The 144,179-nt window shown below is 41.3% G+C and overlaps 6 protein-coding genes across 10 annotated transcripts; 4 read left to right on the plus strand and 2 right to left on the minus strand.

Moving 5' to 3' along the window:
- Window positions 1-20,387: 20,387 nt before the first annotated feature.
- On the plus strand, window positions 20,388-29,861 carry agtr1b (angiotensin II receptor, type 1b). Its single transcript, XM_049564926.1, has 2 exons — window positions 20,388-20,536; window positions 27,622-29,861. Exon 2 carries the CDS (start codon window positions 27,728-27,730, stop codon window positions 28,805-28,807), a length of 1,080 nt encoding a protein of 359 aa, XP_049420883.1. The 5' UTR covers window positions 20,388-20,536; window positions 27,622-27,727; the 3' UTR covers window positions 28,808-29,861.
- A 127-nt stretch (window positions 29,862-29,988) lies between these two features.
- On the plus strand, window positions 29,989-37,404 carry cpb1 (carboxypeptidase B1 (tissue)). Its single transcript, XM_049564917.1, has 11 exons — window positions 29,989-30,092; window positions 31,913-31,988; window positions 32,326-32,450; window positions 32,532-32,631; window positions 32,718-32,819; window positions 32,911-33,015; window positions 33,105-33,215; window positions 33,339-33,429; window positions 34,151-34,353; window positions 36,645-36,729; window positions 37,036-37,404. Exons 1-11 carry the CDS (start codon window positions 30,028-30,030, stop codon window positions 37,221-37,223), a joined length of 1,251 nt encoding a protein of 416 aa, XP_049420874.1. The 5' UTR covers window positions 29,989-30,027; the 3' UTR covers window positions 37,224-37,404.
- Window positions 37,405-41,334: 3,930 nt separating this feature from the next.
- Window positions 41,335-56,052, plus strand: LOC125881673 (glycogenin-1-like). Of its 2 annotated transcripts, XM_049564927.1 has the most exons (8): window positions 41,335-41,482; window positions 43,379-43,514; window positions 43,645-43,819; window positions 43,906-44,068; window positions 51,764-51,890; window positions 54,187-54,403; window positions 54,765-54,803; window positions 55,064-56,052. In XM_049564927.1, exons 1-8 carry the CDS (start codon window positions 41,476-41,478, stop codon window positions 55,211-55,213), a joined length of 1,014 nt encoding a protein of 337 aa, XP_049420884.1. In that variant the 5' UTR covers window positions 41,335-41,475; the 3' UTR covers window positions 55,214-56,052. The 2 variants fall into 2 exon arrangements, with proteins under 2 accessions (XP_049420884.1, XP_049420885.1); XM_049564928.1 differs by lacking the exon at window positions 54,765-54,803.
- A 2,305-nt stretch (window positions 56,053-58,357) lies between these two features.
- Window positions 58,358-67,313, plus strand: bdh1 (3-hydroxybutyrate dehydrogenase, type 1). Its single transcript, XM_049564924.1, has 5 exons — window positions 58,358-58,679; window positions 63,220-63,330; window positions 63,473-63,614; window positions 63,727-63,879; window positions 64,520-67,313. The coding sequence occupies exons 1-5, from the start codon at window positions 58,467-58,469 to the stop codon at window positions 64,984-64,986; spliced, it is 1,086 nt and encodes a 361-aa protein (XP_049420881.1). The 5' UTR covers window positions 58,358-58,466; the 3' UTR covers window positions 64,987-67,313.
- A 582-nt stretch (window positions 67,314-67,895) lies between these two features.
- Window positions 67,896-105,297, minus strand: nck1b (NCK adaptor protein 1b). Of its 3 annotated transcripts, XM_049564921.1 has the most exons (5): window positions 105,101-105,297; window positions 89,892-89,944; window positions 87,288-87,528; window positions 73,260-74,014; window positions 67,896-71,830 (listed from the first exon to the last, which is right to left on the minus strand). In XM_049564921.1, the coding sequence occupies exons 3-5, from the start codon at window positions 87,511-87,513 to the stop codon at window positions 71,630-71,632; spliced, it is 1,182 nt and encodes a 393-aa protein (XP_049420878.1). In that variant the 5' UTR covers window positions 87,514-87,528; window positions 89,892-89,944; window positions 105,101-105,297; the 3' UTR covers window positions 67,896-71,629. The 3 variants fall into 3 exon arrangements, with proteins under 3 accessions (XP_049420878.1, XP_049420879.1, XP_049420880.1); XM_049564922.1 differs by lacking the exon at window positions 89,892-89,944; XM_049564923.1 differs by lacking the exons at window positions 87,288-87,528; window positions 89,892-89,944; window positions 105,101-105,297 and adding an exon at window positions 82,485-82,635.
- A 2,641-nt stretch (window positions 105,298-107,938) lies between these two features.
- Window positions 107,939-111,160, minus strand: slc35g2b (solute carrier family 35 member G2b). 2 transcript variants are annotated; one of them, XM_049564918.1, is made up of 2 exons: window positions 110,730-111,160; window positions 107,939-109,476 (listed from the first exon to the last, which is right to left on the minus strand). In XM_049564918.1, the coding sequence occupies exon 2, from the start codon at window positions 109,447-109,449 to the stop codon at window positions 108,199-108,201; it is 1,251 nt and encodes a 416-aa protein (XP_049420875.1). In that variant the 5' UTR covers window positions 109,450-109,476; window positions 110,730-111,160; the 3' UTR covers window positions 107,939-108,198. The 2 variants fall into 2 exon arrangements, with proteins under 2 accessions (XP_049420875.1, XP_049420876.1); XM_049564919.1 differs by lacking the exon at window positions 110,730-111,160 and adding an exon at window positions 109,741-110,086.
- Window positions 111,161-144,179: the final 33,019 nt, after the last annotated feature.

A 144,179-nucleotide genomic window follows, 5' to 3' on the forward strand; every position in this document is an offset into this window, starting at 1 on the left:
GGACAATTATTCAATCTACTGTAACGTCAGTCTTAGATTATGGTGATATTTTAAATATACATGCAGCTCAATCCACAGTAAAATCACTTGATACAGTCGACCACAGTTCTCTCTGTTTATTACTGGGGATGGTTTTAGGAACTCACCACTGAACTGTATCAGAATGTGGGATGGTGTTCTCTTACTGTTAGAAGGGAAAAACATTGTCTCCTTTTTGTTTTTAAGGCATTGCGGGGAAAGCAACCCTTCTACCTCACTACTCTTTCAAAACTCAAATCCATCTCTTATGACACACACTCACAGGAATTTTTATCCCTTGAAACTCCTCAGATCAGTTCAGAGCTCAGTAAATTAGCTCAGTTGTTTTCGCACAAAATAAATCAAACAAGGTACAAGAGGTATTTAAATTGACCTTTCGCTAAGCCCCGCCCCTTTGTGATGGTCCAACAAGCTGTCAGAGTAAGCATGGAGCCCACACTGTAACTATCTACACTCTCTGAAGAAATGTTATCATAATTTTGGAAAAATGAAAGAGTGATTCCAGAGAGAAGCAGACAGAGGGGTCTACAGTCTGTGTTTGAAGGATATATCCAGGATGTCAAACTGACTCAGCAGCAACAACAGGTTAAAAAGACAAAGATAGTTAGAAGCTACAGATCACAGTGTAAAAGTGAACCACCACATCACTGCTGATCGCCACAGAAGACAATGAATATAAAGGGAAACTTTGCTGATATTGAACCAGCTGTGTGGCATCACAGTGTGTGCAGATGAACTGTTTGGCTTCGCCCCTGTGCTGTTTGCATGCTTCTCTTCACTGGTTCCTGTACAGCAGGGTCGGCCTTTTTTCCACTGTTATCATTAAAAAGCAAAAGCAGCATGTGTATACATTCAGTAGGCTATATCTTCAGTAGCTAGCTAGCTAACCCTACACTTTTCAGGGTTTGGTTTTGGTTTTGGAACAGGGAGGAAACGTATATCTTTTTCCAACCTCTCCAGCTAATGAGTATCATTAATACACGACGTGCCCCGGGCACAACATTTAGCTCCAAATCCACAAAATCAGCCTGAAAATGAAGGAAGTTGCATTAGAGTCAATGGAGCACAGCTGTGTTGTTGTCAGACCCTGACCAATGCTCAGTCCTTAAGTGTTTTCACTGGTTTAAATTACTGGGTCTGTTTTGAAGAAGAGACCTATGCGGATAATTCAGCTCCCGGTAAAAAACTGAACGTCTGGACTTTTAGATGGTCTATCTGTTTAGGAGAGGAAGAGACCTCTGTGGATAATTCAGCTCCTGGTAAAAACTGTCCGAACAATGAACACTGAAGGAATTCTAACCAGGAGAAATTTCGGCTGGTTGCAACCTGCAATCTCACCACTATATACCACTAAATCTTCAAAGACTTCACCTTTAAGAAAGCTTGGTTAGGAGGCTCCTGCTACACCAACTAGCATGTTAAGCGTGTTATCAGCTATAATCAGTAAATGGAGGGAATGGTTTGCTTGCCACGCTGTTTGAAACCAACAAACAATAACACCAGTTATTCATTAGTTAGACTAATTAGTGAGCATTTCGAGCTGCGTTTCTGCCCCCAAAAGTTGTCATTTTTGGCCAAAACATGATCTTTGCCTCACCATAACTGAGTGGTTTTTGTGCCTAAACATAACTACAAGTTAACCACAGCATTGAAATGTCAAGTTTTGCCAGCGGTTGATTAGCAGGAGCCCTTTAACTTTTATCTATAACACTGACAAGCACTACTGTCTCCCATTTAATAGAGTGATAACATTTTAAATGGGTGGATATACTGTTACATGACGTCAAGAAAAGCAGCAAATCCTCACTATCAGGAGGCTGGAATGAGATCATGTCTGCTTGAAAAATGACTTCAAGTGCATGAATTAATCATAATCACTGCCAGTTAATTTTATGTTGATCAATGAATTAATGGACAAATGATTTCAGCTCTATATGGAATTTCTACATTATATTTAAAGATTAAAACATGCCACCAGCATTGCTGAATACATGTGGTAGGCTATTTTTACCGATGTGTGTGTGGACGTGTGTGTGAAATGAGGACAGTATAGGGTTGCATACAGGCTGTTGATGTGGACAGTTTCCGACAACAGTGACGGCTAATCCAGTTCCTCCCGTCTCAGCCTCTCTCCACTCCTCAGTGATTAATTAGGAAAGTGAGTGGAATTAGTCTATCAGCAGGCCGAGGGAGAGGATGAAAATATTTACAAAGCTCCCAGGAAGGGATTTCATTAGGAGTTGCCTCGTGGTGAGTCGCCTCCTCTCTCTTCGTGCCGACACAGAGTGGGAGTACTCTGAAACTTGACCCGCATGTCAAGCCATGTGGAGTCAAATGTGATAATAACTGCAACAATACAGGCATCTGGCAGATAATGCGATCATTTACTCATAGAATTAAAGGGACAGTTCACCCTAAAATCAAAAATACATATTTTTCCTCTGAGTTGCAGAGTGTTGAGATATCAGTCGTAGAGATGTCTGCCTTCTCTCCAGTATAATGGGACTAGATGGCACTCTGCTTGTGATGCTCAAAGCACCAAAAATTACAATTACCAGAAATCATGACCCGGTTACTCAAGATAATCCACAGACCTTGTTGTGAGCAGTTTCATGTAGAAACTATTTTCTCTCTACCGAACCACACCTGCCAACTGTATCACCACGCAGAGCTGCGGCTTGCATCTACTGCTGGCTCACTTAGCACCACTGAGCTGGTTAACGTTACAGCTCAGTCCAGGAGGACGCCATTGATATTTACATTTTGCAGGAGTCTCTCGTCCATGAGTAGATGCACACTTCCCTCTGCGCAGTGATACGGTTGGCAGGTGTAGCTCAGTCGAAACTTAGAATATAAAAGTAATGCGCACCAAGAATTATTGCGAGGTGCTTGTCACTGGCAGTGGACTTCAATATAGAAAACAAGTGTTTCATTTTGATGATGACGTTTTGGCCTTTCGACCTTCTTCAAGATCAACAATCAAACTGAGACACAGCTACACCGATCTGTTATATAGGCCATATCTTAGGCACATAGCTGATAGTGGTTAGATAGTCATGCTACACCATTAGGTTGAGCAAATGAAGTTAATTTGTTGCCTTAGGTTTGGGAGCAGGGCCACGCCTCAACCACACCTCTAATTACCTGCCAAGCCTACTTTGTTTGGTCAACCCATCCTGCTCTGTTTGTCTCAGAATTCTCGATTCACCCTACCTTTCCGTTCATCCATCGTCCTCCCTACCTCATACATTTCAACATTCCTTCATCTTCTCTTTCTGTCTTCCCTAATCTCCTCTTATTCAATCTGGTGTATACCTATCCCATGTCTTATTCTAGCTACCATCTGGGGGGCCTCCAGGGAAACGTCTGAGACGGAACCCCCACACTTACTTTCCCCCTGCCTGATATCCAGTACATCCTCTCAGATCAACCTAAAAGAAGACATCCCTCTTCCACCTTCACCCCCCACTTACATCCATTCACCAGTCCTCAACAACTAACACCGTCTGAATTACAATTAAACATTTAAACGACATATTGTTGTGGCGTGGTCCTTGCTGGTAATCAAGACCTTTAAACCAAACAGTGCCAGGAGCTACAACCGATCACATCGTCAAAACGAATGACAGCAGCCACATATTCCACCACATTTCATTTAAACAGACATTTTTAGATTACCATACTCAAAAATGTTAAATCCAGAAGTATTAAGTGGATTATTAATAGATAACTAGCAAAAGTTGAGACATTAGCTCTAAATGAAATGAAAAATGTATGTTTAACTGAATTGTGATAGAATATGTAGCGGCTGTTGTCATTTGTTTTGATGACATGTGACACTGTTTGGTTTAAAGGTCTTGATTTGTTGAAGGCCCCTTAATTGCTTTTTGGCTCAACCTAATGGTGTAGCATGACTATCTAACCACTATCAGCTGTGTGATGAAAGTGTGGCCTATATAACAGATCAGTGTACCTGTGTCTCAGTATGATTGCTGATCTTGAAGAAGGCCCAGAGGCCTAAACATCATCATCAAAATAAAAGTGTGCAACACTTGTTTTAGAAAGAAAATACTACCGAAATGAAACTGCTCACAACAAGGTTTGTAGATTATCTTGGGTAACCAGGTCATGATTTCTGGAAAGAGACATTACTGATGAATAGCACTACAGGTAAGAGGAAAAACATGTATTTTTGATTTTGGGGTGAACTGTCCCTTTAATCCTGATAAATACAAGAGGAATCAAAGAAAACACACACAGTAATGGGAATTAAACTATCTCAGAACAAGAGAGGCTAAACTTATGGCATAAAGTATCCAAGGAGCCAAAGCATAACCCCACTGAGACAACATGATTCAAGCTATAGTAGGCACATTAACCACTCTGTCCTCTCAAGGGTAAAAACATCAACCCACACAGTCTTGGGAAATCGGTAAGCATCAGTCTTTTAGCTAATGTTTCTCACTTTGCTGTATGTTGATTGGCATGAGATACCCCGCTGCTGTGTTATTTCCTTTAGCTCTCCTCCTCCTCCCATCCACTCCAGCTCTCTCAGCAGGGGTTGACTGACCTCAGAAACACACAGTACGAGCACCCATGGGGCAGCTGAATGCCTCTGTGATTATCAGTGGAAAATAACAAAGTACATGCATCTTAGAACCAATTTAGGAGCCTCAGACGACAATCCATAATAATGGTATGAAAATATGAAAGCAGGAATTTTTTTTTCTTTATGAACTATTGTGCTCGTATATACAAATATTAGCTATGTCTGAGTCGTATGATTTACACAGATAACATAACAGTATGATGAGCTGATGTCTTCTGAAGCCGGCCAACAAACCGTTCAATAACAATCTGAAACAGTCAAATGCAAGGTCGTACAAAGAGGATACTTGTGATTCATCAATGTGCTACTAAATCTCTACAAAACAGTTTTCGTCATATATTCAACAATTACAAATATTTTCCATGTTTCTGTATTTAATATTAGTTCTGTGAAGTCTGGTGCTGTGATGCATTCATCATTGGGGGGATAACAGTAGTTGCCAGTGAAAACATGCCGGGCCACTTTGGCTCCAGTTGGGGAATTCCTTGGCTTAGTTTCCAAAATTTTGGCCAAATTGTTCATTGAAAGGAGAGGATGTGATGCAGTGTGCTCTGCAACTAAGTGGCTTAACTTGTCCGCACATACATACACATTAGAGATTAACTGATTTTAAAGATATAATAATGATAGTTTGGAACAGGAAAAAGCCAGTAGCCACAGATCAAGCTCCTTTTTTGCTCCATTTAACCTAATCCACCCCTCTTCAGCTGCGGTTGGGGATTCACATCCCTATGTGACTGGAGGAGGCTGCGCAGCCATCAGCCACTATCAAAGCCAAGTCCCACCATATTAACAGTTTGTGAAATGTCCTATCAACCAAACTGATTAATAGGTCGACCTTTTGGTACACATACTGTTTGAAGTACATCAATTGGTATCCATTATTGTATTCTTTCATTTCGGGGTTGGATGAATGGTGAGTGTGCATGGGCCAATATTACATTAAAGACAGTGGTTCCTCCTGTTCCATGTCCCTGCTTTAATTTTTCTGCTTTATCTTGGTATGTCAAAAAACATTTGAACACTGACATACAGTTGGCAATGTGAGGAGAAATGCCATTCCCCATGTTGGCAAGATGACCAAAATGTGTGCCCCTTGTTAATCTGCCATCACTCTCCATCCTCTGGGTCCAGATCAGTGCTGTAATGTAGTTACGATGAGCCATAGTGCACACTATTATGACGGGCCCCAGTGCACGCTATCATTTGTATATTATGTCATCACATGATAAAACAGAGTCATGACACTGGACAAGATCAACACACATTTTAGAGCAGTCATCATTTCATATCTGTATGTGACAAAAAATACTAAAGAAAATAAGAAATCACTAATTTGATTTAATAATTGTCATAGTTTATTTATAGTTTATGTAGAATAAGCATATCATTTTTTTATGGATGCCAGACAACACATTCTCACTCGTCACATATCGCCACCTGATCATAGACTTTCCATGTCTACATATAACGTGCAAGGTAGCCTGGGTGCGTCTGTTGTTGATGTTCTGGGACGCCTTGTCAACTTCAGCCTGTTACATGCATTGTGTCTTTTCAAAATACGCTTCTAATTTCACAGGCAATGTACAGTTTGCATTAAGTCTCTTTCAAAATAAAAGTACTATGACGGTGCAACACTGCGAACTGATGTCTGTTTTCCTTCAACAGGAAACGCATGTGGCTATGTCTTGCCAACACACACACGTGGTTGGGTTTAGGCAACAAAAGCACTTGGTAAGGTTTAGAAAAAACAACAGGGTTTGGCTTCACGTTCATATGGGGGGCAAACACCGACCTCTGAGATGAAAGTCGGTGATCCGACTTGGACTTCTGCCACTTTAACTTGCGTTGTTGTCCAGCCATGTCAGGCGCCATTACACACTGACAGTGCCCGGCCACATATCATGCTAACGTAAAAGAACAGCTTTCTTAATTGGTGTCGAACGTGGAAGTCACTGCCGAAGTGGCGGTGGTCGATGACTTCAGAATGAAAACAGGTTGGTCAAGACCCCAATGCCATCCAAGCCAGACCCAGACCTATGATGGATACATTTGTCCTTCCCTTCTGTTGAAAATTAACAATCCAACTACTGTTTATACCTAATATTCACATTGTTCGTCATTCTGTGAAAACGTTAATAACTTTTGAAGATGCATCCCACAGTACATATTCAATAAAATGCAATTACAGCAACCAGCTGACTCCTTTCATGATAGAAAACACATGACTTTGATATCAGTCGTTATATCTAGCCAAGCAATGATGGACTAGAGGTGTGTGTTAAAGATGGTGAGAAAGAAAGTTTGTTCAAAGTATCCAACCAGGTCAGAAGGCAAAAATTTTTATTGCTACATCGAGGGATAAGACATAAGGAATCGTACAAGTGGGAATAAGGGCGCTCATTTTCGGGCAGTTTCTCCTTTCTGAGGGAAAATGGATATTAAAGATGAATCCCGATGGTTCTCCAGAGACTTATGTTCTCTGTTGTACGTCAACGCTCCAGCAACCGGTTAAAATCCCTTAACGATCCCCTTATATCAGTCCTTAAATATTCCCATGCCCTCATTTTATACTTCACTTGGAAATCCGTCCCATTACAGAAGCCGTGGATGCTGGGACTGTCATTTCTCTGTGTCTCCAAGTATCCAAATACAAACAACAGGACAGAAAACAACATATGAAGCCAGTACAAGCTCCTCCTTCCCAGGGACTATGTGCTGATTACCAGACCTTGCTGCCATCCTCTGACTGGCACTCCTTTAAAAACAGGGCCAAGATAAACTCCCTAATCAAGGCCGCCTCAGCAGAAAATGCTGGGAATGGGCAGGGAAGGTTTTACAGAATGTTTCAAGCTCCTGGTACTCTATAGAAACTGTAGACAGACACAACAGCGAATCCTGCTGATGCCTCTCTATCAAATGGCTCAAAGTTTATTTTCACAGGAAATGGAGACATGACCAAACGCATGTACTGTGTTTTCTAACGTGCCTGTTATCTCCAGACCAGTGCACAAAGTAGGACTGGAGGGATGGGCAGAAGACGAGTCCAGCTGGCTGGAACAAATGTCTTGACCTGTTGCTTGCTTTAGGTCAAGAGAACTCAGCGTCCCAGAATATGCAGCAAACATGCAGAGACCTGATGACGAAGAGAGAGATGACTGAAATATGCAAGTTACGGCCATTTAGAGGCTGCTTCTCAGATTATAAATTGGTGTTTGCACTTAATGTCTGCAGTAGAGCTCAGCTAAGAATAATGTTACAGCAATACAGCGTGTTCTTGTGAAAAGGTTATTGCATCCATTTACTGAGTCATGGCCTTTTACTACACACACAGATCTAAAGAGGGATTACTGGAAAATAAAGCAGCAGCAGTCCTATTACAGAGTTTATTACAGAACAGGGTATTAAAGCAACGAAAGAACACAGGGGATTCATAATCGTTAGGTTTCCTTTTAAGGCGATAACCATATGGCCTGTTCTCTTTTAGTTTACTATTGGCAAAAACAAAGTGCAACACTGGTGAGTTTGAATTCTCGTTAAATTCTTTCATAACGTTTTATTAATTTTTTTCTGACCATCCAGCTTTACACACTGACTTGTAAATCACATCACCACTGACTTGTTGTATCATAATGACATAACTTGCATCATCACAGAAACAGTTTGCTGCTCTGAGAGATTATCCATGTCATCATCAGTGTTTAACGGACTGTCGACCAAACGTTAGTCGACCGGAGAGTTCATTACACAAGTCATCAAAATGTCATTGGCTGTGTAGTCACACACACAACAAAAACCTTGAAATATTAGGAGCTGCGCCTTGTCAAAGTAAATCAAAACCTTAATTTGAAAGGACAGACACAGGGAGAGGCCACACTCAGAACTCAGACAGGAGTCACGTTACAAACCAATCACAGCTGACAGATAACTTTTCCTTCTTCCGTAAATATTCAGTCTGATAAATACGGAAAAGTTGATGATGTTAGTGCAGGGCTACCCAGAGCTTTATATCTGTCCCACGGATGATAGGTTTACACACTTATAAACAGCACCTGGAAAACAATCAGCTTTGCTCTCAGGATTGCAGGTAAATAGGCTTTATGGTGCTTGTAAAGGTTACTTAGCAACCTCAGATGCAACGTGGTGGTGCAGTGGTTAGCATTGTTGCCTCACAGCAAGAGGGTTGCTAGTTCAAACCCAGGATAGGGGGTTCGAACCCCTTCTGTGTGGAGTTTTCATGTTCTCCTCGTGTCAGAGTGGGTTTTCTCCAGGTACTCCGGCTTCCTCCCACAGTCCAAAGACATGCAGGTTAATTGGTGACTCTAAATTGTCCGTAGGTGTGAATGTGAGTGTGAATGGTTGTCTGTCTCTATGTGTCAGCCCTGTGATACTCTGGCGACCTGTCCAGGGTGTACCCTGCCTCTCACCCAGTGACAGCTGGGATAGGCTCCAGCCCTAGTGGTGAGGATTGCATATTGCAACCAGCTGCAATTCCTCCCAGTTAGAATTCCTTTAATGCCTATTGCTCAGGAGGTTTTTACCAGGAGCCAAATTATCCACGGAGGTCTCTTCCTCTCCAAAACAAACAGACCAGGTGATTTAATATGGTAAAAAAAAAAAAAAACTGCAAAAAGCAGTTTCACGTTACAAATCAGTGTTTCTCCAATGCTGTTCAGCTTGTCAGAGACAGGCCACTAGCCCAGCGCCTGCTAATGTTTGCTCAGCTTTTTGCTCTAATAGCTGTAGATCCAGATGTTTGGGAGATTTTTACCGGGAGACGAATTATCCACAGAGGTCTCTTCCGCTCAAAAAAAAAGAGACTAGGTGATTTAAACCGGTAAAAACACTGCATAAAGCAGTTTCACGTTACAAATCAGTGTTTCTCCAATGCTGTTCAGCTTACAGATCAGTGTTTTTTCTAACACTTTCATCGCAGAGGGGCATCTACAGTGGCAGACGCAAAAACATGAATGGCCCTATCTAGAGCCAGAATTTGGTCTGTCCATTCTGGGATACTGTAGAAACATGGCAGTGCAACATGGTGAGATCCATGGACAAAGACACACTCCTTATGTAGATATAAACAGCTCATTCTGAGCTAACAAAATCACAATAATTCTTATTTTTAGGTGATTATACACTAAAGAAAACATACTTACTATGTTATATTCCACTCCTGCCAATATACCCCCCCAAATCCTACACACTGGACCTTTAAATGCACTATTTTCTGCTCTAATTAAAAGTCATGCTGTCACAAAAGAAAGCCTGTTTATTTGTGATACGACACTGTCTTTAAAGACTGAACCTTTCTCTCCAAACACATCTGTCAAAGACCAATCTGTTTGTTACTGCAGAGATGAGGACATGACAAAACATCGCCAGCATGGCGCGAGTCACCCTCTTCCCGAAGGACGAGGGTGTTTATATGGTCCTCAGGGCCCCAGTGTTATTGACTCAGCTGAGCCCAAACTCTCCCGCAGCCCCAGAGAGTAATATGGCCTGAAGGGGATTTTAAAGGGGAAGTGGGTACAAGCTGAGATACTGTACATGCCCTTTGGGACATATTTGCACACAGATGCATTGTGAAAGCTCAGTTTGGTGTCCAGATGTGATTTAATTGATGTTTATTGTTGATATCTATTTTATTTCTGCATCCAATTAGGGTTGACTTCATTTCAAAGTTTCTTGTTATTGTTTTTCTGCCTGGTTCTGGCTTTTTTTTTTATTTTAGGAGAAAGGGTTATGGGTGAGAAAGAAAACTCAATGCTGTTCACATGCTGTTTATGTAAGGAAAGCCTGGCAAGGGATAAGAACAGGTTCCAGACCCTCAGTACACCAGTGTGTGCGTGAAACGCTTCTGTCTTACGCACACTGCAGACACACATACACACACTCTGAGTTTTCCTGCAGGAACAATACAGTAACCCCCAGAGAACATACAACCATACCCCCAAATGGACACAGTAACAAACACAAAAAAATCTATATTTACTTTAAAGTTAAATCCCATACTGACAGGCCACTGCTTCCAAATAAAACTCCATTAGAATAAAAGCACATAAACGATTTTATTTGTTTACGCTCTTGTAATCTGTGTCTGTGATGTCTGATTGCACTGACAAATCTTCTTAATAAACAGAACAAAGCCTTCACAGCAACATACTCACTTCCTTGCTTGAAGGCAACATTACCTCTTCCTCCATTATCTCGGTCTATAATGCTCCTTTGGCTGAACAGATAGTGCTGCAAGAAAGCAAAATACGTCTATGTGACAGCTCTCTGTTTTATTAAATTTAAATGTCATCCAACTGCAAACCTCACAGGACTGGAAGGAAGTACAAATGCCTTTTTTTTATCCCCCATAGATCTAATAAAGTATTCATGGGAGAGGTTACACTTGAGGAGAAGTAGCAAGCCTCCCTCAGCATCCCCCCTCAGTATTTTCCCATCCCTCCCTGTGTGTAGATGTAAAAAGGCAACCTTGGGGAGCCCCGACCTAAACAATGTGGCTCTTAGAGGCCCGTTACAGGCCTTCCCACCACTTTCCTCCCAAATCTCTCGGACGCTTCCTGTTTGTGCAAAAGATTTGTTGTCTTTGCCATATCTGCTCTTTCAGCTCCGACCAAGAGGAGTGTGGCGGCCACATAATTTTACATCTCCACAGTCAGCCTCCGGGTCAGTGATTTCCGTGACGATGAAGCAGGGATTGAAGCTCAGGGGGCAAAGGTCAATCCAAAACCAGTGTGCTTACAGGTTGTACTGTATACATATTTGGGACTCCTTACAGCACCAGCTTGAGAGAGAGAGAAAAAAAAACAGTTTACGTGACAAGACACACTCTCTGTTCTGCTCTTCTTCATCCATGTCGTTCTCGTCCTCCCACGCAAGCACAGTTTTTCAGTCATGCGGGAAACTACCCTAACAAGGCAGGTCAATTCAGTGTGAGAGATGCAGTAAATATTTTCTGAGCCTTGACTGCACCAGAGGGATGGTGCGAGGGCTGTCCTTGACACCTACGCAGCACACTGTGAAAATAAAAGGCTTGTTAAAGTCACATAGGACGGGTCCCTCGTGGGCCATCCGAGGGTGATGTATGGAGCCCTGGATGTTTAGGACTGTCAGAAGCCCAGAAATTAGTTCTGTACAGATGGATGCTTGTTATGTCTATATAAAGAGTCCATACATGTTGTATGGTGTTCTGGTGGCTCAGCAGAGTCCAGCCCTCCTGTCACATTATCTACACTACAGGCAACAACACCACAAAACATCATTTTTAGGCAACATATTTTATAGCATTTAACATCCCACACCAGATGTAAATCAGTTACAGTATTTGTCAACTCAACCAATAGCTCCCCTCTTGAACATCAGTCTTTAACATGAGGCTCATAAGCTCTACTAACACTGTAATGCAACAGCAATATTTTAAACATAACCCACCAATTTATGCCTGATGAAATTATGTTTTTGTAGAAATCTGACGGGCTTTACAAAAAAGCTGGGACACATCTTTAAAGGCCAATATTTTCCTAAAAAAAACAAAAAAACAAACATGATTATAGCAGTAAATTTTGACACCAATGCTATCAGTATGCACTGTTACTTATGAAGGCTTTTAACACATTTTTTAATTTATGTTGTTTATTCTTTTTTGGGACAAAGGTATTTTCTGGCACAGGGCAAGTTTACAAGTAAAATAAAAATGAAAACAGATCAAAATAATTATAAATCATATTTTTTCATATAAATAAATCCTTTGAAATTAATATTCCACCCCAAAAAACAGAATTAGTGTAATGATAAGTTATAATTTTAAGGCTTTGTTTGGTAGGACATGATTAGTCCCCCTTCTCAAGAATGGGTGAACTATTTATGTTAATTAAGTGGCATTTCAAGTTGATAAATGTCTTAATCAAAATCTCTATGTCAGCACTGAATCACATAATAAGGGCATATTGATATACATTATGCTTTTAAAATTACAGTATCAATGTTGAAAAAGGCGCTTCACGCACTGTTGCCTCACAGCAAGAGGGTTCCTGGTTCAAACCTCGGGGTGTGGGAGCCCAGTTTCCATGTTCCTTACTGTCTCAGCATGGGTTTTCTCCAGGTACTCCAGCTTCCTCCCTCAATCCAAAGACATTGCAGGTCAACTGGTGACTCAAAGGGCCTGTTTATACGGTTCTGTATATTTCTGAAAACGGGGATTTATCTTTGCGTTTGCACCTATCATTTACATGTTTTCTCGACGAAAACCGAGATTTTCAAAAATGGCTTCCAAAGTGAAAGTTTTTAAAAATATCCATTTCTATGGAGACGTGTAAACAGGATAGACGGAGATTTTTGAAAACGATGACGTTGCAACCCAGTTCGCGCATGCCCATCAGGCACCCGGGAGTCACAACAACAATGGCGGATATATGCCGGGTTGTTTATGTTTTGTTAGCACTTTTGGGACTACTTACAAGCTTACAAATGAACTTAGCACTGCTGCATCAACATCACCGCTACATCGGTGCACAAAGACGTCTGCTGTGCCCAATATTAGTAAGTGTATAGCAGCTAACTATGCTACACAAGGTTAAAATGTAGATTATCATTGTTTTGATCACTAGCCACCTACTGGCCTGGCATGCTAATTGCAGCAAAAAGCTGCCGTTTTTGCATTTTTGTGTAAACAGGGATGTCGTTTTCACAACTGATCGTGTAAACCCGGAATTGTTTTTGTACGGGATAAATAAAAATCCATTTTTATTTGTATCGGTATCTGTGTAAACAAGGCCTAAACTGCCCATAGGTGTAAATGTGAGTGTGAATGGTTGTCTGTCTCTATGTGATGGTCTGGTGACCTGTCCAGGGTGTACCCAGCCTCTCACCCAGTGTCAGCTGGGATAGGCTCTCCGAGACCCCCAACAGGATAAGCAGTTACAGAAAATGAATGTTTTAAAAGCATTTTAGTCCACAAGAATTTAACAATGATAATGCAGCCTATCCTGTTGGAATCCATGTTTGCTTGAAAGGCATATTAGACAGGTAGGGTTGGGCGATATGACAGCATATATCATGTGACTGTAGAAATGGGTCCATTGGTAGAGATTTGGCAATAATGTCTTTGCTGTGGGAGCTATTCAGGCCAGGCTACGTAGCAAATCAGGGCTGGATTTCTGCATGATCACTGAAACCTTGATCACCTAATCTCGTGAATTCAGATGCTTCGTAAGGTAACGTGATTTGGACAAACACAGAGGGGGAGAGTAAATTTGTATGAAAAAAGAAAAAAGCGATCTGCACACCAAAAGAGCTCCCGTATGCAATTTTTTATTTTGAGTGTGATGCTCTTCCTTAGACTGCTAAGACTGCAGCAGTCTGAGGAAGAGCATCACACTCGAAACTTCATGCAAAATAAAAACGTTTTTCATGCTTTACATACTTTGAGATCCAGCACCCAACCCAGTGGGCTTCGGGAATGTGCGTGTCCTATTCTTTATCATACAGAGTAAATTTGTAAACACAGAAACTGTAACACTTGAAATTATAGTTCTTAGAAAACTTAAAAATTCAATTAAAAAAAAGTCTTTTGTTTTCAAGTCAAGTGTTGTCTCGTGTGAGATGGTTGTTTTTTGTTTGTATGGGAGTTCCAAATAAAAACAGAAAAAAAAGTTTAAAAAAAACAAAAACATTTTTACCCAGTAACAGATTTCTATGGAAAAGCTCTCCAAACCCTTCGTGTACAAGAATGTGTCCACACATTTCTGACGGACTACGACAACATAATGTCCTGCATACTGCTACATATATATCATGGTTCAGTTAGCCTACTTGCATGGGGGGGGGTTTATTGTGTGAATACAGTTCAGAGTTGATATTCAGCATCTCGACTTTGACCCCATCACTCCCCACAAGTTCAGCACAGCAGGACCTGGGGAGCAATGACAACAAACTCTCCTTCTCACAGCAGAACTTAGACTCAGTCAATATGTGGATGCTGCTGTGGAGTGTGTGAAATGCAACACGTAGTATGTGAGTAGCGATAGCAGCAGCAGCGGGTACTTTTTGCAGCAGCTTGGAAGCAGAGTTTGCAAATAAGCAGGATGGGCTCTTCTTAAGAAATATATAGTCCATCCATATAAGACATGGATGTAAGATTGAGGAAGCAACACATGGAACTGAGTAGTCCTCAATGAGCCAACATCACAATGTACTACATAAGTGAGAAGGATGATTGCAACGAAGTACAACAAACATTAGCATTCCAGAGACCTAAACTTGTAGTGAGAGAGACAGTAATAAACAATCACAAATCTGCAGAAAAAACCTGGAAGGAAGGATGATGCAATCCCACTACAAACACTCAACAGCAGCACAACACAACAGTCAACACAGAGGTATTCAGACTTCACCACAATGCAAAATCAGCACCATGAGGGCATCGTTATTCACATGCAAAAATTCAAACCAAACTCAAGAACTCGGCAAGAACAACATGTCCCATCACAAATAACATCTATGCAAACACAGCAGTAAAAGCCAAGGCAGAGGTCCCACAAAGATCTGCCAGAGAGCAATGAAACAGCAAGCAGCTTGTCAGCCAAGCACATAAACACCAACTGAACAAAGCCAAGAGGCACGCAATCACAATATACCAAAGCACAAGCAGCCAGTTCTTACCTTAATGAAGATGAGCAGTGACATCAGGCCACCTGTTCCAAGTTTACCAAGAGTCACAGCACAGCCAAATGCTCACAGCAGGGACGGAATACATTGTTTCCTGTCTGAAGTTCAGGTGTAAGGCCAACAAGGTAAAGATGAGGATTGGATTTATTTAACTGCCCCAAAGCGGCAAAAGCGAGCACCACACATGTTTTACTTGCAAAAACATCCTGAAGCAACGATGAAAAGAATTATGTCGGTGAGTTAGCACATGAAATGCTAGATTAGCTTCAGCACCAAGTGTCTGTGGCACTTTCAGGGGCCGAGTTAGCATCACCCATTGGACACAGGAATTGTGCAAATTTGCAGGAAAGCCCAATCAGTCTTTTTTCAGCATTGGCAGTATAAAAACAAAATTGGGGAGTGCAGCAACATGCCGCCTACCTACTTTTGTTTATACAGAATGTGCCTTTTTCGAGCCAATGGGGGGCGTGAGCAAGTAACAAAAGGTGTAGCTCAGCGTGTGACGTAAACAGTGACGTGGGAGAGAAACCGCGGCTGGTCAATTTTCTCGTAAGTGGGCCCGTTCCTCACCGTCCCGTCATCTGATGGTTAATGGCCTCTTTGTTTGCGAGGGCAAGGAGGGCGCGCAATTCCTTGTGTCCCCAGTTGCTCATCTTTACAGTGTCTGTCAGGTTTGCGTTTCCCTCTTGCTACTAGCTGCTCGCTAATTCCTGCTATTAGTTGTTTCCTGTTTATCCCCCGCCAGTGGGTCGCATGTGCAGCGTCATCAACAGCTCCTCCCACAAGCCTTCAACAGCCCCTCCCGTTATGGAAGGTCGCCTCAGTCTGTTTAAACTAAAAGGGTTCCGCCAATATGACTACCCTACGAGGCAGAAAATTGGGCACCTCGGATCAACTCGCCAATCTGGCTCTGTTTGTCTAAACGCTCACAGCATGCCGGCAAAACGTCCCAACATTTGCGGAAAATCTTGCAGTGTAAAATGGTCTACTATGTGTCAGCCCTGTGATAGTCTGCCGACCTGTCCAGGGTGTACCCCACCTCTCGCCCAATGTCGGCTAGGATAGACTCCATTCTCCACCCTAACAGGATAAGCAGTTACAGAAAATGAATGAATGAATGAATGAATGAATGTCTGTGCCTCAAGCTCAGTCTGAAACGCTCTGTTATAGCACCCATTTTTTTTAAGCCCCCCTTCTGAATAAGCCCAGTCTGCTCTGATTGCTCTTCCACATCTCTGCAGCATCACTGAGGCTGTGAAACATCACCAGTGTTACCAAAACGTATACAACCAGACATGTTCCAGCAGGAATATGATCTGAAACCAGGAAGAAATAACACTGGCAACCAAGATTTCAAGTTTCCCAGACGTTAGCATGTGGCTACATGTAGCAGTGTATGTAATGTAAACACTCGCAGTAATATGCCTAGATGAGATGACTATATAAAGATTTCAGCCACAAGCTGATGTCAGCTTGTCCCGAATCTTCCCGGGGTCGTGAGGGGAAGATGCCCTTTTGCTATATTTTACATTAAGTCTTATAATAACAAATCAAAGTCTGTTATGATTTAATTATCCTTTAAATCAGTGTGTTTACTTAAGCATGCCTCTGACATACATTGTAATAATAATATTCATATATATCATCATATATATGGTTTAAAAGAAAATAGACTTTATTCCCAAGAGGGGTTTTTCACCCGGTAACCCTGTGTCTTTACAGTTATGTCTAAAACCTCGGCAGTACCTTAAAAGGTAAAGCTGAACTTACCATGTTTCACTTGTCAAACACCGGTGTATCTAATAATGTTATTAATTGCTGCGTTTCATCACAGTGATTGCTGGATCTTAGACATCCTGAGTGTTATTAGTTCCACCTGTGCCTTTCCTGCTGCGACAAGTCCAAATGTCTGCTGTTGGGAAACAGGTTTATGAATACAACACATCTGGGAGCAATGGGGCAATAATTTTCATAGTGAGGTTTAAAACAAGCACAGTACAAGATGAACGGATTTTCGAAGAAAAGCTGATGATGCTCTGCAGATCACTTTCTTTATACGGAGGAGATGAGTGTCTTGTGTAAGAAGTTTGGCAAAAAATAACATTCTTCAGCAGCACTAATGAGTAGCGTGATAAAAGAAACATGCAGCTCGTATTTGTGATCATTTTATTGTAATGATATTGGCCCCCTGTCATGAATTAAAATGTAATCAGCTCACACATGGATTTTTGACGAAAACCATGCAGAAACTTGTCAGATATTCTTATCGGAGACGAGTCAGCCTCTTGACGGTCAATATAGGTCAGCAGTTTACGGTTAAAGCTCAGTCTTCAGAGCTCACACAGTATTGTCTTTCTTCAGCAGGTGGCTGCGTGATGGTTTGGCATTTTAGTGCCTGTGTTGCTCTGGTGCAGAAGGTCTGCCGTTTCCCGCAGTGCTCTGTGCTACCAGTAATTACCTCGGTCATCAATTCATTCTACTACAGCTCAAGTGCTAACACAGCTTATCTTGTTAGAGTGATTTGATTAACAAAAGCATTGCCCACTATCACACCTCTAGGGTATGAACATGAACATCGAGGGTATGAGATGAAGCCTTGTCCTCTCTCTGGCCTCACCCACCCAGAAATGGTGTATTACCCAACAGATGATAAATTACCATCTGTGGATTTTACTAGTTGTATTGGATTCCTAAGTGTTGCACAGTTTAGACGTAATCTTGGAATGATAATTCATCTTCTTTTTTAAAGTTTATCATGGAGTTTATTTCAGGACATGATGTTTTAGTTTGTAATCACACACGCCACAAGCTGAAATCAAGGGTGTAGGTTTCGGTTGAGGTTTTGGTTGAAACAGGGGGTTTGGAGCTTCTCTGCCAGACAATTGTGAGCATCAAATACTTAATTTTCTGCATTCTGGTGCCTTTTCTGCACCAATTTATGGTTTGAATATCTTGAATTTTGTCAAGATAGAAGTCCTCTGCTACTTCATGTTTTTGCACATGTTTTAGATCTGCACCTATGTCTGAAATAAACACCACCTATCTATTCTAAGAAATAGTCCCAGAGGAAATCTCATTTTATTTTATCCCCCGAGATCTCCATTTTTTTTAAATCATCAACATCTGTTTCTGCTTGTACACAAGGACTGTAAATCAGCACTGTAGTGCGGGGTGTTGCAACAACATCCTGTCCCCACTGAGAGTTATTCGTTTTGTGGAAAGTGTAGTGCAGATTTCGGAGCACGATACATAACTTTTCTCCTCACTTCCTGAGAGGTCTCTGGGGTCAGCTATAGATTGTTGATAATTCTCATGACAGTGAGGCCAAGGCAATGCAGGGCGATTTGATACTGTATGGATGCTCACGGCTGCGACAGGATACGCAATGAGAGAACCTTCCCCTAATGGATGATCTTTATCGTTCACAGTAATTGAAGACGTAATGGAGCCTGATCATAATAACCCTGGAGGTGTAAATGTCTCTGTTGCTGTGTTTCCGACACAGTCAGATACAGTCCTCCTCTTTGCACCCTTCCTGAGAAATGACAGGTAGAAAGACTGAAGAGCGCTCTGGTGCATGTCATGTAGTCTTCCAGCTCTTTCTACATTTTGCCTTTTCACCCCATGTGACCCCTGAGACGCTGTGAGCCATAGAAAGCTTGGTAAATGTGATTATTCTCAAATAACTGGGTCACACCTGAGCGAGCAAAAGCCGCCCAACAGGACCTCCACTTAGCCCAAAGTGTTTGTTTTTCCTTTCTTTCCTCGTTTGTCTTTAACCCAGGTGATGGCTTGCTTCGCCGTCAACTCCGCAGACACTGAAACTGAGGGGATTTAGAGGATGACAGCAACACCGCCTCATCCATCACTATCCATTTCAGTGACAGTTGCGATAGCAGCTTTGGACTGAGGCTGAGAGGTGAGGATGTGACCTACTTCTCAACACCTGTCAAGACTTTGAGAAAGAGCATAATAGTGAGAGACAAATATCTTTAGCGCCAAGGAGTGTCTGATGGTTGTTTGCAGTTGCTAAAAATAGAATCCCATCTTATTACAGCTGGATTACACAACTGCAAAGTGTGCCGGCTTCAAATTCCTCCCTTTGGCACCACTCAAATTCTTCTATGAAATTATTCGTTGCCGTACAGTTTTACCAGTCACATTTATCAGCATGGGCCGCACTCTCGCTTAAATAGCCTCAACAAAGCCGCCTTGACCACAGGGAGCTGTCAGCCCGGTCACCCACGTTCACACACTCCAACAATACATCCACCTCCTTACGAAAAAAACTGACAAATGAGTGACAACTGAATCCCACTGAAAAACGGGAAATGTTCTGAGGAAGCCCAGCAAGGAGTAAAAGAAAAGCAGTAACCAAACTCTCCAGCTCCACCTCACCATTTTCCCCCACCTCCGGGCCCCCTGATACACCCGATCCAAGCCAAGGGCGAGCTCGTGGCAGCTATTAATAGTGTGTCGACAGGTCCAATCACAATTGAAGCCTGGACATTCCTTTCATGTTGTGCCAAAGACAATGGACAGGGGACTGTCATGGGATGAGAGATGAGTGCTATGGTGGAGGAAGGAGAGGTGATTGAGATATTAAAGTAAGATCAACCAAAGTGCTGTTTAGGCCTGCGTGCATGTCGGGTTAATTAAACTGTAAGGCTGAATTGAGCGGCCTCAAAAGATCATGCAACAGGCCTGGATTTGGCGCTTTAGTCAGCTGTACCTGTCGAAGGTGGCAATAAATTTCATATGAAAGAGAAAGTGAGTGATTAAAAGCAGACATTAAGGGAGAGGGGAGAGGGGAGAGGGATGGTGCTCGGGGAGGAGGAGCAGAGAGGGGAGGAGGAGGAGGTGGAGGAGAGGTGCTATTGTGTAAGATCTTGTGTGTGTTTGTGTGTGTGTGCAGGCTGATGGCCACAGAAAAAAGATGGGCCAGGACAATACGTTGCTGACTGGCTCCAAGGAAATTCATTCATCATTGCAGTGTGTGTGTGTGTGTGTGTGTGTGTGAGAGAGAGAGGAAGAGGAGAGTAGTGGGGTGAGGGGAGGGGGTGGAGGGGGGGTGTTTGTGTGTCAGACGGTATTCCTGCTCGTCTCGCTCCACCAGTTAAGTTAAATCAGAGGCAGCCACTGGCACACTGCGGTGGTCTCTCTGTCTGTCCTGCTCTGAAGCATCAACTGCCTCCTGGTTCAGCACCACAGGTAAGACCTCACGTTATCTCATTTTCAGGGGGATGTTTTGCCAACTTTTTCAATCAACTTCTGAAATTTAACTTTTTTTTTTGCACCAGCCTCTCTCATTAGATAAACTCATTATAAGTACTTACAGCTGTGTTTACATGTTTCTAATCTTCCAACGCCTGCATATAAAGGTTTCAGTGTCTGTAAATATTGATCTCATCAGCCCTTTGTTGAAAATCTCTGATATTACCATGGGAACGCACGCACGTTGTGAATGCATACAACAAAATGACATATTAGATGCATTCATTGACTTTATCAGTGCCACCTGTTGTTGCTGTTTGGCCAAGTTGTTCATGTGAAAGTCCTGTGTGTGCAGAGCGTTTAATATAACTACTGTAGCTGCGCGGCAGAGATGTGAAGAACTGCGCAATGCAAACTATAAGAGAGGGATGGAGTCTATAGTGAAGTTTACACTGTCTCGTATCCCCCAGAGAGAATTTAATCCACTTCCTGATAAACAGTAGCTGTGCGCTGCCTAAAAATCCTCTCTTTATGAAGAGTTTAATCCCAAAACATGCAGGGAAAAGATGAGATGGTGAAGGAGACTTGTTGGCTGTGGAGTAGCAGGGTGAGGTAACTGAGGAAAAGAGGAGGAAGAACAGGTGACACAGAGAGAGACAGGTCTGAATGTTGAGGGGGAAATGCTGGAGAATGAACATGAGGAAAAGAAATTGTGGCTTCAGAGTGAAAGCTGAACATCACGCTCTTAAAACCAAGAGCTCTGTATGGGTTTCACTTTTATAGGCGCTTACTTTCCCCCCTAGTGTTTCTATGTTGGAGACTAAAGCTACTCCTGAGAGCCAGTAAACGTGTTATTTAATATCATCTCAGGTTCTGCAGTGAAATAATCTCCTTACAAACTATCTCTCTCAGTGATTGTAAATAAGTAGGAGAGGAATGGATTTATAACTTGTGATGTTATTGTAATTGAAGGCGCCAGTGGCATGTTTCATAAAATACTGTACAGGAAATGAGGGGACGCTTTACAGGCTGACGTTTGTGCTGTCTAATTGTGGAAGTCGTCGGAAAGTGCAGTTTTGTAAACCAAAAAATGCAGACATAGTTTCTGAAGCCAATATGTCCATTAGCTCCTCTCTGGCAAGCAGACATCAAGTCTTCATTTAGTTCATGGACACTATCACTCTCACTCTCTGTCTTTCTCACACACACACACACGCTTAATCAAAAACCTCTGTTTTTTCTCTTTTTGACCATATATGTATAAAATGCACATTTTTAAACAGAGAAACGTGATTGTTTGGTGCGTTTTTTTAAAAACGGCAATGAACTTAATTGCATGGCCACATCGCACTTAACATTTGGCAGTCAGTGAGTTCGGTCAAGTTCCCTACTTTAAAAACTCTTCAACGAAGGGGGGCCCTGTAAGCTGAGACAAAGGAGGAAGTGAGTTGCGGTCGAGGTGCACAACCCTTTCTGACACTCATATTATTGCTCTAGAAGGAGTAATAAAGCCCAGTCACCAGAATAAAATGTTGGGATTACACATTTCTGCAAACCTCAGATATGTTACATTTGTAATCATATAAGATTCCCACAGCCATGGAAAACCTCGAAAAATAGAATATCACAATCATGTTTTCCAAGCCTGGAAAAGTCTTGGAATCAGTAAAAATCATTGAAAGTCTTGTAAAAGTCATCGAAATTTCTTACAGTAATCGTCTGTGGATAACCATCTACATAATGTAACATGATGGCAAATTTAGTTTTTGTAGCTGTCAGTGTAACGTAGCTCAAATATAAGTCGATGTGTGACGTTTTGTTTGCCGTCACGTACATTTCTCCATTTTCTCCCCAAGTTCTGTTTCTCTCTAGCAAGCTGAAAATATGTTTGACATGAGTTCGAATCTGATATGTTTTAAAAAATGCTGGGCAAGTGGTGCAGGAAAAAAAAAATGCTATTATGGGTCCTTAAAAAGTCATGGAAAGGTTTTTATATTTTGACAGTGGAAATGTGCAGGAACCCTGTATCATATTAATGTGTTTAAAATCTTATAGCCTCCTGAAACCTGAACTTTTGTTTGGCGTGCATTTCCAATTTCTCCGAGCTATTTGGGATCAGTAGGACTTGACAAGTATAAAAAAATGAAACCTTGTCAACAATAAAGTCGTGTCCTTAGATGAGACAGTAATAAAGTCCCAATGTCTTCAGACTAGTCCTTTCTTATTAACAGTGTCCTAGCTGTCTCAGTGTTGCCATATCAAACTGCAAACTTTATTAATCATAAATAAACAAGTTTCAACAATAAAATGCGATCAAGTTTTGGACCTTGCCCACTTTTGTGTCGGGAATGACTGTAGACTGACTTGGCAGAGATGGTTGGCTTTTTGTTTTTACATGGATAAGTGTATTGAGCTCTTACTGCCACTAGATGGCACAAAAAGTGTCCACGAACGAGGACAACAGGTCAAAGTTAAGCAGAATGAATTGTGAGGTGCAGTAAACCCAAGGATCTCAGGAGGATAGCTCTGATTACATGTATGAGCTGACTTGGTCATCATGAAGTGTAGGGGATGATGGATGGTGTGACATCTGCGAGGGTGAGACAACTGCCAAGCTGCAGACCACTGTTTGAGACCAACAAAAACATTATTTCCTTGCAAGACACTGGCAGCATTTCCAGCCATGATTGTGCCACCACAATTTGGTATTTTAAGCCAAAACATGATCTTACCCTAACCATCACTAAGTGTTTCTTGTACGTAAGCATAACCACACATCAACCATAGCACACATACACAGACACATAATAGCATACGAATCTTGCCAACATTTATTTTGACAGTTTGGTTGAGTGATAATGACCTATTAAAAGTCTGGTATGAAGGATTTAGCGGCATATAGTGGTGAAGTTGCAGATTGCAGCCAACTGAGACTGAGAGAATGAGATTTCTCTTATATGCCAAGTATGTAGGAGAGCTATGATGAAGACGCAAAAACGGAAATGACCCTATCTAGAGCCAGCATTTGGTTTGTGCATTTTGGGCCAGGGCTGCCCCCGACTAAGAATTTTCCTAGCCGACCAATGGTTGCTGTTTAGGGCTATTAGTCCACGAGTAACCCGCATGTTTACAATATTAATTTGATTATTCGATTACATTTTTTTGGGCGGGACAACACAAAGGTTTGAGTTCAAGGTGTGAGAAAGAAAAGTATCAGTAACATTGTTAACACTGTGCTACATTACAGAGAAATACAAAACCGTACTAATGAACCTTCATTAATATAGGCCTATATTTTATCTGTAAATGCACGTCACACACTGAGCGAGCCGCCTGTTAATGACGCTGTCGGCAAAGCAGTAATGATTGTGCTAAGTGGCTAATGGGCATGTAGCTACTTCCATGTTTCAAATGATACGTCATGTTTGTAGTCGACCAATGAAGATGAGTTTACATATCACCTTGGGTTCGTCCTTCACCTTCTCAAAATGATCCCACACTTTGGATTTCCTGCCCACCATGTTATTAACTAGCCTGTGGAATAACCACAGGTACTGTACCAGCCCTGGAAATTAACTCTGACTGCTGAGCGTGGCCACTTCATCTTTCTGTCCTTTCAAATTAAATTCCCACATGGTCCACCCATATAGGTTTTTACTTACACATGGCTGTTTGGGCTGAGAAAGCCATGTGTAAGTAGGGTAAAGGAGGTTGTTGGGTTGGTGTGGGGAGCAGTGAGACCTGGCATTAGGGGAGTGTCTCTGGGACGCCAGAGATCACTGTCTAGCCTCCTGGAGGTGTCATGGGACCAACTAGACGAAACACTGGTGAAAGGAGGTTCCCACCCGATGACCCCAAAGACATGTTAGTTATCACTGCTCACTGGTCTGTATAGCTCAGCCTTGCCATAATAGCTTATCATAGGGCTTAGGAGATTATTCACTGAGTGCTGATCCTTTTCTAGAGCACAAACTTCTTGTGTTTATTTGAATTGATTTATGTTGACATGGTGCAGCTCCTAATGGAGTTTCATGGGGTTTTTTTGTTTGTTTTCTTGCGACTAAGTGACCAATGAAATCTTGCAGACTAATGACCTTTCTGGTTGACTGACATTTGGTTTATTATTAGGGAGCAGCCCTGTTTTGGGCTACTGTAGAAACAACATGGCAGATGACCCACTGCATATGTAGATATAAACGGCTCATTCTAAGGTAATGAAAACATGAATTTTTAGTTTCAGGTGACTATGTACCAAAGAAAACAGTTTCTCTTTGCGTGTATAGAAGCCCCTACATCCTACACTCTGGACCTTTAAGCTGCAAAGTTGTTTCAAGGCTGCCATTTGTTGATGTTGGGAAGTTGAGTGTTTAATTTGTATTCTTGCAAAATGCTTGAAGATACAGGATGCAAAATGGGGCAGCACCCGTTTTTGCAAAATGTTCTGTTGACCTAACAGGCCTGAAACGAGGCCTTAACGAGAGGAAGATCATGAGGTTGGTGGCTGTTCCCAGGAAGATGAACCTCACTCTATAATGGGCCGATATAAATCATTAACTCCATCAACCAGACATTTTAGTGGCTCTCTCTATGGGCAGCCAGATGGTGGTGCTCATGTCAGAGCAGCCGGGTGTTCAGGCCGAGAGCAGCGTCAGATAGCTCTGTTGATGGGAACCACAATGCTATCTAAACTCGGCTGTGATCTTAATTTTCCTAGGTTTAGCTTTCTAAGAAATTCCCATGATCCCTGCAAGGGGCTCCATTTTAAAAACCCCAAAATAGGATTAGACGTGGAATGTTGCCACTGCGGTGCCATTCAGGAGTCAGTCTCTGAGGAGCAGAAACGTCCCCAAACTTCCTCCCATTCCTGATTTTTATCATTCACTGTAAGCAGCTGTGTGTTTGCAAATGGCGCATGGCCTCACAATCCATTGTCTTGTCTGAGAGGATGCAGCTTGGCCCATGGACCTTGTGAAGTGGGTGTTTACCTTCCTGTCTGTGGTCACCCAGGGTTTATGGCTGTCATTCAGTAATGTACCATCTCACTCCCGAGCTATAGCTCACTGGATACAGCCACACTAAATCACCTGCTTCCGAGATACCTTCTGTCGGTGCCACCTCACCTTTATTATGGGGCTTACTTACATACATAGGCAGCAATAACTTTCAGCCTTGTTGATGCTCTCTGCGCGCACACGTCCCCTCACCTTGAGCATCTCCCTCATGGAAAAATACTGGCAGTTAAAGTGCCAGCCTTTCCAATAATGCTTAAAGCCATGTGGTGTCCATTTTCTCCCATATTTCCATTTGTGGTCATCAGAAAATCTTCTCAGCATCAAGAGATTTTTCTTAAACGGTTTTATATCCCTAAACTCTGAAACTGATATGTGTTTTGTCGCTCTCCTCTGTATAGTTTAAATTTACAGCCACCCACTGTTATAATCATTATAGAAAGAAAACACATGTACAGTAAATCCAAGCAGTGACATCTGTGTTGGTGCTTTACCCTACCTACTACAGCGGGGTCTGTGCAGGAAGCTCGCAGAGATATTTCATTATTCTGTTGCCCTTGGCACCCACACATCTTCCACACTCAACAGTCCCCACATCTGCAACCGATACGGTAGTTGCTTTAGTGCATGGAGGGGTTTTTTCAAAGAATTCATGCGCTCAAACCCAGTGGAAAATTAGCAGATCTTTGACTAGGAGATAAAATAGTTCTACTGGAAGGGTTTAAACAGGCTTAATGGCAACCAGAGTGCAACAGGCATGCAGATAGGGAAGGTTTATAATAGTGCTTTCAGTAAGTAGACCACAGTAGCTGTAAAAGCAGCAACGGCTTCCTTTAGAAGCAAATGCCATTTTGTCAATATTGTCAATAATTTCCATGATGATATCACTGGACTGGATCAGCTGTGAGATGTGGGGAGAGTAAAATCTTGGCGCTAGAATGCCATCTTGTGGCAAGACACCTGCTTAGTTTAGCCAAACTGGAATGAGAGGATTTTTTATTGTGGCAGCACACACAGTAGTCTACATTTTATCTGTATTACACAACATAGTCAACTTCATATTCCAAAAAACAGCCCATAAGTTATTTTTTCTGTGCTCTTTTGAGCCCCAAATTCAGAGCACGTTTTCCCCGGCATCTATTTAGTTTTAATGTTACCACAAACACGTTGTCATTTTTATGTAATTAGTAGCAGAAACTATCTTTGCAGCTATAGCAATAGACTATATGAGGCTTATGCTAATATTATTACATCAGCCCCACTAATGACACTCACTAAGCCATTCTATTAAACATAAAGACTCTCAACAAAGGGAAGATTTTTTTTTTTTAATTCCCATTTCACATTCTGCTGCTACAAATGAAGCAAAAACTAGCCCCGAGGCAAATTTTCCGCAGCACGCAGGTTTGATTTTCTCACAGAGCAAAGTTTCCACAGAGCCGAATCCCTGCTGTCCTGTTTGTTTAGGTGTGTGCTGATTAGAAGTTCTCATGCTGAGTACAATGTATCTCTGCACACCAAGGGTTTGAAACGTGACATGTCTTTTTTTTTTTTTTTTTTTTTACAGTGACTGCAGCCTCAACTCTCTCTTTCTCTCTCCTCCCTCAGTACCTCAGTGTTTAATGGTGTTGTTATCCAAGCTCGCACTTTGCCATGCAGTCTTCATTAACACAGGTCGTAACACAAGGCATAAATGTTCTCCTTCCGGGTGCTGACAGTCCACCCAGATGGACGGGCCATTTGATAAACACTGTACTGTTTTACTGTTGCCATTCATTAGCCGAGACACGATTTAAAGGAGGGGGGAGAATGCAGACTGTCTGAATAATGATGTTTCAAAGGGCATTTTTGGAATATTGAATAACATACAACATCTGTTTTTCATGGCTTCTTATTTTACAGAAATAACATAAAGCGTCAGGATGGCTTTAATGTGCAGGTCTTTAATGAGCTGGTGTAGGGTGAGCACTTTCATTGGTGCTTGTGTGGATTAGCGTTTATGGACCATGCCAGCGGTAATGATGGCTCTTCCCCTAGACTGCCTGTGACATTTTTGTTGTGTTTCTTTTATAGGACTCGCTGAGGCCCTCGCCCAAGGCCTGTATCAGTCACCACAGACGCACCCTGCCGACAGGGCCCCCTGTTTAAAAGTCCCAGGATCTGGCACTAAAAAGGGAAAATGACGAATATAACGACAGAAGGGATATCTCTGGATTGCGGCATGTCTGGAACGCATGAATTCATCTTCACCCTGGTACCCATCGTCTACAGCTGTATCTTTGTCATCGGCATTGTCGGAAACAGTATGGTGGTGGCCGTCATCTACTGCTACATGAAGCTCAAGACGGTGGCCAACATATTTGTGCTCAATCTTGCTGTTTCTGACCTCACCTTCCTCATCACTCTGCCCATGTGGGCCACATCTACAGCCATAGGCTATCACTGGCCCTTTGGAGGATTCCTGTGCAAGGCCTGCGCAGGGCTGGTGACGTTTAACCTCTACACCAGCATCTTCTTCCTCACAGCGCTCAGCATGGACCGCTATCTCGCCATAGTCCACCCAATGCGATCACGCAGGTTCCGCACCGTAGTGTACGCACGAATTACCTGTGTGGTGATCTGGCTTTTTGCTTTTGTTCTTACTGTGCCCACAGCAATGACCAGGGATCTCCACAAAATCACAAACTACACTACAGTGTGTGGCATTCTGCACCCAAATATTGAAGATGCCTTAAGATTGAAAGAGCTCCTGCTGGCCATCAGCCTGATGAAAAGCCTGCTGGGCTTCCTGGTGCCCTTCATCATCATCATCACCTGTTACTGCCTCATCGGACGGGCGCTGCTGGGGAAGAGGCACATCCAGAAAAGCTCCCGTTCCCGTGATGACGAGGTTCTGCGCATGCTTGCAGCAGCTCTCCTGGCCTTCTTCCTGTGCTGGATGCCCCATCAGGTGTTCCACCTAATGCAAATTCTCACCCAGCTGAAACTGGTGGAGAACTGTACCATCCTGGATATCATCGACACCGCCATGCCCTTCACCATCTGCATTGCCTACTTTAACAGCTGTGTCAACCCCCTCGTGTACGGCTTTGTTGGGCACAACTTTCGCAAAAACTTGGTGCGTCTGTTGCGCTGCTCGCCGAGTGGAGCCACAGGGCCTCACCCGAGCATCAGCTCCAAGATGAGCGCCCTGTCTTTTCGTGCCTCTGAGGCACTGAGCCTCACAGCCAAAAGTAAGGCCTCCCCTGATGTTAAGTGAAGGGGGGGAGAAAAAAAAAGAGTGAGGGTACAAGTTCACTCCCCCTGCTCTTTTGGTCTGTGGTTAAGGAGCCGGGGATGGAGACAATCCATGCTTTTAAAACCCCAACTGTATTACCAAGCACTGAACCATGCAGAATGGCTGAAATGTTGTATTCATGTTCCTCTGTGAGTCCAAGAGACATTCACTACTTTGTACAGAGCTTATCTGCAGAACAATTATTCATAAACCACCACATGTCACACAACACTCGTGCTTGTCACAGTCATGCATTCAAGTGTTTCACTCCAGTTACGGGAAATGAAGTCAGTGTCACTGACACATGTTGTAAAAAAAAAAAAAAAAAAACCATCCAGGAGTACTGCCATGCAAGAAAAGACTACACATAATTACAGATTGCTTATCCCATTATTTATATAAGATATGCATGTACTGCAGGATTTTGTCGCCATAAGGATACGGTGCAGTAATATATTGTCCGTGATAACCATTCTGTGTGCTCAGCAGGTCTTTCACCAGTTGGAACAGTGATCAAGTGCTCAGCAAAGAGGCCAAAAAAAATCATAAGCCACCCATGTATGATCTGTCAGCAGCTGTGCACATGGAACAATGAAAGTGTAGCAACATTGTGATGTAAGTTTATATCAGTTAGTAACATATTTGACTAACTTGTTCCTGTATGATATATGTGGTTAAGTGTTTGCATGATACGATTGCTGAAATGTTGCCCAGTCTGGGAGTAACATGCTGTATAAATAAGAGTCCTACACAAACACTCCAGGCAGGGTGATCATTGTTAATACCTCTGGTGGTTGTCTTTGTGGTATTTAAACATGTTGATAGATTCTTTTTTTTCTTACTCTGTAAATGTACAGTTTGTGAATATATGAAAATATGAATAAAATGAAAAAAACCTCAGTAAAAGAAGTGATTCGTCATTAAAATGTGTCATTAGTTACCAGAAATAACAGCTGATGTCACATTAAGTAGCTATTACAACTTCGAATCAAGTGACCATGGCTCAGAGTTTCCCTGAGCACCTCGAGCATCGATTAATCATTGACTGTGCATCATGTCGGCCCCCGTTCCTCCACGTAGCACCTAAAAATAACAGGTGGCTTTTTGGGAGGATGTGTGACATCAGAGATGGTGATTGGTGGATGGGCGGCAGGTCAGGGTTATAAGTGCTGCCAAGCGGTGACTTCAGCCTCACTGACAACATGAAGGTCCTCCTGCTTCTCGGATTGGTGGCTGTTGCCGTGGCTGACGTCACTCGTTTTGAGGGGTAAATCTCTAGTCTTTGTCAAAGCAAACATTATATGTCTGTGAATTATATGTCTATATATGTATATATACATATGTATATGTATATTGGAGTGCTAATCATGACTTTGCATTGAGCAAGGATGATAACATACGCGGCCATGACTCTTGACCTATCTACTATGTATTACAGGACAGTATTAGCCAATGTTAAAGGAACACTTCACCCACAAAATTACCACTCGTAAATCCATCATGCCTTGTTACCTTGACTTTGTAAGGGATTTTTTTTTTCTTATTCCCATGTGTCCCAGTGAACATTTTGATTTAATGATCAATTGGGGACCTTGTTAAACAACAGCAAAACTATATCAAAACATCCATTTACAAACTATAATCCAAGTCTCATTTATCCAGTCGTATGCTTAGTACTTTCCAAACACATGCATATTTGCTAAAAACCTTAGTGTTAGAGTCTGGATTTGAAAAGAGTTTTATTTTTAGTTCAGTTTTAAATAGTAATGATTCAGCAACAATGCATGTGTTTGAGAAGTATTGAGCATAGGACTGGATAAATAAGCCTTGGATTATTTGTTAACAGATATTTTGATATAGTTTTGCGATTGTTTTATGTTCCCCAATCAATCAATAAGCCAATATTTTTGCTGTTTGTTGCAGAAGCAAGTTTTTCTTCACAAATTCAGTGTAACACAGCGTGACTAATTAATATGCAAATAGTAATTTTGTGGGTGAAATACTCCTTTAACTAGTAGATCAACTATGTACTGCAGTGGTTCTAAAATGGTGTGCCATATGTAAATCCAGGTGTGCTATGTGATTTTGTGATAACCACACATTATTACTGAAATATTCGACTGGGACTGCAAAAAATTATGATGATTTTATATGATTTTTTAATTGACTGTATCAGTATGTTGTGGCACCCATTTTCTAATAAAGAGGCAAACTCGATCTAAAAAAATTCAATTTAATTTAATTTAATTTGATTTAATTTACTTTCATTTAATTTAGTTTAGTTTAGTTTAATTTAATTAAAAAAATCTTACATTATTTCTTATTTACACTGATGTGTAACTGGTGCTTTGATGTATTTTAAGTTTAAAATTAATTTTTTGAATCATGTTGTTAAATATTTCATGAGTAATAGTTAATTCCCAATTGTTATTTATATATTATTAAATAAAAACAAACATTTATGTCGTGATAGAGTAATAACACACCTTATAGAGGCTATTGTGTACAGATATAGATACAGGTGTGTCTTGAGATTTTGGCTGGCCTTTCTGTGTGCCTTGGGCACAACAAGTTTGAAAACCGCTGATGTACTGTATCCAGCATTATGAGTCACTATAAGCCTGCCATCATTTAATAGTACTTCTATTTCAATATTTTTGGCAATAAAATATTGTTAAAGCAGGAGGTTGTCCTGGTTACGAAACAGGATTTGTCCCTATTTAAACTCCTGTGCTCAAAGGTATTTCAACAGTATTGTACAAACCAGTAACCCTTTAACTGTTGTAAGGCCTCCCAAAAAACATCCGGCCTCTATATCTTTATGTAGCTGCAATTCAGTTTATATAAACTTGTACTGAAATGAGTTCAGAGATAGAATTGAACATGAAACAATCATGGGTTATGAACCTTGCAGAAGAATAACACTAAACAATCACGTCACACTTCATTCTTGCGAAAGGGCAGCACTTGTGCAGTTTGCACTTCCTACATGTACAGAGTGTTCTGTTACAGACTGCCTGATAATATGAACCACAAAAACTGCAATGGGCTATTGCACCATATTTGTGATTTCTTTTTCTTCAATAGAGAGAAAGTCTTCCGTCTGAAGCCTGTGCTTGATGAACATGTAACCCTCATTAAGGACCTGGCTAAGAGCATTGAGGTGCCTTGCTGCTTTCTCACACACCCACACACCTTATAATGCTATCTTTACTCACTACAGGGGTGTAATTGGTTTGCTTTAGGCGGAAGTGGCTAAATTGGACCTACTTTTTTGGGTCACTTCCCTGAATACCCCATTCATATATGCATGTCATATCAAATTGCACCTTTTTGAATGCTTGGATGAACTACTGTCGATATTTGCTGGATCTCATGTCATATTCACTTTACAATAAGTCTTTCAGTCTTCACTGTTTGTCAAATGAGAGGCTGAAATTTGGAGTTTCCATCTAAATAGCTCAACATGCTCAAGTGTTTGACTTTGGCGCCATCTGCAGGTTGACTTCTGGAGCCCCGAGAGCGCTGAGCTGGTGACCATCGACATTGATGTGGACGTCCGTGTGCCTGCCATGTACCTGGATATGGTGTACACCATCCTGCAGCAGAATGACATGGAGCACATGTAAATAACCAGAGAGATGTCACTTAAACACTAGGTTTTATTTTTTGCACATTATGTTTTAACACTTAAATCCCTCTATAGAGTCCTTATTGAGGATCTGCAGTCTGCTGTCGATAACCAGGCTGACAACAAGCCCTCTCCCAGAGCTCACAGCTACACCAAGTACAACAGCTGGGACAAAGTAAGGGGAAAACAGACCATCAGTTGCAATCTTTATCCTGGCCAGACAGTAATTTCCTGTTCTTATTTTTCTCCCTTTAATTTCAGGTCCAGTCCTGGATCAACTCCATTGCCTCCTCTAATCCTAGTCTGATCAGCAAGCAGGTGATTGGAAACACCTACGAGGGACGCCCCATGACTGTCCTCAAGGTATTTCAAGCCTGCTGTATCAAAAGTTTTCACTATGTTTACCATCGATTACATCTAACAAATGGCTTATGATTACTTTTAACAACCACAGCTCGGTAAGAAGTCCAGCTCCACCAAGCCTGCTATCTTCATGGACTGTGGTATCCATGCCAGGGAGTGGATCTCTCCTGCCTTCTGCCAGTGGTTTGTCAAGGAGGTAATGAGGACACCTGGATGGGCATGGCAAACATTTATACAGAGGCTTCCAGTGATTACAGCACAGAATGTTTTTCCAATCTTCCTCAGGCTCTGTCCACCTACGGCAGTGATTCTCAGATGACCAGCCTGCTCAACCAGATGGATGTCTTTGTTCTGCCCGTCTTCAACATTGATGGCTACGACTACACCCACAAGAGCGTATGTTCCACTTCCAAGCCTCAGTTTATAGTCTAACCTAATAAATATAATGCTGTTTTAAGAAACTGTTGATTTGTTAAATGCATGTCTGACATGTTTATTTTTTCCACTTGGGGACTTTAGAACAGGATGTGGAGGAAGACTCGCTCCAGGAAATCTGGATCCAACTGCATTGGTGCCGATCCCAACAGGAACTTCAACGCTGGCTGGTGCAGTAAGTACAACACTATACTCAAGTGCCCCTTATATCTTAAAGCAGTGCTCCATTGATTTTGTATTGTATCTCGTGAGAAGCAGATATCTTGACTTTCAGTGCGTATTAGAAATCACACCCCAAAAACCTTCAAGCCTACATTTCCCACAAGGCAACTTGGTGCCAGCTTTCAAATCCACATTTTGCAACGTCAGTAAGGCAAGCTTTTTGGTATAAATTTGTAGTCTTAAGTAGAGGTCTTCATAGGTCCAGAATAACAGACCTGAACCCTAATAGACCTGGAAATCTGGGAAATAAGACTCGACCTGGTGTGTGTCCAAGAGGAGAGAGACCTGAGACATTTTCTTGAAGCTTCTTTTTCACACCATTGAAAATGGTATTTCCTTGGCTCCACCTTTGGCTTGCTGGCGTCTTCTTAGATCCACTTGGGTATTACAGATGATGATAAACAGACCCAACTACTAAACTGTAGGTGTCTTGGGTCCTAGGTTCCGGTTAGGCCTTGGAGGACCTCTAGTTTCAAGCTGAAACAGAGGTTACCCTGACAACATCACTATGACATTGTCAGAGGTACTATCTCAAACTCCCTCCAGAGCCACATAAGACATTTTACAAGTGTTTTCACTGGCTTTGTAGTTTAATGCAGGTAAATTGAACTCCATGTGTACAAGAAGAAGAAAGTGTCTATCGATGGTTTTCATTACTGTTACTTTGATTACAGCCACCGGAGCCTCCAGCAACCCCTGCAGTGACACCTTCTGTGGGTACAAACCTGAGTCTGAGATCGAGGTCAAGAACGTCGCCGACTTCATCCGTAGGAACAAGTCTATCATCAAGGCTTACCTCACCATCCACTCCTACTCCCAGCTGCTGCTCTTCCCCTACTCCTACACCTTTGAGCTGGCTGCCGACCACAGTGAGCTGGTAAGTCGTCATTACCTGCCATAATTGGCATATCGTACATGCAGTACAGCTGAATAAGTACACTGTCTATATTAACAGTCAGTCACATTTACTATATAATTAGCCATCATGGCAGTGTCACATGCATCGCTACAGTGCAGCAGCTTTTTATACAGCCTTTCATAGAAACATATACATCAGGAACACAATAATAAGAAGATTAACTGCATCAGACATAGGCATGTGACATTTTGGATGATGCTGGCTCTTCATATAATTATCGTCAGACAAGTATCAAAAGTAAAAGTTGCTAGTGTCACTGTGCGGTTTACATTAGCAGCAGATTTGGAATTTTATTTATATTACATCTATACAGGAATTACACTCATTAGATGCAGACTATTCCATGTAAAAATGTTTTCACAATGGGGAGCATCTCCAGTAAGGTGTGCATCTTAATTCAAAGCCTAGCTGCATGTCAAAACTTCCAGAACAAAAGGTGTTATATTATATGAATATAATAGAAGCTGATTATCATATCTCTAAAGGTGTTTCCAACAGCTTAAGCAAAAATTCAACCCACTCCCATAATGACTCTTATCTAAAGGCCACACTTAGCTGCTGCAAATCATTTACTCCCTGCTCATATGCCTCACTCTCATGGCTCTTTTACCTCTCACTGGGGTGTACAGTTAACACTCACACCCCTGCTCCAGCTCTCACACGAACTGTGGCAGATCACATGTCTCTGCCTCTCTATTACTCACTCGTAATTTAAGCTCTCTTCTGACACATTGCAGAACAAAAGAACTCCAGGGATCTGTCATAACTCATCTGCTCTTCCAGAAATATCATTTCCTGCTCGTGCATTTCTCTGGGGCTTTCATTTCCTGTTGGAACTCACTGAAGCCTTTTTACTACTTTCTGTAATATTAGTAAAAATGTTTGTTTGATCAAATGGATGGTGGATGCTGCAGGCGGAAAAACATATATTTACTATTCTTACTACCAGATGTATTTAATAGTTGTTTGGTTCTGTATAGTACTAAGTCTTTTCACTTGATAATGTAGCTTTTAAAAGACGTATTACACTCCTACACTTAAAAATCAAACAATTTAGAGAAATAAAATGCTCCATTACTCATTACATTCAGGTGTTTTGCTGACACAACCCTACCTGGTCTGGTATGCCCAGTTAGCTAGCATGTGTAGGCTAATGTTAGCCAACTTTTTAGAAATAGCCTATCCACCTTATTCCTGAGGCCGTTAATGTAGAAATGATTATAGGTGCAACTTCAGCTAAGATAGTGGAAGTAGCAGTAGCTAGTTAGTTGCTTTAACTGTCTATGGTTTGTCTCAGTGGCTAATCTTAGTGGCTAGAACTTTAATAACTCAGCAGTTATAAAAATGTGTAAAATGCGATGTTAAGGCAGACAAGTGGAGCATGAGCTGTAAAATGTCATGTTTATTCACTTTACACGTAGCTAAAATTAATACCGAATTATGTTAAATGTTAGGCAAATGCGTCAGCGTCTCTTTATGAGTCGTAACAACTCATTAATCATCTACCTATGTTAGCTTGGGCTCTGTTAAATTTAACAATATGCTAACGTAGCAAGACAAGCTAAGTGCTAATGCGCTTGTTTCAAAAGGAAAACAACTAATGCTTTAAGATGGCTGTCACCACATCTGGGGTGTAACAGGTAGTGTGTTCCAAGTTTTTTGTCCCAGTCACTCTTGGAAAGAGGATTAGCTTTCCCTTAGGTACTGTTTGCACTGGAAAACAGCAGTTCTGGTTCGACGCCTGAAGTTGCACCCATAATTCACACATTATCATGAGGCTAGGAGTAAGATGAAGATATTTTATGTTCTGCTGTGATGTGTGAGTCTAAGTATTCAGCAACACAGATGAATATATCAGTACTTTATAAGGTAAAAACTGATTGGTCCTTTAACACAGTGGTTCCCAAGTGCGTGTAGCCTCAAGGTCCAGATTCTTCCTCAGTCATTAGTTCAAGGTCCACACAGTTTGATATATTCAGCATCATACTTGCATTTGGCCATGCTGTCGAGTTAGTTTGCTGAGTCTGTCAAGTAGCTGTCCATTGTCTCACTTATTCTACAGCAGGAAATGGCAATTCACAATAACATGTCTATGCCAGAAACTTACCGTTCTTCAAAATAAAGTGTGTTTTTGCGAGTCACTTGCGGTCCATTCAGAATGGACCCGCGACCCCCTTTTGGACTGCGACCCACCAGTTGGGATCCACTGGTTTGACACATCTGACTGTTGTTTGTTCTCTGTATCATAGCTGAAGGTTGCTGAAGGAGCCTCTGCTGCCCTGCGTAGTCTGTATGGCACTCGCTACACCAGTGGACCCGGTGCTGCAACCATCTGTAAGTAAACCAAATATTGCAGCTGCATTGGTCTCCATGCGGAAATAGTGTGTTGAGAGAAGGCTTGATAGTCTATTTTCCACCAATAAGAATATTTATTATGATGTGTTCATGATGCACAAACCTCTTTTGAGAGACATGGCCTCTAGAGGCAACAAAAGATCCATCATGAGAGAAAGCTATTTCTAGCAAACAAAGACTTTTTTGGCCCCTGAAAGCAGTATTTGTATGAAAACACATGCAGGCTGTCCCAGGTCATCAGCATATCCCAGTGTGAATAATCCCCCTCTCCTTATCTGCCCTCAGACCCCGCTGCTGGAGGCTCTGATGACTGGGCCTACGACCTGGGAGTGAAGTATTCCTACACCTTCGAGTTGCGTGACACTGGTCGTTATGGCTTCCTGCTGCCCGAGTCTCAGATCAAGCCCACATGCGAGGAGACCATGCTGGCCGTCAAGTACATCGCCGCCTACGTGCAGAAAAACCTCTATTAAAGAGCGGAACTGCCAGGACCCCTGCCAACTCAGCTCCTCTGTACCAGCCCCCAGCCCCTCCAACCTCTCAGCCATCTCCAGCCTGTATCCATGGATACGGGCACCACCCGCCATGTTTCCTCGCTGTGCTTGACAGAATGTCAAGATGAGTGCAAACAATAAAATCAATGATCCATCCCCACATGCTGAATCAAATTTTTTATATGTATATGATAATATAGTGTCTGATGGACTGAGTCTTTGTCATTTGTAAGAAAATATAAAAAACAGTGTGTATGATGAATAAAATAATGCTCACACATCACAGCCCATCACCAAGAGGCCAGAAAACTTGTGTGAACAAAGATTATAAGAATAATTTGCCTTAAAAATCCTCCATGGCCCAAGAAAACAAAGTGAGACTGAACTTAAACATTGCAAACCATCCAGTGTGAACAATTTAGAGTATATGTACTTAGACTAGACAATGCTTCTCCATCAAAGAAGGCAAACAAGAAACAAAACCATTCACGAATCGACTGTATCAGCCTCTTTGAACCCTGGTGATCCTTCTTGCTCTGCTGGCACTGCTCCAGCGGTGGAGGGTGGGGGTATCAGTCTTTAAGGATTTTTGTCCAGCAGCACAGCACGTGACACCCACAGAGTAACTCCTTGGCAGCGTCTCCACTCTGCCAAGCATTTGCCTGAGTGGAGAAAATAAAGGAGCCAAACATCAGCAGGGAGTTTAACTGCACTGGCACACATTTCTGAAGCAGAAGGTAGAATGTCAGTGATTGCTTTTGTAACATTATGACGAATGCAAATGTGTAAACATTGGTAAATTAAAGGCTCAGTGTGTAGGATTTATGGGGACATATTGGCAGAAATGGATAATATTATATAATGAGTATTTTTAGTAGAATGAGTTTTCTTTAGTGTATAGTCAGCTGGAAATATTGTTTTTGTTACCTTTGAATGAGCCGTTTATATCTACACAGGGAGTGGTTCCTTGTTCGCAGAGTCCGCTATGTTGCACCGCCATGTTTCTAAAGGAGCACAGAATGGACAAACCAAACACTGGTTCTAGATAGGGCCATTCATTTTTTCCACTTCAGCCACCTGGCCATGACAAGCAGTATCATAAAACTGCTTTATTCAGTGTTGTTTCCAGTTTAAATCACTGGATCCATTTGTTTTGGAGAGGAAGAGACCTCTACAAATAATTTGACTAAAAAACTAACTGACTAAAAGCCCCATGAATATTTGGATCTTAAATTATCTGCAAAAAAAAAGGTAGGCACTCATTAGCACGTCCTGGGTAAGTGGCTGGTCTGTAACAAGCCGAGCAGCGTCAAAGAAAAATGGATTTGCGACGTGAAACTGTTGAGCAGTGGTTAGCAATGTTGCCTCACACCAAGAGGGTTCTGGGTTCAAACCCACCAGCCAGCTGGGCCACTCTGTGTGAAGTTTGCATGTTCTCCCCATGTCAGCGTGGGTTATTCTCCAGGTACTCCGGCTTCCTCCCACAGTCCAAAGACATTCTGGTTAATTGGTGACTCCAAATTTTCCGTAGGTGTAAATGTGAGTGTAAATGGTTGTCGGTCTCTATGTGTCAGAGCTGTGATAGTCTGGTGACCTGTCCAGGGTGTACGCCACCTTTCGCCCAATGTCAGTTGGGATAGGCTCCAGCCCCCCTACGACCCTGATAAAGATAAATAGTCATGGGTAATGATTGACGCCAGTTTTATTCAGGGTTTTCACCAGTTTTAATTACTGGATCCATTTGTGTTGGAGATGAAGAAACCTCTGTAGATAATCTGGCTCCCAGTAAAAATCTCCTAAACAGTGAAGGGATTCTAAACAAGAATTCACGCTTGGCACATGGGAGATGTTTCAGCTGGTTGCAGTCTTTAGTCTTCACCACTAGATGCCACTAAATCCCACACACTGTTTCTTTAAAAATTTTTAAATTTTTCCTCTAGGCTTGGCTTCCTAACCTCTGTTCATAATTTTCCCGAAATCAGTAGTGCATTCTATTAGACGTGCATTTGAAGCTGGCTACATTCACCTAATACACAGTTCTGTGCAAAAGTTTTAGGTGTGAAGAAATATAAAGTTTAATTGCTTATTTACAGAAGAAATATCTAAATCAAATCAATATTTGGTGTGACCACCCTTTGCCTTCAAAACTGCATCAATTCATCTAGGTACACTTGCACACAGTTATTTTAGGGCAGGTTGATCCAAACATCTTGGAGAACTAACCATAGATCTTCTGTGGATGTATGCTGCCTCACAATCTTCTGTCTCTTCATGTAATCCCAGACAGACTCAATGATGTTGAGATCAGGGTTTTGTGGGGGGCGTACCATCACTTCCAGGACTCCTTGTTCTTCTTTACACTGAAGATAGTTCCTAATGACATTGGCTGTATGTTTGGGGTCATTGCCCTGCTGCAGAATACATTTGGGGCTAATCAGATGCCTCCCTGATGGTATTGCATAATGGACAAGTATCTGCCTGTGTTTCTCAGCATGGAAGACACCATTAATCCTGACCACATCCCCAACTCCACTTGCAGAAATGCAGCCCCAAACTTGCAAGGAACCTCCACCATGCTTCACTGTTGCCTGCAGACACACTTATTGTACCGCTCAACAACCCTTAGGTGAACAAACTGCTACTGTCAGATATTTCAAATTTTGACTCATCACTCCAGAGTACCTGCTGCCATTTTTCTGCACCCCAGGTCCTATGTTTTCATGCATAGTTAAGTCGCTTGGCCTCGTTTCCACGTCGGAGGTATGGCTTCTGGCCAGACTTCTCCGGACAGTAGTTGGGTGTACCTGGGTCCCACTGGTCTCTGCTAGTTCTGGACTGATGGCACTGCTGGACATTTTACGATTCCTAGGGAAGTGAGCATAATGTGTCTTTCATCTGCTGCACTAAGTTTCCTTGGCCGACCACTGTGTCTACGGTTCTCAACATTGCCCATTTTCAAAAGAGCTTGAACAGCACATTTTGAAACCCCAGTCTGCTTTGAAATCTTTGCCTTTGCTGATGCAGTATAACGACCTTGTGTCTCATTGCTGTGCTCAGTCTTGCCATGGCATATGACCTGTGGCATGAATCTGTTGTCCACAACCTCACCTTGGTTGCAGAGTTTGACTGTTCCTCACCCAGTTTTAGGCCTCCTACACAGCTGTTTCTGTTTCAGTTAATGACTGTGTTTCAACCTACATATGAAATTGATGATCATTATCACGTGTTGGGTATAATTGGTTTATCATGATCCGACAAAATCCCTGAGTTTGTGCAAGGGTACCGAGATGCTGTTTTGAAGGCAAAGGGTGGTCACACCAAATATTGATTTGATTCAGATTTTTCTTCTGCTTTCTCACTTTGCATTTTGTAAATCAATAAAAATAAACAATTAAACTTTATATTTTTGAATGCATTCTTACTTCACAGCATTTCTTTACACCTGCCTAAACATTTTGCACAGTCCTGTAGTTATTTTTATATGAATATATAAGATACATACACACAGTTGTTCCCCCTCCCAGTAGTATTACACTCATGTACAAAGCACCACTTGGTCCATAAATTAAGTCAAGAGCTCAACCGAGGCCATTAAAAATAATTTACATACTGTAACATAGTATATAAGAGAACCAGGGGCCTCTGTTTGTCTTGACACTGTCATGCTATATTACGTTTATTCCACAAGATGGCGACAGAATACCAAGCGTCTAATACGGAACATCTTGTTCCTGATTTCAGCACCGCATTACAGCATCATCACCATCTCTACATTGTCATCAAGACTAAAGATGACACCAGTCAAGGGACACACATGGCGGTTGTTTGAAAGGTCATGGCTGCAGAGTGATGCCTCGGGAATGTGAAACTGTATCTGACTCCACAGAAGTTTTCGGCTTTTATTTCCCCCTGTGAGACCACGTGGAAACAAAATTGAACTTTTGAATAAGTATAAAAGTCATTTCAGAGTGATTAAGTGACATTTTTGCTTTTACATGCACACAGAACACTTTGTAAATCTGTGAAAAGCTGAACCCCCTGACCTGCCGGGGGGTGTGGAGGCTCATGTTGGGAGCAGGTGGGTGTGTGGAGACCGTCACATGACGCTGCGACTGGCTACTGTCAAGCTGGTATAAATCCACCTCTGTAGATTTAGTCTGTCCTCTTTCCTCCACGCAAAGCTGCCGTGTCCTCGGGTCCAGGCTACAAAGTAGCTTCGACTTCTTCAGTCATGGCTGGTATGTAACATTTTAACATTTTTTTTAACTTGTCAAACTCGCAGTGTTTGTCTCATGTCGACATTTCCTTCAGGCTCGCGCGTGTCTTCTTTGAAGTTTTTAAAAGTCCCGCAGACTGTGGCAGTTTAAATACCAGTATGTAGTTAATGAAAATGGCTGGCTGTCGTTGAAGTTGCCTGCCTGTGTGGTTAAATGTTTGTGTAGCAGCAGCTCCTCGAAGTTGGGAGTTTTTAAAGGTCTAATGTGTAAAAGAACATTGTGTTTCCATGTGTGTCTGTGTGTCCAGCTGACTGCTGTCGGCCATATCTGCAACACGGGTAGCATAGCCTATACAACAATGATAAATGACTGCAGTGGCCTGTGTACTGTATGTGCGTGGTTAACTCAATGTGTCAGTAAAACAATTAAATTTAATTCTTTTATTAGATTATAGAACTTTGTAATATGTATAGCTATATTATATACGAACATTTCTCAAAAGAAAATGCTCATTAAAATAAGCATATTCTCCCCTGGGGTCAACTTTAAATCCATAACATGACAGCAAAATGAAACCATTTTGCAAGTGGACCCCTGTCAGGTGTGGGCCTTATTTTTGTGCTACTGCATGTCATGATTCTCCATTACCCAACTCCCACTTGTGATATAATATTACTGGGGAAATGGGAGTGGGTGTTGATGTGTGCAGCCTGTACTGTAAATCCACTGAGCCTAGGCTGCAGTTGGACTAATGTGTTTCACGTAATGCTTCATGCATGAATTCTACAGCACTGGTTTGTACCAATTGAAAAAGGGGTGTGAGCAAAGAGGTGTGGCACCTTGTGCAGCCAGTGAAACGGAACAACTTTTTTCCAGGCAACCCTGACCCACTGTTAACATTTTATACATACTGTACCCACTGTCTTGCTTTCTTTGCCGACTATTGGCAGTACAGTACCAAGAGGCTGATATACAGTCCAAGTGGGAGTCATGTTGGCCCACATGCTATAGTCACACAATGTCCCCAGCTGCCAAACCGATTCCATCATCACATCACATTTTATATGTTCTCTCACAGGCGAGTCATTGTTCTGAAACCTGACTTGGCAGGTAGCTGACAGATTTTCCTCCAGGCTGAGAACAGGGGTGTTGTGGAGTAGGCACCACACTGCAAATAAAATTCACCTTAATGAGACAATTATTTTGGTACAGGCTACCAAAGTCTTATTTTTCTTGACACAAGAGAGAAATCTGCCATTGATGTGATGCCATAGTGCTGGCGGAAACTCAGGTTGTTTTAGAGTATCTGAAAAGGCAATTGTGTTTGAAATATATTGGTTAACTGGAATGTTGGCAGATGTTTTTTTACTTGTTTCAGCAGGCTTTTTTGGTGTTTAGTGTATTATATATTCCTGCAGGCTAAACATGAAGCATGTGACTTCATGTTAAGGTATTTGCAGCGCAAATTTAGTGTAGTTTAATTACAGGAAAATGATTTAAAACATCAAAGTCAGACTTTGTTTCAGTGTCAGACAGTTAAATAATAATGGCTACATGTTAGACACACCATTTATCACCATTTTACTCTCTCAGCTGAAGCTCAATGCTTTAACACTTACTGAGCTACTTGAGTTGCTTTGACATGCATTTCTTCTTTGGCTCTGAAACCGGTGTGCAAGATTTTGTTGAAATATTTGGCGAAATTTGTGATTTCGGCAGGTGATTCACAGGCAAATCTAAAATAAAGAAACTCAGAAGATCTGCAAGTGTGGGGTAGATAAGGTTAGACGATATTTAAACGGGACACACTTGGGGGTCGTGACCAGACATTTCTTCTACGTTATTTTGTAGCCACAATGACAATCGATTGCTAATGAGTGTAATCATCTTTGTTGTGATGTTTTCTTTCCTCTACAGACCAGGCTTTTGTGACGTTGGCTACCAATGACAGCTATGCTCGTGGAGCCATGGTTTTGGGCCAGTCCCTCCGCAACCACAATACATCCAGGAAGCTGGTGGCACTCATCGGTCCACAGATGTCGGAGCCTTGCCAGTAAGAAGCCTCACCTCCAACAAGTGGTGCAACATATCTAAATCACACCTGTTAGCATTCTTGTCAAGCCTTGTGTTCCACCTGCGTTGTTGTCGATGCAGATTCATTCTATAGCATTGTGAATCATTAGGACCGTGCTGAGGAGAATCTACGACGAGGTGAGGATGGTGGATGTGCTGGACAGCGGTGACACAGCGCACCTGGCCATGATGAAGAGGCCAGACCTGGGTGTCACCTTCACCAAACTCCACTGCTGGACTCTCGTACAATACACCAAATGTGTTTTCATGGATGCAGACACACTGGTGAGACTAACTTAAGCAAGTAAAAAATCAAGATGTTGCACTGTAACTATCTATCTACTGCCTTTATTTGTTTGTCTGCCTCCTAGGTGCTTTCAAATATAGATGAGCTGTTTGACAGAGAAGAATTGTCAGCTGCTCCCGACCCCGGCTGGCCTGACTGCTTCAACTCTGGTGTGTTTGTTTTTCGGCCTTCCATGGAGACTTACGGCAAACTGCTTCAGTATTGCACGGAACACGGCAGCTTTGATGGTGAGTCAAGACGAACGTGTTTTGGTGCTTTAGTTTTGGGTTTATGACTTCTGGTTGGACAGGTAATTTGAGGTCATGACCTTGGGATCCGAGAAGTTGAAACATTAATTGAAAATAGTCAATCATAAGTTGCAGCACTACTTTCCTTAAAGGAACAATTCCACATTTTTGGAATTTGGAAATTTACTTGTTTGCTTTTTTTTTTTTGAATGTCGGAGTTCTGTAAATCAAACAAAATATAATGTGAAGAAATGGGCTTTGTGTGCTGGTTAGTGCAAGTTTTTAAGCTTGGGATGAGCCACGCTAGCTGTTTCCCCCAGTTTCCAGTCTTTATGCTAAGCTAAGCTAAGACAAGCTAACCATCTCCTAGCTGTAGCTTCATATTAAATAGACATATTTATAAAGTAAGAGTGGTATCAACCTTATCTTCCACAAGACAGCAAATAAATGTATTCCCAACTTTCCCTTCAACTGAATATACCTATTATCAGTTATCCTTTGAAATCATCCTACATGTTGGCGTTGGATCAAATTTATTTGTGTCATTTACAAGTTTCCCTCAAAATAGACATGTCTGGTTAACCACCACTGGGTTTTCATGCCAGCAATCTTTTTTCAGTCATCCTCAAACATTAAGGCGTTGACCAGCTTTGGGTAACATTGAGTTCTTAGTAACATGATGTTAAACCGAGCTTGTTTATCTTTTGCTCTAAGTAAGGCCTTTATCAAGCCCAGTGCCTGGACACAAGGCCCTCCTGTCACAGCCTGTCTAGCTCTGCTGAGTTATTCTCAGGGGCTTACTGGGGAGGGGGGTGGAAGTTAAATTTGAGAGGCCGTGTTTTGCACAGAGCACTGGTTGACATTCAGAAACTCTTCTCCTGTGAGGCGTACTGTAACTGAATTGTGGTCGACGTTTTGGCTCCCTATCAGGTTTACCGAGCAGCTCAAAATCAGCAGCTGAAAAAAATCATTGGCCTGTACCTGCTGGGGGTTGTGGTTCTCAACATACTGCACGTTCACCAACTTTGCTTTCCAGAAAAAGTTACAGCAGTTTTTGAACACTACACAAAAAAACAGCCAGATTCCTAACACTTGACTCAGCCAGTGCCAGTTTTTGAAAAGGGATCCAGTAAACATCCCACCATGGCAGCACATTTATTCACAGTAAGCTTTGTTAACATCCCTTTAAAAAACTTGGGCCTGCTAAAGTATACAGTTACGTCACCTCAGTCGAGCCTCGCATACCTTTCTCAAATACACCAGCTCAGAACTTTTGTGCAATGCTGTGTTCAGCAGATATTTGGCTTATTAGCAAACGTAGAACCAGAACCTGGGATCTGATAACTTGCAAATAATATTTATAGGTTACTACCTTGCCTCATCTCTGAGAGTGCCCTGCTTCTGTCAGTGCTAGTAACTGTAGAGTTTTTTTTTTTTTTATTGCGGAAATTTAAGATGTTTTTTCTATCTTAAGACCAGATAAACACACTTTATCCCAAAATTGAAAATACATGTTCTTCCTCTTACATGTAGTGCTATTTATCAACCTAGATTGCTTTGGGGTGAGTTGAGAGTGTTGGAGATATCAGCCACAGAGATGTCTGCCTTCTTTCAAATATACTTGAACTTGATGGCACTCGGCTTGTGGTGCTCAACCGCCAAAAATACAATTTAAAAAAAAACAAAAAACAAAAAACACAGCAAGCTGTCTTTCCAGAAATTATGACGCAATAGCTGAAGATAATCCACAGGCTTTGTTGTGAGCAGTTTCATATAGGAGCTATTTGCTTTCACCCACCAACCGTATCACCACGCATGCATCTATTGGTAGCTCACTTAGCACCTCTGAGCTTGTTACCGTTACAACTCAGCAGAGGAGGACGCCATTCATGTTTACATCTCGCGCTGTCATGAGCACGAGCCTTTCGTCCATGAGTAGCCTCCTTCTTTTGAATTTGTAATGGCAACACCGTTTCAGAATGACCTCAAACAACTCTGGCATTTGTCTACTGTAACGTCTTCTTAATAAGCCAAGCTATAAGAAAAAAGTCTTCCTGGATTTTAACAGAATAATAACTTAAAGTTCAGGTACTAACTTTTCTTCATGGCCAAAGTTTCATACTTGGGTTACATGATGAATGCTGTTAGAAAAGGCTATTAGGGACCTGTGTATACGCTGGTTGGGCTCTAATCAAACTCATTGTTTCTTTGTGGTGCTGTGACCTCAAAAATGCCACTAAACAAAAGGGGCAGTTGTGGAATAAACAAATCAGGATGCAGCTTACATTAGGGATCGGAAGAGCCGGGACTTGTCCTTGTCTGTAGCGGTGAACCTTTTTAACATTAAATGACAAACCGTTTTCCCTTGTGATACTGTGGAAGAGAGTCTATGAGCCAGAGTTCATTGGAAAAACCAATTAGTTTGCTTAACAGTGGCCAATACTTTCAAGTGCCGACCCGTTCTGGCTGCCACAAGTGTTTGTTGGCGAGAATTTCCCCCATCACAATCGCATACAAAAGACATTGTTGTCTTCATTCTTTCCAGAAAAGATGCCTCTTTGTCAATGAAAATTCATGTAATATTCACCGTCATTGTATTTATTTTTGTTTCATCCAATATTTCAATGGGATGTCAGCGTCTGTATGCCTGATGGTGGGCTAATAAGTAAAGCTGTCTTATTTATAGACATGGATGGTCTTTTCATATGCACTGGGGCATGAGTTGAAGTTGCTGTGACCTTTAGCATTTCAGTTCCACTCTGCTATAAGGAATACATGATGTACATGTGCAGTACTCTGTGTCTTCGCAGTTCAGGGATGATATTGAAAAATTGCTGAGGAAAGACAACAGGAAAATAATTTCAGTGGTTGAACCCGGAGGGTCTATCTCTGCATCTGTGGCTCCAGTGTTGTCTGCTGCCAAGACAAACTGGCAGAGTTAGATGCACATTCTTGCTGAGCTCTGCTCATCCCCTCAAAATGAAGACACTCAGCCCCATATTAAGTTTGAAATCCCCAGTAGAGGTTGTGGGTTCAGACAAACAGCAGCGATGTGTGTTATTTTAAACTGCAGCAGTCGGCGGTTTCACAGGCCGTACAGTTCTGTGCTTTTTGGGAGCTATATGTGAAACTTCTATTAAATGCCAACATCTCATCTTGTGCCAGTGGCAGTCCAATGACTTAGTGTATGGCAACTAGGTGAAGCAATTCGGCATGAATGGTCAATGAGCTTGTCTCATGATTTTGCTTGGCTTCGAAATTTAGCATTCTAGCTTGTCACTTGCAGATTTAATGATGTAACAGAAGAGATGTTCACTGAGGGGGGGGGGGGACATTTTCAATTCAGATGTGGTTGTATACTTGACGGGTAACTGACCTACTTAACATCAAATGCGTCCCTGGATTTCAGACTGTCCTGAGTTCTTTGTTTACGTAAGCCACCACCATGGCAAGGGCTGCCCAAGATCTAAATTAGCCAAATTGAGCAAGGGCGAGTGGCTGTCCAGCCCTCCAGTCGGGCCCCTATGAGCAGAGGCAACTCAAGTGCAAACTTAAAAACAAGTGTTAACCCAGAGGGCAATGTTGATTCAAGTCACCAGCACAGAGACAAAACACTTTAAATACTTGTGTCTGGTGGTGTTATTTAAAGTTGAATAGTCATGAATAGAGCTGGGGATCTTTGTAAATTTCAAAACGAGTGCAGTCACAGTACCTAGGTTCGTAGTACCAATACTGAAATTAGACTTTGAGAAATAGAAAAAATATCAGACTCAACAGTTCTCAGCTCTTCAAAGCATTTTAGCCTCTTTCAGCTCATTGTTTTTATTTTATGGTTCAGTCTCACCACTCTTATTGATGCTGTTTCCAGACAAAACGGGCACTTCTTCTCAGTCAAAAAAGCGGATAAACCTGCTGTGTGCTACCTGCCCAGCACCATGTTAACATGATAGACAGGTAAAGTAAGCAGGTAAATATAGTGAAGCATATAGCTGCTATAGAGTGAACACAACTAAACTTAAAGGAGAGTAAATATTGGACTACATTTTAATAAGTGGGTGGGGACACCTTTGCTACAGTTAGAATTAGTTATGTATTTAAGATGTTTTAAAGGGACAGTTCATCCCGAAATTGAAAATACTTATTTTCTCTCTTACCTGTAGTGCTATTTATCAGTCTAGATTGTTTTGGTGTGATTTGCTAAATGTTGGAGATATCTGCTGTAGAGTTGTCTGCAATCTCTTGAATATAATTGAACTAGATGGCACTCAGCTTGTGGTGCTACAACAGCCAAAAAATAGACTTGTAAAAACTGAACAGAATCGTCGTTCCTGAAATTCTGACCCGATACCTCAAGATAATCCACCGACCTTGTTGTGAGCAGTTTGACGTAGGAACTATTTCCTTTCCACTGAACTACACCTGCCAACTATATCACTGCATGAAAGGAAATGTGCATCTACTGCTAGCTCACCTAGCACCACTGAGCTAGCTAATGTTACAGCTCAGCGGGGGAGGATGCCATTTATGTTTACATCTTAGGTCATGAGTATGAGCCTCTCGTCCCTGGGTAGATGCACTTTTCCTTCAGTGCTCTGATATCATTGGTGGGTGCAGTTTGATAGAAAGAAACCTACATGCAACTGCTCACAGCCAGGTCCAGGGATCATCTTAAGTAAACGGGTCATGATTTCTTTGAGCACCATAAGCTGAGTGCTATCTAGATCCATTATATTCAAGAGAGGGCAGCTGTCTCTGTGGCTGATATCTCCAACGCTCTGCAACTAACACCAAAACAATCTAGATAAATAAACAATGCTTTGATTTTGAGGGAGAAGTGTCCCTTAATTTTGCATTTGGTGAAGTTACAAGACAACATGGTATATGCTAGTCATATATTTGAGGTGCAAATCTACTGTAGTGAAAAGTTTGTCAGCGCACAATGGAGCAATCAAACTAACACTGCCATCTGATATCAAGCTATGATATTACAGCCTATGGAAATGCTTCTGGTGTTGCAGAGCAGATTTTGACTTTGAGCCGCACATTTGAGGTCAGTGAGCAAGCAGCAGGCAATCAATCTTTGTTAAGTATGAGATAAATAAATCCTCAGCACTGTGGTGGATTAGCCAAAGAACTCAGCCTTCCTATATATATACCCCAGGGTCCCCGAACAACACACTGATCTTTGATATTTTGCCTTCAGTGGAGAGTAGGGTGACCGTAATGCACATGTGACGGACATGTTCTGTACATCATGTCTCTTAAACACTCTGTGCAGCTACTGCGATCACTATAAATTTACACTGCGCTCACGCATTGCTTCTTATGATATGATATAGGAAACCAGGGGATAAAAGCTACTGAGGGAAATGTATTCACATCTGCTCATTCCTTCTAGCAAGTCAGATAATTTTATTTTAAAGGGAGGAAATCTATCTCTGTGCTCTGAATGTCTGGGAACATTTCTCCAACAGCCTGTCTGGACTGATCTCAGCAGACTGCTGACTAATGTGGAGCACAAGCGGAAAAGCTAATTAATCTGGCTGTCACAGGTGTGCAGATCATTTGACTGAACTCTCACCCAGCTTGTCCTCTTTCAAAAAAGCTATCCAGTCATATGCTAAACCTGTCAAAGCATTTTGCAAGCTAAATTAGCTGTTATGCCACCATGACAGTTTCTCAAAGCATATTCAAGCTACTATTGCAAATAAATTACACCAAAGCACTCCCGCTTTCTTCTTTGACCTGAAGTTAACTGAAATGTTTCATCCGTGAAAACACATTTTTGAAATTGCCATTCAGTGTGAATTTAAAACGTCCTACCACTACAGAGATTCGGCAGCTAGAGCATGCTTCATCTGCAGTATCATGTCTGATTTGACTAATAAATCTTTGAAGCAAATTTCAAGCTGCTGTTAGTGATGTGGATCAGTTTTGCATTGCTGCTTTGAATAACTGAAGAAAAAAACAAATCATTGCTTTAAAAGACTTTAATTCACACCTGGTTTTTATACTTCAGCACCAACGATAGCTGTGGGTTGTCTGTCAGTCCCATTCTTGTGAACACAATATCTTAAGAACAATTTTGCACAAACGTTCACTTGGTCTCAGCGATGAACTGATTTGATTTTGGCGGACAAAGGTCAAGGTCACTGTAAACTTGCATCTGTCTCATTCTTGTCGATGCAATATCTCAATAAGATTGTGAGGTAGTTTCCTCAAATTGATCAAAAACTGATTAGATGTTTATGGTCAAAGGTCAATGTCACCTTGCATTCATTGCATTCTCCTGTAAGCAATATCTCAAGAACACCTTGAGGGATTTCTTTCAAATTTTGCACAAACATTCACTTGGACTCAATGATTCGATTTTGGCGGTCAAAGGTCAAGGTCAGTGTCACCTTGCATCTGTCTTATTCTTGTCAGTGCAATCGCTCAATAAGGCCTTGCAGGGAGTTTCCACAAATTTGGCAAAACATCTACTCTGATTCAACAATGAACTGATTAGATTTTGATGGTCAAAGGTCAAGGTCAGTGTGACCTACCAGAGCATGTTTTTGGCCATAACTCAAGCATTCATATGCTAGTTATGACAAAATTTCACACAAATGATGAAATGATGATTAGTCAACATCATATTTCAGAAACAGAAGGGGAGACATTTGGTCAGATACCAAATTGTCGACACTAATCTTGGGTGCTGACCTTGAAACTGTGCTGTGTAGATCTCCTGTACTGCTGGGGGGGTAGATTTGTATGAAGCAGTGTAGCGATTATCTATAATAATTGGTTTCACAGTGTTTAAAGCTACACTTGGTAACTGTTATATAAAAAACAAACTTTCATATTTGCTGAAGCTGTCACTAAATCCACACAGTAGTGCATGACACAGAATCTGTTTTAAAAAACAACAACACATTTCTCCCCCTCCTCAAGATTATGTTACTGCAGTGCCTATTTCTCACTTCAGATGTTTTCACAGAAACACATTTTGGTGTACTGTTTAGCTGTTAAATGAGAGTTTGACCTGGTCGCCATCTTGAAAACAGTCAAGCCAAAGTGAAGCACCACCAACCGGCCAGAGCAAACATTTGCACTTTTGCTAAACAGTACACTAAAATATGTTCCTGAAAACATCTGAAGGAGAAATAGGCAATGCAGTAACATAATCTTGAGGGGAAAGAGAAACAGGATTTTTTTTTAAACAGACTGTCTTGTGCGCTACTGTCTGGATAAAGGTCGCCATATTGGGTCACAAATCTTCTCATTTAACAGCTAAACGGTACACCGAAATGTGTCTGAAAACATTTGAGGCTAGAAGTGGGCAATGGAGTAACAGCATCTTGATTCACATTCTTATTTTTGATCACAGTTCACAAGCAGCGATTGACATGATTGACAGCGGTGTCAGACTTCTCAGCTCTGATTGGTTGTTTTTGTTTAGCCATGGTGGAAATCAAGCAAATGCCACTAGAAGCACTATAAGAAGGAAAGGAACATGGGTTTATTTCACAGATTTTCTTTCTCCTGTACCTCTGTGTGGATGTAGTGACAGTTTCAGCAAATATGACAGTTATTTTTATAAGTTACCTGTAACAGCATTAACCACATCTGAAAGTGCAGATTTCTACAGATTATTTCTAATAACATGTCAATGTACTGTCATATGTTGATTTTGTCCCCTCTCTGTTGCAGGAGGAGACCAGGGTGTTTTGAATGGCTTCTTCAGTGATTGGGCAACAGCTGACATATCAAAACACCTCCCCTTCATCTACAACCTCAGCAGCATAGCCATCTACACTTACCTTCCAGCATTCAAGCAGTAAGTCAATGTCCGTCTGCTGAGGCTATGTCTCCAAAAAACATGTTGCAATAGTATACTATTACAAGAATACTACAGCAGTCTGTCAATGTGACTAAAATGACGTGTATCAGATGCAAAGCCAGTATGAAAGCAGACACTCAATCACATGAACATGTAGTGACATCGTGACGACATCAGGTTTCGAGCGAGATAAGCAGTTAGATTCCAGCAGCTCTACTGGAGCATCCCCCCAGCAGGCCTCAGCGCTGGGTTGGATATCCACCCTGAGCTCCCAACAGCTGAAACCAAATCCTAAAATAGAGTGGATATTTAAAGGTCTTTTATGTTCGCCTCCAGGACAAGTCATTGTGCACTTGGTCTTAAGCTCCCCCTCCCATTCTCACTGCCTCTCTGCGTCTAAACCGTTCTCCTCCATAGAAACAACCTCATCAACAAGCTCTTAGGTTTGGCATTTCCTGGCAACCAAATTGGCATAACAGGGGTGATAAACATGTATTTACTTGTTGTTGGCTGTCAGCAACAGTGGGGCTTAAGCAGTCTGGCAAACACAAGAAAACAACCCACCCCCAGGGGAAGATTCAGGTTTGTTTGTGTACACGTGTAGTTTGCCAATGCTAAGGAGAATGCCATATCTGAAGGGGCTGGCAGGGTTTCTAGTAGACACTAATATGATGTAGTCTAATACAAGCAGACTAATACCACCACAGCAAAACAATGTGCAGCCTTAAATCTTATTTTAAAATGACAGTTTTATGTAATGACATGAATAGAGACAGCAGTACTATCACTATTTAATAGTAGTTATAATTGTTGTTGTTATAATAATAATAATAATATAAACAACAATTATAACTACTATCACCATTTAATAGTAGTTATAATTGTTTATATTATAACAAGTGCAACTTTTCAATATCTGTGACCATGTACTCACAAGAATCCAAGTGTTCATGCATTCACACACCCAACCTCACACAACACATTTCACTGTACAATGATGCCTCTCAACAACAACTAGTGCAAAATGGTGTGTATAGGCCCCACAGGCTCCCACTGATTCAAAACACATGGCTAAATAAAGACACTTTCAAACACAAGTACACAATTCAGCTTCACTATAACTCGCAGCATTCACAGACAAAGCACTTGTCTTTATCTGGACACATTTTTCCCACACATACAACATGCTAATGTTTTTAGCACAAGCCTATGGCATTTTACATTGTATAAATTAGCCTAGCGGCTAGCAGTCTTTTCCTCTACTCGTATGAAGCGAGGGACGACGGCAATATTTAACAAAGGTAATGTTACAAAATTCGGCTCTATTGCAACTCATAAGGTTCACTGACAAAACAGCTGTCTTATACTAAACACGTTTGCCAAACCAATATAACATGCTAATGTTATTAGCACAAGCCTATGGCTCAAGCCATTGTATAAATTAGCCTAGTGGCTAGCAGAGATTTTCTCTACTCATATGAGGCCAAAATAAATCCCATACAAGACTTAAAATGCTATTTTTATGGAGGCTTTATTGTCTTCACAATTTATTGTTTCTTACCTGTGAAATTAAAGAAAATGAAAGCTTAGTTTCCACTGAGGGAACTGGTTTCAGCTTATAAATATAGACAGGAGGTCTGTGTCGCTGTGAGGTGTATTTGCATTTCTGGTGAGGTGCAGGTCAGGCTGTGTCAGTATGACACAGAAGTATAAATCTGGCATTAGTTTAAGATAGCAGTTAGCATTTTTGACCTTCCTCATAGCATTTTACAGATGAATGTAGGAAAAGAAAATGAACTTGAATACTAGATTATAGGAGGACGATACAGCTTTATAACCCTTTGTTTCTCTTACAAATGAAAAGATAGATTAATGGGCATCTAAATGCACTATTTCTCAAATCGGTACTCTCTGTAGTTTTGCTGCTACAGTGTAGGTTAGTCTGTTATGACCACTAGCATATGGTGGCCAATGTTAGCTAACATTAAAAGTAAATAATAATAATTACGAGACGCTACTGAGGCAATTTGCTGTCTTTGACTCTTCTCTGTCTCTGCTACTATTACATTAACTTGGCGTTGTGGCAAAATACTAAGCAATAGTTTGAGTACTTTGTACAGTTAGCTCACAGTTGTAGCCACACACTCACAGCCACAGTGGACACTGTTGAGCAAAGACTGTCAGTGCTTTGTGTAAATGACAACAGAGTGAAAAGGTTGAATTTCCTCTCTGGGATTAATAAAGTGTATATATATGTAATTATTTCTTCTTCTTCTTCTTCTTCTCGTTTCAGGTACGGTGGCAATGCCAAGGTGGTCCATTTCCTAGGGAAGACCAAGCCATGGAGTTACACATTTGACCCCAAATCCAAACAGATGGCAGGAAGTGTACATGAGGCCACAGGACATCCCACCTTCCTCGTGGACTGGTGGATCGTGTTCTCCAGTGCTGTGGTGCCCATGCTGCAGGAGCAGTATGGAGACCGGCCTTTCTACTCCGGATGTGTGGAGGTGAACAGTTTGGTTAATTTGGTGTTTCTCCACATGACTTTATGGCATTCAGTCATATTACCTGAGAGCTGTCAAATATACAAGCCAAAGTCACAGCTGCCTTAGGATTTCCAAAGTTTGACCAAACCAACTTTTTACAACTTTGTTAACCACGGACACACTGACCAAGGTTTCATCATTGTCCAGCTGTGTAAAACAAAAATTGTTGATTGTGGTACTGTGTGTTTGTAAACAGATTATACCATATTCATGTAAGCACATGTACTTTGCTGTCACATACTGTTTCATCTTTCACTGTTTTTATTTTGCGCTTTTTCTGGATGATATACCTCTTTTCTGTCTTCCTATTCGTCTGATAAAGTTCCGGTACAGTGACACGGTCACTTTTGAAAGTGAACAGGTATGGTGAAAAAGATGGGGTTTTAGTAGCTTAATAGTCAATAACAGTTTGCTGGCAAATGGTTTAATGCTACTGCTACTCCTACTTTATCGCGTGTGTTTGCCTTTGGCATTAATTTGGAAAGGCTACGTATGGCGAGTCCAGTGCTTTTAAAAAAGCAACGAGCGCAAAGGATGTCTTCTGTGTTGTCTGTCCATCTTGTCATTGATTTCATCTTCTGTTCTTCTGCTCTTTGTTTGACTATTTTATCTTCTTCTCAGGGTTCAAGCAGCTCTTCATTTGCACAAGAACTTGAGCCACAGGTGTCCTCAGAGGAACGGAAGCAGAAATGGGAGCAAGGGCAGGCAGACTACATGGGAATGGACTCATTTGACAATATCAAGAGAAAGCTTGATACCTTTCTCAAGTAAAGAAGCGATGAAGGAGGATATCAAAAGAGCACCTGAGTTTAACAAACCGTCACCACAGGTCTTTCATGAAAAAACTGTAAAACAGCTTGCATTTGTCACTTCCTAGCTGTTTCTCAACTTCAAATGAGTTGAGCTGCTCCCTCCACCAGCACTACCCTCTCCATACTCCAAAGACAGCGCCGATTTAAATGGGAAATGAAAAGTTAAATATATTCTGAGCGGCGTTAATTGTCTATGCAAGACTGTCATTATTCAGTTTACCCTGCCACAGGTGTCTGATCTGTTACACTGTGAAGAGAATCAATCAAGAAAAATTTAGAATGAAATGAATTCACTCTGAAGAGTATTTGGAATAAATTTTTTTTGCAATACTCTATTTTTTCATGCTGTTTTTGTGAAACGGATATGGCAACAAGAGTTGAACTGGGTCTTTTGTATCTTTGCGTCTAAGATAAGCAGTCACTTACATGAACATTCTTCACTTTTCCTTTTTTTTATTTTTACTACGCAGTCACCTAGCAATCTGCCGAGCATTAAAACCGCTTCTCTCAGTTTATCTCTTTTGCTTTTGAATTGAAACTGTTTAACATAGACCTAAAAACCTGTTTACAGCACCTCTAACGGCCATAGTATGGCCATATAGCCATACGTATATACACTAGATCTCTAGTGCCTTAGTGTCTTGCTCTCTCTATTGCCATCATCCTGTACCTGTTGTTGACTTGCAGCTTTTCTGTAGGACTTTAGATTTTTAACTTTCTTGTTTTACTTGACCAGAATGTTGGCTGTACCACGAATACCTTCATCTGGAAATAATAAAAGACGTCATTAAAAGTTTGGATCCTGTTTAGGTGTTATTTTTTGGTCTCGGTGAAATTGATAACACTTGTTTTTTGTAAAAAAAAAAAAATAGGTTCTAATGATTTTAGAGGCATATATTCAGCCCATTTGCTGCACATACAAAACCACTTTGGACACTTGGAGCTGCACTCTCAACAGAAAATATCGGTGCATAATTGGGCATGCTGTAAGTGATGTCACTCAGTCTGTCAGGTGTGAAATATCTATTAAAAATGTATTACTTTAAATGTTTTTTTAAATGAAGGCAGCTCATTCTATGAAATGGTTTGTGTAGTTTATGTATATACCATAAAACTTCAATTAAAAGCCTAGTCTCTTTTACTAGCCTGGTGTGGCTACACATTTTGACAAAGACCTGTCCCCAGTAGACGCCTGGGGCCTCATCTATAAACAATGTATGCACAAAATGAGGGCTGAAAGAGCCACATGTCACTTCCCATGCAAACATTGTGATCTGTAAAAACAGACTTGATGGGAGAAACTTTGACTCATGCTTACGAATATTTCGGAGATGGGAAATGAGCGACGCAGATGGTGGGGTGGAAGCCGGATTGTGGAATTTGTCCAATATTTTTTGGCACATGGCATTTTTGGCTTTTGTCCGTAAGCACATTTTTTGTGTGGATCCTACGCATTGTTTTATAAATGGGACACCTGGGGCCGTATTCACAAAGCTTCCTAGTGCTGAGAGTCGTTCCAAGAGATTAAATTCTAAGAAAATTTTTAGAATTGTGATGTTTTTGTAGAATTTCCCTCAATTTTAAAGTTAAGACTAGAAATGCCAGAAATAAAATAATCACAACACTAAGATACTTGGAAAAACTGGAGAAATGCAATAGTGCAGCAGTGATGACTTGGGTCTGTCAAATCCTTCCAGCAGCAGTGATCACACTAACAAAACACTTTAACAGTCAGCGGGTCATCTCATTTCCACTGGGTGTCCACACCTTGCAGGCTCACAAAAGGGCGTGTCTCTGACAACCAATCACATCTGTTAAAAGCAAACATCACACCTCGCAACAGGGGTCAACCACACCTCCTCACTGAGATAAAAGTTTCTGTCCCTGCCTTGCTCAGAGTTGTTCTGAGAACTTTGCTACATCACTCCTATGTTAGGACTCCTTAGTTAAAGTTTTTAGGCTAAGTTAGGAGCTCTCTGAGAGGATTCTCAGAATGTGTGTGAATACGGCCCCTGATCTAGTTGCATTTTAATCCTGACATACATTACACAGACTGTAACCTGAGAGCAGTTCATTTTTTCAAGTTTTTATTGTACAAAATCAATAATGAATACATAAGTGACATTAATCAGTCAAAAAAAGAAGAAAAAAAGGGACAGTATACATATTTAAAGCCAGGGGGCATTATTCACCCATGCAAGTACACTGAAGGAGGCGAACTAATTCATTGTCTCAGCAGTGTTATTTTTAGAGGAGAAAATAGTTTCATGTCTTGCTTAGTTTCATTTTCAAACACCATATAAGGGTTTTAAGTTATTGAATTTGGATTTGCGTATATATAGGATTTAGCTGAAACAATGGTTAAGTTATTAATATAATATTAATTGAGTTATTGCCATTACTTTTATTAAATCCAAATGAAACATTCCCGAATATTGTGAAATCAGAGCCAGTATTATCACTAATAAATCTGCTTTTTATTAAGTGCCAAAACAGATGAAGATATGTTTCTGGGAGTAGAACATCACAGAATAAACAATTAATTGTTAATTTATTGGCTTGGTAATATCTGTAAATAACTAAAATAATTTTAAAGGAGATGTCCCTTATTTTTTAGGCATGTTAATAAATACTTACACTGTAATTTCCAAATATTTTATTTATATTAAGGTCTTTTGTAAAGCTGTTCCACAGGGGACAGAGACATTACTCTGAAATAAACTGTGTATACCTCTGCTGTTATTTTTGGTAGACAAGAAGCATATCTGACCCACAGGAGTCGTCATCTTTAAAAGGGATTGCATTCATGACTACAGAATATTCCCTTGGAGTTACAGGTAAACCAAATTTAGAGAGGAATTCTGAGTCTGAGTCACTGCCTCACCAAGGTCATTTCATTTGTGAACAGTTTCTTATAAAACAGTGATTTGTTTAATACAATATGTTCCTGTTATTCCAAATGAAATATTTCTGAGGGGAGATGTCATGTAAATGATGGAAACTGGACATTTTCAGGGGCAGAGCAGCTCAAAAAAGTTTGAGAGGTTTTCAAAACAAGGGACGTCGTTGCGTGGTGACGTCATCACGCAATGAGACCCCCAACGTCACTTCGCAACTTGTAGCAACAGATCGACCTTCCTGCAGCAACTTCCTCTGAATATTATTTGGTAACACTGTTCCTCGTCTGGAAAGCAACACTCTGTTGTGTCAAGATGGCCCCGCTCCCTGTGCTCCGGGTGGCGCTCTTGGTGTCATTCTCAGTGTTCCTCACGGTGGTGCTGGGCTTCGGGCTGCCTGCTCTCCTGAATGTAGCGATGAGGATGTTGGGATTACCAGAGACCAGTGTGACCGAGTGCATAGTTGTGCTCTATTTACTTTTTGTGGTGTATGTGGCGACGCCTCGCATTCCCAGGGGCTGCGTGGAGGTAAGGTTACAGTATGGACTCCTGTTTCCTGCACGAAAACTATTAATGTCCTGCATATAGGCAATAGTATATTAATTAATTAATTAGGCATTTTACTGGGATGCAGTTTATCATAGCATCAGTTTAATATGGCACGTCGACACCAGAAGTGAAAAATTAATGAAAGCCTCGCAACTGTAAAACCTCAGTTTGACATTAAAAAGTCATACCATGGTACTCCCATTATAAAAATCATGATACAGTATGCCATTAAAAAAGTCAAAGTCATGTATAGTATGGCATAAAGATAAATGCCGTGATGAATATCATATATCATAAGGAGTGGGACATAGTATGCCATAAAATGTCATAGGGCAAGTATGGCATAAAAATAGTTAATATAGTGTCATAACAAATACCAAAAAGTGATATTGTAGAATGCCATAAGAAAAAAATATAGCATGTCAAACAAAGTAAAAAATAAAAAAACACCCCAACTAAAAACAGTTAAGTATGGCATAAAAATATTGGTAAAATAAATTAAATTTAATAAAATATTATACAGCAAGTATGCCAATAAGGGAAATATAGCATAATATGCAATAAAACATTCCATATATTAAGTAATGAAACATGCCAAGAAAATATGTACAGTATGTACTGTCTGCCATAAAAAATGCATAATTTATTATTTCAATAAAAATGTGAAAAATGTCAAAGTGTAGTGTACTAAAAATGTCACAGTGTACTAGTATGTGATAAGTAATTGTATAGTATGCCTAAAGAAAATTAATAGTATAATATACCATAAAATGTAGTACTATGTCTGAAAAAAGGAAAATAAATATAATACTAATAAGAATACGAATAGAGTTTGCCATTAAAATGTCATAACATGCCATAACATTGTAAAATATGTCCAAAAAAAAGTCAAAAAAGGTCATAGCATAATATGCATAAAAAGTGTAATGAAAATTGCGTAGTATGCCAATAAAAATAATTTATCTTAAACTATGCCATGAACACATCATAAATGGTATGTCACAAAAAAATTACTATAGTATGCCATAAGAATGTCATGTCATCAACTGCGAAAAAATGTTATCGCATAGTATCCCATAAAAATTTGAAAGAATATCATAGCATACGATGTGCTAAAAATGTCAAAGTGTAGTATATGATACAAATGCGAAAAAATGTCATAGTATGTAATATGTCGTCAAAAATCGTCAAAAAAACATCACAGTAAAGTATGTTGTCAAATATCATGAAAAAAACATCAAAGTATAGCATGTCTTCCAAAATCATGCAAAAATGTCATAGTATACCATGTCATCAAAAATCATGAAAAAATATCATTGCATAGTATGTCGTCAACAATCATGAAAAAAAACATCATAGTATAGCATGTTGTCAAAATTACTGAAAAAACGTCATAGTATAGTATGTCGTCAAATGTCATAAAAAAACGTCATCGTATAGCATATCATCAGAAACTAAAAATGAATGTCATAGTATAGTATGTCGTCAAAAATAATGAAAGAACGTCATAGTATAGCATGTTGTCCAAAATCATGAAAAAACGTCATAGTATAGCATGTCGTCAGAATTCATGAAAAAATGTCATAGGATAGTATGTCGTCAAATGTCATGAAAAAACGTCATCGTATAGCATATCATCAGAAACTAAAAATGAATGTCATAGCATAGTATGTCGTCAAAAATAATGAAAGAATGTCATAGTATAGCATGTTGTCCAAAATCATGAAAAAACGTCATAGTATAGCATGTCGTCAGAATTCATGAAAAAATGTCATAGGATAGTATGTCGTCACAAATCATGAAAAAAACGTCATAGTACAGTATGTTGTTAAAAAATCATGGAAAAACGTCATAGTATAGTATGTTGTCAAAAATAATGAAAGAACGTCATAGTATAGCATGTCGTCAGAATTCATGAAAAAACGTCATAGCATAGTATGTCCTCAAAAATCATTTAAAAAACGTCATAGTATAGTATGTTGTCAAAAATCATGAAAAAAACGTCATAGTACAGTATGTTGTCAGAAATCATGGAAAAATGTCATAGTATAGTATGTTGTCAAAAATCATGAAAAAATACGTCAAACCATGTCGTCAAGAATCATGAAAACGGCTCATAAAACTGCAAAAAAACATCATGGTAAAGCATGTTGTCAAAAATCATGAAAAAAACGTCATAGTATAGCAAGTCTTCCAAAATCATGCAAAAATGTCATAGTAGACCATGTCGTCAAAAATCATGAAAACGCTTCATAAAACTACAAAAAAAAATCATAGTAAAGCATGTTGTCAAAAATCATGAAAAAAAATGTCATAGTAAAGCATGTCGTCAAAAATCATAAAAAAAACGTCAAGGTATAGCATGTCTTCCAAAAATCATGCAAAAATGTCATAGTATACCATGTCGTCAAAAATCATGAAAACGCTTCATAAAACTACAAAAAAAGGTCATAGTAAAGGATGTTGTCAAAAATCATGAAAAAAAAAGTCATAATATATAGCATGTCAACAGAATTCATGAAAAAACGTCATAGTATAGCACGTTGTCCAAAATCATGAAAAAACGTCATAGTATAGCATGTCTTCCAGAATCATGCAAAAATGTCATAGTATACCATATCGTCAAAAATCATAAAAACGCTTCATAAAACTACAAAAAAAGGTCATAGTAAAACATGTTGTCAAAAATCATGAAAAAAAAATGTCATAGTATAGTATGTCGTCAAAAATGATGAAAAAAAGTCATAGTATAGTATGTTGTCAAAAATCATGAAAAAAACGTCATAGTATAGCATGTCGTCAAAAATGATGAAAAAAAGTCATAGTATAGTATGTTGTCAAAAATCATGAAAAAAACGTCATAGTACAGTATGTCGTCAAAAATCTTGAAAAAAATGTCATAGTATAGCATGTTGTCAAAAATCATGAAAAAAACGTCATAGTACAGTATGTCGTCAAAAATCTTGAAAAAAACGTCATAGTATAGCATGTCGTCAAAAATCATGAAAAACCTTCATAGTATAGCATGTCATCAAAATTACCAAAAAACGTCATAGTATAGTATGTCTTAAAAAATCATGAAAGAACATCATAGTATAGGATGTTGTCAAAAATTACCAAGAAACGTCATCGTATAGCATATCATCAGAAATTAAAAAGAAACGTCATAGTATAGTGTGCCATCAAAAATCATGAAAAAAAACTCATAGTATAGTATGTCGTATAAAATCACGACAAAACCTCATAGTATAGTATGTTGTCAAAAATCATGAAAAAATGTCATAGTTTACGATGTCGTCAAAAATAATGAAAGAACGTCATAGTATAGCATGTTGTCCAAAATCAATAAAAAAACCTCATAGTATACCATGTCGTCAGAATTCATGAAAAAACGTCATAGTTTACGATATCGTCAAAAATCATGAAAAAAACATCATAGTACAGTATGTCGTCAGAATTCATGGAAAAACGTCATCGTAAAGCATATCGTCAGAATTCATGAAAAAACGTCATAGTATAGTATGTTGTCAAAAATCATGAAAAAAACGTCATGGTTTATGATGCTGTCAAAAATAATGAAAAAACGTCATAGTATAGTATGTTGTCCAAAATCATGGAAAAACGTCATCGTATGGCATATCATCAGAAACTAAAAAGAAACGTCATAGTATAGTGTGTCGTCAAAAATCATGAAAAAAACCTCATGGCATAGTATGTCGTATACAATCACGAAAAAACTTCATAGTATAGTATGTCGTCAAAAATCATGAAAAAACGTCATAGTATAGTATGTCATCAAAATTACCAAAAAATGTCATAGTATAGTATGTCTTAAAAAATCATGAAAGAACATCATGGTATAGGATGTTGTCAAAAATTACCAAGAAATGTCATCGTATAGCATATCATCAGAAATTAAAAAGAAACGTCATAGTATAGTGTGCCGTCAAAAATCATGAAACATTGTGAAAACATTTCACAGCATAGTATGTCATAAAAATGTCATACTATAGTAGTCCATCAAAATGTGAAAAAATATCAGAGTATAGTATGCCATAAAAATGACCAAAAAAAAAGTCATAGCATAGTTTGCCATAAAATTGTGAAAAAATGTCATAGTATAACATTGCACAAAATTCGCCATTCATGGCAATATGGCAGTATATAGCATGGTATAAAAAATATCATTGTACAGTATGGAATTAAAGTGACATAGTATAGTATTCCATAAAAAAAAATTATGATATAATATCCCTCAAAATTTTTGGATCTTGCATGTCACTGATAATGCTATAGAAATTGATGTAAATACTGAAATGGAAAGCTGATGTCCTGTTAATGTTTACACATGTACTATATGTAGACAGTCCTAATTTCCTTAATATTTCCTTGTGGAATCTTTTCATTAGATTAAATTACATACATTAGATATTAATGTGTGGAACCTTTCATATAGTCCATTTGTAAATCTTTTGGGGACATTTAGAAAACCCTAACTATATGGTGCCCCTCTCTGCAGGTGAAGGGGAAAGCTGTGTTTGTCACAGGTTGTGACAGTGGATTTGGTCATGAACTTGCCAAACATCTTCATAAGCTTGGCTTCACGGTCTTTGCTGGATGTCTTCTTAAGGTACGGAGAAAACATACAGCAGAAAACATACAAGAGCAAGCAACAACAATTCTCTGATGTTGAAAAACAAATAAAGTGAAAACTTTCAATTGGTACGTTTCATCTGAGTTGGTATAACTGAGGTGACATGTCATCGTTGCAGGATAAAGGTGGAGAGGGTGCAAAGGAACTGGAAGAATTTCACTCAGATCGCATGAAGGTGGTCCAGCTGGATGTCTGCAGTGAAGAGCAGGTGAACCAAGCTGCAGAGTATATCAAAGACAACCTGGAGGACTCAGAAAGAGGTACTGCAAATATCTCATGTATTCATTAACTTTGCTAACAGAATATTAGTGTCTGTGTTCATCCACACACTTCCTTTTAACCTCTGACAATCTGTCACTGGTCTTGATCCAGGTCTGTGGGCTGTGGTGAACAACGCCGGTGTGTCAACGTTTGGAGAAGTGGAGTTCGCCTCCGTGGACACCTACAAGCAGGTGTCAGAGGTCAACCTGTGGGGCACCATCAGGGTCACCAAAGCTGTTCTGCCATTGATCCGCAGGGCCAAAGGTTAGCAGCTGGAATATAACACTGTATTATCACTTAGTGATATATAAACATGATGGAGTTAAACAGTGTTCAAAATGGCACCAAACTGCATCGGGGATTTTACTTGCTCAACTTTGTTACCAGACTTGAGGATCATAAGCCAACCAGTAAGTTGTGTCACATGATTTCAATGAGGAATGCTGACTATTTCAACAAGCCTGAAACTGAAAAACAAATTTAAAGCCTTTCTTTATCACAAAAATGTTAATGACTTAATTTATATGTATTGAAGTACTATGTTTTAAAGGTCTAGTGTGTAGGATTTTGGGGGATTTATCGGCAAAGATGCTGTCTTTATCAAAGTTCATCAGCAACTAACAGCTCAGCATAGGTTAATGAGTGACTCATCAAGCAACATGAAACACAGCTCCAGGCCTTGTCTTAATAATATCTTTGGACAGTTGAGCTTTGGATCTGGATCCATAACAGACTTTGAGTTTGGAGCTGGACCAAAGATACTTAATTTCCTTTTACATCATTTTATTACCAGCGGTGCTGCATTCAATTGTCGTCGTATTCATTTATTCTAATTCAACACTCGTTTCGAAGAGACATATCTGCAGAAAGCCTGACTAAATCTCTGTTACGTTTATCTCTGCAGGCCGTGTTGTGAACCTGGCCAGCATGTACGGGAGGATGGGAAATGCCTTGCGTTCACCTTACTGCGTATCTAAATACGGTGTGGAAGCCTTTTCTGATTGCCTTCGCTATGAAATGAAGACCTGGGGAGTCAAAGTGTCCATAATCGAACCGGGGAACTTCATCGTGGCAACTGGCATCATGACCCGAGACACTGTAGCCAGCACGGCCAATAAGCTGTGGAACGAGGCGCCGTCGCATGTGAAGGAGGATTATGGGAGAGCCCACTTTGAGCACCACATGGCTTTGATGCGCTCTTACTGCAGCAGCGGACAGAGGGATATTTCCCCTGTTCTGGATGACATTACTGATGCCATCATGTCCAAGCGCCCCTACACACGATACAACCCCATGGAGCCATACTGGTGGATCAGAATTCAGATGATGACCCATCTGCCTGCCGCAATAGGCGACTTCTTCTACTTCTAAAAGAGGAGCTGTTCCTGTAGGAGTTTCCTGTGATTCATATAAAAGCATCTTATTCAACTCTGTAGCGCTACGCAGATCAGTAGACTTACCCTGAACAGGGCTCTCTGCTACGTGTTCCTCAGCACTTTAAACCATTCACTGATCAAGCCTTAAAACTTAATGGTTTTTTAAACTGTAAAGAAATTATTGCACTTTGCTTTTTGTATGTTGTACAAGACCCATAACTTTATCTATACAGGTAAATTCCATGATAAGTAGTAACTACTTTGTGTTGAGTATCAGCAGGGCTATGACATACTTGTAGCTATATATACTGCATCGTTATTGCTTGCTGTGGTATTATCTTAAGGGACAGCTCAGCCCAAAATCAAAAATACATATGTTTCCACTTAAATGTAGTGCTATTTATCAGTCTAGATTGTTTTGGTGTGAGTTGCCAAGTGTTGGAGATACCGGCCGTAGAGATGTCTGCCATCTCTGGAAAATAATGGAACTAGATGGCACTTGGCTTGTGGTGCTCAAAGCGCCAGAAAATACATTTAAAAACTCAGCTGTAATGTCTCTTTCCAGAAATCATGACCCGGTTACCACAATGCAAATAGCTAATCAGCAACTCAGTGTATTTACCCATATAGACATGGTTGACGACCTGCTGAAGTTCAAACTGAGCATCAGAATGAGGAAGAAAAGTAATTTAAGTGACTTTGAATGTGCTGTGGTTGTTGGTGCCAGACGGCCTGGTCTGAGTATTTCACAAGCTGCTGATCTACTGGGATTTTCACACACAACCATCTCTAGGGTTTACAGAGGATGGTCCAAAAAGAGGTCAGAGGAGAATGGCCAGACCGGTCAAGATGATAGAAAGGCAACAGTACCTCAAATAACTATTCGTCACAATCAAGGCAGAAGACCATCTCTGAACCAACAGCACATGGAACCTTGAAGCAGATGGGCTACAGCAGCAGAAGACCACACCAGGTGCCACTCCTGTCAGCTAACAACAGGAAACTGAGGCTACATTTCACACAGGCTCACCAAAACTGGACAATAGAAGACTGGAAAAACGTTGCTTGGTCTGATGAGTCTGGATTTTTTGGCACACTTTGGGCCCCTTAGTACCAACTGAGCATGGTTTAAACACCACAGCCTACCTGAGTATTGTTGCTGATCGTGTCCATCCCTTTATGACCACAGTGTACCTATCTTCTGATGGCTACTTCCAGCAGGATAACGCACCATGTCACAAAGTGCCAGTACCTTGTTGAATCTATGCCACCAAGAATTAAGGAAGTTGTGATGGCAAAAGGGGTCCAACCTGGTACTAGCAAGGTGTACCTAATAAAGTGGCCAGTGAGTGTATTTTCTGTCTATCAAACTACACCTGCCAGCTGTATCACTGCACAGAAGGAAGCATGCATCTGCTGCTAGCTCACCTAGCACCAAGGAGCTAGCTAATGTTAGAGCTTAGCCATGGAAGAAGCCATTAATGTTGACAACTTGCGCTGTTACAGGCATGAGCCGCTCATCCATGAGTAGATGCACTTTTCCTTCTGTGTGGTGATACAGTTGGCAGGTGTAGTTCAGTAGAAAGAAAAGAATTCCTACAGAACAAGACAAACTGCTCACAACAAGCTCTGTGGGTTATCTAGAGTAACCAGGTCATGGCAGGAGTGTCACCTAGTTCCATTATATTCGAGAGAAGTCAGACATCCATATTGTCGATATCTCCAACACTCAGCAACTCACACCAAAACTATCTAGACTGATAAACAGCACTACAAGTAAGAGAGGAAAATAGAGTTTTGATTTTGGGTTGAACTGCCCCTTTAGAAAAAAGAAAAAGATTGTGTTTTTCCTCTTCTATCTTTTACTTTCTCTGATACTTGTAACGTTTTGCCTTATGGGAATCTTCTGGGCCCCCACTGGCATGAGGACCAAAGCTGTTAGAGCTCAAGAGAAGGCCCCCGCTGTTCTGTTGTGGCGACGCCGGAACAAACCAAGGTCAGCTACTGTAAGGCCGTGTTGAGATTTGGCTCGACTCAGCCCAAAGTTACGTAACAGCAACACAAGCCCACTTTGTCTCACATTCGGCCCGAGCCTCTGCGTGCTACTTTTGACAGTGAGGTTGATTGATGTGATTAATGGGCATACTGGAATAATAATAATAAAAAAAAAAAAAGCTTCTCCCCACCACCCCTCTCCCTCCTGAATGGAAAAGTATCTGAATATTGAATGATGTGAATGAAAAGAGCATTTTTATTTTGACAATATTACAATCACAGTATCATTTTTCAAGAGTGATTTGAAATAAAGTGACCAAAATGTGACGGTGGTTTTGTATTTGAGTTTGGCCTGGGTTGTTTCAGTAACATGTAATGATACAAATGGCCACCGGATGGCGTACATGCATCATACAAAACTGCCACAGCTCTCCTCATGCATGAATCATCTGCTGTCTATCAGATATTGTTAATGTCCCAATTTAGGCTGCATTATTATCACATTATAGCAAAGCTGGAGCACAGAGAACAAATAATTACCCAGTTTTCATATAATTAGGACTCGTACACAAACGCAAGGCCTAGTCTATGAAACATTTTGTCATTGCCGTTTTTATAATCAGTACAAAAACAGCTTTCAAATGAAAATGAAAGTACCAACATTTGACAGTTCAGCCCGACAGCACTGAAACACTGCTGCAGATAAAAACAAGACATCATCATCATATCATTTTTATGCCGTTTATTACGTCTTTTGAACACTCTAATAAACTCTTCTAAATTATTACACCTGAAGACGATCTCCCCTCCATAAAAACAGTATTAAGAGCATGACATTAAATTTCACAGCACTGCCTTTATCATTCCACAGCATGGATCTGTTTTCTTCACTCTCTCTCTCTCATACAGAAAAAAAAAAAAAAAAAGCTTCGTGAGACAAAGAACACCAAGAAGCAGCACAAAAGCACCAAAGTTTGAACACTGGTCATTTGTTCTGGAGTATTATCAAGAAATTAAAAGTGGAGATTCACGATTATCTCAGGCTTGTTTAGCAGTCTGGAGCTGTCCAGCTGCTCTTGTAGTTCTTTGTCGTGAAAAACAGTTTGATAAACAATCTCTTGATAATATCCATCACAAGTGACTTGAGTGTAAGCAGATTTTAAAACCATGTCTGTACAGCTACAAGGCTCTGCTCATGCGGCCTCCGTTGGTGTAAAATGAAAAGAGATCCCAGTTTATAACAATATCTATGCAGGGAGATACTGTAGGTCTGTATTTGAATATCAAGTAAAACATTGAAGTATTGAGGATTTCTTTTTTCTTACATATTTAAGTGGCTAAACTGCAAAAGTGAATGTCTTACACTAGTCTTATATGAAATACATACAGACATAAAAAACTGTTTCCTCGGAAACCATGACAGTTTCTTCACAACCGACGATACGTGATGCCGTTAACTTGAGGTGCTCATACATGAGATTCAGGTCATGATTACATCACACCTGGGGGGGGGGGGGTTATGTTTCTGAATGAACATCAGCACATTATTTTATACTGTACACGTTAGGCATTCACTTTTCACTTAAGGAGTTATACTTGATGAAATCAGCAAAGGTAAGGTCACTTGAAACTACACACAACATCACCTAATGGGCATTTTATGCGTGATTTGAAACAAACTAAACAAACAAACAAAAAGTTAGACAATGACATTTTCAGCCAACAGCTACATGAGGAAATACCCTTCTCTGTGAGGATGACACCCCCATCACTAATCAGACTGACGCACATGCAAAGCTCTAACCAAATAGCACGCAGTGGTGACAAGAGAAGTGGGAAGAAGAAGAAGACGAAAATAAAAAAAAAAAAGGGACGCTAAACCTTTGGTTGACAGAAAGCTGTGAAGGCACATTTAAAATCTCCTTCTAAATCCTTCAAACTGGGGCACGTTGCGTTGGCGTTTGTCACTTTAATGCTGCGTAATATTGCAGATGCTGTAGAATTGGAAGTCGGGGAGGAAATTTCACACACACAACACCAACAAAAAAAAAAAAATGGGGTTGATAGCAGTCGGTTATTACTGTAGGGCAGGCAAACACTCGCTCACATAAAGTGTCAGAGGAAATGGCACCAATATAACACCAGGGACTGGGTGTAATAAATGACATGCAACAGGATTCCTGTAACCCAAATACTTATCTGGTGACGATAACACAGAAACCAAAGAGGGGATCACTGGAAATGGCAGGAAGACAGGCACAAATGTCCTTTTTTAAAAAGATTTGGGACCCAAAAGAAACAAAACTCACTTAATCCATTTTACATTAAGCATGTTAGATGTTTTTGAGCCCTGACAGGAGCTTTTTAATCCTGGAATGTATTTTTTGTACTGTTTAATAAGATGTGATATCACTTAAATTAGCCAACGACTGGTACTGTAGGTGCATAATTAGAACTTGCCATTTTAACCCGTCATGAATCAAACTGAAACGTAATTGCTGCATTGTTTATAATCCATCTTCTACAACAGTCACAGCTCTTGTATGAACAGCTCTGTCAGTCACCTGGGGAACTGAGAGGAAAAAAAACACACCCATGTTTTGTGTTCATTGTGGCATGACTGACTTTTCATGCTTGGATTAATTAGACTTTAAAAAGCCCTCCCGTCCAAAAATCATTTATTCTCCACTATGATACATCAGCGTTGGCCTCCATTCATTTCCTCGCCCGTATAAGGGCTGGGAGCGGTAATCCAGATACTCGATTCCGTGGAACACATTCTCCAAGTCTCCTCCCTAGATCCTACTTCGCTGCTTTTGTTTTTTAAGGGTCCATTTTTCCATTCCTCCTCTATGAAATCCCTCTTCCTCCTCCTCCTCCTCCTCCCCTCTCCTTCCCTCTCTCGCACTCTTTCCCTCCCCTGCGCTCGGGTCCAACTGGCCACAGCTGGAGAACTCATCATCGCGAGCATCGTGATCATCATCAGCTCCCTGAGCCCACTCCGCCTGAAGCGGCTCCCTGCCAGCGCTGCTCGCAGCTCTGATTGCAGGCGCTGGTGCGAGCTGCCCCTTCAACATTCAAAACACTACTTGGTCCATTTTTACTCGACAAATACCCACTCACTGTAAATATAAACCATGTGATCTGCCGAAAAACATTTAGATGCACTGCACTCTAACTTGACATTGACCGTACATTTAGAAAAACAAGCTGGATTCCCCAAACTGGGAGACTTCTTAAGACATATCGGCCGTGGAAATACATGCCCAGGTATCATAGAAAACATCAAGCATTTACACCAGTTTGTACTCAGCAGTGAGGAAATGCTTTCTGTGCCTCCTAAAGGAAAAGGGCGTCTCCTAGCTTGATGTATATGTGCTGCAACACGACCCCTGTGTGACCCCTTAACTCCTCCATTCCCTCCAGTGATCACTAATTCAGGAGCAGTGACATCATCCTCTGGACTGCCTGGACTGATCCTCCATTTCCCCTTCCAACTCCACAGAGCTGGCGGGTGTTTGGAAGCCGCATTGCTGTCAACGCACACCCATCCCACTGCCCTCATCCTCCTCGCCTCCAGAGAAACGTCCCCTTGAGCAACACTGGGAGGACACATCAGCTGTCAGGGATCTGCTCTGCACTAAGAAAGTCTCCAGACTGCGAGGGAAAGTACTTTCTGACTCTTCACATGACCTCCACACACACGGATAAACTCCCCCATCGCTCACGCCAGCTGCCAATCACTCTTTCAGGAGATAAAAAAGTGACGGTGTGAGGACGCGTTTCTGTTTGCATGCACACATGCAAAGTCACACCGTCTATGATGCCTCGGCTTTGTAACATTCACATGATATGGATACAGCAATATGTGAGACAAGCAGTTTTGTTGTACAAAAAGAAAGTTGAACAACTAGTTTGACTTTGCACAAGAAGAGGAATCCTCCAAATCCTCTGACCGCAGATGAGTGCGGCACTCCGATCTCTACCACTATGATCCTAACAGAATTGTATCAATAAATATATTTTGGTCACTTAAATGTTTATTCATGATTAGCAGTTAGCAGAAGTTGTGGATTAGTGTGTCCACAATCAGAACGAACCAATTAAGACAGACGACACAGAAACGAGTTGAAATGTGGACCTCTGTAGGCTAGTTTGCTAACATCTGACAATGCCTCATACGGGTGGTTGCTGTGTTGGATACAGTTAAAAATAATCACATTTTTTAAAAAGAAACTGTTAAAAAGATTATATATTATCAACAAAAACAAAAAAAGGAAACTAAATGCAACTCTAATAGATATCAAGGTGGAAATACATGGCATTGCCTATGACCTAACACATCTGGATAATTTAAAATAGGCGACCAAGAGGTCTGTAGTCAACTCTCAGGAGTCCATAGTCTCTTTGTCTCCCCCTCCCATTTCTCCGTGTCTCTCCCATACTTTTTCCATACCTCCTCTTGGAATGCTCACAAATCGGGCATTTAAGTCCTGATGATGTGTTAAGTCCTCAGGCTTGGAGTTTAAATGTTAGTGTGTGTTCTGGCGTAAGTATCTGTATGTATATATATATGGATGCAGTTAATGTATAGGTGTGGTGTCTGTGTGGAAGTGCGTGTGTGTGTGTGTGACAGAGAGGGATCAGGAGGCGGCCAGGGCCTTGATCAGGTACAGTTTGTCTCCCTGCTCACTGGTGAAGATGGGGGCCTTTTTGTAGTGTTCAACAAGCTCTTCCATAGAGTTGAACTTGCGCTGTCCAATGCAGTAAAGGTTTTCCTTCAGCTGCACTTTGAAATGCTTGTTCTTGCTCTGCGCCTTCAGAGAGATAGAGAAGTCGTTTGGCTGTGAAAAGAAAAGGAAATGCAGAGTTACACTATCGGTGTCGAGACAGTGGTGTGAATAAGGGCGCCTTTAAAAGTGTCACTGACAGTCATCAACTTTCATCTCAGCCCAAATCATACATTGCAAATGATTGGTAATGCTGTTAACCATGTACAACACATCAACAGTTCGGTTTCTAATCAAATGAAGCACCAATTTTTTACAGAATTTTTAGAACACCTGCAATCGAAAACGTACACGTATGTGACCCTTGTGCAAATATTAGGAGTTGGTCCTTCGAGATAAGCAGTAGGTGGCGCTAATTCTCCAGTCAGGTGCCATTATACCACTGCAGAAGAAGAGGGCGCAAGACAAGGAGGCTAATCAGGCTAGACCCTACATGAACCTGCAGTGTCTGTCCAAGCCTGAACTGAGTTTGAACCACGGCAGCAGTTTTGGGCTCTAGCTTGATTAAAAACCCAAATTTCTACTGTAAAAAATATATTGAGTGCACAACAATGGTTCATAGCAATGCCGCGCACAGATGGTGATCTTACTGAACTATTGTTTTGTCTGTGAACCTTGACAGTTACTGCTGAGCTGAATTTGATACCTTTGTTAAATGACCTTGTTGTTCATTCATGTTTTATGGCTGTTTTGTGAAGTTTGCCTTCAGAGCTTTGAGCAAGACAGACCTGAAGTTTTAGGAAAAAGATCATTGTTTGGGTTCAAATGAAAAGCTCTCTGACAGAAAGCCCTGGAGAGAGCTTAAAGCGGCCTCTGCATTGACAGTAAATCATGACTCTATGTCATCATGTAAAAGTGCCGTATGTGGGATTTAGGGAGATATATTGGCAGAAATGGAATACTATATCCATAACTATGTTTTTATTAGTTTATATTCAGCTGAAAATAAAAATCACTGTTATCATTACATTTTATCTACATGTGGAGCGGGTCCTCTTTTACAGCCAGGGTTGGAAATGAACTTTTTTGTACACCTGCCACTGTAGATGGTGAGTTCCAAAATCAACCAGCCACTCAAAAGATCACCACTGATTTTTGGGCTGGTTGCTGATGCTAATTTCCACCGCTGTTCACAGAGTCGGCCATGTTGTTTCTACAGTAGCTCTGAATAGACAAACCAAACACTGGCTCTAGATAGGGCAATTTGTGTTTTTGCATCTGCCTCCATAGTTCTCCTACACACTTGGCACATGAAAGAAATTTCAGCTGTTTGCAATCTACAAACCTCACCACTAGATGCCACTAAATCTCACATAACAGACCTTTAATTGCGGAATCTGTTTCCATTGCACTTAGTCGCAAGTTTTAAACCTATTTTGCCTCATATAGCAAGATTTTTTTGTGTTTCTACTCCTACATGAATTGAAAATGCAGATATAAACAGGTCTATTGATGGTTTGTTAAACAGGTGTAAGCTACTGACCGATGACTCGCTGTCTCGGATGAGGAAGTCCCCCTCTATGCCTCTCTGGTTGAGGGCCACCTCCGCCTGGTGGCGCGTCACCTTTCCGTAGTACCACTCCTTCCCCGCGAAGCGCCCACTGCCTGAAGGCGAGATGTAGTCACAGTCAGGTGTGGGTGGCCCGGCAGGCCCTGCTGCGGGTTTATGGGAGGTGGAGTCCAGCACGGTGACGTAGTTTTTAGGCACCAAGCCCAGCTGTCCGTCCACTTTGCGACACTTCCACCACTCTGGGTCATTCTCGGGCTTTTCCACCACCTCCATCACCTCGCCCTTCTCAAAGTTCAGCTCCTCGTCGTTGCCGGAGCTGAAAGGGTAGAGCGCCTGAACAGTGTGTAGCACTCTGTTCCCGTTCGTGGTGCTGTTCATTACAGCCGCCAGCTTCTCCGTTAGCGATCCGGCCGAATCTCCGACTCCGCCCATGCCCCCTCCCCCCGCCGTCAGATCCACGTCCTCTGTCACGTAGTTGGACGGAAACCAGCCAGACCGTCCGTTGTAGCTGCCGCGCCACCAGCCATCGCTGCACTTCTCCATCACCACCACCCGCGTGCCTTTCACCAGAGACAGCTCGTCCTCGCGCTCTGGTGTGTAGCTGAACTTGACCAGGGCGGGCAGGTTAAGGTCGTACAGGCGCTCACCATTATCTGCATACATGTCTGTGTCTGCGTTGGAGGCTGTGTCTCTCATCCCCCCCTTTCTGCTCTTCACCTTCCCAATTCCTAAAGAAAATAATTAAGCAGAAGTGTAAGATTTTACAGAGAGAAAAATCATCATCATCATCATCTACACCACAGCCCAGTGAGTAAGGTCAGAGACTTAATTAGAAGGCACACAGGCCTTTAGGTCTTTTTGCGTAAATTAAAACTTAAAAGTCATCATTTTACTAAAAAGCAAGCCTCTGGAATTCACATTTTAACACCCTTCCACTGATGTGGAACAAGTCTCAACAGAAAAACAAAAACCACATACACACCATTCAAAAACACCTCCGAAAATTTAAGGGAGGAGTAAAAAATCCCAGACAAATACCAGGCAGCGATAATAAGCATTAGGGGCTGTGCTGAAATACAGGGAGGGTGGGTAAGTAGGGTTAAAATCATTGCTTTTCTGCATTTACAGTGGCCTAACCCCCCACACTCCAAATCCAGATACATTCTTGGGGATTAGGCCTGGGTGCTGAGGAAACAAAAACGCAACGCTGGTGTGGTTGAAAGAAAAAGAAAAAAAAGAGTGGGATGAAAACTTGTTTTGGCATGGGGCTATAAATCCTGTGGAAACTAAAATATGTACACTGGTTTATCAAAGTGCTGCTACCTAACATTGAAAAGAACCACAATTAGCCTTGAACTCTGTAGGCAGAAAGGCTCTGTCACATTTCATTGTTGCTAATCACATTGCGCTAATCACCTCGCTGCCCTGACACCTGCGGCCTTGCTTGCACAGCAGCTGGAAACTCTGTCCCACTTCTGCCAGCACTCTGGCTTCTGGCTCTCCTTCCTCCCTCTCTGTCCTCAAAAACTCTCCACCCCACCATAATGCTCCAAGCACCCCACTGAGCTGGCCGTTTGACTTCAGCATAGATGATTAAAAGGGCATATTTATCAAGACTTTATCAACTGCGGTTTAGCAGAGAGCGAGCTTTTCCTTTCGGTTTGTAGACTAAATGTCAGCCAGTCACACGGGGGAATGACCACAGGGTGAATTTCATCATACATGAAGTCGACCCCTTGGCATCTCTAAACAGCCCCGAGGCTAACAGAAGGGGGATTACCAGGCCCTTTAGCCTTTTCCTGGGTTATAGCGCCTGGAGGCCGAGCTTTGGCAGGCCTGTGGTCATCGTCTTAGTGGACAAGAATTTCCACTTGGCAGCCTGGCATGCTGTATGAAACACATGTGTAGCTAGCAGTGGACACAGTGGCGAGATCACACCTTCTTCCAACTTTCCAAGACACCAGAAAGCAACTCTCACACTCACAGCTCCATCGGTCTATACGTTACTTGTGTAAACAACGGTCCTCCATTTTGCTAGTTCCTTGCAAAGCTAATATAACACCACTGCTATTATCACAAATCTAACTGATGATGTAGGCAAACCTGACCAAAGCTGAGACAGACTTTGATACCAGACGCAGAGAGCAAACCAAAGTAGTGACTCTATTTCTGATTACGTTTGCAAAGCTATTGCTTGCATAATCAAAAGTCAGCTGGGTGAAATTATACAGGAAGGCAGGGTGTAGTCTCAAGGATCATGCTGGGAGGATGGTGTGTGTGTGTGTGTGTGTGTGTGTGTGTGTGTGTGTGTGTGTTTGTTTTCTGAGCGGGAACGTGACTAATTTGTCACAACGCCATACTGAATCTGCTTTACCACAGATAAATTGTTACTGAAAAGTGTCCGTGACTCAAGCAGTGCAGACAAATTTCATGGTAGCGCTGAGAGTCCAACGTCAAATTGCTTCCAGGTAGACCCTGTTATTAGTCACACCACTGTAGGTAACTACAGACTCCAGACAGGGTGTTAAAAGCTGATGTCTGTACGTGGAGGTTGGGTCTACTTGTGCCTCGGTGCAGTCTTAATAACTCACAGGGTGACTGGCAAAAACAAAACATCTGTAAAGAAATATTTTACATGTAGATTAAATTAGAAAAGGCCATGCCACCTGGGTTTGGAGTTTACACACACAACACAAACACCTGACTCCTCTTCAGTGTAATAATGATACAAAAATGACAGCTAGAGGAAGAAGAACATGTTCGTGCAGGTGCAAGCCCCAGGATGTGTTCTGTGCACAGTTGGAAATGACCTAGTTAACTCCAAAAGAAGGTTAGGGGTCAACCCTGCATAAATAAAGTATCTTTTAGCTCTAGCTGAGAACTGAGCCAACCGAGAGCTTACATTTTATCTCTCTGGCCAGGTAACACAACCGTTATCAGTGTCCCTGACAGAGATTTTATTTGCTACTTCCTGCTATGGTCACACGAACACTTTGCATTAAAAAAGCACAGAGCTCAGGACCATTGCATTTGACTAGATCGTCAATCTAAGCCAACACAATAAAGGGACGCTAGGATTTGCCTGTACGGCTATAGGTAGATGATACTGAGAGATAAAGGGGTTATTGAGGGCATCTGCTGCTCTAAGGGGCCATCTGTCATGCTGCTGTAGGTTAACTGCTAAGAATTCACTTATGTGGCAACTAAGAACGACCGTGATTTTGTGCTTCCTCTTACAATTTAGCGGAGACTCTTATCTTACGAGGCTTTTACAGCACACACAGCGCGGTACTGCTTAATGCAAGGCCGCTGTGCTTAATGTCAGACACTGCTGCATTCTGCTCAACTGGTGGAAAATGATTTTGGTGGCCACTTCCTTGAGATCCTGCCACGTTCTTTAGGCAGTTTATGAGTTCGATGAAGCTCAAGTTAGGGGACAATCTTTGGACCTTTGAGTATGCTGACCTCTGCAAGGCATGTCAAGTGGGCATTCTGTTGTTGAAAAGAGGCTGAATGTTTGTGGGGAAACACACTGGACTGCAAACAAGAAGGGAGGAGGAGTTATCTGGTGTATGGGGTGCGAAGTACACAGAGTAATTAGCATAAAAGTACAAAACAGAAGACTTGTTTGGGAACAGAAAATGTGATAGATTCTAGCGTATATTATTTTGGTGTATGTGCTCTAGGCTACCCAAAACCCTGCATATAGTGATAAAAGTGACACAGCTGCAATGACTGGGCAGTCTTGAGGTCAAGCAATCGAGACAGGACTCATAGTTGTTATGACGGACACATCACTGGTTGTTATTAGGACCGAAACTGGGAATCTTTAATTATGGGACGGTCCATCTTACCAGCAGGCCACAGTACCGTCCAGACCTGCCACCTTTACCACGACACAACCACATGAGGATGAGATGAAGAGAATTAAACAGTAAATAACTAACAGAATATGACAATTATGTGCCCAAATATTGTATCACGTAAAGTAGGGATGGGCTTGAGTACTCAAGAATACGATTTGGACATCAGTAATCATGTTTTTCACCTTGAAAAAAAAGACATTTTTCTGTTGGGGTGCAGTGATGTAACTGCTATCCTCCTGTGTCACAGATATAACGTTGAACATTTTCTGTCATCATCACTTGATCTAATGTTGTAGGCAGATTTTCGACCAGGCAGAAGAGTGATGTTTGGAAGTATTTCAACACAATCATTTTAATGAATGTGCAGTCCAAGCTATGTCACGTTAAACTTGATCTGTCAAGGGCAGAAAGGTTGGCTAACTCTAACCCCTTCCCACATTCGTGTTTATTTTTGACTAGGGATGTACCAATCCGATATCTGGATCAATTATCTTAGGAAAGAACTGTGTAGTCATCAATGCCTGATGCATCTAGTCTTTTCTGTTCTACATGTAAAGGTATATATCTTTTTAGGTCAACCATGGTACCGGATCGGTATCGGGTATCGACTGATACTCAAAGCCACAGCATCGGGATTGGTATTGAAACTGAAAAAGCTAGATCGGTGCATCTCTATTTCTGACCACATTCTTATGTTCGATTTTTTGTGAGTACTTGAGTACTCTACCCAGCACCCACATAGGATTTAAACCCTGCGACTCCCCACCGGTCGGTTAGAACTAAAGCAGCCTCTTGGATGAGGGATGAAATGTCATCAAGAAACTCAAGCAAGTCCAGTTACCTAGGATATAGCACTCAGGAATTACCATGACCTGGTAACCAACACGCACTCTACAATAATTTAATGTGAGTACTACTTAAAATGCTCATGCCTACTGTCAAGGGTTCTACACACAAAAAAACAAGCAAGCAAACGGTAAACCACAAACATAAACAACCCCCACACCTGACGGCTGCCCCAACTCATTAGCTGTGGGAAACACAGGCCTCCTCTAAGGTGCCTCAACCTCATCTCATCATCGAAAGTAACCCCCAAATACTGCTGCCTGCATGAGCTTTGCATGTACATATGCAAATGTGGTAGCTGAACGCTTCCCCCGAAACCCACAAACCATGCCACTACCTTACTGCTACCTGAGAAAGGTCTTCGAGAAAGAAGAGAAAATAAAAAGCACTGTACACTGGAAACTTTTTTGTTTCGACGTCAGATGCTTTTTCCTGTGCATTTCCTGAGAGAGGGATGCGAAGGAAGGAAATCACGTTGCGTCAGATGGCAGCAAATCACAGCGAACAATGACAAAGACCTTAACACGCATATGTAAAACCCCTCCGAAAAAACTTCACTTTTTGTTGGCCGATGAGGTGTCCCAGCAGGAGGAGAAGAAAGTGCTGGGGAGTTTGTTTAGCTACCAGTGACAGACAGGAACTAGTTTTGTTTTTTAACTCTGGCCTCCCTTCGCTGGCTGGCTGTCCATTGTCTGCCAGGGCCCTTTCGACCCCTTCGCTTCCCTCCATTCCAGGGCTCTTCCTCTGTGGACGACAACACCCCGCGTCAGGCTGTCTGACAGTGCCTGAACATCCCTGCACTTGAACACAACATGATCACTGGGACCAGTTCAGCTGCAGTGAAACAACTCAATAAAGAAATATTTTAGAGCCAAACATGTGTTAGAAACTGGCTGATAATCAGAGAGGTGCACCACAGACGAGTCCCTATCACATCCTAATGTCTATCCTCCATGTGTCCAAGGTGATTTAACCTCTGACAACAATGTGTCACTCGCATTCACCAGACAAGTGACGCAACACAGCAACCCTCAGCCATATGGTCTAGTATGAGACTTACGCATTAAATGTAATGACACCGTGTGCAGTCAGAAAGAGTGAGTCAAACTAACTAAAGGGAACGCACACAGGAGCAAGCTGGCATATTCTTCAATGGGGACGGTTTGGGGTGCCATTTAAAACTACAGCTTCAGTCAAGCTGCTAACATGGTTGACTGATGGCTGCGCAGGAAACATACAAAGCTCTTTCAACTTCAGCCGTCTGAGACATCAAAAGCAGTCAGTCATCAGGCTCTGTGATGGAGCAGAGGGAGGGATGGAGGCTTGGTGCTTCATTTAGCTTTTACAGCTCTGGATAGTGCAGCATTACTGTCACAGGCAATGCCAAGGAGAACAGTCAAACAAAAAGGTGGTTGTATTAATTCCAGCCAGTATTGACTTTGTTATTGAAATCTGACTGGTTGTGGATCAAGCCTGGTTATTGACATTTGTGCACCTTTGCATCACTGCAGCAACACTGAAACTATTATCTCACTCAAGCTTCAATATTTCTATCTGTAAAAATGTCTTCACAGAAAGTCTTTTTCATACTTTTTTTTCACTTGACCTATTTTTTTTTAACCTCTGCTCTGGTGACCCAAATTTAAAGAACATTATATCTCGGGTTCCCCTCACTTGACTGTATCATTTTGTTACACCAGTGAAGCAATAGATGTCGTGACACTGATTGTTCCAATGTATTGAATGTCAAAAAAATACGTATGGAAAGCAGGTGCTGCTGCAACTGTCTGATGAGAGTTTTGGTCCTCCTAACAAAACGCTACTTGATTTTAAGGCATATTGATATGTTTTTCTACAAAGCCCCTCTTTTCTAAAGAAGCCAGAGTTTTAAAATTTTGTCTAAAGAAGAGCTACACATGGTCAAACTGACCAGACACACGATGCCAGCAGACATTTTGATACTTGGTGCTACGTTTCATTCAATCACAAAAACTGTTAGGTTCAATATCCAGCGCTGCTCATGACATTGACTTTGAAATAAGGACTTAGGATACATGTTGCTACATCCAACAAAAACAACTGTTCTTAACGGGAAGGTTATTACTCACAGGCAAGCAACCAAACCCTTCAAATCAGGAAATGAAACTGAAGCTGAAACAATAAGTCAAAAATGAATCTGCAACTATTCGTTAAAAAGGACAAAAGTTTTTTTTGTTTTTTTTTTTTAAGAAAAAAGGAGAAGTTGATTGGTACTTGTTTGACAAATGGGGAATTTTCTTCTTCATTTATGATCATAAAACGAATATTTGAGTTTCGGACCATTGCTTAACTTGACTATGGGTTCTCGTAATTTGTGATAGACATTTTTTTAATGATATTTGCTGACATTTTGTAGGCTAGGGCTGCAACTAAGAGTTATATTTTATCATAACTTTCTTCATTAAAATAAAATCATAATTTCCCCACAACTCAAGGTGATGCTTTCAAATGTCTGGTTTTGGCCGACAAACATTCCAAAAACCAGAGACGACCAGTTTACTGTTGTACACCACAAAGACAAGCATCAATTCCTCACATCTGAAAAACTGGAACCATGAAATGTTTGTCATTTTTGCTTAATAAAGTAACACTTCAAGTTCAACTAAATTATTGGAATAATTTGTGGGTATGTTCATGAATTGTCACATCTACTCATCTACAGAATAAAGTTGAATTGTTAAATCTCAACTAATAATCAGTTGAAATATTTATAATACTCCATAAACTATCTGTAGGTGAACTATTCAAATAAAGTGTTATTCCATTTTCAGAGTAGTTGCCATTTACTATCTATCGACTGATAGATTAGACGGCCATTAGGTTGAATAGACAAGGGGAGCTGTACTGTAGACATTACCAGCCTGATTACAGTGCTTGCTAGTATTCAACAAGCCCAAACCCCTGCTCACTTCCTCTTAAGCAATTCTTAATGGCAGAAGACACAGGAAAACAAAGATAAGTGGACAACTTTACAAAAGAAAAACATCATAAGTCCTAAGTGACGTTGACAACTCTCCCCGCCAATCTCTTAATTATGATTATGTCTTTTGCTTTCCTGGCCTGGGAACAGCGTGGCGGTGGTTTTGGAGAAAAGAAGCGGGACTTTTTGAGGGAGCAAGGGACAGAGACTGCCAGAAAGTCAAATGGACAGACCCTGCACAATGATTCAACTTCCTTCTAACTTCTCACTTCCTCTCTGGCCTGGACTCCTCCAACGCTCAGGGAGAAATGTGGCTCAAATTAGAGTTTCCGCTCACTGGGGAGGCTGAGAAACAGGAAAACAGAGGGAGGGGAAACAGAAAGAAAGAGAGAAAGAGAGAGAGGAGACTAACAGCTCTCAGTTTACACAAGCAAAACGTTTGTTAGCTCATCTCGATGTTCTTCTCAGCCCTTTTGCACTCTCTGGATTCTTTACAAGCACTGGACACACACACACATGCACACACAAGTAGGGTAGATAGGCAGAGACAGGAGATACCACTCAACAGTTACAAGGTGAGATTACAGCATGGGTGTGCGCCAGGGCCTTTTGAAAAAGTGTGTCAGCGTGGCTGTAAAGTATCTGCGGCCCACGGAGCTGCCGGAGCAATGACATTCCTCTGATAACCGAGCGAGGTGCGGGAGATGGGAGCCCGGGTCCCATCAATCAGCAGAGACCCCTTCCTCCTCTCAGTACAATGACTACAGTGTTCTACATGAGCACCCCGCGTCCCTTCAACTGTAGCTCATGACTGGCGGTGGGGTGGAGGGATGGAGTGGAGAGGGGGGGGACCCTCCCAGAATGAGCGAGCTCGCCCTGAGGGTAGCATAAAAGAAAACAGACTTTGGCTATGTCTTGAGATACTTCTAAACAGGGTGGAGAGGGGGTCTTCAAGCATGATAATGTAATCCACTGAGTTGCAGCCCACTCACTAGGACAAATGCTAGAAAAAAATGGAGTAGGATTACTTTGTTTGTGTGTGTGTGTGTGTGTGTGTTTAAAAGAAAGAGACAGAGAGGGATCGCTGAGGCAATTACAGGCTTCGGCTCAGCAAAAGGCTTCTGAAAGGCATATCCACCCAGTCTTTGCAGCCGCTCACACAGACACAGCCTCAAAAAGCTGTTAAGACACCCTCGTCTCCCTCTCTCTGCCAGCACAACATGTTAGCACAGAAATCAGTTTCCGCCCGCTCTAAATATGACACATTCATTTGGCTAACCTGAAGCTGAAACCAACTTTACAACCAAAGTGAAAAATCAGAAAGGGAAGATGAAAGAGGGGAGAAAAAAAAAAACACTGACAGCCGCTCCTGCACAGTCAGAGAGAGAAAAAAGAGCTGCTCAAACTTGAAACAAAAGCTCTGCAGCCTACACCACTTGTTTAAAAAAAAAAAAAAAAAAAAACACACACACACAAACAAGGAGCTACAGGAGAACAAAAGACGAAGAAAGTTAAAAAAAAACTCACGAAAGAAATGTTTGAATAGGTTAGCCATGTCCATTTTGGGCTCGCTGTCTCTCCCTCTCTCTGTCTCTCTCCCGGCCCCTGCTCTCTTCCCACTGCAGCTGTAGAGTTATTCCATGTGAACACCCAGAGAGCTGGGCGGATAGCGGAGCAGGGCAGCCCACTCTGTGAGCATGTGGTCAGGTTTAGCCAATGAGAGTGCGGGATAGAGAGGCCTCTGGTCCAGCTCTGGAAGGCAGAGTACAGAGGCCTCATGGAAAGGGGAAGAAGTAAGGAGGGAGGGAGGGAGGGGGGGATTGAAGCTCACACTCAGAGAGAGAAAAAGAGATGAAAGAAGGGAGATACAGGGAAAGTGGAGGAGCTATTTTATCAACCTTGAGGCGCCGATTGGTTTTTCTAACAGGGTGGTGATCTGAAAAATATATTGAGAGAGGATCCGAGGGGACGCTGCGACGGCTGAGTGAGTCACTGAGTGCTCAGTGTCACATGACTGCAGTTGTTTGCAGGAGACACACTCATAACTTTACAACAAACCCAGGAAACATGAGTCCACAAACACACACACACACACACGCTCCAAAACACAACCATCTGCAGACGGATCATACCCTCACACATTCTTTCAAATGATGACACCACTCCACACCCAGCAACTGGCTTGTTTAAAAAAGAAGAAGAAAAAAGACAGATACATTTTCCTCCCACATAACATATGAAAGTGTTGTCATCCGGCTGCTTCTCTTCTTCTCCCATTCATGCACAAGAAAAACACAACCACCCACAATCTACCAGTTAAAAAACGTCTTAAATCTACTTATAGATCATAAAAAACACAAATGAAGGTGAAGTATTTACAAGCTTTCTATGATTGTATGAGTGTTTAACGAGGCTCGGTTTCGCCTTAACTCGTGTTTTACATTAGTCCGTGTTTTATTGGGTTTATGTGTGAGTGTGGCCTGTCTGTGTGTGTGTGTGTGTGTGTGTGTGTGTGTGTGTGTGTGGTGCAGCTGTTCACCTGAGTGTTATTTGATCAATGGACGTAGTGACAGGTGGAGAGTTGTTGCAAGGTTGATGGCTGTGGTGCGTGACAAAACATACCCCTACCCAACAATGCACACAAATCCATACATAAATAAATCTACACACTATCTGAGAAAAACAGATTTGTGTTTGGTATCTAGTGTCATTAAAGAAATGTTACTCCCCCATTTCTGATCCATCGCTAGCATAGTTAGCATGCATTGGCGCAGAGGGCTAACTTGGCTTGTTTACTACATTGTGTGAACGTCACTATCACACTGAATCAGGGCTGCCTCTTAATAGTCGACCAAATGTTAGCCAACTGGAAAGGTCATTAGTCCGCAAGATTTCATTGGTCGCTTAGTCGCAGAGAAAACAACAACAACAACAAAAAAAACAACAACGTGAAACTCTATTGGGAGCTGCGCCTTGTCAAAATAAATCAAAACCTATATGACTGGACCATGTGGGAATTTAAATTTGAAAGGACAGGAACAGGAAGTGGCCATGCTTAGCATTCAGACAGGAGTTAATTGACAGGGCTGGTACCTGCGGTTATTCCACAGGCTAGTTAATAACATGTCAGGCAGGAAATCCAAAGTGTGGGATCATTTTGAGAACAGGGTTCCTACACATTTGGAATTTCAAAATTCCATACTTTTCCATACCCTAATTTCCAGACTTCTCTGCGTTTTTTTTTTTGTTTGTTTTGTTTTTTCAGAGAATATGCAACATCTGAGTAAATATATCAGTGTATCATATTTCACATCATATTTAATTATTCTTAATAGGCGACTGTAGCCAAGTACCATAATGGCATGCAAATAAAAAGTCAGGTAAGTTCAATGTCTGGGCTGAGGCAAAAAGGTTGGGACTCTGGGTGCAAGTGATGCAGTAACGAGATGTCAGTGTTTTTTCCTTTCATGTGGCTCAGAATCGCCTTCTCCCCCATGTTGACGATGTCAAAAGATTTCACACAAAGCTTGCATCTAGCTCTGTGTGTGAATTGGGAATCCTTGGCCAACCAGTATTTATATACGACATTGTCAAGCCATCCATCCAAAAACCTGCATCTACCCATTGTGAACCACGTGAAACTCGTCTTCTTGTCGAAGGTGCAGTGTTGGAGTGAAACTTGATACCTGGGGGGCTGGAGGAGGGTCATGGGGCAGCGGACTGGACATACCACTTGTCAATCAGGTAAAAGGGGCGGTATGTTTTCTGAGACGTTTGCTCTCACACAAACTGTGCTTGGCCCGGCACAAAACACGATCCGGATTGATTAAATTACTTTTGGAAATACCTAATTTTCTATTTTAGAAAACAGTATTTTAGAATAGTGGTAATAGTCTGGAAACATAAATATTTTTCCACACTTTATTTTTCACTTTCCATACTTTTTAATGCCTGGAAATTGATCAAATTTATTTCCATACTTTTCCATACTTGCGTAGGAACCCTGTGAGAAGGTGAAGGACGAACCCAAGGTGATCTGTAAACTCATCTTCATTGGTCGACTACAAACATGACGCATTATCTGAAACATGGAAGTAGCTACATGCCCTTTAGCCACTTAGCACAATCATTACTGCTTTGCCGACAGCGTCATTAACAGGCGGCTCGCTCAGTGTGTGACGTGCACTTGTAGATAAAATATAGGCCTATATTAATGAAGGTTCATTAGTACAGTTTTGTATTTCTGTGTAATGTAGCACAGTGTTAACAATGTTACTGATACTATTCTTTCTCACACCTTCAACTCAAACCATTGTGTTGCCCCGCCCAAAATCTATCATTTCATAATTACATTAATATTGTAAACATGTGGGCGACTAGTCGACTAATGGCCCTAAATGATGACTACTGGTCGACTAGGAAAATTCTTAGTCAGGGGCAGCCCTACCCTGAATATTCTGCTGATCTGTTCCAACTCTCAAACTCTATGTGGAAGAAAAGGAGCGAATAGTCGAATATTCCTATTGAGCAACCAAATGCAATTCAACTGACATAATTGTGTATGAGTGTGGTACAGCCCGAGTCAGTGTTACAAGAAACGTGACTAAAAGCTGTAAATATAAAAAAAAACGTTGAGGTCTCTTCCTGTCCTTATATAATTTTTCATCTGAGTATTTCAGCACACAGCTCTGCCCGGATGTCAGCAGTCTCCTCTCACCACAACACTACATATAAAAACACACACACACACACACACACACACACACACACACACACACACTGTGCAGCTAACAGGAAGACACAGTTCACATGTCCAACAGATAAGTGTTTCGCAAACACTGCATTGTGTGATACGCTTACAAAACGATGACACACTTCTGGTTAGAAGAACCCAGAATACCCCCGTTCTTTCAGTACCTCTGTGCAGGGAAAAACTACTTTGAGGCCTAGGGCTTCCTCGCAGGAGGTCACCCTACGCAGGGGAAAGTCATCATCGCCACATCAAAAAGCAAAAGAGATAAGGCTACCTCTTTTGTCAGTCTCACAAGTGTGGTTTGATGTTATGTATTTGTCAAATGGGGCCATAAACAACAGGACCCAGCTGCGGTGTTGAGCTTCACAAAAATTACATTACACTACAAAGTACTATGTTAATATCACAACAAAACCACATTTTACTGTCAATAGTGTGCAGTTATTTTTGAGTGTGCCTTTAAGTCTCAGTGGCAAATGCTGGTGTTCAAACTTTAACTTCATCTAATTCCCAAACAAACATGGCTGAAGTACACCAACGAACATTGTTATCCCATCATGCTATTAACCGAGACAATGACGCCCCGCAGAGCCGAACACATTGGAGATTAGAGACTGAAAAGCAATAGAAACTAAAGACACACATACGCAGGGGAAATGATCAAAATGCAAAATCACAGGCAAAACAAATACCAGGTCATCTGGCTGTGTTCCATACTGGATGCTAACAGTCAGAGTGTGTATCCCAAATTATCATGATTGTCTGTCATCAAGGAGAATTAAGCTAAGACAAATGGTAACCTTGGCTCACACACACAGTTACATTTGGCGTGCTCCTGGCAGTACAAGGCCCTTGGCAAATGGCAGTGCCCAGAAATACTGCTGCAGTGTTGACAGAGCAGACAACACCTGTGCCGCATCAATACTGGTCGTAATAAAAGCGCAGGAGATATTAGATTTGTCAACATAAATCAAAAGCATTTCATCTGTGTGCCACAGAAACTAAATCTCCTAATTTGTTTGTATCTAGATTTAACCTCCAAACAACCTCTGAAATCAAAGAATATACTGCTGCCTTACCTGTGTGGGTGCTTCAAGGTAAAATGGAAAAACGCCACGTTGCATTAGACACTACACTGCAGACACCTGTATCAGAAACTAAAGCCTCAGTCTAATTGCACTGTGAGAAGAAAGTAGCTGTCTGCGTTTCCACCAATCAGACATCAGCCTGAGACCATCTTCCTGTGGAGGGTGTTACAGAGTTAACGAGATACCACAACCCTGTGGTCAAATACAAAACTTGAGGTGGCGCTGGCCTAGATATCTCATGTTGACTCCATATAGGCTGAACAACAATTACCAACTGTATGAAACACAGAGCACTCTCAATCAAAAAGGTGTCATGAGTATAAGAAGACAGAGAGTGCAAATACAGGTTAACTGGCATCTTGAGAGCTCCTCGAATTAAAATAAACAGACTTTTGGAAAGTGTAAACTTCAACATGAGTTCTGGCCAGTGCTTATCAAACTATCATTCAACACTTGCACACTGAAGAAACCATGATTGATTTGTTTTACCAAGTGTGTCTTTGAGATTCTTGACAATAGAAGCTTTCCTGGCACTGTTTTTCCTCTCCACGTAGTTGGACGGCACAAAGCCTGTTTTGTTGGTGGCATTTCGAACCCTCCACCAGGACTTGGAGTCGTCGAGGAGCCAGAGGCGCTCGTTTTTCTTGATGTCCAGCTCCTGGTCCTGCTGGGCCATGTAGTCGAACTTGGCGATGACAATCACCTCTTCCGTCATCTTGCACTCGGTACACTGGAGGAAAGAGAAAGGAGAGGACAGAGGAAAAGAAACGGATGTCAGATTGGCTTTGTCTCGTATAGCCAAACCTATGTCCACACTTCATTTTTGGGAGAGGTCTGGCTGAACCCACTGTAATTCCAAACCAAGGGAAAAAACACTCCTGGTTGTTGGTATTTTTTCCTTTCTTTATTTCTCTTGATAGGGACAATGCAGAGTATGAGACTGATGTGCTGCACATAAAGTTTACAGCTATTGCTACTTTCCAACTCTTATCCCTAGTTGGGCTTTTACATATAGAAAACCTAACATGAAATTAAACACACAGAGTTTTAGACATCATAAAACTACAATACACTATAAACATGGAAGGCACAAAAAAACATATACCACAATCCACACACCAAGGCCTGCCCCCTTGATAGTCGACCAAATGTTAGTCGACCAGAAAAGTTATTAGTCGACAAAATGTCATTGGTCCGCCTGGTTCAACGCCTGGAAGAAGATCAGCTCTGTGCTCAGGATTTCAGGTAAATAGGCTATACAGCGCATGTTAAGGTTGCTTAGCGCCCGACCTCATGTTTTCCAGACGGTTAAAGACGCAACATGTGTACGGCCCCTAATTTCCAGGGCTGGTACCTGCGGTTATTCCACAGGCTAGTTAGTAACATGTCGGACAGGAAATCCAAAGTGTGGGATCATTTTGAGAAGGTGAAGGACGAACCCACGGTGATATGTAAACTCATCTTCATTGGTCGACTACAAACATGACGTATCGTCTGAAACGTGGAAGTAGCTACATGCCCATTAGCCACTTAGCACAATCATTACTGCTTTGCCGACAGCGTCATTAACAGGCGGCTCGCTCAGTGTGTGATGTGCACTTGCAAATAAAATATAGGCCTATATTAATGAAGGTTCATTAGTATTTCAGTTTGTATTTCTCTGTAATGTAGCACAGTGTTAACAATGTTACTGATACTATTCTTTCTCACACCTTCAACTAAAACCATTGTGCTGCCCCGCCCAAAATATATCATATTATAATAAAATTAACATTGTAAACATGCAGTCAACTAAGCGACTAATGGCCCTAAATGACAACTACTGGTCGACTAGGAAAATTCTTCATCGGGGGCAGCCCTACCCTGAATATTCTGCTGAGTTCTGTTCAAACTCTCAAACTCTATATGGAAGAAAAGGAGCAAATAGTTGGATATTTGTTTTGAGCAACCAAATGCAACCGACATAATTCTGAGTCTGGTACAGCCCAACTCAGTGTTACAAGAAATGTGACTGAAAGCTGTATATATTTAAAAAAAAAAAAACGTTAAGAGGTCTCTTCCTGTCCTTATATAATTTTTCATCTGAGTATTTTGGCACACAGCGGTCAGTATTGGTTGACTAAGACAATTCTTAGTCAGGGGCAGCCCTACAAATACCACAGTACATATACCACAAGACATCTACTGCAACAGACATGCCACAAACACCAATGCACTTACACTCATACTATTTCTTTAAACCAATCACAATCGTCTTGGGCAGCTCTAAGCCCAGGAAGCAGCAACAGTGCTCTTGCAAAATAATGTCAGGAGGGAACTTGTTTTGGTGGAACATTTACATGTGGGGAGGTGAGCCTTAGCATTAAAACGTCCTTATCCAAGTAGAAGAAAACACCACATAAAACATTAAATGGTGTTTTAGTGTGTTAATTGCAAGCTCGGAGATTGTCGTTGTTTGACACAGTGCTAAAATAAAGTGTGGAGATCGGCCTGTTTCATATAGTGACAGGGATTTTGAAAATGGTAACAAAGATAGTGGAGGGCACTCTGAAATAGTCAGCCAATGCTATATGCTGTGAGTCAGAGTACAGGAGCTAGAGTGAATGTTCTACATTAAAGAACATTTTAATTACCTAATCAACAAACTACTTCTATTATACAGTAGAATCTGGGTCAGTGATGATGTTATGAGCAGCAGTAGCAGCAGTGATAAAGTTACCTCAATTTCTACCACCAGAATGATAACGATGAACACAAATGGCACAGTTTCTCTTTCAGTAAAACAACACAGGGTTTGCCTACAGGAAGCTTGTAAGCAGAGGTGGTGAGCAATGCTGACTTTTTTTTCTTGTTCTTGTTGTGCAATTATCACAAGTTGACGTGTAGTTAATGTGGTAACCATTACTAGGAAATTTGCTAAACCTAATTTTCACAGAACTCCCCTTCAAATTATCAAGAGTATATATCTCTATCTGCCCAGCCTTCATACACATTCTGTTCTCCAACTGTGCCGTCTGCTCCAGACACAATGCTACGCTAAGAGACACACCATAAGTAAATTTAGAAACTGTGTTTGGATATAGATAGTTGTACCTGTACTGCATCAAAGCTGAGAACTTCAAGGGCTCTGACACTTCTCTGTAGACCTAGGAAAAAAAAACAGAAAGTACAGGAGAATTCAAAATAGACTCTTCTCAAAATCTGCCCACAGATTTCTTTAATAATATTCAAAACCTTGTATCTGTAACTCTGTTAAAGTGACTTAACCGCAGTCCATATAGCGCTTTATTTCTGCATATGTGTTATCCAAATATCCCACAGCTAGGCCTGACTCCTGAAGAAATGCCAGCTACCATTTCCACAGTTTAGTCTCCTCAGGCATAATTTCCCCAGACCAATTGTACTCTTGAAATAACAGATATAAATGACTATTCTTTTCAGTCTTCAACACTAACAGCTGCCAAAGAGTATAGAGCCAATCTTTGAGTATCCACATTCTTTATAAATTTACAGAGGGGATGATTTCCTCTCAGAAGCAGTCCAACTATTGTCTATTGTGTTCGGCATCAAGCATGAACCTGAGAGCCAGGATGATAGCAAAGATTACTGTAATAGGGAAGTGAAGAAGAGGGGCACTGTGCGTCAGTGGTGTAGCTACGTCAGAGAGTGAAGCTCTCACTGAGCACTAATGATGTAGGATATTGCTTTAAATTTAGCCCAGGCCAATAAATATTCCTACGTGTGCAGCCTATGCAAATGCTGTGATTATGTGAACCGCATTACAAGCATGGCTCCATTGTTTGCAATGTCGCTTATCACAAGAGCTTTCAAGTTCCCTTGGGCATTTTAAAATTATGATTTGGGAGTACTCTGATACACAATCAAAACTTGTTTGTGTTCAACAATGAGCACATTCACAACAGCCGGTCTTATGACCCATGTAGCCATCGGCACATCTATGCTAAGGTTAATACAGCAGCACTGGAGGAGTGAGGCACCATTGAAGTGGCTGCTTGGCTGCTCTGATGTCATGGGAGTGGATGGAGTTTCACCTTTCCTCCCCCCGACTGACTTCAGGGACCAGACACTGACCTCATTGATCGAGGGCACTTGGTTTTTATTTGAAGCAGAAGTGTCTTGGTTTCAGCTGCAGCTGGCCTTGAGATAGGACCAGAACCTGATCTTAGGCAAACACACGGAGCCAAGCTAACTCTGAGCATGATTAGCTAAGGGGAGTAAAATAAACAGTAGGCTAAATAACCATAGGCTGAGAACTGAGAAGAGCTTTACTTATGCTTTTCTAGAGAAAAAGTCAAGATGCTGATCAGATGGTTCATCATTTAAGAAAACAACACAGTGGATGACAGTGCCAAATAGGGGTGCCGAACTCTGTACTTTCAAGGGTACTTACTGAATTACACTGGTACTTCTGAGTTCCGATTTACATTAAATCAATTGGTGCCACATTTCAGTAACTGTCTGAGAGCCCATCTTGTCACAAGAATAATTTAGAGCATAGAGAAAGAGAGAGATGAGACGACAAAATCTCTGCTGCTTATTCAAGTCACAGTGAGTCAGGACAATAGTAAGGATAGACCGATATGGATTTTTTTAGGGCCGATGCCGATACCGATTTTTGCCATCACCCTTAGCCGATGACCGATTATGGACTGCCGATTTTCTTGAGCCGATATTTGGGGCCGATACTGCTTTTGCTCCCTCAATTTACATAAAAAAATGACACAATGATAACAAATATTACAGGTCTCAAGCTTAAAATAAGAAACATTTATTGAACAGTAAAGAATACTAAAACAAGATGGAAAGTTGAGGTAGAACAGGTAGAATATTATTATTATTATTATTATACATTCAAATAAAAAAGAGTTCAGTGCTCTTAAATCTTCCAGTAATGTCTTTATAAAATAAAAAAATATTTAAGCTAAAGCATAAATAAAACAACAACTACTGTACACAGTAGGATTCAACAGCTTTGTTCAACTTAACCACATACTTTCAAATGAAAAAAAAGTGCCAGGGAAAAATAAATCCGCAAACCCACGCGCGTATCGGCCGATGCCGATACAAGTAAAAAAACTCAAATATCGGCCCGATATATCGGCCGGCCGATGTATTGGTCTATCCTTAGACAATAGTGAGCTGAAAGTTGTCCCAAGTGTTCTGTACACTTCTCGAAACTCAATGCAGACAACAGTCGCTCAGAGACACACACGGCAGCGTTCTCAAGCTATCCCTGTATTATGTGGTGTCGGAATAATTGGAAATATTAGTTCCCCATTGTGAAAAATCACTTCCACACCCCCCTCAAGTTAAAACACCAACTAGGAAAGTCTGCAAAACTTTGGGTGCACGACTTGCAGAGTTGATCGTATTACGCAGAAACATGGCAAACAAAAGTACTTGTCTGGTTGATGTTAATTGACCTACTGCATATTAAATTTTGTTTACATGTAATTTGTAACATGGTGTTAGGTTGTTACTGTGAGTTGCTGTTCACATAGAGTGACCTTGATTAGTAAGAAAAGGTAAAGCAATATTTCAATGGTTTTAGGGAATGTAGGCGACTGGTGCAGCAACAAATCTGGGAAATAAATTCCTTTGTAATATAAACTGTTTGACCATACTAGGATAGCAACATAAATCTTCACTGGGACATTAAGCGCTCTGAGCAATAAAATACAACACGTCTTCCTTGTAGCATCCGTGTTGTTTCCACATTACGACTTAGAAGCTCATGAACACACCAGAGCCAGAGAAAAATGACTTCACAACTTGAGTAACGGGGCCATCCACGGAGCATGTGAATGCATCATACAGCCTGGTGACAGACAGTGACATGCTGAAAGTTGTGGGGACGGGTTTGAGAGGGGAGAGGGAGGGCTTTTATTCTGTGTGGTTTGTAAAATGCTCTGAATAAATGCAGCCGAGCAGAGTTATGAGTTTCGCCTACACTGTACTCATGAAGGTAATAAAATAATAATATGGTAGCTCCGTAGTCTGAACCATGGCTGCAAACTCTTCATTGCCTCCAACGCCGTCAACAGCAGCACATTACAGCTTCACTCCCTCTGTTATTAGCTTCCACAATAAAAGGCCTAGACATATACACTGCATTACTGCTTAGTAAGAGGCCACACAACCAAGTACCTTACATAAATAAAAAAAATGTTTGAATTGAAAAGTTTGGATGCATTTTTTACAACTGAAATTAAATTTGCTATTACAGAGAGAGTAAAGTACTGAAAACTGTTAGTTCAAATGTGTACAGTACCCAACCCTAGCACCACATCTCATTTCCTCCTCTTCATTAAATGAAGGGTGGCTGTGTCATTTAAAGATCCCAAAGTGTCTCCACATTTCATATAACCAGTTTTAAAGGGGACACCTGTGGTCTGTTTTCCCCCCATGGGGTATGTTGTTGACTTCCCTTACCAAAAAACATTTGGGTGTACACTGTGGGTTTTATCTCATGGCATGTTATTGCCTGCTCCTTTTCCATGTCTAATTAAATTAATGAACACTGGGAGAAATGTTAGGGAGCGGCACACAAAAACAAAGAGCTGATTTACTCTCCTCGAGTGCTGCCTCTTTCACCAAGACAAAGGCAACAATCTCTCCACTCCCTGGGCTGGGCTGGATAACTGTCTGCCAAAGAGGCTGACAAGTGTGTATATGTGCTGCTTCTCCATTTACAACGTCCCTCCCTTACTATCTTTTTCCCCTCACTTTCTACTCTCCCTGCCAATGCATGAAAGACTCATCAATGTGGGACAAACCCCTTTCCCAGCTATCTCCCATTTTCACAAAGCACACTGCATCCCAGTGTCACTCCTTTTAACTGCCGTCACCCCCCCCCCCACGTCTAGGGTGGCGGTGCACTAAGTGCACACTGACACCGCAATGACTTACGATAGTGCAGATGTGAGGGTGGATCAAAAAGTTGGGCGACAGATGCTCTGAGCTAATCGCGCAGCTGCAGGCTGAGCCCAGGCCACTCGCCACTCCAGAGTACTAAACGTGAGGTCAGACAGGTCAAACTGCTCAAATGGTGTCATATCCACAGTGGATCTCCGTTTACCCTGCTGTCTGGCACAATTACCAGGTACCAATCCATCACCAAACCCACAGTGCACATAAATAAAAGCAAAGCTCAGCAAGTCCGACTAGAGTTTTCATCCATTTGTTTCAACTTTCATACTTCTCTTAAAAAAAACAGCATCTTATCCTGTTTTGTGATCACAGACACAGATCATTGTAGGACCTAAGATGCAACAAGTGTGGGACTGTCTTTCTGCCATAAGGTCAATTTGATTACTGACAACAGCATCTGCAACTGATTGAGCAGATTTTTACAGCACATCATGCAGAAGAAGGAGAGTTATCCAAAAAGGTAAAGAGTTGATTTGGGAATCTGGAAAAGACTGCCCCAAATGTAGGCCAAATGATGTAATGAATCACACAGCTCACCGTCAAATAGCATATGACCTTTATAATGAGTAACTGGTTGTATAGATGTTTTGAACGAGCAAGACCAACAGTGAAAATAACTTGGGTGCTAAACATGAAGCCAAAAAAAAAAAAAAAAAGGATCTGTACGCACGAGCTCTGCGGTTGTCAACAAGGGCGACCACATGGAATGGTAGACAGGTGGTCAAATCTGGTGGCCAGTGGTAACTGCAGGGTTTTCCCAGCTAACTGTGGATACGTCTTCTTCTGCTATCCCTCCCTCGCAGTATGATAAATGGATGTGCTGACAGAAGGGTGCTAAAAGAATGTCCCTGCTGATATTTTGTTTTTCACTATGTAAAGTTGCATTTCCTGTCGCTCCTTAAAAATAATGAACAGTGGTTCAAAGCAGTTTGAAGCCGCGGCAGCAGAATGTATTCAATTTGCATTAATGTTACCTTAACAGTAGCTGATTTCATTACAGCTCCCATAACACAGCAAATGAGTAGCCCACCTACTTAACTATGGAGGGGGAACACAGAAATTGGGCAACTTAATAGCAGTATATTTGATAAGGACTGCAAGTATATTGTCAGAAAAATATGACAAACACCCAAACTGACCTCTTCAAAATGCTTAATTTGTCACTCAAGAATCCAAAACATCAAATATTTTATTTACAATTATATAAATCAGGGAAAAACAGCAAGCCCTCACATTTGTGACCAATGTCGTATGTTTAGCATATTCTGCTTTAAAAATGTTAATCAAAATCGTAATTTATTTTTTGTTTAAATGGACCTTCTATGCTCATTTACTTGTATTTGCGGTTTCTACGCAAACATGTTTACATGCTTTAATGGGGATGAAATAGGGATGCGCGCAATTAGTCACCCCCTCGCTAGTCGGCACCAGAAATATTAGTCGGTTAAACCAATTAATGTTTTATTCATGTACAAGGCAACTTAACTGTCACGCAGCCTCCCACCACTAGTGAGGTCTGCAGAGCCGTCAGACAGCAGTCCCCCTCCCCACGGCAATGCTCGAGTAGAGTGGAGCTTTAAAACAGCACAGTGGGAAATTGGAGAGATGTATTCTCGCAAAACCAGCGCAGTTTAAGTGAGTTGTTGTCAGATGATGTGCGGGTTTGCATTCATACTGCACGGCGCAAAATGCCTCTCATTTCAGCTGAAATTTAATTATAAATTACATGATGTTTCATTAACTTTAAAGTGAATTGCTATCATTTTTGTCGGATAATCTGCAAGGTTCAATGTCTTGTACTTCAGCAGCATTTAAAATCCAACATGGTTGTGCGACATTATGATTAAAGGCTTTAAAGGGCTATTAATGCACACAGTATTTTTTGGGATAATATTTCAAATACTTAACATGTTTTCTGAGTGTTTTCCTTTTCTTTTAGACTAGTAGACTCATCTTAATCAAAATTTTCGTTTAGTTGACAGGGAAATTAATCGCCAGGAATATACCTAGTTCAAAAACACTTTATTGCCCCCGTACTCTCTGTGCTGGAACACCAGTATTCACCCTCTGTCTGGGACACTCCGTTTTAGCACCTGTCTCTTTAAGGCCCCATCTCAAAGAAGCCTGGTCTGCTCTGACTGGTCAGTGTTTCAGGGTCTACCATGTCTAGACATCTCTGCACCATGATCACCTCAGTCGGGTAATAACTGTAACAGAGTGTAGTGGCACTTCCTTTTGAGTAACATCACCAATAAAAGCTTCAAAACCCCAAATCTTCACAACCAGACATGTTCCAGTAGAAATATAATGCAAAATCAGGGAGAAATTAACAACATCGGCAACCAAGAATATGTTTCCCAGACGTTAGCATGTAGCTACAATATAGGCTGTGTAATGTAAATACCTGAAGAAGCGTGTCTGAAGCAGATGACCTTATAAATAAATTTGTCAAGAACTGATGTCAGCTTGTCTCAAAAGTAGACAAAAAAATGTTGAAACACAGTATCCAGAACTGTCTGAAGGTATTTGCTCGCAGGGATTACTTTTACGAATGTTTACCTCATTATTTGAAATGTTGGCCATTGTTTGAGTCCTATTTGGTATTTTACCTACAAAACAACTCCACGCTAAAACAACTAGAAGAAGAAGAAGAAAGACCTTTATTGTCATCCTTCAACATGTGTATGAACTAGGGGAGCCACAACAAACTACAACTACAACAAACAAGTCACAGGCAACAATACTAGATTGAACTCCATGACAGAATAAGTTTACAAATTACAGTTAAACCTACTTGTGTCATGCAAATAAACTGTACTGTTAACTACTAAATACCAAGCTGATACAGAGGGCCCATCTTATCTCTGCCACAGCAGCAGCTGTGGGGCAGTGACAGGTCACCCAGTGTTGCTATCAGTCATCCACTCATGTTCTCAAGAGTGCTAACACTGGTCACAACTGTTTTCCATCAGCAAAGGAGAACTTACCCAAATCTGGGACAGCTATCTTCAATAGTTACAAAGGCACAGCAGTGATTACTTATTAGATTTTAAGAAAATACCTATTTGTTAGTCAATAAAATTAAAGAGGCTGTGACAACACACTAAACACTGTAAGCCACAAGCCACAACAACTGCATATCAGCGGTGTGATAGAGATGCAGTGTGCAACTTTGCGATGTTACTATGAAACAACACTGACATGAGCCGACCACATCCTGCAGTCTACAGCTGCTGCCACAACCCCTTGTGTCTCAGACACAAGTGAGATCTAGTCAGAGAGCACACCCAGTGGCCTGTGTGGTAAAGCATGATATGGGGATACTAGAGATATGCATAAGAAGTAAAGAACTGGAGTAGCATTAGTGTGAGTGGCTCTGACTTTATCTGCCAGGCTGACACCACTTTGTGAAAATGATGTCACAACAGTTGGATACCGTATGATCTAAACAAGCCTAAGAGAACAATTATGGATCGTTGCCTCTCTTCTCTGCGGGAGCAAATAGTGCCACTGCTCGACAGGACTGCTGAGGCACTGAGACAGCAACAGCATGAGCTCACAGAGGCAGACAGAGTAACCTAATCCCTGTGACAGCCTGCTAAAATCACAGCCTCTGCTGCCTTCTGGAATGTGCTCTGTATGCTCACTGCTCACTCAGCCCCTCTGGCATTGCTGCACTTCCTCCAACTTACACCAAAACTCACAGTTTGGCCACGGGGCAGGTCTGGCTTCACAATCGGAGAGCGCAGGACGGCGGCGGACCGATGAATACGTGCTTGTGCTTTTCTTTTTTTCCCCACATCGAACCACTGCGACTAAAACCCATGAGACTGCATCTCGTCCCAGTTGTCCTAGATTCTCTCAAAACAAAACAGAACCACAGCAGCAAAGGGTCATGGGAGACTTGGCAGGCCAGCTGTGAGACAGGAAGTGTGGACACAAGGGTGACCGGATGATGGGAAAGTGATGCAATCTGACAGAGTGCAGGCTTGACCTCTAAGTGGAGATGAGCTCAGATAACTTATCTTTGCTTTGCATTAATGCATGTAATGTATCTCAATTAAGGGATGAGGGACCAAATGCAGCACCACTTTAAACTTAAACACCGGTGCTGCTGGGAGAAAAAATTATGTTCCCCATTACTGTTCCACTATCAAATTAAAACTTAATTGAGGACAGAGGGGCCTCTAGTGTTTTGGGCTAAGCATATCGGCTCATGACTGTGTGAAAGCAGTTGGTTATCCACCCCTCGGGATCACCCTCTGCAGTTGGGAATGGCCTAAAATAGACCGGGGCTCATGTCCTTTGAGAATTGCCAGAGATTTACTCTCATAGCAACAACCAACACCAAAAGTTTCGAGCTTCATTTGAGGCCAACTTCACATCAAACGGCTCGCTCTATGCTCAAAACAAATCCGTGAGAAGCCTACACAAATGACACTGTTTGAAATATGGTGTAAAGCAATTTAGCCACAAAACAAAAAGTCACACGCAAAATCACGGCCGGCCACTTTGACATACTGTACAGACAAATTACTTAGAAAGACAAGAGCAGTGTGTGCGAAGCTTTGAGGAATCTCTTCCAAGTGTACTGAACTTTAAACCCTTACAGCAAACCTACATATTCTCACAGATTCTGCACCCCTGTCATAAAAGAGGATATTTATTTTTTGACAATCAGAACAAGTTATAATGATGCTGATAAGGAAAATAAATATGCACAGCTGAAAAGAGTTTTCACTTCCCCATTTTCACTTCCCAGTTTATTACGACTGCATATTTTCCACTTCACAAGGCGTGAGGCTGGATGGCACTGTCTGGCCCACAGAGAGATGGCACTGGTGAACTGACATGTCGTTTTTGTGGCTGGAAAACAGGATGAGATGTCCTTTTTTGTGTCCTTTATTTTGGAATGGTGGGATCAGCTCGACATAAAAAAAGATGACACAAACACAGTGTCTCTCATATGAGTGCCTGTCAAAAAAAAAAAAAAAAAAAAGGTTTTCACAAGTGAGCAAATCAGTGATCTGTATCACCCTCGAAAAGCCTGATCAAAGCACTCTTATCACACACCACAACAAATTACATAACCAAAGTGCTTGTCGGAGACATGTAGAAAAGCTAAATTTAGAAATAAGACCACTGCAATGGTATGCAGAAATAAATTGAATGTAGGCCAGACTCACATTATCTACCTATTACTTCCCAGTATTTACACTAAATGAGTTTTAATGTCTACAATTGGCCTTAGCAGCAGCCTACCAGCACTAAATCACCTACATCCTCTGTTAGCAAACGCACACCAAAACATAATACCTCTATGTGAGACAGGATCTATTTCCTCAGACCCCACCTACATCAGCAGAGCCTACACATCCGTATCCACGCCCTGCTCGTTGCTGGAGTTGCCAGTTGTTGTTCTGGGTGGCCTGTTTGCTTATAGCTACCAGGTCCAACGATGGCCACATCCAAGAAATCTGGGATCAAGGCAACGGCAAACTAAACCTTCAGGTTACCTCATCAACTCTGGGAGCTCCGGGGGATTTCCCGATGACTAATCCAAGTTTACAAAGCAGGAGGATTCCTAACATCAAAAAGTGCTGTACAAGAAATCTGTTTGTGGTTAGGTTTTGTAGTAGCATTAAGAGTCAGTAAAAGAGATGATCCACATAAAATCTAAATCTGGCCGCGCAGTGTGCTGTAGCTGTGTACCTCGTTGCAAACTGCAGCCTTCTGGAAAAACGCTATTGTTGCAGTCAAAATAGCAGATCATTTGTAAACCGCAAGATAATAATGCCAGACAGCCTGTGTCAGAGAGATGAAATGGATACACTGGCTTCCTCTTAGTCTTTGTACATCCTGGCAAATATGAGCCCCAGGGTGCTGTCACAATAGGACTAAACAAGCCACTTGGGAGGACACAAGTCTGGGGAGGGCCACGTGTTGGGACTTGTGTATGAGCATCTGAGAGCGGGAGGCATTCCAGATTGCATGGTGATGCCACAGCAAAAAAAAAAAAAAAAAAAAAAAAATCTGGGGTATGCACAAATCCACAAGATGTTTGATAGGAGGGAGACAAGAAAAACATTTTCCACAGACATCCTCACCTCACCTGCCCAACTGAGAAACAACCTACACACATTTTCAACAGTGGAAGAACTGAGCTTGATGAAACTGAGAGTGTGTCTTTTTACTTTAAGCCACCATGTGTACAGTCAGAAAAGGACAACAGATGACAATATATTATATCAACACCTCTGAGGAATCAAACCTGGGGACAGTGAGATGAGTCAGCTGGCGGCTCCACAACGACTTAACACATTTTTGGATGGTCATATTTTTCTACAAGCAAAAACCTGTGTGCTGCCAAAACTATTTGAAGGATGCTGTAATCACATAGTTGCTTTAAAATCAATTCAACACTGCTGCAGCTGCTTCTGTAATGACAAATATGTAACATCTTAAACAGGCCAGACAGTGAAGGGATTAAGCCCGACTTTAACTCTCAATTAGTCTACCCTGACTAATTTCAAAATCAGGCCAACTTTCTGCCAGACTTTGTCATTTGACGTTCAGTTTGAGGGGGGTTATGGCGCCTGATTAACTGCCTCAACCATCAACAATTTCTGGCATGTCAGAAATTTTGGTCAGCTATCTTGCAGTTTCAACACTTCCACAATCCACTTTCCTACATGCTGCCAAACAATCTGTTACAACAGGTGTTGAGCTTGTTTAAAATGATCTAATTACTGGAGAAGTGTTTTACATACTGTAGCTAAAACTGTACTTCTGTCAGATAAAACTGAACTTCGCTGCGGACCAGACAGACCATATAGTCTGCACCTTCCAGCCATCTGTACCTACATATATATATATTTTTCCTCTTATACTTTCAAAATAGAACTGCAAAAATTAATGCTGCCTTTCTCCCCTTTGAATTAACTTTGTTGGGACTGTCACCAGATAAAACCAAACACAGTGAGCATTAAAGTTGCAGGTTCTGGCTCGGTAAAAATGCAGTGTTTGCAAAGCTTTAGAATTCTGTTTCCCTAAAAGCACCTTAAGGCCAGCATATGATTCAGCATAAACATGTACAATGAAGATCATCATAGCTTTAAAATACTTCTGGTAAACAAAGACAATAGTGTTTTATATGAAGAACTGTTTGAAGGTCTGAATGGTTCTTTACCTGGGACTAGGGCTGGACGATATGGAGAAGATCATATATCATGATATGTTTAACCAAATACCTCGATACTGAGTAGGGTTGACTATTGATGCTTTCAGAAAATATGTACACAATAATATTTCTGACAAATAATTATCAGTAATGTGGATATAGTGATTAAGTGGGTAAAGGAAAATAACAGAACAAGTTCAGCCTGGTAAGTTCATAAAATTACACCACTATACTGTAATGTATCACTGGGCAATATGCACTGAAATTATATCCTGATATTTTTAGGCTGTATCTCAATACACAATATATATCTCAATGTTTTTAAATCTCCTATACAGCACTTCATCAATGTTAGGACTGGGAGATAAAATCAAACATAATATTTCTTAACAAATACCCTCTCTGATGCGACAAAGTTATGGCAATGGTGACAGAAAATATTAACTCAATGAGATTTTTGATCAATAATCATCAGTAATGTGGATATAAGGACTAAGTGGGTTATGGCAAGTATTAAAACAAATAGAAATTGACACATTTACATCACTTTGCTGTAAAGCAGTCTTTAAAATAGGGCTGCAACTAATGATTATTTTCACTGTCGACTAATCTGTCGATTATTTCTTTGATTAGTCGACTAATCATTTTATTGAAAAATGTGTCAAAATGTTGAAAAATGTCAGTCTGTCTCTCCCAAACCCCAAAATTACGTCATCTAATGTCTTGTTTCGTACTCATGCCAAAGGGTTTGCTGCCAATATTTGAATGTAAGAAGCTGAAATAAGAGAATTTTGTGGTACTTTTATTGTACTTTTCTATAGAAAATGACAAATTGATTAGTCGGCTACTAAAATAGTCACAGATTATTTTAATAGTCGATTAGTTATCGATTAGTCGACTAATGGTTGCAGCCCTACTTAAAAATGCCAGAAAAAACACCATTTATGCCATTTCACGATACAATGGTATCCAAAATCTAGGCCGATATATAGTCTGATATCTCGATAACGATAAGATCTTCATATTGCCCAGCCCTACTGTAATGCAGCCTTTAAAACCAATAAAAGACAACACTTTAAATATTACGATATCCAAAATCTAAGGCGATATCTAGTCTCATATCACGACATCAATATATTATCGATATACTGGATAGTCCTACATGGGACCACCAATAATGATGACAGAACCATTGACTGAAAGTCTTCAGAGGACACTGTATTAGATTGAAACAGACTTGTACTGTAGACCTACTTTTGGTTCAACAAATTTACATAAAATATCTAGAGATGGGCAGACTAAACATAGCCTCAGTGCATGACAGTGACAATGCAGCTGCGCTTCCAAAGCATACTTTCATCAAGACAGAAATTTACACTTCTAACGAGACATTTTGACATCATTGCTTTTTTAGTCACGGATACACAACAAATTCTGTAATGAGAGCCGCAGTTGCAAGTACACACATCCTCATTTTCACACTGCCAAACCCACTGAAAGGAAAAACCCTGAACCATAATGAACTAATAGAGAAAAACACCACTGAAACTGCACACTTCTTTCCTCCTACATGAGGAAGTCAAATCACTCACTCTAAATGAGAAATGATAGTGAATATTTCAACCGCACACAGGCTAGACTGTAAAGTTTTACAGAAGTGAGGAGAATGACATGGCACCATCTAGAACTGCTTTGCTTCATGACTTTGCTTTTGCGTGCATCATCAGCTGAACAGATTTTTATGTTATCAGGTCAACTAGATAAAAAAGTGCACTTGTCATTCCCTTTTTCAAGTTCCTTTTTCAGCAGGTGACCTTGGTTAAAACACCTCGGTTCTGTTATCGACTATTCAAACAGCCCTAGATGCATGAGCAGTCAAAGGAAAACATGTCAGACAGCAACAGACGAAATCATGAGAGAAAATAAGGAAATGGAAGAAAGCGCGTGCAATAAGTGAGATTACGAAGATAAGAAGAGAGACGATTACGGGGGGAAAAAAAAATCCCCCCCCCCCCCAATTTCTCAACTTTAGCAGAACTCTAAAGCCACTTAATAAATCAGAATTTTATGCTTGTCATTTGACCAGGGAAATTTTCAGCCACATTAGATTTTTGGCCATCTCGAAAATGCACAGTTGGTATTTTCCCCTAGGCTGTGAGGACAGATTTGGCTGCTTGAGGCCAATGGGAGCACATAGCAAGCACTGAGAAAGAGGCAGTGGCAGGAAAAAGAGCTCATCACTGCATATCCATAAGATTATACTGTCATAACACTCAAACAAGGGCGCTGTTAGAGGGTATCTGAGTCAACAGGACCTATAAATAGGACATGAAGTAAATAGGGCCCCATCACTGCAATATCAACATGCACAGCTGAATAGTGAAAGCTTAAGTTCGGGAGGGGGGGTCCTCGATTCTAAACGTGAGCTCACAACCTGGCAGCTGATGGGTGCAAACGTTGTCCACGGGTCTTCCCAAAAGCCATTTTCATGCCCTACAAATTGGCCTCTATGCTCCAGAGAAATATAATATCATCAGCCCTCAAGCAAATCATGGTGGTAATCAGGTCTCTACCATCTTTCTGTCCCTAACCTCCCTCTGACTCCCACTGAGAACAGAGCTACAGCAGACCAAATGTCTCTCTCCCCCTCTCACCTCCCTGAGACCTTAATGAGAGACTGTGAAGAGGTCTGTCAGTGTGACAATAATTAAAGAAACTACTATTCAGCAGCTGCAAAAAAAAAAAACAAAAAACTTTGACAGACACACATGCTACCCCTTCAAATCACTCAGAACTAACCACATATCTCCAAATTAATATCTGCCAGATAAAACCACTCCAGCCATATTAATCTGCTGATTGTTTCACAGCGCTGTTGAAGTTTTGCAGCGGGGCCACACACAAACACGAGCCGCGAGAGCTTGCCAACAATTATACAGCCTTATCGGCCATTGTGCTACTGAAGCATGACATTTAGTCTGGCTTTGGTTGTGTAAGGTAGAAACAATGTTAGGAGATAAGCAGAGGGAGCAATTATCTAAAATCTTGCCCCAAAACAGAAATGGTTTCACTTACACAGTACATTTGCCTACCTATTAGTGCTCTCCCTGGGTGGATGGAAGTTAACATTTCCCTACTAGTATGCAGTTGTTAGTTACTGTCTTTGAATTGGTGCTAAAGGGATTAGTCTACTGACACACAAATAAGTCTTTAGCAGCTTCTCCAGTGTGAATAGCTAGGCTTTTATGTGCTTTATATTAAGTAATCAGAATATATTTGGATTTGGGACAGTGTGAAGCTGTCACCTTGGACTTTGGGAAACTAACGGATATTTTTCAGTATTTTTCTGACATTTTATAGGCTAAATTATTGTGTAATTGTTACTAAATATCAATAAATATTAATGAAACTCCAATGCATCATCAAAAAGCCATATTGGGAGGCAAGAAAGAGATGACAGACTGACTACAATACCCATTTATGTGTGTCAAATCACAGCTAACAGGCTGTTAAACACAAGTACAGGGAATCATAAGTTAATTTTAGGGAATGTCTCCATCGTTACCATGACCAAGCTGGCTCCAATCACTGCACAACAACGTCAACTTGAGCATTAGTTAACGTTACGTGTAACATACATGTACTAAGAGGGAATGCAGTGACTTAGAGGATGCAGTTTGCATGATAACCCGTTAACTGTGGCTGCCACTGAGGCGTCCTCTCCATTTTCAGTCTCAGGATAAAAAAGCGTTAACGTGGTGCTCTGCATGAAATGAAATGTAGCCACCTTCAGTGGCTGTGCTGCAGTTTTATCTGAGCTTTTATCTTGTAACTTAAGCCTGACAGCGTGTCACGCTATCTAACTTGGCTAACGATAACCCGGCTACGAAAAATCCACCAAAAATGCCACTAACGGCCAAAAATGTCTCGGTTACAGCCAAACTAACCGCTAGCCAGCTGGGTAACCGTATGTTGGCCATGTTGGCAAGGCGACAGACTGGTTTTGTCTGGGTTAACAGTTAGCTGTTAGCCGACGTGACTTGTAACGTTACTCGGTGAATCCAAAGGATAGCAGGAGCTAGCCTGTAGCTCTCGATAGAAACGTTACTGCGGTAGCCTGGATCAGATAGCTTCACAGTCAGTGGCAGCTCAGATTCACACCGTGTCTTACCTGATTGCTGACGGCCACCTCTTCTTATCTCCTTCTGGAAATATTCAGCGTCTGGAAGCGTCACTCAAGTGATATCCAGAAACCTCGCTGGGAGCCAGATATTTTTCCACTCCAGCAAGCTAGCCTAGCTGATGAGACGCTGTGCCCCGTTGGAATAGCATTTCTATATCAAAGCATGTCATTGCTCAGTAGCACAGCTAGGCTAGCTAGCAGCAGCTTCACAAGCTGTTCGGATGCCAAGGTCCCGCCCACTCGTTTCCGATTGGCTGCTTAGGAATCGACTCTGTGTTGATTGGTCCGTGGCGCTGTCAGTCAATCACACTGCAGCTGCCGATGTTTTGCATTCCCATAAGCATCCATCATGATTTTTGCCTTGTGAGGCTAAAGACTCAACCCAAACACCACTATAAAAAAAATATGACTATGAAAAGAGATAGACAAATATATCATATTAGTCTTTACTTATATATTACTCAATATATAAATTAATTTGGCTCTAAATCAACTGCAAAAGAAACTTTTACTCCAGGCCTTTACAGCACTGAGTGGGGCTTAGACGTCATGTTGTATGATTTTGTGAAAGTTGCAATTTTTGCAACTAGATAAAGAAATAGAAATAAATATAAAAGAGTGGACAATCAGCTCACAAAAAATGAATTCTTTTTGAATGTATGATAGCCTTAATGTTAGCTGCAGCTGGCAATATGTTGTCTGTACTTGAACTATGGCCTTATCTGTTGAAAAGATACTGTAGAGACACCTACATTTCTCAGCATGCTGGACTGAGTAGTGTGTAGTTTTCTGTTAAGTGTGCTGTTTTCTGTTCCACACACGGGTGTTTCTGTTCAGAACATGATAGTTATTGTCATTTGTGTGTTAATTTATTGTTTGCACCACCATGTGACAACTTCTGCTTTACAGAGAACGAGTCTGACGTTCATCTGCTATCTGTCAATAAAGATTGACAGAGCTCTGAATTACTACCTCTGTGAAGCACAAGTTTCCACAATATATTCAATGGCTGGAAAGTTGCTTTCCACTAAAAACTGCTCAGTCATCTCTACAGTGCGGCACAAATAGAGACACACACACACATTCATACAATAACTCATCATCTGATTCCATTCAGAGCCCTCCTGGGAAGTGATACTTCTAATAAACATGTCTGTGGTGAGGAGGGTTGCAGAGTAATTTGGAAGGTTGTGCAGCTCGCTGCAGGATGCAGTCTGTTTCCTGCTCAAACAGATGGGCCTCCTCTACATGTATTCTGCTTTCTGCACCCAAAATCCCATCTCAAAACAAGACTGATGCAACACATATAATGGAGACTAAACCCACTTTATCTCTGTTTATTCACCCTTTGAATAAATACACTTTAACTATGAAGTTTTTTAAAGGAAAATGTGACATGACAGAGCGCATGTTTTCAAAGTCAAAGACAATTTCACATTATTACGTGTTTATGATGGTGGTTGTTCGTCTTTTGGTTTTAAATGGATTGAGGTTGTGGTTTACTCACCATTTTATTGACTGTGACATCAGTGATAGTAGATTGTCATCACACATTGATTTGATTTCAGCGACACCGCTGCTGTGTGTGGTTATAATATAACCACAAGGCTGATTATTCACCATTTCAATAGAAATATGTTAAACATTCAACAGAGTGTCATAAATTTATAAATTTATAACACTTAATCAAGTCATAAATTAGTCCAACCTCTGCTTCTGCTTAGTAAATAAAAAGGCTTTAGATGAAGTGTGTCATGCCAATTGTTTATCTTGTTTTAATCTAATAACAGCTTAATATTATTAACTACTGAATATACTACTAATTGCCTTCATGATTTACTGTAATAAAACATAACTTCAGCTAACACTGAATGAATAATGGAGTGGATTTTGAATGCCACCTGCTGGGCTTCTAGTGAAACACCCATGTTGAGTCCCTTCTGAACCACAACATGTCCTCTTTCATCCGCACTGCATCATCATTGTCATTATTTCATTCCATCACTGTTGCTTTGCCTCAGGGAAATCAAAGAGACCGACTGTCCTGGCTCTGTTCTCTACACGGAGAAAGGAAACAGTGCTGGTGAGCCACTGAATCGGCCACTACGGAAAAAGCAGATGGTCTCATGTTGTTAAAGGGAACTTTAATTCAATACAGTGCACATGCCTCGGGGCATTAGTTTGATATGCGTCTGAAAGTAAACAGTAGCAGCGTCCAGGGACGTAATCGCTAGTGTTAGATATCAAGCGGCTGCTGGGGCCAGAACGGACGTTAAAGGCAGTCAGAAAGGTGCAGTTTGTGCACAAAATATTGTACATGGAATAATACAGATTGCTAGTTTCCTTGTGCACAAAATAATCTTTGATGTCCCATAAATGTCAAAAGTCTACTTGTAAACTGAGGCACGTTTAACAAGAACAGCCCCAGTTATACAGTATACGACAGGACCTCTATCCCAGCACATAAAGGTCACTTTATCCACCCCTGACTCCTCTATAATGCCATTTCATTTGAAGAAATTCCACAACAGATTAAGGCTAACAAAAGCAATACCAGTTATTTTATGAAAACATGGGTGGTATTTATTTTTATTCTTCCTTTCCTTGTATGTGTGAATGATTTCTGGGCTGACATTTACACACTGTGACAAGTGTGGCAGTGTGACAACAGAGGGATACACCAGACCTTGTTGATGTTGTTATTATAAAAAGGTGCATATCATCATTAAAATGATCATTTCACACTGCCACTCACAAGACCAGATTCAATATGGTTTAAAATGCTGGAGCAAAATGAATCACAAAAATTAAACTGGCTCTTTTTTCTTTTCTTTTCTTTTCTTTTTTTTTTTTTTGCTGACATTTTGGTCTTTGACACATTTTGACATTAAAGCAGAACTATCAGGGGGACATAGTCACCATACTACATTTGTCTTTTATTTCACACACAAATATTAAGACATTAGTTACACAACTGGCACCCTTCCAACAACACAACAATACCAAATCATCAGATGAAGATCCAGACATTCTTTAAATTGCACAACCAAGCAACATTGTAAACAAATAGACTGACATATCCAAACTCATTTGATGGGCGAGTCAAGGATCTCTTGATAATCCTGCCGGATGGCCCTGCTCACCCTGTACAGCTTGACTCCTGTCAGGGTGAACACACTGACCATGATGACCAGACATCCGATGACATCGTAGACAGACGGGATCATCCTCAGAACAATGAGCTGGAGGAACATGGCAACCACGATCTCAAGGTGCTGCACTGTACTGACTAAGGCTGGATGAAACTTGTTTAGAGCATAGTAGACTCCGAGGAACGCCACAGTGGAGCAGATACAGATCCCAATTAAATAGCCCCAGGTCTCCCCATCCAGAGGAATGATGGGCTCCTGCATGATAAACATGGTGGAGGCACCCCACACTGTGCCCGTCCAGCCGAAGGTAAAGAGTGCCGTCCACATGCTGACACGCTCTTTGATGGCTCTGTAGACGATCATGGAGAGGGCAGCGGCCAAGCCGGCCATCACTGTCATTGTGTAGCCAAAAGCCTCCTTCCAAAACCCCAGCCTGGACTTCTCCTCGTCTGCAACATTTGGCACCATGACCAGGCACAGGCCGAACACGCTCCCCACCACTGTGACCACATCTGTGTAGCTCAGCCTCTCATCCAGCAACAGGAAGGCCAGTATTGCACTGAAGACTGTGGTGGAGGCACGCCACATGAGGGTGCCGTTACTGGGTGGTACTATGGCAAAAGAGGTGTAGGCGCAAGTGATTGAGATGACGTTGCACACGCCATAAAAGAAGAGACGTAGACGGTAGCCTTTAGGGCCAAAGGGGGCCTCATGGTAGTAGAAGACCACCAGGATGGACAGCACCTGGATCACGGAGCGGATGAAGAGCAGCTCGAGGGAGGGCACTTTAGAGCGGTCGGCTGCTAAACGAGTAATCAGTGCCACACAACCGTGAGCCACCGCTGCCCCAAACAAGGCCATCCAGGTCACCCTGGAGGCCAACACATTCGCCTCTCCGAAGCTGGCCAGCTGGCCCCCGACCCCCTTGTCTCTTTGCACAGTTGGCTGCTTGGGCTGGGTCTCCATGGTTCCAAACAAAGTCCTGCTACCTTTGGGGTCTGACACAAGTCTCTTTCCCACACTAGATTCTGCAAAGGCGCCAAACTCCTCAAAAGAGGGTGCGTCATCATACCCTTCATCGCCAGGCTGGGGGAAGTGTGTGGCATATTTCACTGTCACTGTGTTCGGGTGGATCTTAACCCGCTTTTTTGATCCATACTGCAGCGAGGATGAGGATACATCCATGTTTCCTTATGCGTCAGAGGGGGTAATCTGAAAAACGGAATAAAAATTGTTGCAGTGTTATTGAGATGAAATGATATTCAAATAAATCACTGCCCTGCGGGCTGACTTTATCTCTCTAATCAGCCAAAACACAGCCTTTTGAAAACAGAGAGAAACGTTTGCATAATTCATACCATTTCCTAAGTATCCACATCTCACACCCACACACACATACACACGTGCTGCAGACACACACTCCTGCATGCACGCGGATAGAGCACACACTTGCTGTATCACCCCTATCTCACTTACCTTTTCACTCTGCCCGGCCTTACACTTGTGTAGTGTTACTTCTATATATATCCCATGCAAGCTCATATAAGCCAAGCAGCAAACACTCTGAGGCTGATGCAGTCTGATGGGATGAAATTACATAACAGGAAACCACAGAGGGGACGATACATGAATGTGGGCCACGTATGAGATGAATGGAGTTGCACACCATAAATGAACAAACCCTGAAACAAGGAGTGTGTGAAAGGGTTAAATGGTGCTGGATAGTCGGAATGGTCGCCTCAGTGGGGAGAGATTTCTGATGCTTTTCTGAAGAAACTGAATTTTGCTTAAGGGTGACATTACAGAATGTTATCATAAAGGCAACACATTTTATTATAAAAGAAAGAAAAAAAGAAAATCCTGTAGATATTAAAAATACTATTATTAGCACTATTTTTTTAAATTAATATTACTACTATATTTATTCTGTCAGTCCTTTCAGACACAGCATGATTTAAAACCACAAGGGGGCAGATAGATACTCCTATTTGCCTTCTCCCCTCTTACATGCGGTTGCTCCTCCCTTTTGAAATATACATGAATAAAACTTGATGCTTAATAATAAACGATGGCAATGTAATGTTGTGTCTAGGGTAATTAAATTGAAATTAAACATCTTAATATTGTTGAGTTTGAAACACAAAACTCAATGCTGTGAGCACTTACATCCAATTTAACCATGGCTTAGTAAAAAAAAAAAAAAATTATTAGGCTATTTTCAGAAATTCGAGACAGAAAATCGCGAAAAAAAAATCAATTTCTCCGTCAGCTTATGATTCAAATTGATAAAAGGTTGCCATGTGAATAAATAAAATAATGTAAATTTAGGTTTAAACTGGCGCAAACAGCGTCTTTCCAAGCTTGATGCGTTAAATTCGTCATAAACAGACATTTTACGGACGCTCCTGTGTGACGCGTTTGCGCACTTAACTGAGTGCATGAAGAAAAACACAATATAGCCTTACCTTTTGTTACTTGAATAGTTCCTATTGATGCATGGACCCGGGTTCGTATCATAAATGAAGATCTCGTTTCATTTCTTGCTCCTTACATTTGGTCATCTGCCATTTCCCCATCTTCCCCCTTCGAGTGGAGCGCCTCTTGGAGATGCGTACTGCTTATTTGTTCCCCACGCTGTCGACGGACGCTGCTGCTGCTGCTGCTTCTGCTGCTGCTGAAGCTGAAGCTGCTGTTGCTGAAGGCGATGATGATGATGATGATGATGATGGTGGTGGTGGTGATGATGATGATGAAGCTGAAGCGGGAGTGGGGAAGCCAGGGAGAGAAGCAACTGTCACTGTCACAGCCAGTGGTTTCTCCTCCTCGTCCTCCTCCCCACTTCTTGCCACCTAGACTCGCTCATTCGTCATCTCTCAGGAGAGAAAAAGGATGTGCGTCGGTCACTCATCATCATCATCATCATCATCATCACTACGGTCATAATTTGAAATCCCATCCTTTAAGAGCAACATTTGATTTGTCCATTTGAAATATTTATGACATAAAAGCTTTGCCACTATCGTCAACATGCATCAGCTTAATTGCACTTTACATGATATATGCAATTAGTCTATCATATGTAAAGGTTTGGGTTTACCCTCTGCTACTTTGCTGATTCTTAGGCATATTTGCAACATCTCCCATCCTCGGAGGAGTTTGTGTGTCCCTGTGAGTCAGCACCTCCAAATCTGAGGCCATAGGGGGGTAGTTACTGCCTCAAGCCAGGGAGTTGAAGTATCTCAGGGTCTTGTTCACAAGTGAGGGTAGAATGGGACGTGAGATAGATGAGCGATATGCGGCTTCTGTAGTGGTGCAGGTTCTGCGTTGGTCCGTCGTGGTGAAGAGGGAGCTGAGCCAGTAGGCGAAGCTTTCGATTTATCCATCTACGTCCCAACCCTCACCTATGGTCATGAGCTCTGGGTGGTGACCAAAAGAACGAGACTGCAGATACAAGCTGCTGAAATGAGTTTCCTCCGTGGGGTGGCTGGGCTCAGCCTTAGAGATAGGGTGAGGAGCTCGAGCATCTGGAGGGAGCTCGGAGTAGAGCTGCTGCTCCTTCCCGTCGAAATGGGTCAGTTGAGGTGGTTCGGGCATCTGATCAGGATGCCTCCTGGGCGCCTCCCGCTGGAGGTGTTTCGGGCACGTCCAATCGGTAGGAGGTCCCGGGGCGGACCCAGAACATGCTGAAGGGATTATCTGTCTGGCCTAGGAACACCGTGGGGCCCCCCACGAGGAGCTGGAAAGCGTTGCTGGGGACAGGGATGTCTGGGGTGCTTTGCTCGGCCTGCTGCCCCTGCGACCTGGCCCCAGATAAGCGGATGAAAATGGATGGATGGATGGATTTGCAACATCTTTGTTTGGCATGCATCGGCAAATACATACTGAATGAACTTTATTTTATTTAGTGTTGCAGCTTGAAGTGATTGGGATTCCCATAATCCTCTGGGATTTCCTCATTTGTTCCAAGAAGACTCTCATGAGACGGCCATCCTCCCTTGTGTGCTGTGCTCATTTCACCACTTGTTCCTAACAGCCAAGAACAATAAATATCTGTCTGCTTTCAGGAGGATCACTTCAACCATCCCTGTCTAAATACAATGATCCACTTTGCAAAGAGGAAACCACATGTGCTGAATACTGATGAAAAACAACCTCAAAGTAAAGGGGAGGTGGCATATGCAGGTTGACGAAAGGCATGGCAAACATTTGTAGTCATTACAAGATGGGAGAAGTTGAAAGCACTTAAATTAGATTATTGAGTTTACCCCCAAGGCAATGCAACAGGAGCCCCGGCTGGTAATATAGATCATACTGCCACTAACTGCCACTGCCTTCAACATGTAACATGACTGTGATTTTAATTGGTACAGAGCACCAAGGACGGTGATTTGTGATGTTGTGGCAATTAAATCTGCGTTTACATTGAGCTATTTACAGTGAATCAATCACACAGTGGGGAATATGAACTTAAAGTGACGTAATTGAGCTATTATGGGTGCAATAACTGTAATAGTATATGATCATTTTATTATCCTATAAATAATAGAATAGTGTGCAAGTCAGCTTTGCAGAAGACGAAGAGATGATGGGTTTTAGTATACTTTATAATACAGTTTTGATGATGGTTTAAGGGCCTGTCATATTTATATAATTGAGAGTAATTAAAATGTGAATAAATAATTAGAAGCAACTGCGGGACACAATCCTTCCTCAGGCCAGTTGCATTAGATCTTCACCCACACTGGTTACCTTTCCAAGAACAATAATGCAGTCCTTCAGAGTTCAATGTGAAATAGATTTACTGTGAGTCTTCAAAGATTACACACCCATAAAAAAAAAGCAGAGCTGGTCCCGGGAGCAGACTGAACCGTCTCAATATGCTGTTCACATTCCCCTCCTGTTGTGGGCCTTGTTGGCAGAGCCTTCCTTTCGTTACACACTCTGATCTCTACTCCCTACCTCTGCCACCATTGTTTCTTAAACTCAGAACTCCGTGACATCACCTGAGTGCAGAGCGCCAGTACACACACCAACACAGTAGAGATGGCATTATTACAGAGCAGTGAGTGACAACAACCCCGCCCACATCTAAGATTACTGTTTGTGGTGGAAATGCTAAGTGGACCTAGAGTCTAGGTACCATGTCTGAAGGGTTACTTGTGGTTCCAAAGGTACCATAGCAAAAGTGCTTGGTGGAAATGAGGCTTATGACGCTAGTTTAGCTTAGCATAAAGAGTGGAAACAGGGGAAAAGGGCTAGCCTGGCTCTATCCAAGGCTAAAATCAACCTACCTGCCTAAAGCTCGCTAATTAACATGTTATATCTCATTAACATGGGCAGATTTTTTTAACCTATGGACAGAGCCTCGCCATCTCTTTCCTTGTTTCCAGCCATTAGGCTAAGTGAAGCTAACCTTAATAACTAATGCACAGACATGAGCGTGGTATTCATCTTCACATCTATCTTTTAGCAAGAAAGACAATGGACGTATTTCCCCATATTTCCTACTATTGCTGTAAAATCCTGTCATTGGTTTATTGGTTGTAAGCTCCTTTAGTCCTTTCTGTCATCTTTGTGGGTTCAATATTTTCCCCTGATGCTAATTAGGGAACACCTCAGTTTTCCACAAAGCATGACTTTCAAAATGTCTACTGTGGGTGCAATGGTTTGATCTGACATCCCTTCCCCAGGGAATTTTGAGCATCAGACAGTTAATTTCTTGCATTCTGGTGAATTCATGGCTTTTCTGCATCCGCCTAACTTGGGGGGTATAACTGAACATCTTGAACATCATCTCCCCATGTCTGGATGTGTATGAAGTTGTTACTGCCTAAGCTTCCAGCGCCCGTGCCACAAGATTAAGTCAGGGGAAGAAAAACACATGATGAGCTATAAACTGCCTCACAGCTCGTTGAACCACAGTGAAACTGGGTGGCAATCGCACATGTCTTTTCATATTACCATCCAGGGTGCATAATCACGACATAAGAAATTCACGAATGGTTTCTATGATTTACTTTTGGAAAAATTCAGACTGTGGAAGAGCTGTTCAAGAAAGTGAAAAAGTATAGGGTTTTTTTTTATTATCTCACTTAACAGGAGCATGAATCTGCTCTATTAAATAGGCAATCTCTGGGGAGATAGCAACACGTTAAGCTTCTCTAAGCCTCACTACACTCATTTTATGTCAGGGAGCTTTAGCAGAGGATCCACTGGCAGAAGCTTTCCTCAAAGTAAAAGTCTATTGATTATATTGTATATCAGCTTGAACTGAAAGTCATTTTGCAGTCTTAATACATATATTCAGTTTAAAGACCTCATATAGCGTGAACTCATCAGCTAAATGTGTGGAGGAGGACAATGTCAAACAGATGTGAGCACATAATGAAGACTAATTACAGGCGATAGCAGGTCGTATTTGTTATTATGCCCTTCTTTGTACCACAGCAGATTTCAAGGCAGTAAAAAATCCAGCAAACATAACAGATAATTATCTAGCATGCACAGGAATAACACTCCACTCACACTACATGTGGTTAATGGGTGGAAAAATCTCAAGTCATGTGCAAAACTTTGTACTTTTCCTGCAAGGAACAAGGTTGTGCACTGGTTAAAAAAAAAGCAACACTGAGATTTACTACTTTTTTTGCACAGATCTGATTTCACACAGAAATGTCTATCGCAGATGTTTGCCAGGCTGACATTTCAAGCATTTTCATTTCCGTATCTGTGAGCTGTTTTCTTGGCTTGACAGATTTCAATGGAGGCTAAATCTTTGCAGCCCGGAGGAGCTACAGTTCTTTAACTTTCTCTGCAACCTTCTCTTACTTTTCTTCTTTTGTCTTTCAATGAGTTGGTTTTTTATTGAAAATGGGATTTTGTATGATCCCTATTGGCTTTTTGGTGAGCTTATTGGAGAAAATATAAGAGCCTAAGTGTGTATTGTATCGATCACCTATTTGTTTTTTTTGTCTGGTCCCTTTAAAAGGCTTTCATAATGAACATGTGGCTCATCTATCTTCCGTCTGAGGCTTAGGCCATCTGTCATTGATTAAGCAGTTATATCTCAGCTTTATTGGCCGGGGAGCAGAAAACGACAAACCACCATCCCTTCTACTGGTACAGTGACTGACAGGCTTATACTGCAATTTAAGGATTTGGAGAATAGGGAAGGTGAGAGCAGGGCTGTCACTGGCATGGAGCAAATAAAGTGGAATGAATGGAAGACGCCGGCTTAAATAGGCAATCTGTGTGTGGGCGGTGGGAGAATAGATGTGGTTCTTGTTGCGTTCACCTTTATGTCTGATGAAACCAAGTGACATAGTGAATGGGATCAAGCATGCCTGACATTTTCCTCACTAACCAACAAGACCAGTGCTAAATATCAACATGCATGAAAGCTATGTGTTGTTATATACTTTGTATACTATTGTGAATCCCGTGGATTTGCATCGAATGAATCAAGGATTCTGCAGATTAGCTGAGGGCTGTTAGACTTTGCCTGCAAGAACACTGTTGATGTTCGCCCAGCTGTCAGGACTAAGCCAAACTTTCTTCCAACATGATGCTACCTGCAGACATTGCTCTGAGAATAGCACATCCCCGATGGCAAGCTACCCGCGCTTTTGTTTCTGTCTATTTGCTGAATCCAAAACCAAACAGAACCTCATTCTTGCATGAATCATAAATGGGCCAGCTCAGCAGTTTGTCCTAAATTGAGCCTTTTTAATTATGTATGAGCTGAGGAGGATTCCTACTTTCAAAAAAAGGATCTTCCTTTCTGGTTTTGATTTTCTCCTCCACCATGATCACAAAAGAAAACAAGACAAAACTAACAAATGGTTTCCTTGTATCAGTTTTCATACAGTATGAGGAGGTATCCGATCACACACGTAATCATAGATCATACAAAGAGATGCATATCATAACTTAACTCTCCTTTTATCTTTAAAGAAATGCTTTACCCTCCGAATGATCATTGCAGTTACTCACCTCTTGTTACCCTGAATTTGTGAAGAAAACGTAGAACAGAGAAAATTCTTGATGAACTGAAGTCGTAGGGTTCCACGCACAAATTGTGTAGTATAATCTTAGTCTCATTTATCCAGTCGTTTGTGCAGTACTTCCTAAACCTCAAATACTGCTGCTTTGTCAGTGGACATTGCCATCTTTTCACAATGGTAAGACACACAGCAGGCAGTGGCAGTTTGTCCTGGCGACACTTAGTAGTATAAAAAGTGAGAAAGTCTGTAGGGAGGGAGGAAATGGAAGGTAGATGGGTCAAACAAACTCAGGGCTTTCACCTGTAAGTTCGCTGTTCATTTCCTGTCTGAAACCAAAAGTCAAGTTATGTAGTGACAACATAGTTTGCCAGTATGTGAAGCATTCTACGGTAGTTACATATGTGACATGACGCATGTGATGCGACATTACATTACATTAGTAACAACCATACTTACTTTAAGCCAAAGTATGATGCTTTTTTTTCTAAACCTAACCACGAACTTTTGGTTCATAAACCTAAGGAAACAGACCAAAGAAAGTTTATTTTGAAAACAGACATGAATTGACATGCCATCGCTGAACTGTCGTAACTGACGAAAACTGATGTAGGAGGGTACCTAGCGCATCATATTTCCATATGTAGCCTAGTTCCACTGATAAAGCGCTAGTATTTGACGAGTTGGGATGAGAACATGGCATTTTCACTAAAACTCATCTATGCTGTCGTCAAAGCCGGACTCCGTTGACAAAAATGGCAATTTTACGTTGCTGAACACAGGAGCTGCTGGTCTACCACTGTCCTGGTCAGTTTGTCTTAATGCGTAACTTGAGTGTTTCAAAAGGTTAGTTCAGATACACCAAAGTCACACAATAAGGCAGTGGTAGACCAGCAGCTCCTGCGTTCAGTGAGGTAAAATTACTCTTTTTGTCAATGGACTGACGGACTGTTGCGAGCATGGCTAAAAATATAGTGAAGAGAAAAGATCACGTGTACTATTTTACTAAGTAACTCTAAAATGATTGGTAAACCATGCCCACACAGTAGTAGTCTCTACTCAAACATCCATAAGTCCCCATCAGCTGCCATATTAGATACAGGTAAACAAAGAATTAACTTAATCCAAATAACAAGCAGAAGACTATGATGAATATTGGAGGAAATTAACTGTCATCAGTCCTTACAATATTTACGCTATTACAGAATAAAGACATAAGTATCACATCAACTACAATCCAAACATACACCAGAGGAAGGCAGCACATGGAGAACTTAATTGACCATATGGTGCATCCGTTTCAGTCTGACAGGACAATGATGAAGGAGCACACCCTAACTCTGAGGATTATTGCTCTCAATTTCACCAATTCAATTAGCCTTTGTGCAATCAAAGTACGCTAATATCAACTGCAAGATCAAAAGATGTACTGTTAAATACAGTAAAAGCATCATCTGTTAATATCTGAGCAATTATTCATCAAGAACATTAATCTAAATGGACTGTGGGAAGTCTATCATTGAGGAGAAGGCAGATTTCCAGACTTTTTAAACATCCTCACACTCCTGATCAAACTTGTACCCATTATAACAGATGATGAGTTTCAACACATCATGTTTTTTGGTATACTGTGATATTATCAGCTCTTCAGAGCAGCCGACGCCGAGCATAATTGGATCTTAAAGCTCCAGCAGCTGTTAATTTTCTTTCATTCTTTTTTTTTTAGCAGGTTTGCCGTGTGACTTCGCTGTGCCTGTGAGAGCTCTTCATAACTCAATAGTCAGTAAAGCTTTTGTCGAATCAGAGCACCATTTGGGAGAACTGCAGAGTGGTCTGTCATTACTCTCAGATGTCTCACAGCAAGCTTGCGACTGTACCTTGAGACCATGATTAGCATGATTGAGTGTGAGCAGCAGATGGGTCAGTTTAAAATTTGTCTCATTATGCCAGAGGAAAAAATGTGTCACTGAATGTTTGTTCACATATATGCACATTGCATGTTTCACTGCTTAAACACAAAGACATCTAACCTGCATATTAATATGTGTATTCATCTGGATCACAGTTATGTGTTAAATGGTACTGTCAAGTTTAATGACAGCCTGTCCTTGTTTTCTCCAACATAAACATGATGCTGATCCTGGCACAGGCCATCTTTCATCATACTGGCATGACGGATCAACCTCTGCAGACGGAGATGATTTAATATCAGTCCAACTGTTGAAGAACCAGCACATAACCTAACCTAAATGTGTGGAAATGTGACATGATGCCATAGTCTTTTCATAGATCTGAGTCAACTTTACATTAAAGGACCAGTGTATAGGATTTAGAAGGATCTATTAGCAGAAATGGAGTAAATATTCATTATGTTTTCATAGAGTAAAATCACCTGAAACTAAGAATTGTATTTTCATTAGCTTAAAATGAGGAGCCCATCATATTTACATTGGAAGAGGTACCCTACATGGGGCTGCCATGTATAGCCCAGAATGGACATACCAAATACCATTTTTTAATTTACATTACCCGACAGTCACCGTGGTCCTTTGAATGATTAGTTTGTTCATTTGCTAACTTATCAAGAGTTAGATGAGAAGATTGATACCTCTCTCCATACAGTACATGGTAAGTATTACATGTGTGCAAGCAGCCAATTATCTTAGCTGGGAGTTTCCTGTCCAATTCCCAATGCATGTATTATGTATGTCAGTGTTTCTCCTAAGCTGTGCATGTATGCTATAATAACTGACCTGGGAAAATACAGCCCCACAGTATAGTAAGTTAGACACTAATACATTTAAAAGCGAGTCTTTTTTTCTTCTTTTTTGAACAGTTATAGTTATTGTCTTTTTCAAACATAACACAACAAATCTACATATGAAGGTCTACACTTAAAAAAATGCAATTCTTATATAGCTGGTATGCTGAGTAGTATTACATTATCTTTATGTGTTACAACATGCCTTTTTTTGGGATGGATGGATGGATGGATGGATGGATGGATGGATGTGTCTTTTCAAGTCCTCAGATATCTTGGTAATTGACCTTAAAATATTTAATTTAAAAATCTCTGTTTTATCCCCTTGATGGTATGAGTCTGTTTTCCTGATTTCCTGAAGCATGTATTGTACAATTACATGTTCCACCAACTGTGCATGTATCCTATAGTACTTGGGAATGCAGAGCTGCTCAACAAATTTCATCCATCTGTTGCTAATTTCCATTAATAGACATGAAAGGCCCTTAACAGCTGGCTGGGTGAGAGTGATTTTTGAGATTGCTGTTATCGTCCACATGTCACCCTCATTACACAATTTCCATCCTGTGTAACACTTTAGAGATCAGAAACGTGGCTGACATTGGTTATATATGGATTGGATGGGGGTAATATTACATAGGACAGAGATTCTGGATATAAACTGTAAACTGTAGGACTGGAAATAATCCTTCAGATTCCAAAGATCCAAGATGAAAATTGCACCCAGGGGGGCAAATCAGAGGACTTGACATGTGAAGATGAGACAAATGTATAACTGTCCCATCGCTTTGTGAAAATTAATCTGACTGGTGACACTATGCCAGAGCAGGTGCGGCACGCTGCCTTCAACACCTTTTTCCATGTCTTAGATGCTGAAATGTCGGGCTCGGTGACACTTTGAGGTGAGGTGGTAAATCCTGGAAATACAGCGAGTTGTCTTGTCTCTGCGGATTAAAAGCACCCGAGTATACAAGTGGAAAAGATGTCCTCAGTTTTCACCATGAATAGACATAGTTAAGGCAAGTCAAGCATATGCATGAGTAACCGTACCTCTGTGCCTGTTCAACAGAGTGAATATTTCTGCTTTATTATACTGGAGACCCTTATTAAGGTTGTTCCGGAAAAGCTGTGCTGCCCCCAGAGATTTTTCATAGGGGTAGCCAGATGGGGCCACTGAAAATCTTGGGTTGCAAACCAAATCCAAAAGCCATGACTGAATGTTAGGAATTCTATTATGCTGTTAAAGTGTAAAGAGCTGGTCTGAGTATTTCAGAAACTGATTATCTGATACTGGGATTTTCACGCACAACCATCTCTAGGGTTTACGGAGGATGGTCCGAAAAAGAGAAAATATCCAGTGAGCAGCAGTTCTCTGGGTGAAAATGCCTTGTTGATGCCAGAGGTCAGAGGAGACAAGATGATAGAGAGGGACAACACCTGAGATGAGTAGGGGGACCTGGGCAATCATCCCCTGGATAAACGAGATCTATCTTTTTTTAATACACTGTGGCATCTTATTTACATTCAAAGAGCAAAAAAAAATGCAAGCATGAATCAATTTGTTTTCACTGTGATTTACAAAATGGTTGGTGAGCAACCTGGCACCCTATCTTGGGCCATATTTTGCCCGTGAGCCACAAGTTGAGTATCACTGCTGTTGTAGAAAACAAAAGCCATCTTCTTCTTTATCTTAAAAAAACATTGCAAAAACCATCTGGAACAGAAACATCCAGTTTTGCCCCAGGTGCTTTAACGTTATGTCAGAGTCTGTGATTAAGACATGGCCATTTCTGGTTTTGATTAGCCTTTGCCTCAGCCCCTTTAGACTTCTGCCACAGACCAGCCCGCAAGGCCTGACATGTCAGCCTTTGTGAGTGCGAGTGTGTGTATGTGCTGATCCATAATGCATGTGACGCTTCTGACTAGACGCCTCCTCTCATGAGAATGCCCTTTTCCTAGCATCTGTCCGCCCATTACAGCGTCACATCTCCTCTGATCCCGATTCGCAAATAAAATGTTCTGCTCAATTTATTAGATTTACAATTATGTAAATGTCTTAATGGATCATCACGCTGACATGGATGCTGTTTTATTGAAAGTCCTGTTTGTTCTCCGCGATAGTTTAGAGCTAGACAGCGAGAGATAAAAGCTGTAGACAGTATGCAACCCCAAGAGGTAACTGTGTTGTGTTTATTGTCATCACAGCGGAGCAGATAAAAAAAACATGTATTAAAGTCAGGATGCATCCATCATGCTGTTATGGAGAGCAGGATGCGTCAGTCATATTATGAGGTGCAAAACGAACCAAACTGTGACTGCATAAATCACACTCGCTGTGTGAGAGAGCACTGCAGGCTGTGGATGCTGTAGAAACACAGAACAATAACAACACTGATCAAAGTGTTTCATGACAGTAGATGCTGCAAAGGCTGTAATGTGAAAGTGTAAGTCAGCAGCTCACACCTGCAGCTCGTACTAGATGCATCTACATTGTTAGTAGTATTGATTATGAGGCCAGCAGTTGGCTCAAGAAAGGGTAGTGGTATCCAATACACAAATCTGATGCCAGCAAACATGTAATTGTTTTGGAATGCTATTAGACCTCGCTGATGCATGTTTTTCCTCCATCTTATTTAAATGATGCCAGACATTTGTTGCACTGACCATTTTTCAGAGTCAGGGACAGCCTGAGTACACTCTCATTTTCATGCATTTAGACATTGAAATTAGCAGTGTTGGGAAAGCTACTTTGACAGCTTTGAAAGGTACCAATTACCTCAAACTGGAAGAAGTTCAACTACAGAAAAAATGCCCCAGTGAGAAATTTAGTTTGTTTAACTAAAGCTGGTTAAAAAAGGAGTTCAAACTACCTTGTAAAACGATGTTCGAACTGACAATGTACATGTGATGCAAAATCATTACAAAATATAACACAATAAAGTCACTTGCCAGCATAAATGCCACTCAACTGAGTTTATTTCAAATTGTGCCCACTTCTTTACAAGTCAAACACAACCCAAAAATACTAAATACCCTATTATTCATGGGAAAGTGCAAAGAATGTCAGATTTGGTTTTGTATACAGTGTCTATCATTCAGACACCTGTCCTCCAGCAACTAGAGTCCAGTCGGGAACACTTTAGTCAAACACAACTTTGTTTCCATTTGCAGTATTATATTTGGAGGTATGGCTCTGTCCTGGGGCCCCTCTGCCTTTCCTAGGCCTACAAAGAAAGCCTCTTTCATGCACCTACGTGGAAAGCCTAAGGTGGAGAGAGCACACCTCTCCGCCCTTCCAAGTGCACATGAGGAAAGCCTGAGACAGAGAGACCAAACCTTCCTGCTCTTCCATGCCTAAGGTGGAGGAAAGCCTAAGGTGGAGGAAGCACAACTCTCCACCTTAAGACAGAGAGAGCAAACCTCCCTGCCCTTCCATGCGCCTACATGGAAAGCCTAAGACAGAGAGAGCATCAGCAAAGACCCCCCAGGAACAGAACAGAGCAGCATCAATGACAAACAGAAATGACATGGATAAGTCAGACAGGACATGAAAAGGAGGAGCTGGGGTGGAGGCGGGTTGCAAAGCAGTTTGCAGAGGAAGCTGTTTGAGATGTGCAGACTTGATCTGAGCTTGACACTGTGTCCTGCCTGAACTGGCTATGCTCAATTCCAGGTAGGGGGGTTACACCAAGCAGGATTACTCAGTTAGCTGGAGAACTAACAACTTCCTTGAACATTAATAAACAGCAATAATCAATACTTCTGACTAAATCACATCTAATATATTCAAGTTTAGTTTTACAAAATCTGTCTGCTGAATCCATTGTCTGAGCATGTCTGAGCATGTCTTCACAGCAGTGGGGATAAAACAAAAGGGGGCGGGGCTTTTCACAGGGAGTTCAATTACAGTAGAGAAGCAATGGTAAAATAAATATAACAATGAATTCAAGCAAAAGAGCAAAACAACCAATGGGGTGATTTGATCAACTGAGAAATTCATCAGCAGATTGATCAATAATAGAAATAATTGTTAGCTGCAGCCACAAGCAGATTAGATCTTTGTACTGTGATGATCTCTCACTCAATTTTGCCCTCGCTCATGTTGTTCTGTCACAAGTTGCACTCACATTTGATTTCTTGACTTGAAAAAAAAACCTGTGAAACTGATGTGAATGATATGCAAATATTTTTGACAGGAACATTTCACACATGGCAGCGGCCAGTTCCTTAGTCACAGACATCATGATAATTGGTTTTAACTGAAACATTTCTGTCTGAGTGCATCGTCTAAAGGTGAGAGATGTTGAGAAAACACCGACCACCTGAGACTATCATTTAACAGTATAGGTTTTTACAGTCTCTTGATCATGTGAAATCATTTCAGGTCCTGGCCTGACATTTAGCACATAGCTGGAAAGAGTAGTTATTATAGAGTTTTTGTTCAGATGTCTTGAGTTACAAAGGTCGCAGATACCTGTGGGATATTATTCCGGCTATAAATGCCTTGTGGGTAGAGAAATTACAGGAGAATGATAGAGTGACACGGTGCTTATTATGTTTGAATTTTCTGGGTGAAGAGGTGAATTTCCCTTTGCAAAAATGACTCATTTTATAACTTAATTTGTGCTTCCTCGTATAAAGTCTGCCATCTTTCACTGATTTTACATGCAGTCATAGTGCCGTTATGTTTCATGTTCCGTCTTCAGTTCAAGGGAAACTCAGGTCAGCACAGAGAGAGTCAAACAGTAGTATCACTATACGATGTAGTCTTTGTACAAAGCCATGAAAGAGGAAAATGGATCAATAGGATATTCTGTTTTACACCTCAGTTGTCTCACGGGAAGTCCACTGAGGCGTGCATACACCACCACCACCACCACCACCACCGATAGCCTGAATAAAATCAATCTAGAAACAACATCAAATGGGAATCGGATTGACTGCTGCACCTGAAAATAAAAATGTCCTTCAAAGTCCTTTGTGGAGTCACCAGTCTGCTACAAAACAAGCTGTCCATTATCAGATACATTTATCATATTCAGTACCTGCGGTGGTTTCTAATTGGGCAGCAGAGGGAGGAGGCAAAAGATGCAGGATGTTATGACATATGATGACTTCTTCCTCACATTGGCCTTTCACTGTGGTGACAGCCCAGTGATACACACCAGCAATTACAGTGAAATGTGGGGCCAAACTATCGAAGGAGAACAACCCATTATTTGACAGAGAATTAATCATCATCTGCATCATAACAATGTCGTCTAAAGATGGAGTAGGGGGAGTGAGGAGGGTCATAGAGCAAGGTGATTTACTGGGGGGGGATTATGAATTCACTGCAGCCCTATGTTAAACAGAGACTTAAATCAACATTCTCTTATTCATTACTGTGTGTGCTGTCACTGATAGAACCACTCCATAAAATGAGAATATATGTTGATGCAGCTCAGACTTGAAAGACAAACTGGTTTATAGAGAAGGAAAAGCCAGGCCTGGACTGCTGATGAAGCTTGTTGTTGGTACATAATTCTGATTCCTTTAAAGGATGGGTTTTGTGACAGTTTTCTCATCATCAAATCCCATAAAAACCCCAAAACCAACAATGAATTGATCTTATTAACAAACTGCCTGTGGAGCCAAAGCCTGATGAAGCTCATTACTCTCTGTCATAGAGCTCCACTGTTGTCCAAAAGCTATTAACAAGACTAAACTGCTGTAACCATGCTAGCAGCTATTTACTTACTTACTCAAGCCAGCTCACTTTTGATACCAAGTCCTGTTCTCTATTTAGTTTTCCACTGCAGACAGTAGTGTAGGTGGGATTCTCATCGGATCACCTTAACAACACCTCCTCAAACTTTATCTTCGACATGACACTTGCCAAATCCTTCATCTGCACTCAGTCACTTGTATGGCACAGTGCAGTGGTTTTCAAACTACTTTATGCCAAAGATCAGTAGGACCCGATAAGTAAAAAAGTAAACACTGTCAACAATAATTAAGTCCCAATGTCCTCAAACGAGTACTTCCTAATTAACAGTGTCTTAGCTTGTTACTGTTGCTAAAATTGTTTCTGCACAGATTAGAGTATTGTATAACTGCACTTACGAACACTAGATGGCACAAAAAAGTGTCCACGAATGAGGACAACAGGTCTAAGTTAAGCAGAATGAAGTATTAGGTCAAGTAAACCCAAAATGTTATTACCTCATTTGAGGACACTGGGTCTCTGGAGGATATGAATATCTGTGCACAATAGCTTCTATCTTGTTATCACTCTTATCATATATATATCAAACATACGACAATAAAAAGAAGAAAATAAAGGACAGGTAACTTTGGTGGAAGGTCGTCTTCACTGGTGCTTTGTTGTAATTTGCTCTGTACAATAAAGCGATCATTTGTCCCACTCATGGTTTTCTCCCTTTAAATGTTATCATCCCTCACACTGGCTGCCAACCATGGCTTTTGATGTGTCACACACTTAAAATTCCCACGTGTGAACTGTGACAAGTGGGTTTTGCCTCTTTATTAGGAGATGGGTGCCCACAACATACTGATAAAGTCACTTAAAAATTAATTCATAACTTTTCATGTCGGCCCACTTGAATATTGCAATAATATTGTGTAGTTGTCACAAGATCCCATGGCACACTTGGAGTGGCATCATGGCACACCATTTGAGAAACCACTGGCATAGTGTATGTTGTGTACTGCATAGTTTTGCAGAGTGCCAATTTCTGAAATCGGTAGCTTGGATATTTAAAAATGGTGGGTTGGTGCGGAGTTCACCGTGTTGCGCCAGTGACAATTCTCTCTGACCAATCAGTGGTCTGCAATGTTTTAACTCCACCCTCTAGTATCGGCTCAGACGTTGGTACCAAAGCAAGGACCAGGTCATAGGTAGAAGCTGAACTGTGCAGTCTCTATATTTACAATATTCATAAGCCTGTTGATTTATTGAATTTTGTTTTCTTAATAGTACATGACCCTGTGTTTTTCAGTTGCTCTGTATTTTACTGTTTACTTATTTGACTGATCTGTATTTTTATTTAATATATTGCTTTGCTGTTTTCTGTTTTTGTTTTTTTCTGATGTTTCTTGTTTGCAGTATCCGCTTTGCTGCTGTAACAATGCAGATTTCCCCGCTGTGGGACTAATGAAGCTACAGCAAACATTCAGTCAGAAATACTATACTCTTAATGCTTAGGCCTGAAATGTATCTGTCGTATTTTCTGCCATTCTTTTCTACACATGCTCACTCACTATTTCTATCTGTCATTGTACAGGGCTGTTAATTAAGTCATCAGCTGTTCCACAGCTGATTCACAGTTAATCAGCTCTAATCATCTGTTAATCATCTGTTCACCCATATTCTGTATCTGTATCTCCTGATTAAAATACAAGATTATCTAATCTTACCTTTTTTTATCTAGAACTTTTGCCAATAGAAAAAATAAAAAAGAAAGACTCCCTTATTTTTTTAAAATAATATTTTGTCAGGAGATCACCAACATGAGTGAGTGTCATCCTCTGGTGACCATAAATGTCTGTATAAAACTTTGTGGCAATCCATCCAATAGTTGCTGAGATATTTCAGTCTGGACCAAAGTGACAGATCGACATTGCCATGCCTGGAGCCATGCCTTTAGCATGGCTAAAAATACATCAGTGAGCCATACGGTTGCACAGAGTGACATTTTCTTTCAGTACTATGAACAAGGGCACTGTGGTGTATTTATAGTATACCAGCATCATGGTGCTGTAAACAATCCCTTGTGCACAATATGTGTATTAATCCACAATTGAAAACAGTTCCCAATAAAAATGCTAATTACCCCTCTTTGAGTAAGGTTTGCTAAAAACTACAGCACTCAGCTGTTTCAGAAAGCTACTCAGCCTGTAAAAAAATTAAACTATATATTTGTGACACATTTTTGAAGATTAAGAATGAATGGGCTCTGGGCTGAGTGCCACAGACAGGGTAGGGAAGTCTGAGCGTACTGAGAAACTAATTCATTGTTGCTTTTGGTCTTTTCATGGGATTTGCTGACAATAAAAAAAAGACAGAATAGCATCAGACTTATCTTTTAAATGTGTTAGTCAGAACAACTCAGCCTCCCTCTCCATTAGCTTCCATTTCCCAGACTATTTGTTCCTCAGGAAAAAGATAGAGAGGGATGTATTATTCCATTTCTTTATTACCCGCGATTACAAGTATTTCCGATTAAACTTTTAAATTCAGCAAGACTGCCTGCATTTTCCATTATGCCCTCCTTGAAATGGCCATCAACATGTTCTCTCAGTGTATTAGTCCATGAGATGAGACATTTTGTTTTGATTTCAGTCCAGCGGAACATTTTCCTCAAACAGTCCTTGTCGTCAGTCACCACAGAATATTGATTTGAGCAGTCAGGTCAACCTATTACATTTATCTTGGCAAACACGGTTGCCATGACATAAAAGCCGTCGCTGAGCTAATTTTGCATTTGTACTGAAAAGGTTGACAAGAATCAGATAATGAGAGTGAGAAGAAGGGGAAAAGGATGTGAGATAACAGAGTCAGAGTAAACAGCAAAGTATCAATCAGGCATGGCAGGAGCGTGTAACATTAGTTTTGTCAGGGAGGCCGATAGGGTACTGTAAGAAAATATAGCCACAAATGTCATCGCTATGTCAACCTGCAACAGATTATAATAGCCCTGTGAGCTTGTGAATTTTAATCAGTGTATGATGTCACAAGAGGAAGGACATAAATCATACTGAGTAAAGAACTACTGTAGATAATAAGGTTTTATGCACACGGTGCAAGAAAGTCAAGAAAGTTTCAGCATGTTACATAAAAATCTTGAACTTCAAGCTACAGTTTGAAATAAAGGTGTCATAGGGAAAGACTGCATTATGACTCAGAATAAATTGACACTGGAGCCCTCCAGTGAAGCATTCCTTCCCCCCTGCAGGCTTATACCAGTCACTGAAGGGCCATCATAGCACACTGCATTTGTCATAGTTTCCACGCCTCTGCCTCAGAGCCAGCAGAAAACCTCATCGACCAGAAGAACAAGCCCTTATTGACTGGCTACCTCTCCTGGTAGCCATTATCTTTACTGCCTTGTTACCAGATGGAGCCGGTCAGCACTGGCACACAAAACAACCTCACACACCTCCTTTGAGTGAACAGATGGACCATGAGGAGATGGGCGATATCACATGGAGCAAGGATGCACACATATCAGGGGGAGGCTCGCCGACCATGTGCAACTAGGCAGCACAATGGCCAAAGAGAAAAGACATTGGGTAATTATGTGTGCAGAAGAAGACTGATACGATAAGGTCACATCCTGAGGAGATGCACACATCTAACCAGCAACCTGAATGTAATAGTGGAAACGGACAAATTAGCCACCCCTGTGCTGCTGTCTCTGATTTTCTGCTTCATGAAACAAAAATATCATCATTTCTTCAAGCATTTGAAACTTTTGAACATCCATTAACCCTCTCAACCCCATACCATACACCCCTGCACTTTATCTCTACACATAAATCAATCATACATGTAATAATAATAAATAGTGGAAAATACAGTGACCAACAGAAACCTTTAATCTCTAAGTTGTTCTGTGAAAATGGGGTTCTAGTTTGGGGCTCTTTCCCTTTTTTATATGGGGTGAACCCTTTTCTAATGCAATATGAAACACAACCAATACCCCAGGGGCCAATATATCACAGATTTCTTTTGCTAGTAGTGTATCTGCATGGGTGGTTGGTTGTTCAGTTGGTCCATTTAAGTCCAGACTAAAATGTCTTAACAACTGATGGATTGGCATGGAAATCGGTACATATATCCATGGTACTCAGAGGGTGAATCATAATGATGAATCAGCGATCCCCTGACTTTTCCTGTAGTGCTATCAGCAGATCAAAGTTTTCACTTACCCAGCGAAATATCTCAGTATCTACCAGATGGATTGGCGCAGAATTTGGTACATACATTCTCGTTTATCTGAAATGAATTCCAGGGACATTGGTGATCTTCTGACCTCTCCATTTGACAACTATTAGACAAACTGAGATCAAATTTGGCGGAGACATTTATGTCTTCATATATTATCAGTTCAAAATTTAATTTGTTCAATACTTTGCTTTGGGACAAAATACCTGTTACACTAATGACATTCCCTTCTGCCTCAGCTGTACTTTGCGCGTAGTGCTAATTAGCTTGTGTTAGCATATCATCAGCTGTATAGAAAGATGGAGGACATGACAGCTTCCCAAAAGTAAAGCTAAAATGTTTTGATTGCCACTTGATGGCCATCTGCAGCAAAGGCCATAAACTCCACCCCTTATGTGTTAGTGGATGGGCCATGGGCCAACTGTCGTTTTATGTAGTTCTTATCACGCTGATGTATGATTCTTTTCTGAGAAGTTTGGTTTTCATCAGATATTTGATGCTAAAAAAAGGGGGTGTGGTATCATGATTGACAGCTGTGTGTGTCACTCCCAGTCTTTGCGAGTCGGGCCAATGGCGCTCAAGTGGGTGTATGGGCAGGACCTCAATACAGTGGCTTCACTCCTCCTCACAGATTCTGGCTCCAAGCACAAATCGCAAGCACAAGATGGCAGCACCTGCATCTGGGACATTTTGGCTCCATTTTGTAAAGTGGGCGGAGGTGGAGATGTGTCGTCCATCTTTATAAGCAGTCTATGTTCTCACCCCAAACAAACTGCACCAGAGTTCGTTTGTGACTGGACCGAGACCACCTCTTCAAGAGGGTCTCAGTCCGGTTGTTCTGATGCACACCAGAGTATGATTGCTGTCTTCACACCTGTCTAAACAAACTGCACTTAGGGGGCAAACGAACTTGAGTTGAACTGAACCAAACAGGGCAGGTGTGAAAGCACCCTTTCATATTGTAACGCTTGGAGGGAAGGGTTAGGAAAAGATCGTGGTTGATGTTAGTAACGTCAGATGACTCATAACGAACATAGGTGACAAAATAACTCAATGTTGCTTTTAGTTTCACAAGGGACACAAATACCGGTCTCCTGGGTCAAAGTCCTGGGCTTGTTGGACTCATACACTTAAATGGGCTTTTACGCTCTTAAAACTTCACTGGTTGTTCTGAACATCTAATAGTGACGCAGACTGATTTACATTTGAGTTGGCTGTTAAAAAAACAAAGGACTTTTAGTGAATCTTTGACCACCTGTAATGAAATATGCTTTTTGATTAATCAAAAATCAAATGTTAGGTGCTGGTAGTGGTTTTCTGCCTCTTCAAGGCGTTTTTTTTTTTGGTAACACTTGCTCACAGGCTTTTATCTGTTCACCACAGGATAGTCTGTGGCTCTGAAAGTGTGGTTAATTCCTTCCCACTCACTTGTGATCGCAAACACTACTCACAAAGAATCATGGCTGGAGTACCAACTGCCTGACACCGTTATCACTGGGAAAGTGATTTTTAAATATGCATGGATGCATAGAAAGAAGAACTCCAAGGCCTTTCACGCTGACAGAAGGAAATTCTACCGGAGGAGAAACACTGTTTCTGAAGTTATTGTCAGAGCCAGCATCTGCTGTTTGTGAGCGGATTTGTTGATTTATCCGCCACTTTATCCCAAAATGGCCTCATTAGAGAGGATTCTTCCTTGGCAGAGACATTCCTCCTCAAACCGACTCACATGCACAAAGAAGTGTTGGGCTTTACTAAAGAGGTTTTTGAAATACTGCCTGCCCTCATTTCTGGCACTCCTCCTCTTGGTATCAATGAAGCGACCTGAGCACATGATGAATTGAGACAGATCTACACCCTACCAACTGTTATCGTCCTGTTTCTCTGTCTTTTAGTTTCTCACTCGTTTTCCTCTCTGTGGGTCTGGCCTGGGGGATCCTATTTATGCGACCGGGCAGCTGTCAACATGGCAGCCTGGCAGACTGCAGAGGAGCCTGAAAATGTGAAATGCTATTTCTAGGACTCCAGTGAAAACAAAAATGAAGCTCAGGAGAGAATAAGTCATGCCACACACTGAACAGTGTGGACGCACAGTGGATGTTTAATCAGGTCATGCTGCTTCATTGTGATTTCAACAACAAGCCACCTTCTCACGACACCTCAACAAGCCACCTCTTCATCTCAGGACATCTACTTTCTATAATTTAGTGTTTTGCCCTGGCTTCCTGTTTGCAAAAAAATATATAATAAAAAAGAAATGGGAGAAGGGAGAGTGCATGTGTGTTGATGTGTGGAATATCGTGTTTACAAATGTGTTCGTGAGAGAGACAGGGACACAGTGAGGAAAGAGAGGGAGAAGGAGAAGAGGAGAGGGACTGATAGATAGTCACGACAAAATAGGGCATGAGTCATGTTGAATGATGACGTATGAAGATAGATGGGTCAGATAGGCAGCACCCATGTCATGTAATCACTGACTCGGAGGCTGCAGGCAGGCTGGGAATGTGCAACATTATCCGAGCAATAAAAAGACGCAAGAATCCTGGATCGATTAGTGCCGTAACTCTCAGTGTTACATCATTTTTATGGTACGTTTTACTGGTTGTCTGATGTGGCATCATGCCCCCTGAAGCAGAATTTATCTGAAGTCTCTCCAAGTATTTCCTCGCTGAAGTCTTACTTTGTTTAAGTGTCTGAAAATAAATCTTGGCTGCAAATCTACTCCGAAAAGTGAATTTAAAATTGAAAACTAACAAGGAAATTATGGTGAAAGGTCGATACATGAAATGACATTGCACTTCAAAAGGCCATAACAAGTGCTAGATGTATCTCATGGTCAAAGGTATGCGGACACCCCTGGGGCCTACCTTATCCGACTATGGGAAATCTTAAAGCTGCTCTAATCAATATGTTTTTTTTAACAGTGGAGGTGTCGCTTCTAGTGACAAACCCACAGATAATTATTACTTTCAGCTAGCATCTTTCAGCTCATTGGTTTGGCTTTACATCCCTTAACTTTACTATTGCGGTTCAGTCTCACCACTTTCATCACCTCGTTTTCAGCAGCAGCTGTTTTCAGCAAAAACCTGCCCTATGCTACCTGCCCGGCTCCAGGGGCTAGTTGCACAAACCACCTTCAGTTTGTTCCTTAAGTAAATACCCACTGCATAAAACTGCAGAGCAATCATTGTAAAGAGACTGGAAGAGTACAGCTTTGGAAAGTTGAGCGATCCAAAACCAAATGGTCATAATCATTAATTGACTTGCGGTCAAATTTTTGTAGCACAAAATACTTGCACTTAAGTATGTCCATTGGGTTCTGCAACATGGCTGTCCATCAGCCATGTTGCAGTTAAGATGGAGTCAGAGGTACTTAATGTTTTTGTCCTCAGTTTGGTTACTAAGGTCCAACAGTTTATCAAGGACTTAAGGATGTTTTGTACAGTTGATTTAATAGAATCTAAACTTAAGGTGCCTTGTGCAACTGCCCCTAACACAAAGTTAGATATTAGCTAATAATCGTAATGGAGAATTTAGCAGCCAAAGAGACACGTTTCCCCCAGGATCAACCAAAAACAAAGCTTAAAGTTTGTGGACGAGAGAAACATGATTGCAAATCAAAGCTAATGTTGACCGAAAAAAAAGCAGTTTTTGGCTTCTGCTTTGTAGCAACGACACAGGTAAAGTCTTGTTTCAACACTTCAATAACTCTGTGCACAAAACGAGGTCCATAATTTCCCAGTTTGGTGTGGAGGAACTCGACTGACCTTCACAGAAGCCACAGCCTCAACCCTATCCAAGTTTTTCAATCCAGTCCAACCTTACTAATGCTTGAGAGGCTGAATGGGAGCAAATCCCTGCACCTCGGCTCAATAATGTTGCCAAGAGCCTCTCTAGACAACCTGTTCTTAGGTTGTCAAATGGCAATGCTTTGTCACGCCCCTCACTGTCGACACTCAAGGCACCCTATAGTGTCCTTTAGTGTTCTTTTCTGAACCTAACCAAGTAGTTTTGTTTTCCTGTGAACACGGAGGTTTATTTTGGGAAGACACTGTGTACATGTAACAAACTAAAACGGACATGTCCAAAACTGACGATAGAGGGTTACCTAGAGTGTCATAGCTTGATGCGTAGGGTCACTGACCAAGCTTGTCATATTTTATGAGTGAGAATGTGTTGCCCGAGAGGAGGCTATTATAGTAGCTTATTAAACCCTGTGGTTCTGATGTACAATAAACACATTGTGTGTAGATTGATGGGGTGTCCATATCGTTATAGCCATATAGTTGACATTTAATATATAATCTGAAACCTTTTTATAAGCCTCTAAAAAAAATACCTATTGTTCTGTTAACCTCAGCGTATCGCCTCCACTCAGTCATTTCAAATTTCAATACATTTTTATTTACCCCTGCCTCATATCTTTGGCGATTACGACGGAAAAAAGTGTGGATGAGTGAGAATGGAAAAAGAAATGAGATTTTAAAATGCGGCTGACTCATGCACTGGGTTTAATGTACTGAATCACAGGCTAAGAACTAAGCAGCTTATAACCGCTTGTTCTGCTGCGGTGCACATCTTACTGTGTTTAAATTCTCAGCAGGATCTTCTCCTATAGATCAAACATCAATGGAACAGAATCCTTAAATCCACATATACTTGATGTGACTCAGGTATGGATATGTAAATGTAAAAGAGACAGAGCGTGGCCAATTTTTAAACTAGCTTGTAATGTTGCTTATGTCCACATTAGTCAGAAAATGTGATTTAAAATGCCATGGTCTGTGGAAAAACATGATGTTTAACAGCATTTCTAAAATGGTCATATTGTTAGAAATTGTTAGAATAGAAAAAGACGGTCCTATCTAGGAGGGTTAGGAAATGAAACTCATGAGATAAAAATGTCATTAAACGAGTATAAATTATAAAAAATGTCAATTAAAATATCAGATTCTTTCTTGTTGATTTAATTTAGTTATCATACCACATTTTAAGTTTTTGTGCCTTGTACATTTCTTCATTGTTTGGGCCACAGGTATGAATTATCTGCAGCCCGTGTCTGTGTTTGCATGTGTGTGGTGGCGAGCAGACATTAAAGTCATTTTATTATTAAATCAACAGGCAAGATAAAAGGCTCCTTTACCCACATTAAATAGCAGGTGGAGATAAAAGCCCCTGACAGCAGTCTGAGAGCAACATTATCAGAGAGGGCAAATCCAATTACAGGGACAATTAACATGAGGAACCTATTTTATAGACCTAGACATTAGAATTTAATATCTTTATTTGGTTGCTGTGTGTAAAGATGTGTGTATCAAATTACTGATGTAAACAAGCACAATATTTGTTTTCATATTTGTATCATCAGGGGAAATTAGAGCAATGTGTCTTAGTGCATAAAGCAAAGTGATTATGTGTCTGTGTCAGTAACAGCTCTCTTTTGTGGTTTCACAGTTTAAACAAATGAGATATCACATATTGATGAATGAGCCTTAGAGGTGCTTGTCGTAGGCAGATTTTGCTGCTCTCAGATGGAGCCAGGCTATTTTAGCCATTCCCCACTGTTTCCAATCATTATGCTAAGCTAAGCTAACAGGCTGCTAGCTACAGATATGAGACTGGGATTGATCTATCTGGCTAAGTCTTGGCAGCAAAGTGAACAAGGGATACGTTGCTGATTTTCAACCAGATCATAACCGTGGTGTGGGAAGATTGTGCAGATGAGCTGTGTTAAGGCGTCCTCCATGCCACCAGCAAATCTTGCTGCCCAGCTGCATGCCAAAATCCACTGGAAGACACGAAATGATGAATTTTGCATCATCTGGTGGATTTTTGTTCCTGGTATGACGACGAAGCCATACACCGTTCATCTCCATATACCCCCCACTCAGTGGTGACACAGACCTGGTTGAAAATAATTATCCCTTTAAGTAACAGTTTACATTTTGCATGTTAAATTTGTACAAAAATCAGTGTAAAAAACATATGCAGTTTTCTGGATTAAACAAAGGAGATATATCATAATGAGCTTTAGAGGTCCTGGTAGAGGGATTTTGATACCTTCAGGTGGGGCCAGACGAGCTGTTTCCCCGTTTCCAGTCTTTCTGCTAAGCTAAACTAAGCTAACATGCTGTTGGCTGTGATGTAATTTAGATGAAAGTGGTATTAATAATATCCTCCAAGGTAACAAATATGTGTTTTTCACAAAATGTTAGACTATTTCTTTAAAGTTTACTATGCAGGATGAAAGTAAAAGCCAACTCCAGATTTGACATGTGTAGCTGCAGACACATTCCATTTGTAGCATACTTGACAGGCCCCTACAAACTGAGCCCACCACTAGGACAAGACAAACCCAATAGCGTGACCGCTGGAAGTTCCCAGCTGGTGGGTCGTAGTCCAAAAGTGGGTTGTGGGTCCAATCTGAATGGACTTCAAGTGACTCACAAATGTGTCAAGTTTGTCAAAAAAGTTTTTTTTAAGTACAGTGAATATCTGGCACAGAGCTTTTACTTTGAAAAGCCATTTCCTCCTGTAGATTGAGTGACTAACGGATAGCTATTTGACAAAGACAGCAAACTAGCTTGACAACATGGCCAAACACAGGTATGACACTGAATATATTAAACTGTGTGGACTTTGAACTAATGACTATGGAGAAATCTGGACCCCTTGGCTAGACCAGTTGGGAACCACTGATCTAAACCATGCTACAGTGCTACACTGTAGTGAAAAGAATATGAGGCCAAATGTAGCAATAATCCACTTTATGATTAATTATCCATGAAGATGTGATTCACTTTATAAGTAACGACGCTTAACCCTTATCATTACCCTTATTACAACCTTAACCGCCTCGCATTTAACCAAATACTTCAAAGCTAGCTAATCGCTAATTTAGCATTTTTCTCAGGGCTTCGCTTCAGGGCCAAGGAGCAAAGGGGGCTGATCAAGGAGCAAAGTTTGCTAGCTGCAAGGCTAATTTATACAATGTAAAATGCCATAGGCTTGTGCTAAAAACGTTAGCATGTTGTATTTGTGGGGAAAATGTGTCCAGATAAAGACAAGTGCTTTGTCTGTGAATGCTGTGAGTTATAGTGAAGCTGATTTGTGTACTTGTGTTTGAAGTTGTCACTATTAAGACATATTTAATGTGTGTTTTGAATCAACTCAACTTCACAGCACTTCACAGAAACTCTGCCACCGACTGGTGTTTTGGAGAGTGACACAGGCACACCACTGCACAAGTATAAATGCTCACAAAGGCGAAGGCGACGTGTGTAGGCTATGTTGTAGGCTCTGCCGCACAAGTATAAATCCAGCACAAGTCTATACATAGTATCTGCATAGTATACCTTTAAAGGTATGCTATGCAGGCTTTGTCGATTACTGTTTATCAACAGACTCGCCAGGAAAAGTGAAAGCTAACTCTAGATTACTCTCTTTTTATGATGATGCGTCCCTGACTTTCATAGCTCCCTCTTGGATGTGTGCTGCTTATGGTCTGTCACCTGGTCACCACCTTTTAATAAAGTACCAACCTCACATGCTCGCTGTGCCTGGGAATGTCCGAACATAGCAAAATGAGAAGAAAATAATAAAATACACACTGGTGGTTGGGTCTCTGCAGATAAATACACTGCCACACACTTCTAGCATTACTTCTGTACATGTTTTGCATTGGGTTCCAGGAACATCTGCATAGTATACCTTTAAGAGGGGTATCATAAGGTAAGACGCTTGGACAAAAGCAAGGGTTTTGTATTTTTCTGTGATTGTCAACTGACTGTGAATGTACACAAGTGTTCAGAGATCACTCAGGGTGAGTTTGAGCACACTATTTTGGAAGCTTTCAAGCCCTCTGAGTCCACATTCAGCTGCTCACGCTCCATTATTAACTACAGACGGTTTGATGCATCTTCACCCTGTTCCCTTCTTGTCCAGAAGCATCCCACTGCTGAGGAACATGCAGAAGTAAAATCACTGCAATCTGCCAGAGGCTTTTACGTGGATGAAAATGGATCCTACTTAGCCTTTTCAATCAATTGATTGTTTCTGACTAAAGCACATGCAGTTCTCAGAGGTTATGAGCGGGTCAGCAGAGAAGGGAAGGAGAGGTAACCACAGAGCGATGGCAAATGTGGTCTAGCATGGGATTAGTAATGTAGCACTATGCATTTTTAGAGTTTGATACTATATTGCAGGTTATACACTACACATATCCATGATTCCCTGCTTTTGTGGGGTTACATGTGAAGACAGCATTATGAAGATATTTTGTTGTGTGAATTTCCTCGCGGGGAAAGTGGAACAAAGGTTTTTATTTCTGAGGCAAGAGGAAATGGATCTTGTTATTCTGCCAGCTCACTGACAGAGGAAAGCTGTTTTGCTAATCCACTCTTTTGTTGGTGAAATTTGTTCCACGGCATTGTGCGAATGTACCACACTGTCTGAATTCATTCTTGCTACATCAGATCTAACAGATGGTGTCTGACAGAGGTACGAACATATCACGTTGCTGTGAGGGCCGCAGAAGGTTTTATATTAAAAGCTGCAACACAAGCGCAGATTTTCTTCTCACATCTCGTACTGGAAATGCACGCCGCCTGAAATGTCATGATGGGAATCTAGGGCTGAGGAAACAGCAATGAAAAGGAAGAGAAGGATCAGCAGCTGCCAGCTGGCTAACTTCAGGGCACATCAGTGTCGTCACGCCTACATGATGATGAGTTACATTATGGTTTTACTGAGAAAAATCCCTTTGACTTCAGCTTCCTGAACACCAGGATCACCTAGGTTCACCCCTGCCTTTCTTCTAGCGTTGGCATTTAATAACACTGTGCAATTTGCAGCTATAGCTCAGTATAGCCAGTCCCTCAGAAATCAATTGCAGAATCAATAAGAGCATAACAGGAATAGAAAACAAGTGGAGGAGGTGCATGAAAATGGGAAATTGGGAAAAAAAGAGACAATTTTATATATTTTCAGGCATCTCACAGTGCCCTGTAATTATGTCCTTCATGTAATTTCCAGTTGCCATAGGGACGGAGACAATGCAATCAATTAAACTACACGCCCACGTTTTGGTCTCTTGGAGACAAAACGTTTAAATAATAAATATTTAACAAATTAAAAGCAGAGGAGATAATTTTTTACGGTAAAAAACATTAATATGGTGTCTTAAATTACTGGACTCAAACACTCATAATACATTTTTCCTTTATTATTAAGTTTTACGTAATGAAGTTATGCTTATGCAACTTTCCAGCTTGACAGCCTGACACACAGAAAGGCTAATTTGGATGACAGAGTGATTCAGTTAATGCCAAGAATTTAATTAACCTCTTCGCCGTTATTAGAGCCATAACTTTACATGTGATAAAGCCTTGACCACGGAGGTGAAGTGCATGTTGGGAACACAATGTACTGAGAAGAAATTACCAGCGAGGCGCTCCGTCTCGTGTCTTCATCTACATGTTTGTGTGACACGTGTGTCTGCAGGCAGAGCCGGAAAGCCTAAGAGACCACGGTCACATTGTCAGAGGACACTGGATGACCACAGTGGAAAGTTGCCATCAGCGCTTTGAAGGCCACCCACGCAGATGCACACACACACAAATACACACGCGCGCACACACACATCCAGATGCATGCACATACGCCATGCTCCCTGCAACTCTTGCATGTGATGGGCTGGTGTTGACAGTAGGAGCCGCTGATGACTCACCGCCAGATAAGTAATCTGCGGGCCAGTCTGAGTCACCTGAGTGTTCTGATCTCTATTTATCACAGTAATTGCAGATACAGGTGGAGGCGGCGGCCTGGACCCACCTGTCATTGTCTGTTTGCCTCTCGCTGGGTAAATAAAGCCTTCTTTTCATGTGTTGGCTTTGCACTAAAACACAGACATCTCCGCCTCCTCTTGTCCCTGTGGACATACAAATCTAAATTACGCTATCTGCCAATGCAAAGCCTGCTCATTCATACAATCACTACAATTATGATAGATTGTTAATGTCATCAACTGATAGCTGCGCACGTAAACTCTAATAGTAATTTAATGGCTTGCATAACAAATGGCCCCTGATTTCATGCTGCATTTAAGTTCGCATTAGTAACGTGGATGAAGGCTGAATTGGAGAGCTCTTAACAGATGCCGTACCATTTAAAAGCAGGAGGAAGAGGAACGTAAGGCTTTCACGCAGCAGGAGAAAAAGCACATCTTCTCCCCTCCTCCTGCTCTGCAAAGTAATTACAAAAAAAGGCACTCTCAAGGGGAGGCTGAGTGTTTGTGCAGCTCTGCTGTTGTCAGTGGATGTGGCTCTGGCCTAACCTGATAACAGCACGCTTTCACTTTGGTACACATGCGGTGCATATTCCACCCACATGCACACACACAAAATTTTCCACTGGGTTACTGTCATTTTGGCGATTGTTTTCATTGGCTGCCTTGTTTGTGTCGCTGCAATTTTCATCCCCCTCCCGACTCTGTCTGATTATTATAACGCTCTGTGTGTCTGGGGGCTCAGGGTTTGTCAAAATAATGTGTACACAGAGCCAGGCCACTGAGGCTCAGCAGCAAAGGCTACCTCTATCAACCTCTACATGTTTACATAAGCATCAGTTACCAACAGATACTCCAATCTTAGTATCATTCTGAAATGAGGTTTTTGATATATTCTGCTCTTTGATCCTGTGTAGACGACTGAACAGAGCAGAAAACTCAGAGTCTTGTGGTCAGATTATCAGTCAGCACCAGTATACTTGCAGTCATGGAGGCAGTGGTGCTCCTAAGGGGAGGGGTGGCCAGCCTGATACAATTGTCCCCCCATCACTCCAGTGAAATGATTGAAGGTCAACATTGTTGTTTTTAAGAGGTTGTGGTGTGCTCATTTTTTAAAGCTAGTACAAAGACAATGGTATCTTCTGAATCTAGACAACCAAGGGCATCTATTGGTGCCAACCATGTCATGCTAGCTTGTCAGTAAGGGGGCTAAATTATGCTCCAAACTTAGGCTAAACTTTGGCAAGGGAGCACTGGCATGGCCATTTTCAAAGGGGTCCCTTAAACATCATTTCAAGAGAGCAGTCCAGTTCAGTACAGTTCGGTACACAAGTTTTCCAAATCAACTGTAAAAAAAATTGTGGATGGTACCAACAGAACCGTTCCTTACTGTACCCATTTTTCGTCACCTCTCTGTTGGGGTGCCTAGCACACTGATCTGGTAATAAAGAGTTACCAGAGAGCTAGAAACTCTGGAGACCCTAAATTGGTCAATAGAGAACAATCACTCTTGCTAAGTGCTGTGTTGTAGCTGGTTTTTGAATCCCACTGTTCATAACGTGAAAATCGTCGAATGACAAAACACTTCTCGACTGCGAAACATATTCAGAGAATGGCTGAAATTAGCGGACCACAGACCAGACAAATCACCGTGACAGAGGCTTTTGCATCCAAATCAGTTGCAAGCACTGCAAGAATGAAGGTAAATTAGATTAAATATGCATGGTTGGAAGTAACGTTAGTTAATTAGAATTACAAAGTAAGAGAGCTGTGCTTGCTTGTTAATGTGACAAGCTGTGTGCGTGTGTTTGAATACCTTTGTGTCAGAATGGGAAATTAACTTTTTAAAATGTGAACATCTACTAGCCACTGACAGGTATGTTCAAATTCGATTCATTCAATAGTAAATTATTATTTTGTGTCTTAAATCCACCAGCAACTTCATGCTAAGCCAGCATTTGGAGTTGTATTTTGTCCTGACAATGTCCGTGTGCAACCCTGTTCTGTGGACAATAAATGAGGCGCAGTTCCCACAGTATCACCGGTGAAGAGGAAAAACAGTGAAAGCTGTCGGTGACAATAACCCCACCCACATTTAAGAGTACCTTCTGCGGTGGAAATGCTTAACTGACACAGGGTCTAGGTACATGGTTACTTGTGGTTCTCAAGGTACCATACTGAAAGTTTTGGGTGGAAACGGGGCTTACAGGAAAATGGGTTCTAGAGGTCATGAGTCTCACTTAAATTTAAAGCTTGTTTCTGTTAAATGTTTCGTTGCTTACAATTAATGTACTCCTTCAAATTAAAGCTGTGTGCTTGTCTTTTAAAGGAGAAGGAAAATCAGCCTAGAAGAATTAATTACCTAACACGTATATATGGATACGTAACACATTAAAGCAGGATTGCTGTGGAACTGAAAATGTTTACTGTATCAGTATTAGTCTATGCACATCGGATAAATAATATTAACTGTTAACTAGCACATATACTTCAACAGCATAATCAAATTGCTGAAATTCACTTATGGATCAACATCCCACATCATGTTCCTGGACCAACATTGCAATCAACCAATCACAGCCCTCTGACATCATCAGTGTGCTGCTCCTGTGCTTCTTTCAAAATTCCTTTGGGCTTCCTCAGAGCTAAGCTAGTTTTCCAAATTGAAGTTAATACAAAGTCCTCAGTGAAACTGAACAAAAACCTTATAAGTTACTTTAGGGTTAGCAAGTTAGCTTGCTAACTAGGTTGGCTGTGCTAACAAGTAAGCTTGCCAATAGGCTCAAAAATTGTTCATTTACATTAAGAGTAAGGATAATGTCATAGTTGCAAAGACCTGTGAAGGACACGTTTTCCCTCCATTTTTAATAGCCTATTCAAAACTGTTTTTTGCAAGATTGCTGTGCTGGTGTTGATCCAGGACTGTCATCACCATGTTGACCCTGGATAATTTGTTTATTGATCCAGGACCATGACTGGTAGGTCACTTTTCAGGATCAACATGGAGAAAAGGAGAAAATATGTTAATTGAAGGAATTTGCAACTGAAAAATTATATTATCTTTCCTGTTTTTAACTGAACAATATCCTAGCCTATTAGCAAGCCTACTTGTTAGCATAGCCTACCTGGTTAGCAAGCTAACTCGCAAACCTTGCAATAGCTTATAAGGTTTTTGTTAAGTGTTACTGAAGAGTACTTGTTCAATTGTATTAACTTCAGTTTGGAAAACTAGCTTAGCTTTGAAGACACACAAAGGAATTTTGAAACACGCACAGGAGCTGCACACTGATGATGTCAGAGGGCTGTTATTGGTTAATTGCAGTGTTGATTCAGGAACATTCCTACTTGGCAAAATCATGCCATACATTTTCAAAAGCCCCATCTGGCCACCCCTGTGAACAATTTCTCGGGCTGCCACTGTCTCGTGTGCAGATTATCAAACTCAGTATATTTACAGTCATGGAGGCTTTGTTTACAGTCAACATAAAAGTGTTATCCAGCTATAATACAATACCTAGGAATGTCACATATTATATGAGTGTGAAGTGGTTAAATGTGTTATTTCTTAACACAAAAAGAAATTCTCACTTCCCCTCTCCTCCCTCCTACTGTGCTTGCACACCTCTGACAGCTCTACCGGATAATTTCCCTACATTTTTTTTATCTGTCTGAGCCACCGTTTCCCTCTAATCCCTCTCTCCCCACGGCTCCGTCAGACACACACCTCCATTTTGCTCTGAAAAGCTGACACAGTTCATTCCCCTCCACCATACGGGCAGTGCCACCTTGCAGAAACACACCTCTCCAGGGCTATAAGGTAGATGGGTGTATTTCTGGGTTGACACTGACACAGGCTGCACACGCCGCGTTGTCAAATTCAGGCTGTCATCTGTTTATGAGCCCACGCACCACACAGAGCAAAGCCAAAGCTGATTGAAGGAGCTACAATTGGAAGTAAGTGCCGCTTGTTGTACAAGTGGATGATAAATCCTGTGACAAAGGACTGAATTCATCAACAAGGGAAAATGTGTACAATCAGGGCCAGAATGGATTGTGAACATGATGGAGCCGACATTGAGATTTTGGAGGGGGGAGTTGGACGTGCTGTGGAACACATTTATGCAAATAAGAGAGCATAATAATACGTCTGTAACGCTGCAGCTGTAATGTTTGGAAACTGCAAACCACCTACATGAACACTGTGTTGTGCACTTTAAAACCCTCACCTGACAATGACTCTAACATTTTCTAGATGACAAGAACATCAGCCCAGTGTTTCTGACATTCAGGCTAACTCTGCAAAACTACATTTTTCCTTGAGTGAATAGCATGCTATATCAAGTGCATGTTTATGTTGACTGAGGGAGGCCAAAGCCAGGCATGCACTGCCCTCTGGGGCTATAGCTAACACTGAGAGACAGCTCCCTATCGGGTCAAAACTAAGCCTGGGTAGTGGTGGGGATGTCACAGCAAATGTGTCACAGACACAGGAAAACAGCAGGGAACGTGCTGAGTTGTGTTTCCCCATCCACTCCTGTTCACTGTTAGCAGCTGAGCCAACCCTTTATCCCTCTGTCTCATCTGCTGCTCCTCACCAAAACAAAAGGGCTCCCTGATCAGTCAGACAAAAAAGTGGGGGAAAACGCCTCTGTGAAGCTGCAGCCGCCTGACATCTTTTGAGCAAGCTGTGTATAATATATTGGAAAAGCTGCCATGACAAATGCTTTTTCTTGTTTTTGTTCTGCCATGATGAAAGTAGACGCCCTGCGACAGAAACAGAGTAGCAATATTTCTTTTTTACATCACTATATAATTTCAAAAAGGGATGCCTCCAGGACACAATGGGCAGAAAAACCTTGCTTCCAAACTATTTCATAAAGAAATGTAATGAGCGTCTACCAGAAAACAGCTCATGGCTAAATTCATTGGCCTCCTGTGTTCAGAAAGACACCTGAGGGACTGAAAGATATTGGATGATAATTAAAGAAGCTACGTGATTCTGACAAATTGCTTGCCCTTGGTATTTATTAGGCAGTAACAAAAATATGGCATACGTAAAAGTGAATCATTTCATTCAGGTTCAGAGAGTTGGAGCCACAGTAGCAGATGGGTGCAGACTTGACATCAGCAGGGTCATCCTAACAGTAGAACAATATGTGCTGTTTTGTGTGGCCAGCTCCTCACCCCTGCTGAATGGTAATTAGTATTGAAAAAAAAAAAAGCAGAGCACCCTCTCCTAACCTCCGTATTGGCTGCTTCATCCTATTTGCCTTATCTCTTCCTCTGTTGTCACCAGGAAACCAGAGCAAATTGTACAAGATTAAAGATTCACTCTGAGCAATTTTGCCTCCTTAGATAGTGGGAAGGGAAAAGGTGTTAAGAGGTGGCAAGGATCCCACACATGGCTAAGAGTTCCTGGAC

Source organism: Epinephelus fuscoguttatus, linkage group LG21 (assembly GCF_011397635.1).
Source record: "Epinephelus fuscoguttatus linkage group LG21, E.fuscoguttatus.final_Chr_v1".
In the NCBI taxonomy this organism is placed as follows: Eukaryota; Metazoa; Chordata; class Actinopteri; order Perciformes; family Serranidae; genus Epinephelus; species Epinephelus fuscoguttatus.

Excerpts from the sequence above, each read along its gene's own strand:
- agtr1b (XM_049564926.1), top strand. The coding sequence starts at position 27,728 with ATGACGAATATAACGACAGAAGGGATATCTCTGGATTGCGGCATGTCT.
- cpb1 (XM_049564917.1), top strand. The coding sequence starts at position 30,028 with ATGAAGGTCCTCCTGCTTCTCGGATTGGTGGCTGTTGCCGTGGCTGAC. Across the intron at positions 32,820-32,910 it reads GCCCCATGACTGTCCTCAAG|CTCGGTAAGAAGTCCAGCTC; the intron begins GTATTTCAAGCC and ends TAACAACCACAG. Across the intron at positions 34,354-36,644 it reads CTGCCGACCACAGTGAGCTG|CTGAAGGTTGCTGAAGGAGC; the intron begins GTAAGTCGTCAT and ends TCTGTATCATAG.
- LOC125881673 (XM_049564927.1), top strand. Across the intron at positions 43,820-43,905 it reads TCATGGATGCAGACACACTG|GTGCTTTCAAATATAGATGA; the intron begins GTGAGACTAACT and ends TCTGCCTCCTAG. Across the intron at positions 44,069-51,763 it reads GGAACACGGCAGCTTTGATG|GAGGAGACCAGGGTGTTTTG; the intron begins GTGAGTCAAGAC and ends TCTCTGTTGCAG.
- bdh1 (XM_049564924.1), top strand. The coding sequence starts at position 58,467 with ATGGCCCCGCTCCCTGTGCTCCGGGTGGCGCTCTTGGTGTCATTCTCA. Across the intron at positions 58,680-63,219 it reads TTCCCAGGGGCTGCGTGGAG|GTGAAGGGGAAAGCTGTGTT; the intron begins GTAAGGTTACAG and ends CCCTCTCTGCAG. Across the intron at positions 63,880-64,519 it reads ATTGATCCGCAGGGCCAAAG|GCCGTGTTGTGAACCTGGCC; the intron begins GTTAGCAGCTGG and ends TTATCTCTGCAG.
- nck1b (XM_049564922.1), bottom strand. The coding sequence starts at position 87,513 with ATGACGGAAGAGGTGATTGTCATCGCCAAGTTCGACTACATGGCCCAG. Across the intron at positions 74,015-87,287 it reads GAATCTCAAAGACACACTTG|GAATTGGGAAGGTGAAGAGC; the intron begins GTAAAACAAATC and ends TATTTTCTTTAG. Across the intron at positions 71,831-73,259 it reads TCCGAGACAGCGAGTCATCG|CCAAACGACTTCTCTATCTC; the intron begins GTCAGTAGCTTA and ends TTCTTTTCACAG.
- slc35g2b (XM_049564918.1), bottom strand. The coding sequence starts at position 109,449 with ATGGATGTATCCTCATCCTCGCTGCAGTATGGATCAAAAAAGCGGGTT.